Source organism: Gadus morhua, chromosome 20 (genome assembly GCF_902167405.1).
Source record: "Gadus morhua chromosome 20, gadMor3.0, whole genome shotgun sequence".
Classification (NCBI taxonomy): Eukaryota; Metazoa; Chordata; class Actinopteri; order Gadiformes; family Gadidae; genus Gadus; species Gadus morhua.
Genome location: NC_044067.1, coordinates 20,947,147 through 21,091,325, shown reverse-complemented (window position 1 = coordinate 21,091,325; position 144,179 = coordinate 20,947,147). Strand labels below are relative to the sequence as shown.

Here is a 144,179-nt window from a genome sequence, read left to right as displayed (position 1 = left end):
AATTCAAATGGGAAATCTTTGTTTTCGTAATAAGGTGGACTATGAGAAGACTACTATTAAGACCCAAAAATAAAAATGCACTTATCAATAACAAGTAGCTCAAGTATTATCATGGCCACTAAATTAGTACAACTATTCAATAAGAAGCTGGCGTCCAGCGTGTTGTCCTCGGTCAGAACAGAGCAAACACCAAACACCAGGTGCAGCAGCCCCAGCCTGAACGAAGCTTGATGAATAACAAATGTTTACCTGCGGGGTGTGCGGGGGCATACAGCTTGGTTCTTAGTGCACACTTAGCATTCTGCACGTCGACTAACCTTGACTGGTTGACTTTAGACAACGCATCATTTCTGTATTCAAAGAGAGGAATTAGGGATTTGATTTCTGACAAAGCAGTAGTCACAAGAAGATAACACACGCACAAACAGACAAACACACACACACACACACACATACACACACACACACACACACACATCTACACACACTCAGGACCACTCAGTCACTATCTCCCTCACACACCAAAAAAATACATGCACATACACACGATGCAAATGGATCCACATTTTACAGAGACGCACAGTGCGAGCGCAGACACATGCATCTACAGACGTCTATATGTTGATTATGCTGAACTACTTTTACCCCTTCCCCACCGGGTGGAAATCTCGCTGCAAGTTTTTCATATTCTACACGAGTTTCTCGTACTTTCACTACCACACTTGGACAGTAGTATTTTTGGGTCTTTATGCGGTCATTTCAATCAGGAGAGAGCAATATTACAAATGTAGTACTAGATTGAATCTATCACATTGATATTCATGAGACGATGGGTCCATGAAGGCGAGTGTTCTCGCTCAATACTGGACCAATCCCAAAGATCGTTTTCCGCATTAGTCGCTTGCATCCAAAACGATTAGAAAATAGGCATGAAAAAATAAGAATGAAAAGTTTTCCTTTAAAAACAAAAAAAAGAATTGAGTAGGAACATCCGAAATGTGAGCACGTGACTAACCCTCCCACGCTGCCCGATCAGAGAAATGATCACCGAAAGTTTTGGTTTAAAAATATCTAAGAAAGGAAAATGGACAAGCCATGGATGACCAGATCTGTGAATTATCTCTCCAGTTGGTGCTAGAGGTTGAGGCCAGGGACGTCCTTAGCCCCCCTAAGGACGGTAAATTAGGATGATTCCAGGGGCGCAGCACTGACGGGGACGCCCCAGAGGACACTGGTGGTATTATTAAAAGTATATGCAAAAAAAAATAAAAGCAAGTGCAGACTGCTAGTGTCTTAAACTAGCAGTCTAAAGTCAGTTTGTGTATATCCGGTCGGTGAAATTAAGAAGTTGGGTTGTCAGGGGAGGAAATAGAGGAAAGAGAGAAAGGAAAGAGCTCAAAGCGGTCGACAGTTCGTCACCCAGTTTTTTTACCAAGAAAGGTATATTCCTTCCTCTACACTTTCCTAACAACCTGATAAAAAGCCTAGCCTAGCAGATAGCGCTACTGTAGCTAAAATAATTACAGCCTGCACTTGATGATAAAACTGAAAAGATTGTTTGCATTACCATTCACATGATATCCAATAGCCTACCTATCTACAAAAAGCCTACATTATTTTTACAAGTCGAGCGGACTATTTAATATCTCCCGTATGCAGGCGTTGCCAAGCAACGTGGCCATAGCGTCTTCATAGGGTCAACGTCTTTCCTAGGTGTAAATTAACACTTTTTAACCTACACCCTCCAGCCAATCAGAATCAAGTATTCACCCAGACCATGGTATGAATGGAGATAATGCGATGATTAACATTCCATACTGCTTGCCAGCATGATAATAACTTTTGTGTAAACAGATTTTTAATATTTTGATTGGCTGCATTACAATATTAGCAGACATTAAACTAAGGATACTTACATTTTAGCTGACTTTTAGGTTTTAAGTCAGCTAAAATTACAAGTAGTCTACCCTTAGATTAATAGCTGCTATTTATTGTAGGCTAATGCAGCAAATGCAAACATACAAATACATATTTATTCATGCCCAGCTCAATCCAATGAAATAGACTGTTGACAACATTGTTTAATATGTTCAGATAATTATGAGACATATTCTGAATTATATGATGTATGATGTATATGATGTATCAAGCCATGATGATCTCACAGAAGAAACCAGTGAGGTTGAAATAGAAGAAGGGTAGAAGGAGGACAGTCTAAGTAGAAGCAGCACTGTCACAGTCTATTAGCTTATACTACAACCCAGGTAAATGTGTAACTAAATACTAACTAACTAACTATCTAGTGTACAAAGTAGCCTAGATAAGTAGGTAGGTTTATTATGTTGTTATACAGTTGTTATTCATTTTCTTCTGATGCTAATGACTACCCAATTTTGACCCAGTCCAACCCAATATTTAATGATTATAAAATGTGAATAAATATATAAAAATGTAGGCTATATATAATTGTATTTTTTCTCCATAACTGAATTTTGTCAGGGGGTCCAGAATTCCTACGTCCCTGCGTCTGACACAGGGGTAGGTGCATCGCTGTTCCAACGCTCTCCCTCCACCACAAATTGCACCCTTGCGCCGAGTTGGGCCTTATTCTTTTGGTCGCTTTAACTTTACCTTCAGACCAGGCTCCCGGGACATCGAGCCGGAATCCTTGTCCCTGATGTCGCAACACTCATATGGGTAAATTGAGTCAGCAGTCCTCCAGGTGCAGGGACTACAGCCTGACCCAGGTACCGGCCCTCCCAACCGACTATTTGTCCCTGACTCGATGAGGTCAAGAGTCCTTATGTGGGCTCACTCCACCAGGCTCACCTGTCACCCAGGCATAACCATGGTGGCCCTCCATGGATGCGGACACAGGTTCGTTCATCACGGCATGTTCCACCTGTGCTCAAAACAAGTCGTGAACCACACCCCGCTCCGGCTCTCCCTGCCCCCTGCCTATTCCCAGTCGTCCCCGGTCGCATATCTCCTTAGACTCCACCATCCTCTCGGTCATAGACCAGTTCTCAAAGAACGCTCACTTCCTTGCCCTAGCCATACTTCCCTCAGCTAGGGGGATGGCTGACCTTCTGGTGCCCCATGTTTTCCGCCTACATGGCATCCCTACAGACATCCCTCTCAGACCGGGGTCCTCAATTCATATCTCAGGTCTGGCAAGAATTCTGTGCGGCACTGGGAGCCACTGTTAGCCTCTCTTCTGGTTACCACCCGCAAACCAACGAACATCGGAGGTGGCTAACCAGGAGATGGAGGCTGCACTCTGTTGTGTCACCAACGCCAACTCGTTCTCATAGAGTTCCCAACTCCCCTGGGTTGAATATGGCCATTACTCCCTCACCAACGCATCCTCTAGGTTGTCCCCCTTCATGTGCTCCCTCACCAACGCTGTGTTTCCTCCCATGGAGGCGGAGATCTGAAGCTCAATCTGGACAAGACAGGGGCTCTTCCTTCGAGGGAAGGCGTCTCATTACAAGATCACAAGACCTCCAAATCAAAATCAACACCTCTGCGGTGCCTGCGATTTGGAGGGCGTGAACCTGGTTGTGTCACTGGATGACCCACTGTCCTTGACAGTCAACATTGCTGCAACCACCCAATCCTTCCGTTTTTTGCTGTACAACATCAGGAGGATGCATCCGTTCCTCACCCAGAAAGCCCCCTAGGTTTTGGTCCAGGCTCTTGTCATCTCACGGCTTTGGCTTCAATCAGATGGCGCAACAGGCGGTCTGCAATTTATATATGCGTTTGTTCACTTTGTATATCAAGTCATAATAAATATGAACTTTGCAAAAACTAGCACACCATGAACAGAGTACAGGTGTCCATCTTCCATTATAATCCTATTTGAATCATAGATCTATAATTATCACCATTTGTTGTATGTATTGATCGTCCATATTGGTAAACAACCATCATAGACCTATAATTATCACTATCTGTTATATGTATTGCTCATCCATAGTGATAAACTACCATCATAGATCTATAATTATCGCTATCTGTTATATGAATTGATCATTCATCTCGATAGTCAGCGCTACAAGCCAATGTTTACTTGCACTGCGGTACATGAAGATGAGAGTGTTTTTGATAACAGTGTTTTTTCTATGAAAAGGGTAATAGCCTATTCTTGGTTATTGACCAGGGAACTAATGTATCCAAAATACTCCCACTTATCATAATCCCCCTCATTCGCGAACAGCCATTCGCTACTCTATTTAACACTTACATTAAAAAGTAAAACTCCAATTTAATTGAATCCTCTAAATACATAGGATGGAGCATAAGCTCGTCTGCTCTGGGATATATAGGTTGTGGATGAGTAAAGTATGAATATAATGCACATTCACATCGTGGCTGATTTAAATAGTTTTTAACATGCGTGTAGATTTTCAACAGGCATGACATGAGAAAATGATTTCACATGCGATAAGCTGAGGCGATTCTGTAATATGAAGCGAACACAATGCATGGTTGGGGCTGTACTGCGGAGGATGTGGTCAAAATAAATTGTAACCACTCATTCTTCACTTCTTTTTCTTTGGGAACTTAATTTTGAACAGGGAACAGAATCTTCCCAACATGGCAGCTAACCGAACTCCACCAGCCATCGTTTTAAACAGATTTGTTTGAGGGCGTGGCAAACAACCGGGAGGCGGGACTTGTGCACTTTAGCACCGGCCACTGCAGAGTCATTATCACGGCAGTTAATGCTGAGCGCAAACGAATTGTTTCATGCACTTAGTGAGGGGTGTTCGAATTGGCCCCCTGCTCAGATTCAAATTGTAGCTTAGACAGCCTTAAACATGTACAAAAATGCCAGATAACACTCGAAAGAAAAGCTGAAAAGGCATGTATAAAATCACCACTTTAATGTCTGCGGCCATCACGTTTACAGCAAACCAGTGCAGATAGCTTGTTTATCTGTTCTCCCCAAACTTGCAATAAGGCGACCAATCAGCATTTGTCATTAGCATAACTCCACACCCTTCGAAAACTGTTTTTGAGAATTCTGAAAATGAGCAACGGGAAGCACACTACAGAAGCTGTGGTTGTTTTATAGACCTCACAATTGTCTTGTCAAAACTCCAGGGAACAACTCATATTTTATGATACGGGACCTTTAATAATGGTATTATTTGAGCAATGGTGAGTTTTTTTTGTCTATTACTATGTTGCCTAGGTGGCTGCAACACGCCACCTAGATGACTTCTCTTAGGCTCTTCCAGACAAAGGACGCAGCGGGGTGATGTTGAGGCTGGTTTATTGTCAATTTAGAATAGGATAATAGCTGGCATGGTGCTCCATGTTGTACTGCAGGATATCTGTCCCAGAGTGTATGTGGCAACGTTGGTTTAACCTGTGTAGACTGATCACTCGATGTGCAGGTAAAGGTGAAGGCTGCTTAAAAAGGCCATCATTTACACTCACTCCGACCATTTTTGGTTCACAGCCCCTTACGTAATTTAATTTGTGCACTCACAAGGCTATATAGGGGAAATGGAGAAAGGTAAGGGTAGGTGAGGCATAGGTGAATTAAGGAAGAGCGGGGTAGAGAGGGAGAGAGAGTTGAAGATGGTTCATATCTCAATTGTTTAGGCTATCCTTAGGTCTTTGGTTTGATTAGCCTACCTGCTCTACTTCGTAAAAATAAAATAATAATATAAAAAAAAAATCTAATTGAGTAGGTTTCTCGAAAGGAACGTTAAATCTTACTTGAGTATTTTTTATAGTAGTAATTGTACTTTTACTTGAGTATAGAATTTCAGTACTGAAACATTGTCCAACGTTAAAGGTCCCATGACATGCTATTTTATGTATTCTTTAATATAGGTATTAGTGGGCAACTAACACAGTATTCAAAGACGTTCCCGAAATTCAGCCGTGGTGCAGAGTTACAGCCACTCCGAGCCAGTCGCACATTGAGCTTCCCCCAAATGCGCTGTTTCGGTGTCTGTAGCTATAATGCAAATGAGGAGGAGCGAGGTGGGTCAAGGAGGAGGGTGGGGGTGTGGCCCTGAGCAGCTTGCAGCCACGGTACCATGCGCTCTGTTTACAGTGGATGTATCGCAATGTCGAGGCGCACACAGCCTTTAGCCGTGTTCTGTAAATATTCTAGAACACACGGGAGTCCTGGAGCTCTATATCTAAATATTATCATATAGCCTACATAGATATCTATATCATATAATAAATATTATCACGGCCAAAAGCTGTGTGAGCCGATATTATGAATCTCAAACGACCGCCTTGGGTTCTCCGACGTTCCTGGTTCTTCCACGTCTATGGAGGTAGATTTGTGTCTTTATTATGCAATCAAAAATAATAGGTTTGAGAGCAAAACTTTCCACACTGCAATCAAAAAATAGGTTTGAGAGCAAAACTTTCCACACTGCAATCAAAAAATTGATTTGAGAGCAAAACTATCGACACTGCAATCAAAAAATGTTTTATTGCAAGATAAATTAATGTGATAAAAAAAATATTAATGGGAATCCAAAAGTTTTGTTTGCAAACCCAAAAGTTTTGTTTGCAAATCCAAAAGTTTTGTTTGCGAATCAAAAAGCTTTGCTTGCGAATCCTAAAGTTTTGCTTGCGAATCCAAAAGCTTTGCTTGCTGTTGAGCTGAATCTCGTGGGCGGGACCTACGCCGAAAGATGTAAGACACGTCTCTATTGGCCAGTCTCGATCGGAGTGACAGCTTGGCAACATCCACAGTTAGTAACGAGAGAGGGAGTTCTATTTCATGCAGGCTACGCCGTCTAGGCTTTGCCTTATGAGCTTGTCCCGTGCGCGCGCTTGCGCGCCCTGAATATCCCGTAGGCCTCCCTGTCAGCCGACAAGGAGACCATGGCAGAGGATTGCAGGTAGATGTTGTTGACCGCCGCCGCGGATTGAGAGGCACAAACGAACACCCTGTCCCTGTCCGTCAGGCCGACAATCTGCTTCTGGAGGCGGTCGGGGGGTAGCGGCTTTTCGGATGTTGCCAAGCTGTCACTCCGATCGAGACTGGCCAATGGAGACGTGTCTTACATCTTTCGGTGTAGGTCCCGCCCACGAGATTCAGCTCAACAGCAAGCAAAGCTTTTGGATTCGCAAGCTAAACTTTAGGATTCGCAAACAAAGCTTTTTGATTCGCAAACAAAACTTTTGGATTCGCAAACAAAACTTTTGGATTTGCAAACAAAACTTTTGGGTTTGCAAACAAAACTTTTGGATTCCCATTAATATTTTTTTTATCACATTAATTTATCTTGCAATAAAACATTTTTTGATTGCAGTGTCGATAGTTTTGCTCTCAAATCTATTTTTTGATTGCAGTGTGGAAAGTTTTGCTCTCAAACCTATTATTTTTGATTGCATAATAAAGACACAAATCTACCTCCATACACGTCCACATCAATGTGAAGTAGACTGAACCGCGACAAGGAGGAGAAAGGGATTGTTGCCGGGCAGCGCTTAGGCACCTCCGCCTCCGGCGGTGGTCCCTCGGCAGCGGGAAGCGGGGCTCAAGCAGGAGACATTTGAGCCCCGCTTCCCACCATGTCGTGGTTAATGTTCTTGAGGCAGTCAAAGCCAAAGTTCCTTCCCCCCCCAACCTTGGCTGAGATAACCCCCACTACGAGTCTCGTTGTAGAAATAACAGAGACGAGAGTCCGACGTGTTATGCGCCATAACACCAAAAGCAGAACGGTTATCCAAATAACAAGGAAGTGTACAACACTTGCGTTACAGTCCTGGAGCTCTATATCTAAAAAATATCATATAATGCATGAATCTATATCATATAATACATATTATCACGGCCAAAAGCTGTGTGCGCCTCCAGACGATATTATGAATCACAAACGACTTTGTCGGGTTCTGCGACGTCTCTGGTTCTTCCACTTCCACATCAACCTGAAGTCGACTGAACCGCGCGCTGCCTGCTGCCGGCTGCCTGCTGCCGGCTGCCCGCTGCCGGGTGGTGGTGCTTCGCGGCGATGGTGCCTCGCGGCAACCGGCGGCATGTCGCAGTTCATTTACTTCAGCGAGTCAAAGCCTAAGTTCCTTTCCCCCAATTCCTTCTCAACCATGGCTCAGATAACCCCCACTACAAACTCGTTGTGGAAATACAAGAGATATCAAAGAACCGACAAGAAACACTTGCGTTACAGTGTGTGTATTCACACACACATGTGGCGCTCGCACAGTCGTGTCTCATTGGCGGGCCAGGAAGATTAAGGGGAGGAGCTTAGATGCTTTGTGACGACATACCTAAAGACATTCCAAATCAGCGCGCTTGAGCCTCCGTTTTTTCAAAGGCGAGCAGAACAGCTAGTGCTCGTTTTACACCAAACGCAAGTTTTAGCCACTGGGGGACCATAGGCAGGCTAGGGGAACTCATAATTACGTTAGAAAACCTCCTAAAGTGAGATTTTCATGTCATGGGACCTTTAACCTTTTGTCAACTAAAATTTCACTTCAGTTTTCCCTTATCCCTTCTGACCTCAGTAAGTAACCATCAGTAAGTGCACACTAACTGCCCTGGTAGTTCTCTCCAAAAGTGCCCACAAAGTAGCAGGTCCACCAGCTTCGATTCTGTGTTTGTTTCTGTGTGTTAACAGGCCATTGTGCATGCTCATGGACCGGGAGCGACACTGAGCATGAATGCATTGCATTAGGTCGTGTCACGTTGCGTTGTGTTTCCTTACATAATGCTGTACTCAAATGTTGCCTCCTTAAACCATGTCTGGGGTCATACAGCTTCCTGCATTTCTCTACCTTGACTATCAACCCATTTTGCTGGGCGCCATATGGTTCATGGGTCAGCGTCCATATTGGTTGCGTAGTGCAGCGCTCATTCTGCGATGTGATTGGATAATCAACATTCAGTGAGTATTATATATATACCCAAACAGCCACTAGAGTGGGTGCAGGGCGATGCCATGCACGCACGGTCAATGATGAGGACACGGCGTGGTGGGGCCCAACCGTCAGTTTAGCTCTCATCAATTATAGACTGCATGGGTTTCCTTAACGTAGGTTTACACCAAAATATTCTATTCAACTTTTCTCGTTCACTGATTGAGCGTCAAGGGAAATTTGCCCCGAAGAACACGCAAAAGAGGCTTTTTTGCGTTGTCCGTGCAAGGTTCACATTTGATTGCAAAACTTTTTCATCAATTTGCGTCTTTGCCATGACTTTTTATGTATTTGTGCAGCGCCTGTATTTGGCCTAACACACACATTCTCATGATATTGTTCTTAAACATTTTGATTAAAACGATATATATACAGGTTCCTTAGCTGGCCTTCAAAAAGGTACCCACAGTTAGCTTGAGGTCCAATAATGAGCCCTAAGGACCATTAATGTAGTCTCATGGGGGACAGAAATGGACTCCTGCATGGATCCATATTTCTGACAGTTAGAAATGTCCATCTGCCCACTATACCGTGGTAGAGTAGATATTTGTCGTTAGATCTCTTTCAACATTCAAAATGCTTTTTTAATTAAAAATTAATTATATTCTACATTCACATTGCCAATAAGATAAAGCATGATATACAACACTATAACAGTAAAAATAATGTCTAAAAATACAATATTTAATACAAATTGAAATGTCTATATTCAGGAGAAAACAAGACTATAATATTACATAATGATAATGGTCATTGAGGGGTTGAGTTAAATAAACCATTTCCTGGGAATAGGGCTATGCAATAGAATGACTTTAGAGGTATAATATGAACATTTCTGCCGCGAGGGGCTTCATAACAATACAAAAGACGTAGTTTTATGACATGGGGAGGTAGCGTTGGAATATGGGAGTGGTTGTTCCCACCCCCGACCCTGGCAGAAAGCATTGTTGGAAAGATATTGGAAAGATATTGGAAGTTCAATAGATATATATACAGTCCGAGTTACAGCGATCTGACGTGGCAAACTAAAGAGGTTATCAACTGTATGAGTCCTGCTTCTACCCACCGAGGAGAGAGCTACAAGCCTCCTCTCTATAGAGCCATGGTTTGGTCAATAGTTCTACACGATAGGCAGATCACTAAGTTCCCTGCCCTCATTGATAGCCAAACTTTTTTTTTATATTTGTGGGAAACACTGAATTAGACTGATGGCTGGCATGAGCCTCTTGTTTAATAGCACATGGTAGTAAGCTAACTCGTGTTTGACAATTAGGTCTCTGCTGTTTTTAAATGTTTCTCTGGAAGGAAGGGGGAAAGAAGATATCACGCAATTGAGCGATCTCAAGAAATGTACCGGACCTTTACATTGAATAAAACCATGGGTTTCTCTCGTTTTGATCATTGTTGGACACAGTTGGGATAATGTGAGTTTAACCTTTAACCATCTCCGCAAATAATACTGACAGGAAAAGAAACTATGCACATCTCCCTTCATCTAGTTTAGTCCTCTGCTTTCTTTAATAAAACTGAATTGTACAAGTTTATTGGCCTATAAAGCATGTATCTGTTATACTGCGTGGTCATTATGATAGTTGAATGTATTTTTCCATCATCAATAGGCAAGAAAAGTTATATTCAGCATGCAAAAAACTGTCAACCAGCAACATATACTTTATCCTAGACCATCATTATCCCAGTCCAACCCTGGTCACACAATGATCAGAACAGGCTTCCTAATAACATGTTAATCATCAAAATTTTAAAAAGAAATTTTTTGAACTTAAAGAATTTTAACCCAGGTCTATAACAAAATATGAACACAGAACATTTTTATTACACTTTTGGTTGATCATTTGAGGAAGTTCGCTATGAATTCAGTACATTTGCCATCTATTTCTCGGCATACGTATAGTATATATAATTAGGCCTGCATATATTTTTTATATTTGATATATTTGATGAGACAGACACACAGATAATCAGATAATAGCGTCACATCACACCGCCATCTTTTAAATCATTGAGTGTGTGGGTCAGCCCTCCATTCCACAAACACAGATTGAAAACACAACGACACTTGGTAACATCTCACCAATACTCTAAAGCAACGCGTTGGGCCCACTGGGTTTGACCCAGTACGCGATGGTTCTAGACCAGCTCCCCCTGATTAGTCCGGGTACAAAAGGAAGCCGGAGAAAGTGCTGTACTTGTTGTTGTTCCCGCCGTGTGCCTTGCCCCCGTCCAGCTTCACGTAGATCTCGTCCCCGGAGTCTAGATTGAGGACCACGCTGTTGCTGGCGTAGTCGTAGTTCTGGTCTGCGTCCTGAGCAATGGCACTGGCGCGGACCTGCGGCAGAACACGAACAAACACACACACACACACACACACGCACGCACGCACGCACGCACGCACGCACGCACACACACACACACACACACACACACACACACACACACACACACACACACACACACACACACACACACACACACAGACACAGACACACACACAGACATACAGTCACAAACACACACACTCACAAACGTAGTCACACACACAGTCACACACGTATAACGCACACAGTCACACACATTATAACACACACACACACACACACACACACACACACACACACACACACACACACACACACACACACACACACACACACACACACACACACACACGTGCATCCACACATACAGACACACAGACATACAGTCACAAACACAAACACACACACTCACAAACGTAGTCACACACACATTCACACACGTATAACGCACACAGTCACACATTATAACACACACACACACACACACACACACACACACACACACACACACACACACACACACACACACACACACACACACACACACACACACACACACACACACACACACTGTTTTCTCAACATTAAAAAAAATAACGTTCTTGTTTTAAACGTGTGCGTAGCGACAATAAGCCACAATTAAACACGAGCCACACGCAACTAAATTAATTATGCACATTTTGCTTCATGTATTTGGGTTTTAACTGTATATTCAGAGTTTAACTGTATATTCAGAGTTTTGTTCTGGATTCAGTGAATTTAAAGGTTTAATAGAGAGAAAGCACTTCAGTAGAAGACGGCTGTGGAAAGTGGTTTTCTGCGTGCGTAATTGGAGACCAAAATGCACCCTGGATATACGCACGCGTTAAAACGGTATTTCAGTAATTTCCAGTGGTTCTACTTGCAGTAAAATCGTTCCACTATTCCCACAGTGTAAGTATTCCAATCTAGTTAACCATACCTGTCCGTTCTTGCATAGGTCTGCCCACATGCTCGTGCCGTCGCCACCGCGCATCAGAACGTGATAAGTGAAGTAATAGATCCCGGAAACTTGGCACGTGAACTTCCCGGTAGTCGGGTCGTAGTGGTTCCCCAGGTTCGTAACCACGTCGTCGAACCTCAGCACCTCGTAACCCTCGTGAGGATTTTTCAGACCCACGTAAAATGCGATCTTGGCGTTATCTCCAATAACCGAGCCTATATCTGCTCCGGTCTCTGTCCGAGCCGTGCCCGATATTACCCGAGGGTAACCCGGTCTCCCGGAGTCCCCCCGGTCACCAGGTGGCCCTCGAGGACCGGGTGGACCCGGCTCACCAGGCGGACCCCTCGGTCCAGGTCTACCCGGCCGACCCACCACGCCTTTAGTTCCTTGCACCAGTGCGGGCGAGGGGACGGCGCTGAGCTCCTGCATGACCTCCACGGCGCTCGCGCTCGGTTTGGGGCTGTACGGGTCACAGATCATCCGACAGGTGCCCATCATCTCGTAGTGCGCGTCGGTCTTGGTACTTTGCACTAGCAAGGGGATGGCGATGATGAGCGCCAGCACCATGACGATGCCCACCACGGCGGCGACGACCCTCTTCCTCTGGAGGGTCCGAGAGGCACGCGCTATAAAGTCCGTTTTGCTTTGGGGAGTGATGGTGGAAGGTGCGGAGTGCGTCAGACCCAGGGTGGCACGGCGAGTGGACCGCTCAGTCCCAGGGTTGAGAAGGAGAGAGAGGGTGTGCTGTAACGTCAAGTCTAGTGCTGACCCTGCGGCAGAGAGCGGTGTCAGTATCACTATCCTTCACACAGTTGACAAGGGAGATATTGGTTGTGGCATGGCGGGACACCCGCTGGATCTCCGAGCTTTGCAGAAAGACGCTTCCAGCGTTCTCTGGACTCCCCTTGTCTGTGACAAACGAGGGGTAAAAAACCGCTGACGTAACATTGAGGAGGGGGCGACGCCTGTTGCAATTTGGATTAAGACCGGTACAATAATCATTCCATCTTTATGTATGAATGATAAGTCCCCCGCACGGCTTAATGCCAGTCTGATCAGGAAGCCTTGCTAACAGTTAAACCCCCTTGTGCTGGGATATATTTCCTCTGACTTCCCATCCCCTTGAAAATGACAAAATCCTCATAATTGGTTAAGACTGGATGGTAGAATTCTGGCTCAGCTGTGTTTAAAACCTTAAAAACATCTGAAAAAAACCGTATTGTATTTTGTAAGAATAACATCACATCAATTATTTATGGTTAGAATAATGGTAAGATCCCTATCATCAAATGTATATCGTTGTTATTTGTGTATAGGTGTGCTTCTATAAAAAGAATGCGGTCAATTCAGTAATATTGCAAAAGGAATCATAGTGGAATCATTATGGAGAGGAACTGCATGTCAAGTTAGGGTTCTCCACAGTGGGAATCCCCCTATGAACGATAAGAACAGACCCTAACCAAGACCCCTGGCTCATGCTGTTGAGGAACAAACAGGACTGAACAACCATACTCACAATTCTAATTAACTGGATGGATCAGGGAAACACATGTTAAATCACACACACACACCAATGCACACGCACATGCACGCACACGTGCACACACAGCCACAAACACACACAAACACACACACACACACGCACACACACACACACACACACACACACACACACACACACACACACACACACACACACACACACACACACACACACACACACCCAAACACACACACACACACACACACACACACACAGCATGTGATCCCACTTCTCACAGAGAGATGCTCTAAAGCAGGAGTGTGAATGTGATCTCAAATTAACGCGCTCCATGGGATCTGTCAAAGAGGAACAACCTGCAGACCACATAATCCTCCTCTTACATCCTCTTCACTTCCTGTCGTCTCAGCAGGCTAAGCATAGCGGGTAACAGAGTTAGCTCCCCCCCCCCCATCAACGGCCCCAAGAGGGACCCACAACCACACACTCACCCATATTTATACTAGCACATGCAGACAAAACACGCATACACAGACACAAACATCTTGTTGTTGGCAGGGCCCAGTTTTGTGTGATATGTGAGGTCTCTGTGGGCCCTGGAGGGGGAGTGGCCAGGGTGTCAAACACCCTGGCCACTGGTCCAAAGACATTTAGATGACCAGAGAGAGCCAAGACAGCCTTGTGGAGCTGTCTTGGTACTGACACTATGTACCTAGCAGGCCATTATTAACAATGTGATTGTGTGTGCGCGTGTGTGTGTTTGTGTCTGCGCTCATAAAGGTTACGTATAATTGTGTATATATAATTGGATGTGTGTGTGTGGGCATGTGCATGTGATGTTCCAAGTGTGTGTGGATGTGTCATAGGAGTAATCCAGACAGTTATTAGCATGGACTCTAGGGATATAGGCCCAGCGGCCAACGTCAAGAAACCAGGGAATTGTCCCTATCAAATTTTCTAAAAAAGCTGAAAATATATTTACAGAGAAATAACTTCAAAGTGCACAAAGTCATCTCTGTCCTACTAAGAAGTGATAGGACAGGTCTGCCAGATGGTCAATCCATCTGATCTGCAAAACCACAAGAAAAACTTCCGCTGCTCGCCCCTTCTCATTCACTTTCAACTGTCTGTCGTATGGATGTGTTATAACTACTGTATCGTCTGTTGTATGGATGCGTTAACTCCTGTATCATCTGTTTTATGGATGCATTATAACTACTATATTCTCTGTTTTATTGTAACGGATCATCTGTTGTATGGATGTTATAACTACTGTATCTGTCGTATGGTTGTGTTACAACTACTGGATCATCTGTCGTATGGATGTGTTATAACTACTGGATCGCAGTCAGAGTTGAGCACAGTCCAGATTTTGCAAAAAGCCCACAAAGCCTGACTCAGGGATTTAGCTGGCCACTTTCCTATGTTCTAATTACGGTATATGGTTTAGAATTGTTGTATATAATGTAAATTAAAAGGTCCAGATTGTGTATCTTGTTCGCCACAGGGTTCTCTGTGGAGGAAAAGATCTTAACCCCCGTTAGAGCCACTCTTTAGGTGCGACTAGTTGCTGTCCTGACTGCCCTGACTCTGGGTGGGCGGTCCGATTGAACTCCCCACATCTCAGCATCAAGGGTGGATGACCGCACGGGCATAGCGGGCATATGCCCAGGGGGCCTTAGCCAGAGCTTCTGTGTGAAGTCGCTGTTAGTAACTTTTAATGTTGCATTGTCCAAGCAATCAGTAGGGTTAGGGTTAGGGTTAGGGTTAGGGTTCTACACACACAAAAATTCAAGCGAAAACAGCAATAGTAGGCCTATTACTACTGAGTAAAAAAAAAAAATCAATAGGGGGCACTATTTAAGTTTGTGAATTTGAGACCGGCCACGAACAAGGCACTGTGATTTAAACATGGAGCAACGGCGAACGGTTGTAACAGTGAATTCTAAGTGGACCAGCTAAGCGAAAAAAAGCCGTCGTGCCTGCACAATTAACTTTACTTAGCTGATCCGTCACTTTCATATTGAACAGCCTCAAGGAAATAATATTTTACTATTCTTAATATTATAAATTTACGAAATTTGTTTGTCGCCAAAAATGGCAACCCTTGCAAATCCTGTTTTGTTTAAATAAATATGCATTTATTTTTTAATGATTATTGTGATGTTGCCTTATGTGCTAAAAATCCTGCTGTGTTGCAGGTGAATGTATAGGCCAATGACTTAGTTAGGCTATTATTATCGCCAGTAAGTGTGTGTATCTGGGTGTCAGTCTTTGTGTTGGAAGGGGATATTAGCATATCAGCATATTGGCGTTTGGTGGTGGAGCAGTCAGACTGTCACAGGAGGTGTTGTGGCTATATCAAGTTTGTGGACAGTCTGTCTTTTAGTTAGCATTGTTTCAAGAGTCAAGATGTTTATTTTCATAATTTTTTTGTCAAAGCTTGGTCTACTATCTACTACCTATCTCTTCAGGACCACCTACAACATTTGACAAATCATTCTCTGCCATCTTCCACCCACACTCGCTCTCTTAATGTGTTGCCTATTGTTGTGGTGTTGTTTATTTTTTCCCTTTTATTTGAGTTTCTGTACTGTACGCATTCCTTTCTTATTTGTAAAGCGTCTTTGAGTATTTAGAAAAGCGCTATAAAAAAACGGATCAATTATTATTATTACTATTGGTCGGCTTTTGGTTTGCAGTGCTGTCCCCTTTCCTTCTCTTCCTCTCTTCCCTTCAGTGTGCTGGACGTGAGATGTGTGGGGTCCTCACCCTGGCACCCAGTGGGTTTGAGTCTAGCCCAACCGGAAATATTGGAATTGGTGTGTGATCAAGGGGTCTAGTATAATTAGCTAAAGACATGGTATTTTTTATATGAAAGAGGACGTACATAAAGGACATACAAGATTATTTGTATGAACCGGAAGTGGTCGTACGAAGATGTTAAAAACACACCATTAATTGGAGCCTAGAGTGAATAAGAGACGTCTATGAATCAGGGCATTAATAAATTCGGGGGCTCTAGCCCTACAGGAAAGGCTCACACATTATCATCAAATGTTCTGTTGAAACTCATTGGAAACACAAGCCGTTGCAAGAAATTAATCATGAGATAGAAACTTCTCCTTGAGACCTTCAACGAGGGGGCATCTTGGGATAGCTCTGTGAAAATTGTGGGTCTCTTAACAAAAATGGTGGACCCTAACCCTAGACCAAGGAGCCCCCCCACCCCCTCCCTCCCAGAGTGAATAAGACGTCTCTTATTCACTCTGGGAGCCTAGAGTGAATAAGAGACGTCTAGTGTCTTTTATATAAATCAGGCAACCTCGTCTCACAGGGATCCGTGAAATGACTACGGTCGGACGCTTAACTCGAAATCCGTGGCCACATCACGAAAAACACGCCGATTTCCGTGATGTGGCCACGGAATTCGCTCCAATGCAAGTTAATGACGCTGATGTTCCGTGGCTCACACACGGATCCCCGTTTCAACAAGCAAGTCGACCACGGGGGCATAACTCAAAACCCGGGGTGGTCTCACTGAAACACTTAAATTGTCCTTGTTGTGTCCACGGAAGTTGCTCCAATGCAAGTAAATGACAATGATATTCCGTGGCACACACACAAATTCCCGTTTCAATCTGTGTGTGTGCTCCCGTTTCAATCTGTGTGTGTGCCACATTTGACCACAGCGGGGGCTTAACTCAAAATCCGTGGTGGTCTGACGGAATCACTTCAATTGTCCGTGATGTGAACACGGAATTTGCTCAAATGCAAGTAAATGACACTGTTATTCCCTGGCTCACACACGGATATCGGCGTGTTTCCGTGATGTGGCCACGGATTTCGAGTTAAGCGTCCGACCGTAGTCATTTCACGGATTCCTGTGAGACCATGTTGAAATCAGGGCATTGATAAATTGGGGGGCTCTAGCCCTACAGGAAAGGCTCACACAGCATCATCAAATGTTCTGTTGAAACTCATTGGAAACACAAGCCGTTGCTAGAAATGAATCAAGAGATAAAACTTAGCCTTGAGACCTTCAACGAGGGGGCATCTTGGGATCGTTCTGTGAAAATTGTGGGTCTCTTAACAAAAATGGTGGACCCTAACCCTAGACCAAGGAGCCTTCCCCCCCCCCCCCCCTCCTCGCCAAGAGGGTGGGGTCCCAGTCTGGCCCTAGAATAAGGTTGTCAAATGTCAGGGTGGTTGGACCTTCCTATCTCCAAAACTGCCTTATACACCCCATTCTGTTGAACTAGGACTTGCAGGCAACACTGAGAGGATTTGTCTAAAAACAGTCCATTTGGGGAAAAAAAAAAAAAATCTTTAAGCAATAGAACTCTCTGCCCCATGACATCCGACACTCCAGTTCCATTATCACCTTCAAATCTCACCTGAAAACGTATCTATTCACCCAAGCCTACTCCCTTTGAGTCAGTTGCATTCTTGGAACTAGAATGAACGCACTGTTTTTTCTCTTGTACACTGTTTTATTATGTTGTTGTTTTTGTTTCTTTGTTACCTTTTGCTACTATGGATGTTTTATTTCGTAAGATGACCTTGAGTGTCAAGAAAGGCGCCCATAAATAAAATGCATTATTATTATTATTAGAAGTCTCAGATATATCCTTGACAGGACCAATGGGAACATGTTTAAGAATTCTGCATTCTCTAGCCATCTCTTAAATGTGGGAAAAGTAAATGGGCACAAAAACAGCGGGCAATTTGTAGGTTTTAGTTGGATGGAGATTTAAGTAATACATTTATCGCTAGAAAGTGATCAAAACCCATTTAAATGTAGAATTTAAATCCAAATATTGCATTTTCCACTAAGAATATGTCAGCCATGTTGTTTGTTTTTTCAGACCAAAACTTGACACATGACGTGGACGCAGGCCTATATAAAAGAATAGGCCACCAATAAAAGGCACATGTTGCATATGGGCAGTGCTGCATGCGGCGGGGCCGTCCGCCCATTCTCTGACACTTCAGACATCGTAACCTGGTCAATATTTTATCGTTAACCTTCGTTCAAAGGTTTAAAGGTTGGGTATGGAATTCTCTTTTTTTTAGCATTTTTGCAAAATTACTTGAAATCCTTATAATACCCACTTACAGCCACTGAGTTAGAAGTATTGACATGAAAATTAAACAAGTCAATCATCTGTGGAACGGGCAGGGCTCGAAAAACTCCAGCCAATGATTTCCAGACCCACCGAGTGGCATTGGACAGTAAGTACGTCAATCAAACGGTCGTACTGTGTACTACTACTACTACTACTACTACAGCTAGTACCACTACTACTACTATCTTCCTGCTTTGACATAAGGTTTAGCTTCCAGCTTTTGTAACAATTAGGGGTGTAACGGTACATGTATTTGATGTACATGTACCGAACGAGTTTCCATCCGTTAAATATCCTATGTTAAATCCCAAATAAATTGTTGACATTTCTAAACGAAAGCCGTAAACTCTTCTTCTCCTCCGGAAAAACAAGACCGCATTGCATTGTGGTATACGGGAGTAACATGTAGGGTACATCGTATGTACACTAAAATTTTGGGTATTTTAAGTGCACTATATAGTGCATGAGTAAAATTTAATCTGAGCAACAACTTGAAACAGTTTAGTGTTGCAATTGTTCAATTTTGCCCATGGAGAAAATATATTTTTTAAAGATACAGTCTGAGCCAATGTCTTTTATATTCTACATTTCAGAATCTTGTATTTATATTTTTTCAAGCAGAATTCTAGCTTTGTATTGTCTAATGTTCCTATTGTTAAAAGCACAAAAGTGTGTCATGAACAACTAGCACATTTATATCTTGCATTTTGTTTTCTTACTGTACCGAAAATGAACCGAACCAAAACCGAAGTACGTACCGAACCGAGAGTTTTGTGTACCGTTACACCCCTAGTAACAATGGATTTCAGCACTTTGCTTCTTCAGATAATGCAATTCAGCGTCAGTTTTCGATTTCAGCTTCCAGGTTTTTTAGCAGTGCACTGCAATACATTTGACCTTTCAGATTCTTCAGTTCAATTTTTTTTTTACATTTCTGCATATTTAGAAATGCTTTGCGCTTTTCATTCAGCTCTCACTTTATTTGTTTCAAACCATTTACATTTTTTTAAATGATGTGCATGTTAACATTGTTTACTCAATTTAGACTTTTGAACTCTGTTCAAATCCCATCACTAGATTTAAGCCATTTAATGTTCCTTTATGTCTTAATCTATGTGGCTTTTTCTAGGTATAAATGTTTTCAAACGCATTACAATGCTGAAACAAGCGTAACATTGCATGTTGCCAATGTGTTCCGGTTATACACACCTTGGGGCTGAGCAGGTGAAGATTTAAGCCACAAAGGTCAAGAATAAATACAACCGCAAGCGGTGATAAACGGGGTCCGAGCAAATTAAAAGTCATGAACACACTAATGTAAGATATATAAATATGACAAATAATTATGAAGTTAAGATGTTGATGAAGATGTTCCACTTAATGCAATACTGTGCCTCGGCTTTCAGGTGAGCTGCAAAGCAATGGCCGAATGTCATCAGCATGCTATATTCGGGATTCGAACTCTCAACCTAAGGATCACCTGTACAAGGCATTATCAATGAGCCACTGAAAGCCTGAACTGCAGCCTCACACATGGAGAAAATGTCTATTGATAAGCATACAACATCCAGAAACCTCCGAGCACACATTTCACAAGAGAATTAAGGGCTTTCTTAAAAGAGCACAGATCTGAAAATATGCACTGTTAATGGTATCCACCTAATAATAGCTGTATGGTAGTTATACAATAAGAAAATGGTCGTATAGGCAAAATTGGTTGAGACTGTGGACGTTTGGCTTTTCGATGAAATTGTGGGAAAAGTGAACATTTTTAGAGCACAAGACCAGGGTGAAAAAGATGCATCTGATTTTAGAGATTAATATGATGAAATAATTTTTTAGTCCAGGTCAATCTGGTAAGGAGAAATAAGGCTAGTTCATATTTTTTTTAAATAGCGCCACATTTGGGTTCAGTAGCACAATTTTGGTTTATGGGTAGTCGGGGGGATTGGTATCCACCTACAGTCGTATGTTTATTTGTACAATAACAAAATGGTCCAAGACACCCGCATGCAAGAATAATATTGGCCAATATTTCTCAAATGGAACTGAATAAAACCAATTCTGTTCAACGATTGTTGTGAGGCTTGGTATAAAGATTTCATGTGGCGATTTTTGTGAATTTTTGATTATTTTTTGTAGCCTGTGAATCTTTCTAAGATGTTTAGCTTTAATAGGAAATTGTGGGAAAAGTAAACATTTTGAGGGCATAAGACCAGGGTTTTATAAATGCATCTGATTCTAGAGATTCATATTCTGAAAGAATTTTGAGTCCAGGTCAATCTGGTGAGGAGAAATAAGCCTAATCATCATTTTTTACAATAGTGCCAGCCTTTGGGTGCAGTAACACAAATTTGGGTGCATGGGTAGTGGGGGTTATTGGTAACCATACCTGAAAATTTCGACTTACGGTATAGGCTGCAGTATGACTTTTACAGAATTTGAGGAAAAAAAACAAACGTTACAGAAACAGTAGGGGACCAAGCGCTCGGAGCCCTAACTAGAGTAACTGAAATCCAACAATTGAGCAAACTCCTTGAAGGGCTTCAATATGTAAACAAGAAATAAAGTATCTTTTTTATTAATTTATATATTTTATTAAAATTGTTCTAAAATTCGGAGAGTACAGGATAGGACCCAGGAAAGAAATGTGAGGGACCCCAGTAGGGAGACTACAGCCGGGATCAGACAGATTACCCTATAAGTGCGATCCGTGAGGTATGGTGTGAACAGGGGGAGTGCAGGGCCTGAGATTCCCAGTTCTCGGAGAGTGATCATGAAGCTATTTATCCGACATTTTGTTGTGCTGCTCAGCTTGAAAAAATGTTTTTATTTTTTTATGAATGTAATCACCCGCATGCAAGAATAAGTTCACGTCAGAGTGTAGGCTACAAACGTGATTAACTATTTACAAGGGCAAAAATGCCAACATATTCTTTATTTTGCTGACCACTTGTTTTTTATCCCGACAAATGCCTCGTAAGGACAGTTCCTCTGCGTCTCTCTGTAGGTCGCACCTTATTTCAACGTCTTTGTTTAATACGACTGCATCACCTTCTCTCACATGCTCAGCAGCCTGCCGATTTCACTTTCTCTCCAGTTAGAACTGCTCATGAGAATATCGCTGCGTTGTCTCTGTGTGTCGTGTTTACTGGATAATAACACACGCGAGTTCTCTACCACTTTATTGAATGAGCGGCAGCTGTCACGTTAAAATTGTACCGGGGGCGAAAATTGTACCGGCCTACGTCATCAGTTGTTGACAAATTCCAAACCTGCCTGGCAACAGACGACGCGATCGTCTGTTACCTGGCAACGGGCAATCGCGTCGAATGACGTCGGAAGGTTCTTGAACATTCGCAAACTTTTATGCTCGTTCATTGCACTCCATCATTGAGCGCGACAAGACAGGTTTTTGAAACCTGCTTTAAACACTCAGTTTACTAGCTAAATTCGATTAAACAATTCAATACAATACAAATATAAAGTATAAACAAGTGTTATCTAGCGATCCGTTATCTGTATTATGTAATTTGGTGTTCGGCAACATGAGCGCGAATGGTTTTTGAAACCTGCTTAAAACACTCAGTTTACTAGCTAAATTCGATTAAACAATTAAATACAATACAAATATAAAGTAAAAACAAGTGTTATGTAGCAATCCGTTATCTGTATTATGTTATTTCGTCTTTGGAAACATGAGCCGAATGTTTTTTGAAACCTGCCCGGCAACGGACAACCCTTACGTAATTGGTTGTTGTTACGCCCCCCTGGTGGCTCGGAGTAGGACGCAACATAAGGGCAACAGGTTTGGGCAAGTGAGGGTGCAGTCACACAAAATCCAAGACAAAAGGTGTATTCAATCTAAAGTGTTTATGTACAAAAAAAGGCAACACAGGGATCAACAAGGACTGTCAGTGGCACCAAAGTAAAGAACATAACAAAACCCAACCCCCCATTGACAGGTGCTTTGCACCGAAAAAGTACAGTGGGTGGTGCTCACTCTAACCTAGGGTATTAACAACGGGTAAACCTACGTGTATGAAATATGTAAACCCCAGGGTATCTTACCTGTCCTTATTGACCCTGTGAGCACAACAAAAGAATTAACAAAGACAAAGACAAAACTAAAGTAGGCTGCTAACAACTAAAGTAGTAAGGTTTAAACAAACATGTAACAACTAAAGACAATACAATAAACCAACAAAGAAACCAAGCACTAGCAAACACTAGCAAACACTAGCAAACACTAGCAAACAGAGCTCAGCCACAGCTCTGCCACAGCTCAAACCAAAGCACTCCCCCCTGACAAACAAACACAGGACTATTTAAAGGGGAATGGTTGATGGGAGATCTGGAACAGGTGTGGTGATTTGGTGATCGGGACCAGGTGCGCACATCTGAGACCTTGGAGAATGAAAACAGGAGGAGGAGACAGAACAACAACACAAACATACTACACAAAACAGAACACAATACATGTAGGCCTATACCATGTATACCATGTATAACATATAAGACATACAGAACACTGTACGTAACAGTTGTCAAGTTGTCAACAACTGATGACGTAGGCCGGTACAATTTTCGCCCCCCGGTACAATTTTAACGTGACACAGCCTCTAAACAGCACGTGACCAACACTTCCCGTGCACCTGACTAAAACCTCCCCCCAACACATAGGTTCCTGTCACGTTATATTATTATTATGAACTAAAGTGCGATAATACCATATCTCCCCTTTCTAGAGAACAAAGGGTAAACTGCCTTTGTCTCGTCAGACTTTAGAGGATTATTCTGCCTCTTGCTGAACGGTCTGTCCCTATCTGAATCCTGCAAGGAAGAACAAATTAAATAAAGGCAGATTATTTAACAACAAAACAATACTGTTAAATTCGAATTAATCCCAAGTGCACAAAACCACAACACAAACAATACATAGTAACACAGTACTTCCTCTTTTTTTTTTTTTTTTGTTTACAGGTTAAGTCTACCAGGTGCAACCAGTGTTGGGAAAGTTCACTTTCTACGTGAACTAGTTAAAAGTGAAATAATTAAAATTTTTGAACAAATTTCACAGTTCCAAAAATGAACTAGTTCATAGTTATTTTTTTCAATATGTTTTCTGTGAGCTATTCTTTTTTTCCGGTATTTTGAACATTGAGCCCCCTTTCTGGTTTGTCTAGGATGAAATAGAGTGGTTGAATCAAGTATCGTTGTTAAGGTTGTGGGTGCAGGCAGGCAGGTAGGACCCAGATGCAGACGGTTTGGGGAGAACAGCACTTTATTTCTGCCAAAGGCTAAGGCAAGGAGCAAGGGAACACAGGTGACAACAGAGAACATGCAGGACGAACTAACCACAATGACAGCACGAGGAACAAAGGAAAGACAAGGGCTTAAGTAACAAACGCAATGAGGAACAGCTGAGACACATTAGGGGAGGGAGCAGTAATCAACACAGGAGGGAAACACACCAAAACACGACAGACCATGACAATCGTAACGAAATACAGTTTCTATCGTCTTTTATTGCACATTTAGCGCATTTTATAAACCCCATTGATTTATGTTAGAAGACTAATTTCTCGTTGGACGGAAACGGAGAGGGGGGATGTTCTCGTTTGGTTGTTGTCTTTTTGCTCGGTTCTAGCCCTCCTTTTGAGACGAGAACCGAGTGAAAAGACTACAACCAAACGTAAACAGCCCCCCTTTCCGTTTCCGGCCAACAAGCAATGATTCCAGGAGGTATTCTAGTCCACTGATCGAGCCAGAGAGCTAACGTTATGGATTGTACATATTTATAATTCGAAATTCGTCCCAGCCTTTATACCACAGATACTCTAGGGTCTATAGCATATACCCACTTTGTCAGATTACAGTTTAATTCATTTTTCATAATTTACCAGCTCTCGTTTTGAAGAATAATCACTGCGCCATTCGTTTAAATTGGAATCGCGGCGGTCTATACTTTCAACATAAAGTGTACATATTTATAATTTGAAATTCGTCCCAGCCTTTATACCACAGATATTATAGGGTCTATAGCATATAACCGCATTTTCTGATTACAGTTTAGTGTAACAGTAAGCTGACAACACCGCAAATTCAAATTAACCACACAGAGATAACCATGGCAACCGTTGAAACAATTTTCTTTTTGCGATCATTCTGCGTGCGCATCCGCCGTGTTGTTGAACAAATAATCCCCCTATTGAACAAAGTTAAACTGAGTGAGCGTGCCTTTCACAGACACCAGAATGAACAAGTTCACAGTAACGTTCATCAGGCAGATATACAGTACGTTCAGTTCACGTCGCCCAAAATATGAACGAGTTCGTGAACTATCATTTAATGAACACGTTCAGGCACAACACTGGGTGCAACTATATGTGACCATGGCAAGAATTTGTTCGATAGTTGACAACGCCGCCTAGGGGAGGAGATACCCTAGGACAAGAATTGTGCTAGCTAACATGTGCTACAGCAACCCCCGAGGCACTTGTGGTAACCCACTTCTCAATGTCTCGCGGTTCAAGGTACGTCTCACACTTTCAGGGTTAAGCCAAACTCGGCATTTATTACAATGATCTCTCAAACAGGGAACCCATGTACTCTACATAGGGACTCCGTGAGCCTCTAATAGGATGTGGTCTCGAGTGCTTCCCTCGTGCCACTCGCTCCTGTTCTCCCCTGTCGTCAGCTCTCGTGCTCCTTTTAAGATGGCCTCCTGGCCTTCTCCTCCCTCTGGCCAGGTGTCCCCTATCTCGCTGATTTGGGGGAGAGAAGTGATGCTCTCTGTCACCGGTTAGTGGGTGGCGGCGGTATACGCCGTCCATGACTATACCTCGGACCCACCCGGGCCGAGGTTTGAGGAGCGGGATGCCACACTCCTTCACCGCTTGCTTAGGCCTCTGGTAGATGGGGAACCCACCCAGGCAGGTATCCCGTCGTGATAGGGCGTCGGCGTTGGCATGCTCCCTGCCCAGTCGGTGGTCCACCTTAAACTGGAAGTCCTGGAGGGCCAGGAACCATCGCGTTACTCTGGCTTTGGTGTCTTGGGCGCTGGCCATCCACTTCCGGGGGGCGCGGTCGGTGACCAGGGTAAACTCCCTCCCTAGGAGATAATACCTTAGTTTGTCAAGGGTCCACTTGATGGCCAGGGCCTCTTTCTTTACTGTCGAGTAATTCCGCTCGTTCAGTAGTAGCTTTCGGCTGATCGGATGTTCCTCTCTGGCCCGGACCTGGGAGAGGACTCCCCCCAGCCCCACCTCCAATGCGTCAGTGTGCACTAGAAGGGGGGAAGCAAAGTCGGGGGTTATGATCGGATCCGGCAGGGCCTTCCGGGTCAGGTCGTTTAGTGGGCTGGCCAGCGTGGCAAACCCGGGTATAAATCGCTGATAATACCCGACTAGTCCTAAAAGCGACTTCACCTGTTTCTTGGTGCGGGGTTGGGGCCAGTCCCGGATGGCGGCCACTAGGGATGGGCATGATTAATCGACGATCGACTAATTGATCGTTAAGAATTTCGTTGATTACGTACATTTTTCATTGATTTAAACTAATGCAGTGTGCAATTAAACATTTTACCACACGGGGGCAATATTTACATTTGCGGCTCCTCCCCCGCAATAAACATCCCGCTTTGAACGGTGAACTCTTTACGCCTAGCAGCTATAAAAAGCTATAAAAACTACAAAATTACTATTAATGCAGGCTATGTGGAAAATGAGCCAACTTTGGCTCAGCCTGGCTCCGCCCTCTTCCGCTACGTAACTAAGATGGTTACCGAGTACGAAAAGTGTACATCAACACACACTTCGCGATTTGACCGTTTTCAGTACACTTATTTTCGGCCGATCTGAATCGGAAAGCTCTACGTACTCAAACTTAGACTAGTAAGTACGGATAGTATGGATATTGGAACACACCGATGTAATCATGAAGCGGACGAGGCCACGGCGAAATCTGGTGTGGTGGGACCATTATGATTTAAAAAATGACTTCTTGGGGAGCACTATGGGCCTACCACTCAAGGCGAGGTTAGCATCGAAGCAGAAATAAAGAACTTTCTGAGCCCCTGGATTGTGGAAAGTTGTTCCCCCGCCTTGCCAAGTTAGCACAGAGGTATTTGTGCATCACGGCAACGTCGGTCCCCTCAGAGCGGGTGTTTTCGGCGGCTGGACTGACGGTCACCTGGCTGCGGTCGCGTCTGACCCCGGAGCATGTCAACATGCTCATCTTTCTGAACAAAAATCCGTAGACTGGTTGGTTGAGTTATAACATGATTTTTTTTTTGATATTCTTATTGTTATTATTTTGGGAAGAAACCTGGTTGTGTTTATTTTTAGTTATGTTTATCTGCACCGGCTTCGAGCTGCATGCTCCGTTGCTTAGAGCAGAGTAGCGCATAACTATTGAACGGATCTGGTTTAACTGAGTTGTTCATCTAATAATAAAGACCCCAATGAGGAAAACACACTGCATTTGTATTTTCATTTCATTTTGAATATATATATTTTTTTAAATTTTAATGTAAAATATTAACGATTAATCGACTAATTGATCGTTAATTCTCCCGACGATCGACTAAGACAACTTAATCGAATACCCATCCCTAGCGGCCACCTTGCTCTCCTGTGGCCGGACTGTTCCCCGTCCTACCTGGTACCCCAGGTACGCCGTCTCTTCCAACCCAAGACGACATTTGGCTGGGTTGGCAGTGAGGCCCGCCTTCCGCAGCTCCCCCAGCACCGGCCTCAGCTGGCGGATGTCGACATCCCAGCTGTGACTATAGATGATGATGTCATCTATGTGGGCCGCTAATTTGGCCTGCTGGGGCCTCAGGAGCTGGTCCATCATGCGTTGGAACGTCGCTGGGGCTCCATGGACACCAAAGGGGAGGACGGTGTACTGGTACAGCCCCCCTGGAGTTGAGAACGCCCTCTTCTCCCGGGCAGCCCGGGTCAACGGTACCTGCCAATACCCCTTAGTTATGCCGCGGGGCCTTCGTCCGTACAACAGCTCGAACAGTGAGAACCCTGTGGAAGCCTGGGGCACCTCCCGTACGGCAAACAGGACATGAGGCAATAGCTGGTCCCAATTTTTACCGTCAGTGTCCATGGCCTTTTTAAGCATTTGCTTAAGGGTTTTATTGAATCGTTCCACCAGGCCATCCGTCTGTGGGTGGTATACTGAGGTCCCGAGCTGCTTCACCTGCAGGAGTCTACGTAGTTCCTTCATTACTCTAGACATAAAGCATGAGCCCTGATCCGTCAACACCTCTTTAGCTATCCCCACCCGGCTAAAAAGTAACATTAGCTCCCGGGCGACCGCCTTAACGGTGGCTGCACGAAGGGGTAGAGCCTCGGGGTACCAGGTGGCGTAGTCCACCAGTACTAGGATATATCGGTGTATCGGTGTATATCGGTGTATCGGGATATATCGGTGACCACGCTCCTAACGAGTCCCGGGTCTGTCCGTCGTGGGCCCTAAAACCAGGCATGTTTTAGGGCCTCGTCTTGGAGCTGGGCGCAGGCGAACTGGCCTGGTCGGGCCGAGCCTTCCCCCCCCCCCCGGTAAGAAGTCCGAGAACTCGGTGAGGGGGGAACTCTCCGGCTCCTCCGTCGTGTTGCTCGGACGCCGTGAGGGTGTCCAGGGTGTCGGGTTGGGGTCCCGGCGAACCGGACCGGGCAGACCCTCCTCACCCCATGTGGATCGGGGAACCCGGAGGAGAGGGTTCGGACCCCTGGTCCTCTGCCGTCGACTCCCCGGGGGACGTCGGGATTAGTGTGGCCCCATAGGCCTGCCGAGCTCCCCTCCCCCCCCGGCGGGGAGGCTTTCTCCTGCCCCGGGATTCTCGTGCCGGGTCCCATAGTCTAGGAAATATCAGACAATCCCTCCAAATCAGGAGCGGCACCGGGAGGTGTGGTACAATCCCCGCCCAAGCCGTGAACACCCCGTGTGGTGTCCGGACGACCACGTGGCAGGTCTCGTAGGTCCGGGTGTCCCCGTGCACGCAGGCCACCTCCATGGGTCCCCCCTCCCTTCCTCCCGCCAAGTCGGGCGGAGGAGGGTGACCACGCTGCCGGTTTCCAGTAGGGCCTGCGTGTCCCGGTTCATGACCCGCGCTGGTATGGTAGGGCTCCCATCCCCTGCGCCCAACAGGTCGCCAGCATGCAGGGCGGCCCGTTCCCTCGTCCGCGTAGGCCGACGGCATCGACACGTCCCGGTCTCTAGGGCAGTTGCGAGCTATGTGGCCGGGCTGGCCGCACGCATAGCACCGCCTCCCCTCGCGACTCTCCTGGGTCACGATCGGTGAGTCGGGTGAGGGTGCCGGAGCCATGGTCGTGGGTCCCCGTCGGTCTGGGCCGGTCTCGTTGGGTCGTGGGGTGGTCCCGGTACTGGCGCTCAGTTGCTGGGCCACCTGCCAGTTCTCCAACTGCCTTAACAGGTCATCCACCGTGTCGGGATGGTGGTGGGCCAGTACCCTCCGGGAGTCCGGCGGAAGCTGTCGGATGGTATTGTCTATGAGGAAACTGTCTATAGGGCTGGGTCCCTCTCCGGTCGCTAGCCACCTCTTCACCAAACGACCATCTTGTGCGATCTGCGTCCGTACCGCACCCTGGATGTCGAATCGCCAGTCGTGGAAGCGTTGAGCGCGGGCCGCGAGGTTGTGTAGTAGGCCATAGTAGGCCAGGATCGCCTGCTTGAGGGCAGGATACTGTCGGGCGGTCTCCGCTGGCAGGTCTTGGCTCGCCTGCTGGGCCAGTTCTCCCTCTGGGCGGTCCGCTCGTATACCTCCAGGTACGCCTCCACGTTGTCATCAGGCCCCGGTGGCGGTCCCGTCCGGGTTCTGCATGCCAGATTGGTGGGTAGTGTATCTTGGGGTTGTAGTGGGTTCTTGCCCGCATCCTCCACCATATGTGGTAACCCGCTTCTCAATGTCTCGGGGTTCAAGGTGTATCACACTTTAAAGTCAGGGTTAAGCCGAACTCGGCATTTATTACAATGATCTCTCAAACAGGGAACCCATGCACTATACATAGGGTCTCCGTGAGCCTCTAAGGGGCCACTCACACTAGGGCCGTTTGCCTGTTCCGTGCAGCGGGAAGATTCAGTACGATTCCCCCCCTCCCAACTCCCCCCGCTGGCCCGTGGTCACACTTCTCCCAAAGGCCGTGGCCTGGGCACGATTGCTCCTTCATATATACGTCATCACGTCGTAATAAGATAAATACGTCATCACCAAGCGTCCTCGCCGCCATAACAACAATGGAGAACAACAACGTGAATGCTGTCGTCGGCCCAAATTTCAAGTAATCACTCGACTTCACCATCGCACCAACGTAAACCCACTCGTGAACTGCTTGCCGCCATTGTTTAAAATGATTGTTGTGGGGATGAAGGGCATGATGGACCTATAAAGAAAGAAGGGAGGACTACGTCATCCAGCTCACGTTGCGTATCGACGCGTGTCATCTCATTAGCATCTGTACTTTGGCCACGGCACACCCCTCCCAAGTGTGCCGTGGCCAAGGGGCTGTTCCGTGCTGGAATACGGATGGCGTGGTCACACTAGCCAAACATTCTAGACTTTAGTATGCAAATGAGCTCGGGCACGGGGCCGTGGCCCTAGTGTGAGTGGTCCATAATAGGATGTGGTCTCGAGCGCTTCCCTCGTGCAACTCGCTCCTGTTCTCCCCTGTCGTCAGCTCCCGTGCTCCTTTTAAGATGGCCTCCTGGCCTTCTCCTCCCTCTGGCCAGGTGTCCCCTATCCCGCTGATTGGGGGGAGAGAAGTGATGCTCTCTGTCGCCGGTTGGTGGGTGGCGGCGGTATACGCCGTCCATGACTATACCTCGGACCCACCCGGGCCGAGGTTTGAGGAGCGGGATGCCACACACTACAAAGCTTAGGCAATACAGGTTTGTACAATCTGAGACTTGGGTACAATTAAATATAATTTATTACAAAATACCGGATACTAAATACATGTGTGGTAACCACATGGGACACTCAAGACAGTACACAATAAATCAGCAGACTGGACGGATAAACCCCCACAGTTAAATGAAAGGAACCGACTAACAAAAAGCATAAAGCAGTATGCGGCGCAAGCAGGGAAAATGAGTAGCACACCACTGCGTAGCCTTAGCATATAAAGCAAAAAAATAAATAAACCGTGCATGCAGGTCAAGCAGAGCCAGGGGAAGCACAACACTACATAACCACATCAACACAAACAATAAGTATAAAGTAACATGCAGGGCAAGCAGGGAAGATGAGTAGCACACCACTGCGTACCCGAATACACACAAACCCAAGAAAACAATAAATTGCGCATGCAGGTCGTCATGCTTTGAGACTGAATCTTGTGGTACAACAGAACAGCAGCCCTTCGGTGACTTTGGGGTGATTGGCTATGATCCACTTCAGAACATGGTACCGATGAATGCCTCAGCTCGGGACAGCCGGTCATGGAGAGCGAAGTCGTAGCTCATCTATGGCTAACAGCACAACCGGAGGAGAGATAGCTTTTTAGTTTACAAGCGAGCACACGTTAACTGACGAGAATAGTAAATGAATAGCAGCCTACCTCCAGGTGATGCCAAACCAGCACCTAACTTGCACCAAGTTTCGGATGAACGCGATGCAAAGCAGCCAACTTCCAGCATATGCCACAGAGTAATGGACGCCCCCGAAGAAAAACAACGAGCAGGACATATCCCTTCTGATGACGTCCACCGACCTTATATTAAAATAAAGTCCACCCCCCTAATCAAGATGGCTATGGCTCGGCCAATCATACCCCAAGAATGGCCAGAGGTATAGCTCAACCTGCAACATTCAGCTCTTCCAGACCGGGTTCTGAGAGTAGGCAACACCTGCAGTTGTCACAGCAGATCTAACAGGAGCCTGCTCAGGAGTTGTCTCTGTTATTTGCTGGGCTGGAGAACCTCTGTCTTTTGTAGGTGTATGTAGAGGTATCAGATGACTGCGGTTGCTTCTCACCGCCCCGGGGGTAGATCCACCAAGTGGGACCTTGGAGTGGAATGGTTCTGAAGCACAGTTTCTGATGTATTTGTGTCAGTTACCCATACCCGTTCTTCCGCCGTCAGGGCACTGAGAGCTTTGACACGGTGACGCCTGTTGTAGATTTCAGCATCTGACCTCTTCTCTCTTTCCTTTTTCAGCATCTGACCTCCTCTTCTCTCTTTCCTTTACACCATCAGGCAGTGCAGGGTCCAGCTGAGTGGGAAGGATTGGCACTGTGGTGCGAAGATGCCGACCCATAAGGAGTTGAGCTGGGCTGTATCCACTCTGAAGGGCTGTGGCTCTATAGGCGAGTAGAGCCAGGTAGGGGTCTGCTGCCTTCTTCAGCAGGTTTTTGACAGTCTGCACTGCTCGTTCCACTTCACCATTACTCTGCAGTAACCTTTGGGCTGCTGGTGACGTGTCTGAATCCATACAAGGCTGCAAAGCAAGCAAAAACAATTGCAGCCCGTTGTCAGACATCAGGACCTCAGGAATACCATGCCTGGCAAAGATTTACTTGAGATGGACGATGACATCGGTGGACCTGGTGTGTGTTACGACCCAGGGTCGTATGTGTATTTTGCAGTGTTGTATGGATTTTGTCTGTGCTGTGGTTCCTCCCAGCCTGAGGGTGGTGCTACCACCATTGGTGTCTCTCCAGGTGCTGGCTGTCGATTGGTGCAGGGGCTGGAGGAGCTACTATAAATGGCCGCCGCTGGAGACAATCACTCTCTTTCTCTTGACGCTGCTCCCAACTGCACCAGGTTTTATTATGTGGCATTGTATCGTATTATGTTAAAACTCTAGCCAGGGCCAGCAGCATGGTTCCCATTCACCAGTCTGTTTAACCTTTAGTAACGATAAACCCGGTTTTCTTACATTTAATCCTTGTTTGTCGACTTCATGTTACTTCCCTCGAGCCGGGTCGTAACATGTGCGATGACTATGCAATCTCAACATACCTGGAAAAGTAATCAACCACGAGCAGGTACGTTTTGCTCCCCAGGAGGAACAGGTCGGCCCCAAACATTTGCCATGGTCTTTCTGGGCATTCTGATGGCATGAGTGTCTCCTTGCGATTCTGTCGCTCTTGTATGTATGCTCTGTAGTTGAGCACCATTTTGTTTATTTGCTGATTGAGACCAGGCCACCACACAGACTGACGAGCACAACTTTTGCACTTCTCCACACCCTGATGTCCTTCATGCAGTTGCGCTAACACGTCTTTCCTCATTGCAATAGGTATAACAAGCCTTGTGTCTTTCAGCAATAAGCCGTCTTTCACTGTGAGCGTAGCTTGCTCTGGCCAGTAGTTTTTCAGTACAGGTTCCTGTTTCGCATGTGCTGGCCATCCTTCTGTTCACAGGGTCATGACACGTGAGCAGACACTGTCAACTTTAAGCTTCTCTTTCAGACTTTCCACATATATGGGTAACAGGTAGTCCTTCTATGACAGTGTCTACATAAATGTTGGTGCTCTCTATCAGCCCCTGTTCCTCTGTAGACATGCGTGATATCACAGGTGAGCATGACAGAGTGTCTGCTGTCCAAAGTGATTTTCCTGGTGCACAATGGAGTATTAATACTGCATCAGTCTCATCCTGAAGCGCTGGATTCTTGGCGGCACCAGATCCATTGCTTGTGCTCCAAGTAGGCTGAGAAGGGGATTATGGTCAGTCTCCATTTAGAACTGTTTCCCTATGAGGAAATCCCTGAACCGTTCACAGGCCCATGTGAGGCCAAGAGACTCCTTTTCCACTTGTGCATACTGTTGCTCAGTTGGAGTTAGCGACCGCGATGCATAAGCCACAGGCCTCCATTCCTCCTCCCACTTTTGAAGCAGAACGCCAGTTCTCCAACTGCCTTACCAGGTCATCCACCGTGTCGGGATGGTGGTGGGCCAGTACCCTCAATGCATCGCGGTAGCTAACTCCAACTGAGCAACGGTATGCACAAGTGGAAAAGGAGTCTCTTGGCCTCACATGGGCCTGTGAACGGTGTCTCTGTTCGGGTCATGCATAGCAAGGACCGGAGGAGAGGACAGTGCTCTCTCCAGCGATGTGAACGCCGTTACCTGGTCCACGTCCCAGACCCAACAATCTTTCTTAGAGAGGTGGTCAGGGAGTGTTTTGTCTGTTTCTGCTAGTTGTGGAAGGAACTTTCCCAGCTGATTGACCATGCCGAGAAAACTCCTCAAGTCGCCGAAATTTGTGGGCTCTTTCATCTCCATAATGGCCTCTGTCTTTCTTGGGTCAGGGTGGATGCCCGCGGATGTGATGATGTGGCCCAAGAAGTCTACCTCACTTGTAAAGTGTTCGCATTTGTCCACATTAAGGGTGATGCCTGCTTTCTCCAGTCTCTGTAGCACGCCATGGAGTCGATCATCATGCTCTTCCTGGTCGCGTCCCCACACCAGTATGTCATCAAAGTGGCAGACCACCCCTTCTAGCCCCTCAATTACCTCAGCCATCATGTGCTGGAAGTGTTCGGCTGCTGAGGCGATACCAAAGGGGAGGTGGTTAAATTGGAACTGCCCAAAGGGTGTAATGAATGTGGTGTACATGGATGAATCCTTTGTCAGCAGAATCTGCCAGAACCCCAGTTTGCTGAAAAACTTTGCACCAGCAAGCATTCCAAGGCTCTGGTCTACTGACGGTAGAATGTACTTTTCGCGGCCCACATACACGTTCAAGCCGGTCAGATCCACACACAAACGCACAGACTCCTTATCTTTCTTGGGCACCGGTTTTCACAGAAAATGGCACAGCACCGGGTTTATGCTTGATGGCATATGTTTGTTGCTGGAAGTGTTCGGCTGCTGAGGCGATACCAAAGGGGAGGTGGTTAAATTGGAACCGCCCAAAGGGTGTAATGAATGTGTTGTACATGGATGAATCCTTTGTCAGCGGAATCTGCCAGAACCCCAGTTTGCTGAAAAACTTTGCACCAGCAAGCATTCCAAGGCTCTGGTCTACTGACGGTAGAATGTACTTTTCGCGGCCCACATACACGTTCAAGCCGGTCAGATCCACACACAAACGCACAGACTCCTTATCTTTCTTGGGCACCGGTTTTCACAGAAAATGGCACAGCACCGGGTTTATGCTTGATGGCATATGTTGGTTGTATTTCACCTAAGCCACTGCAGAGTTTGGGATAGCATGCCTTGATGTGCTCCATCTCTATACTGTCCACACGGATGAGAAAACCACAATGGCTGGCCTCCCGAGCAAGGGCATTCTCAGGTTTTTGACCACATACACCTTCTCTGCTGCCTGTTTAGGTTTTCTCCTTAGCTGCAGTCTGACGAATCCCGACACATCCAGAGGATTTTGTCCCGGACCATACAGGAGTTTCTCTGCTTTCTGGAGGACAGGCTGCTGTTTCAGGAAAGATGTTGTTTAAAACAGTCTGTGAAACGACAGTGACATCTGCTCCGGAGTCAAGTTTGAAAGTGACATTTTTGTCCATTCTGCCAATATCAACAGTCCATTAATTAGTATCGGATGAGACAGAACCGAGAAAGAAGCTCTCACTCTCCTCTTGCTCGATACCATGCACAGCTTTCCCTGCAAGGCACAAATGCTGGTAGTGACCCATTTTTCCACAGGAATGGCACTTGGCAATATTGGCAGGACCCTCATGCATGGGTGTGAAATGCCTCCGCATTTATAGCATTGAAAACGTTTTGTGGTCTTGCCCTGGCTGTTGAATGGCATTGCACCGTTGTTTTTGGGTTTTTTGAATTTAGGATTTTCTTTTTCTTCGTGCCGTCTGCTTTGAAAAACTCTGTCCACAGAGAAGGCATCCATCTGCTTTACACCACTGGTATCACTCCGCAATGTGTTTTGCTGCTTTTTGACCGCCTCTGACTGTCTCGCCATATCAATGGCTTTTTCCAGGTCTAGATCTTTTTCCATCTGCATACGTTCTGAGAGCTGTTTATCTGCCAGCCATACCACAATCCTATACCCTGAGTAACTCGTCATGCAACGTTCCATAATTGCAGTGCTCGGCTAGGCATACAGGGCAGTGACGAATGCATCTACAGTCTCGTTCTCTTCTTGCTTGCGCACGTTGAATCGTGCACGCTCGTAAATACAATGGTTTTCTTCACCACGAAGAACGACTGAAAGCCTTTCTGCACTTTAGAGTAGTTGCGCAAGTCTGCGCACTTAGCTTCAAGCCCCTTAACACATCATTGGCTTCATCTCCCATACAATAAATCAAAGTATTCACCCGTTTGTGGTCAGAGTTTGATGTTAAGTTGCATGCTTGGCGGAACCTTCCAAATCTACGTATCCACTTTGGCTACTTGTGTGGTTTGGAAAAATCAAAGGGCGGTGGCTTGATGTTAAACGTAGCGCTGTGCGTGTTAGCGCCATCGTGCTAGTACTTTCACTCATCTGCGACGCTCACCAGTCTCCTTTTTGTATTTCCTTCCAGGTGGATCGTCTTTTACTTTTTCTTTGTTCAGTATAACAGCACTTCTGACTCCATGTAGTGTTTACTGGATGATAACACTCACGAGTTCACTGTTAACTGACTACCACTTTATTGAATGAGCAGCAGCCTCCAAACAGCACGTGACCAACACTTCCCGTGCACCTGAATAAAATCTCCCCCCAACACACAGGTTCCTATCACGTTATATTCTTATTATGATCGAAAGTGCAATAATACCACACTGTGGAGACAGCGCAGCAACATCTCTACCACTGCCCCCCCCCCCCCCCCCCCTGAATGAAACACAATAAACCGCCAATGTGTGCAGGGTCCGGGAGGGTAAATTGGGGTGCTAGCTCAAGCAGGCAATTTACCTCGGGCAGTGTAAACGCACGGACCATGCCGCGAAAAAGGCGTGCATAAAATGGCATATTTAGCAGTGTAAAAATGCTCAGTGAGAGAGGGCTGTATCTGAGTAGAACGGCTCCATATAAGCAACAAAGTCAGTAAAGTGTACTTGAGAACAGTACAGGGCAACTTTGCCTATTGTGATTGCGGCCTTATGGACATTTTAGGATGTAATCCCACGTTTCCTGCAAGAACCTATGACCCAACACTCTTCTGGGGCACAGAAACAGCGAGTAATCCAGATTTCATCTATACTTCCTTCCGTTGCAATGGGGTTTTATAAGATGGTGATGATATGCATGTATGTCCGGATATTGGGAGGCAGGCTAGTTTGTATCCAAGGTGAAATGCACTTTTGAATCCAGAAAATATCTATGGTTGCTAATCATTTGCTGAAGGCTCAATTTCACTGCAATCACAGCCACCACAGGATTGGATCTTGAACATTGACACTGTTGAATTATGTAATACAATTGTATTTATGTATCTTTTTAATACATGCCTCATTTAGTGATTTGAACTCTAGTGGACCCTAGTGAAACATAATCATTCATGAGTCCCTATAGTGGAGCAGATTAGTAAAAAAATCGTTCACTTTGGTATACAAGCATGAAATTTAGCACAGGTACTCTCTAGGGGCCACTATTTTGGAAAAAGCCATTGGCCACTCAAAAATTCAATATGGCGGCCAATTTTCAAGATGGCCTCCATTGCTATTCAATGCTTATTATATCAATTATTCAAACAGTGATCAAAGCACAATATTTGATACAAATACTATCTAAAGGACATGTTAATGGAAAAAGATGCTTGTCCCAGTCAAATTCAAGATGGCCGCCATTTTTTAAATTGTTCAAATGATGATTCAAGCATACAATTAGGCAGAAATACTCTTCAAGGAACACTCTTTTGGAAAAAGGTATGTGCCACTCAAAATGTCAGGATGGCAACCATTTTCAAGATGGCCACCATTTCTGTCAAATAGTCATGTCTGCTTTGTCTGCCTCCTCTCCTTTGACCTGTCCTGCCTAGTTAAACTTGCCAGGGATATAAAACCCCAATCTAAAACATTTGCATCTTCCACGGCACTCTGATTTGCAGGCACACTTGGCTAATTGTTCACAACTTTGTGCAACTGGTGCATTTGCTGTCCAAAATAACCCCCATTGTTCACCAATGTGTGTTGAAGCAGACCTGCTCTTGTTGGAGGAATGGCCTCATATGGCCTCTGCTTTCGGGCAAACATGCCAAGTCTAGCCTCATCTACACTAACAGCTGTGCTTGATTGATCACACAGCAGTTCCACAAATTGCTCAAGGATCTTCAGGTCACTATCAGTCAGAACAGGAGGGTATTGACTTAGTTTGCTGAAGATGAGAGAGGCCTCAGGGAAAATGTCCCAGGTTTGCCAGGCAGTCTTTTTGCCTATGTTGCGAAAGGCTGATACAGTATCACAACCTGTAAAGGCGTGAAAGAATCAAATGCCTTTGGTCTTAACTGGCCCAATAACATGGTATAGGTCATGAACACCAATCCACCGTAGGCTCACACCATGACCAAATGCAACCCACAGCTGCTGGAGACCAAGATCCTGGTGGGATGGGAAGATGCTCAATGCTATAACAAGAATGGGAGGTCTATTTTGGTATACTTTTAGTATGTTATTCAGCACACCAAATACTACTAGAATCCATTGAAAAACCTTTTGTATTTGGGGGTTAAGCCCTTTTTTTTCATAGATTGACTCACCTATTCCTTAACACATAACATTGACCTCTGACAGAAATGGTGGCCATCTTGAAAATGATCGCCATATTTAATTTTTGAGTGGCACACACCTTTTTCCATGAGAATTTTCCTTGAAGAATATTTGTACCAAATGTGATGATAGCATCACCATTTGAAGAATTGATTTAAGGATTCAAGAGAAATGGAAGCCATCTTGAAAAATGGTTGCCATCTTGAAAAATGGTTGCCATCTAGAATTTTTGAGGGACAAGCACCGTTTAAAAAATAAAAAAAATCAATAAATGTTATGCCTACATCACTTTTTGAACGATTGACATAACGAGCATTTGACAGAAATAGCAGCCGTATCTGTGCCAGATTTCATGCTTGTATACCAATTTGAACGATTCTCTTGAAATATGCCATTAATCTGCTCCACTACTACTCATTAAACAGATAGTAGTATAATCTGGTCCACGCATATACTAAGCAATAAATAAATAATGTAATGAAGAAACATCTGTAATTTGCGGTGGTGTTTAGGATCATTTGATTCAGGAGTAGCCTACCCCAAAAATGATTTGCAATAAAAAACCTGCGAAAATACTCAAACTTAAACTACACTGTGTGTGTGTGTGTGTGTGTGTGTGTGTGTGTGTGTGTGTGTGTGTGTGTGTGTGTGTGTGTGTTTGTACGTGCATCCATGCATGTGACATTAAATGTTTATATGTGTGTAGGATATTCCACTAGGTGAAGTTCTTTGACATTAATAGCCATGAAAACGACAGCCTTTGGTTTCACACACAGGTTTCACACGCATGTTGTGAAGAATGGCTCATGAGGGGCTTTCTGATGAGTCAGGGACTGACGCATCACCCCTCCTCAGATGATCAGAGTTCATGCTAATACAAACCCTATGCTAATTTATAATGCTAACCATATGCAAATTCTAAAAAGCTGAACAGGGGACAGATGCACCAACCACTGTTGCTTGCTGGTCCATAATCAATCACAAAAAATAAATACCATACCACACAACGTACATCATATCTAAAGAAAGAACAATGCATTGCATTATTGCATTAAATAATAAAACATGTAAACAATAAACATATCCGCTTCTGTATAAACAGGTTCTATCAGACAGCCTGACACGTTACAACTACGCTGGCATGTGTGTGTGTGTGAGTATTTGTATTCATAAATTTCTGCATTTGTATGACATAATTAAACAGACAGACAGAGAGAGTGGAGGGGAGAGAGAGGATGGGAGAGAGAGATAGAGAGACTCAGACTACTTGGAGCTATTTGCTCCTCTCTCTGTTTGCCCCATCGCCCTTCAGCTGGCTCTGTGAATTGTGAGTGTGTTGGAATGTGACGTGATGGCTGCTGAACCAAAGAGCCATCGTCATACGTTCATGCACGTGATACTTAGAGAGAGGAAAGCATGTGGAAGTCCTCCATCTGTCTCTCCTGTCAAGCAACATCCAGTCATCTCTATGGTGATCCTGAAAGGCTTCATGAAAATTAACCCGCATGTAAAGAAGGAAAAGCATTCTTGGTTACATAATTAATTCTCAAGTGTGTTTTCTTTGGAAATCAAGAATGATCAAATACAATTAAAAAGGTATTTAAAGTACAGCCAACAGATCCAACAAATCCTGTTCAAATGATAACATTCCTGCAAAATAAAATGTCATTTTAAAAGTATTAAGGCATACACATTGAATGCAGGATAAGCACATCATTTTTATTATTTCATTGGGGATGTTTCAAATTCTGTTCAAATCCTTAAATTATTGGCGGTTTATTACCATTACCATGGATACATTTTGTAAATGTAAGGACACACCAGGGACCTGTCTGTACATGGAAAGTGTTCTAATGGAAACCCAACAAGTTATGATATCTATCGAATGAGGAAATATTGAATGAGACAATGGGTTCAGTACCAGAGAGGCAGATGTGGACATGCTTGCCTGGCTTAACAATGACATCAAGTGCACCAACCATCGCTTGGCACCGCTGGTTATCAAGGCATGATGGGTAATAGGTTAGGACAGTGTCTTGTGTGTGAATTGTGTGTAATGTTTGTGTGTGTGTGTGCGTGTGTGAGTGTGTAGGACATTGATGATCACAAACCAGTGGAAGGGATACACACACACAGTCCAGAGGCTATGGACTATAAATATATAGAGGAGGGCCGTTGAAACAACAAGGGCTAACACATTTCCATACATGCGGATCCCAACACTCACACACGGCAAATGCAAATGAAATACATTTCTTAATAGGTGCTCGCCCCTGACATAACCCAAAACCCTATCCAAAATACACAGGGAATACAACAACCACCACAAAACGATATAAACTGTGTACAATAGTCACAATATGTACAATGATCAATTGGATGCTGATAGTTTGCTTTCTCTTGCTCTGCATAATTGTCCCGCTGTCTCCTTCGCTCACAAAAAACTGAAGGGATCTAAGCTCTTATAAACCCAATCACAACACAACCAATTAGCGATTTTAGTTATTACATGATAAGTGCATATTTATAATTGATATCAACATCCAATATACTTTTAAACAACATATATTCACTTATCCACACACAATGTAAACCAACATAATCCACATATCCAAACTTATAAGAAGCATTAAACACTTAATGGCTTTGCCTGGGTAGGCTCTGTGCATGCACGTATCAATGTGCACAGGCAATGAAAACGGAATCAGTGCTGCAAAGTCCACTTAAAAGATTTAAGGTACCTTTCTGGGCGATGTTTGAAAGGGAGGTCTCAAGAGTAGCAAACTGTGGTCTGAATATACTGTAAAACGTGGCATGGCGGATGGTCGACCAGGGGGTTATTCTTTCTCTTCCCAAGCTGGAAGCTCCAGTATTGTGTAACTTTAGTGTGTGTTGAGGGTCAGTCGAGCCTGTGGGATGAGCTCAGGGCCTTCTGGAGGTCATGGAAGTGACAAGGGGCTGTAGATGATCACATTGGCCACATGTTTGTGGCATTGGGTAAACATCAGTGGAGGCTGGTGACTTTAAATATTAGGGAAGACATTTTTTGTTTTATAAGGAGCGTTTATTGATCAAATAAATCATGTTTTGAACAATGTGACCATGTGTAGCCTTGGTGAACTTCCGTTTTTAGTGGGACTAGTCACAAATGCAGACTTCTTTGCATTATTTCATACATCATATCATCTAGTAGCCTAATGATGCCATCTAGAATTAGAAGATTTGTATTTGAGATTAGAAATGTCAAAGTTCTCTACTTTCTACTTGTTTGGTGTGGCAGATTGAGATGGAGAGTAGAGGAATGATATTGAACATAAATAATTACACACACAAACACAAGCACACACGTGAACACGCACACGTGGTCACACACACACACACACACACACACACACACACACACACACACACACACACACACACACACACACACACACTTTACTGACTGAGGGATTTGAATGAGGTGTGTGCGTTTATGAAGGGGGATCTGCCGAACACACACACACTAGAAAGCATTTCCCCTCTGAGAGACTGGAGTGTGGTTGACGTTGTTTTAAGTAGCTGAACAACAAATCATCAACACAATGACTTCATTAGTGCCCATGAGGGGTGCTCCCTGCAGGATTTGATGTCACGACGGGTCCCTCCCCACGTGTGTGTGCACGCCCGAGCGTCAGTGAGCAGGGGTGTATATGTATTATGTATATTTTATATATGTATTTGAGAGGGCGAGTGAGGGAGAGGCAGATATGAAACCGCTGATACTGCAGCACAACAGCGTCAGGACCTCCTGATGCTGAGAGTGGGAGGGGCTAACAGCATAAAATGGGCGGGGCATGTTCCTTAGGAAGCCAGGCTGATGATGGCCTATAGCAGGGGTTCCCCAAATGTTTCAGCTCGAGACAGTCCCTGGGACCCAAACCCAGAAAGATAGATTGTGACTTGCAGTAACATCTACAATTATGAGCTTCTGATAAAGAACAAAGAACCATGAATTTAAAATGTATAGGACAATTCTTAATTTAATTTAAAAAGAACATTGCAGCAATAATCAAATTGAACGTGTGTGTAATGCTAGATTTCTCACAACCTCATAACGAAGTTGCACTGAAAAATAAGGACAAAGAGGGAGTCAGCCAGTAACACACCAGTCACCAATTATGACACACATTAGACACACAAAACAAACAATTTAAATGCTTCTCAAAGACACACATTAGTGACTTTTTTTAAACAATACTGATAATGCAATTTCTTCATTGTGAAGCTCTCTTGCAGAGCACCTTTGCATTTTGAATGGCTTTGGTGATGCCAACGTTAGTTTATTATTCCTTGTATTTCCGTTTTGACCTGATGCACGTGGCCGAGGGTGAGGGCATCCAGGTAGGTTTGAAGAAAGGGGGTAAACAGCCCTGCCCACAGCATCTGAGCAAGTTAGACCCACGGAGCAAAAAATAACTCTTATATATTCTAATCGGAATATGAATTCACATATACTAGCACTAAAATGTATTTTACTCTGCCAAGTGGCATCCCAATTAAAATGGGTGAGACACTAATCGTGGCAAACGCTGGCCTTCAGGTGAATATGTGGGGAATGAATAAGTGCCAAATACTAGTGCTGACTCACTCTGACAAATTTCCTGTGAAGGACTTATGAAGCGTCATACATTGGAATAATTACAATACATAGATTGTCTACACTGATACAACACAAACTTTTGCAATTTAACTGTACCAGGCAGTCTTGACGTTGTTAGTTTATACCGTCATTTAGACATTTTAACTTTCCAGGGAGGATTGTGTTTCCTGTTCTTCTCACAGGCACCAACCCACACAATCCCTCTCTGTCTGCTCCCGCTGCACACTATCATGTTTCGTCTGTCACCATTTTCTTTAATTTGTCTCTCCCTCCACCGCCTCACTCCCTCCTTCTCAATCACCTCACTCCCTTCCTCTCCTACCGCTCTTTTTTTCTCTCTCTCTCTCTCTCTCTCTCTCTCTCTCTCTCTCTCTCTCTCTCTCTCTCTCTCTCTCTCTCTCTCTCTCTCTCTCTCTCTCTCTCTCTCTCTCTCTCTCTCTCTCTCTGTCTCTCTGTCTCTCTGTCTCTAACTCTCTCTGGCTATGAGGGCCTTGAGGTGACACCTGCCTTTCGGTCCCATTCTCTGATTGGCTGGATGGGGCTTGGAGGAAGGTCACTCCACACCAGAGTAGTGCCGGAGGTTCAACTCCTCAGCGGTTAGCGGGAACGCACGCTTTAGAAGAGGGAAGGAAAAGATAGAACTGGAAAAAGGTACAAAATCAGATTATATGCCGGAAAAAACATTATTTAAAAAATATTGTTAATAATCCAATATAAAGTCGCAAATTTGATTTCAACACACATTATAGAACATTCACAGATAAAAAAATAAAAACACATACCAATTGGTCCAGTTTACATTCGTTCGCCCTGTATATCAGATGTTGTTGAATCAAGAGGATACATGGACAAACTAACTCTGAAACCCCTCATCAGACACTTCATCTAGACATCAACACAGCATTCAGTCGCAAAGGTGTGCATTATTTGAACACCCATGGAATCCCAAGGATTAGTATTTTAAAATTTCCCTCGAGGATCAATAAAGGAAGATATCTTCCTTGATTATATTTTCTGGTGTGTTTGCGTCAGACGTCATCTGGGCTTTGTGTAACCCTATATCTGGGAATCTAAATTGTTAGCTGAAGTTTGAGAGCGTCTACATGGAGGTCCTTGGACTGTTTCCAACCCTTACCACACAGGTAGGCCTTGGCTCAGCCTAACCATATTGTGAACATAATTATTGTGTATTTTAGACTAGGATGCAGTTAAGTAAATCTCCAGTTTGCAGACACACTTCTTCAGGTCATCCCAGTGCATCTATGGGCTCGAAAAACACACAATTTATGAATCAAAGGCGACAGAGTATGTAGAAAATGTGTTTGAATTTTAATAAATAGATGGGACGTAAGAGAATGATGACTTGCAATGTAAACATAAATATAACACATCAATTTGAGGTTATGAATGGGAAAATAGCATTGTTGTACACGATTGTGCATGAAACCATACATCTCCGCCTTTTCAGAAAAGGCCTCGATGTAGTGGTAGGTGACACGCCATTCCAGCCGTTGATTGGCATGCAGATCAAGTCGGAGGGGACACTGCCCTGCACGACAACGCGACTACGGGCTACGAAGGGGACACTGCCCCCTATGGACTGCGGAGTGGACACTGCACCCTACGGGCGGTGGAAGGGAAACTGCCCCCTACGGACTGTGGAGCAACCTACTACTTCAATAATATCGGGCTGTCTGCTTAAAAAACCCTGGTCAAGATGTTCCACATTTTGATATCATACTGCGAAGCGCACTATTTATAATGGATCAGGATGCAATATTTTCTAGTAGATCTACTTTTCAATTGGAGCTCACTATCCAATTAATATCCAACACAGGGCTTGTCCATCCCTCGTCGAGAGGTACGAGAAGATGCTTGTAGTGCTCTCTGATCCTACTATTGAGATGTGGATCTTCTTCTTAATCTCCTGACCTACAAGTGGTTCTAGACCAGGGTTTCCCAAACTTCTTGTTCCAAGGAGCATTGTATGGTTGTAACACATTTTTCTTCAGCACCTAAAACTACAATTCTTTTTAAAGCTACAGTTCTGGACCTTTGAAGCAAAGTACCAACATTTGTCTCCAACAAGTGGCAACCATTTGAATCTCCTCAACAAAATCACAGAATTTGTGAGATTATGACAAATATACAATGTATACCTTTGGTACAACCCACTACCGGGGTAGATTTTAACACCTACTGGGGTAGGTTGGACAAAATGCAAAAAAACAATGGGACTCTATTTGATATGCCGATTTAATGATAAGCATAAACAACAGGGGGGGGGGGGGGGGGAGGGGGGGGGCGCAACGGCCCTGCAAACATCTATATGCCAATACATAAAAAATGGTAGGCTACATTCAGTTACTGTAGGTATACAGAAAAAATAGAGTCGTATAACATACAATCCATTCTTTACATAGAGAATAAAGATCATATCAATGTTATGAACAAAATATAAAAAGCATAACGTTTATACTTTGCTTGTGTGTGTATTTGTGAGAGAGAGAGAGACAGCTGAACAGTTGTTGTTTTTTGAGAACAGGGCAACATCTTCAACATCTTCTCTGGTAACAACTTTGTATGTAAGTGGATGGTAGTAACACTTTCAAAACATGAGTTACAACCTACCCCGCCCTGTCACCCATTGCTAAACTAACTGTATTGGCATGGTGCTTTGACATTAGCAAGGGAGAGATACACCATTCTTTACTAGAGAAACTATAGTTTGACCTGATATAAATCATACAACTTTATCTCCAACGGTAAAAGTACTAGAAAACAAACATTAAAATAAAAAAAAGTTACTTTCTTACCTTAAAATTTGGATTTGAACTCCTTGAAAAATGGCGCCAACTAGTGGAACATTTCACCCCATGTTACAACTAGCCTATCCCCGGTATACCCTATTCATAAAAAGATTTGGCGGACCGGTAGTCAAATTTAAGATGCAACATTTTAAACAAAGGATGTGGCTGTTTTTCAAGATGTTTTTTTGTCATATTCACAAGAATAAAAGCAATGCGATGCTTGAGTCTCAGGCTCCCTTCAACCATGCAATAATACAAAACAATGCAATTTATAAGAGAAAAATAAGAAAAGTAACCTGGGACCTAAATAAACACACAAAGAGTGCATTTACAGTGCTTCATTGTATATTATGAAGGTTGCAACAAAGGCTAATTGTATGAATTGAATAGGTTTCCACTTTCAGAACAATTCACAAATGTTTCCCTTTTCTCTACTAAAAATGAGTATACGGAGTCTATGTGTTAGAGGAAGTAACATGACTCGTATAGCCTACGATATCAAATAGGCCTATTACATCATTTTTATATAGGCTATATATTTTTTATTTATTTCTGGAAACTTTTCAAGCCCCTGTTCCCCGGTGCGTGGAGTCGGACCCTCTCCGGTCCGGCTACGGTCCAGTCCAAGGACTGTTCTAGACAGTTTGAAGGCCTATCTGGGTTTTATTTATCTCATGGCCACAGCTGGTGGGCGTGGCTTCAGGATACATAACAACTTTCAAACCCTTGTCTAGTCAGCATCATGGTCCGGACGCATGACATGTGAAACACCACCACTTCAAAGACATCTGAACGCAATTTTAACATCGCATAAGGTAGGCCTACGGTTTCTTCTTGTTCTATGCAATATGGATTTCTAACGATAGGCCTATGTTATGGAAGAGGGTGTTTTGTTGTGTCGGCTTGGACCTTCCCCCGAGCAGAGGACAAGCAGGCTTTAGGTTCCGATTTATGGGGAAACCTTTTGGTTCCTGTTCTGATCCAAGCCTACTCCTCGTTTTTGGAGTGTGCTGATATAGCGATTTGGAGATTTTAGGTTTTTATTATATTTGTGCAATAAATGTAATGGTTTTGTTTACCGATCTAATAGGTGCAATTGTGGTGGGCTTGTCAATGTGAACGTCTCTGTTCGTTTAGATGTCTATAAATGTTGTAAAATAATGCTTTTAACTACAGTTAATGTGGAATTATTTGAATTGCTATTATTTCATAGAAACAGTACAATTAATTTTATGCCTACTGTCTCACATTTTATTTAATTTTTTACTTCACCTAGAACAGTTGTTCCCAATGACCCCTTTGGTAAAAATGCTGTGTTTGTATACAGTCTGCGGTTTTGCTTTACCATTCACTACAATACACACGATTCTCTCTTCCAACCCATCTCCTTACCCTGCAGTACCCTGCACTGACCTCGACCGTGACGCGTGTCTTCCTGGAGACGCTCTGTCCATCATGTCTGTGGGGGGGATGAGAGCCAGGCTTGTGGAGTCCGGACCCGAGGAGGAGGAGGAGGAGGAGGAGGTGGAGGTGGAGGTCCTCCACAGCGAGGAGGAGCTCAGGCTCAGTGTCCACCCTGCGGTGGGCGTCCTGGGCTCCGGAGATTTCTCCCGCTCTCTCTGCACCAGGCTGCTGGCCTCCGGTCACCGTGCACTGGTGGGCAGCCGGGACCCCTCCCGTCTCCCCAGGGGCCTCTTCCCCGAGGGGACGGAGCTGGGGTCGCAGATGGAGGCGGCGCTGGGTGCGGAGAGGGTGGTCTTCGTGGCTCTGTTTCCTGAGCACTACCCGAGCCTGGTGGGCCTGAGGGAGGCTCTGGCCGGGAAGGTGCTGGTGGACGTCAGCAACGCGGACAGGCTGGGCCGCGGTGCGGGGGGGTCCAACGCCCACAGGCTGGCCCGGCTGTTCCCCCAGAGCCACGTGGTGAAGGGCTTCAACGGGGTCTCCGCCTGGAGTCTCCAGACCGGGGCCCATGATGGCAGCAGGCAGGTAGGGGCCACACAATACTTAATACTATTCAATGTTTGGATATCATTGGGATTTTATAATTTTTTTATTAATCAATTGGAAATACCTTTTATAATTTCTTGAATATTGTTTTATAATAACTTGTCTCAATACTAATGGATGATCTACAAAAATTGCAATGGTTTTAGTTCAAATCAGTCAGCAGCACACAAGGGAATAATTAGTGTGGATATTAATTATTTTGATGCTATTGAATCATGTCTGCAAAAAGGAATCATTTGAGGGTGTTATAATGATAGGATATGGTATAAGTTGTTGGTACAATGTAAGTGTAAAATGAGCATGCTCAGGTATGTAGGGAATATGTGATTGTTTAATGATTTGGATAATTATACCATGCATCAATATTTGCTTAGTTTCTACTTTCATTGGTAATTAGTATTTATTGAAATACTTTGAACCGTTCATAGACATCATAAAGTACGTGTCAGGAGGACGTCAGCTGATTTCAGGTGATCTTTGACCAGAAGAGCATAGTAGTACTGCTCAACTGGTGAGAAGGAAATACTAAGGTAAAAGCTGTTGGGTACGATTCTAGAGATGGAAAGACAGAAGGCACAAAAGAGAAGTTCAAACGTGATTTTGAAGCTAAACCAAACCTCTCTCTCTGCAATTGGGAAATGCTTCATTTCAAGCCCCTGTGATAGGCAGGCAAGATGGATTGACCCAAACAGGGAAGAGATGCCCTGATGGGTCGGAAATTAGCCAAGAGCGGTCCTAAATGTAAATTGGCTCATTAAGGGCAGGCACCTCCAGACATCACAGCCCATTTAAGCTTACTGATGGTTGTGCCATATCTAACCAATTTCGCTCAGAAATGGCTGCTTCTTATTTTTTTCACGTGAAATGTGTACAATTATTTGTTTAGAAACTTTAAAATTGGACTACAAGTTCATTGCGAGGAATGTTTCAGATATAGCCTAGGTAGCACCTGCAACTAGCGTTTCGTAATACCACTTTGTACCTCAAGAGGTCAGGGTCAATGCAGTGTCTGGCCTGCCATCAAGGGGGTTGAAGTAGCACTGCCCAGGGAACATATTCTAACCTCAGAGAAAATATATTATAGAAATAGAAGCAAAATAAACTTGACAATGGCTTTGTTTTCCACTGCTGGAGAATGCTCTTGGCCAGTGAAGGGACCCTCAATAACCCTAACACACATTGCTTCCTTTAGACTGGTAATTAAACAGCTTTTAATGCTAACATTGTATACGTTGTGATGGCTAATACAGGTAGTTACTTATATTACGGTGGTCATATTTTTTGCTTAGCGTTTGTTGGTTCAGACAACTTAGAATGCAATAGGGATGGACACCAAAACCTTCTGGTTATATGCTGCCCCCTATTTGTTTGTCTCACGTTGACCCTTTTTAACATTTAAAAATAAATAAACTACACCCACTTTATACTTCATTCATTTTAGTATAAGATAATATAAACAGATGGGTTGACAATAATGTGTTGCACCTTGATTAAGGTTACTAGGATTTATTTCTACTTATTTAGGTTAGGGGTTGGCTGCGTTCCAAAGTCTGATGGACTCGAGCCGCTTATAAAACACGCCTAGTCCTGACTGCTCTCAAACCCTGACCCTCTCTCCCCCCTCCTCACCGCACTGCTCTGAGACCCAGACCCTCTCTCTCCCCTCCTCACCGCACTGCTCTGAGACCCAGACCCTCTCTCTCCCCTCCTCACCGCACTGCTATGAGACCCTGACCCTCCCCCCCTCCTTATGCCCCGCCCCCTGCCAGGTGCTGATCTGCGGTGACGGCCCTGACTCCAAGGCGGGGGTGGTGCAGCTGGCCCACCGCATGGGCTTCAGCCCCCTGGACATGGGCTGCCTGGGGGCCGCGGGGGCGCTCGAGGAGGCCCCGCTGCGCGCCTTCCCCTCGTGGCGGGGGCCGGTCCTCACCACCCTCCTCCTCTTCCTCTTCCTGTACGGCTACGGCTCTATGAAGAACGTGCTCTTCCCGTACCTGGCGTTAGGCCAGAACCACTTCTATCAGCTGCCCCTGGAGACCGTCAACCAGACGCTGCCGGCCGTCGCCATGGTGACCCTGGCGCTGGTCTACCTGCCAGGTAGATCCCCCACTGCTGTCCCCTGCTGTGTTATTCCCTCGGGGAGGGAGGACCTGTCAGGTGTTAATTCCCATGATGCATTGTTGTCCGATCCTGCCTCAGATTTTATCCACATCAAAACCCTTACATTAACTTAGGTTATAGGTGGGGGTAAGTCACTCATGTGCAAGTCACAAGCAAGTCTCAAGTCATAACCTTCAAGTCTCAAGCAAGTGCCAAGTCACTGTGGTGAGAATCAAGCAAGTCACAAGTCAAGTCATTGCTCAGGTCAAGCAAGTCACAAGTCAAGTCATACAAAAATCTGATGATCTAACCCAGTTTCCACTTTTAAAAATCTGTAAAGAGTGGTTCATAAATTTAGTTTTATTTCAACATTAACAATGTCTTAACATTAACAATAACTCAAACTATTCAAAACATTCCAAAAACATTATGTGAATAGGCCCAAAACCGAAGGCAGCTCTGTCCATCACAAATGTCCAGGTAGTGGTTCAACTGAATTTGGGGACTGGAACTTGAACCCTCTTAATTTTCTTGCGGTATGCTGAGAACAGACCAGTCTGACGCTCTGGCTCTGACGGTGTAATTTTACTTGAAAATTACTTGAAATCCTTATCATAACCCAATTGCAGCCACGGAGTTAGAAGTAGCCTACTGACATGAAAATTAAACAAGTCAATCATCTGTGTAACGGGCAGGGCTCGAAAAACTCCAGCCAATGATTTTCAGAATCACCGAGTGGCATTGGACAGTACGTCAATCAAACGGTCGTACTGCACTCCCCCTCCCCCGCTCCCCGCGAGTGACCCCTTCGTCCACGTGCACGTACTCAAAGCTCGTGACCCAGAGCAAGCTTCTGTTTGTTGTTATCCTGCGGTAGCTACTGGAGCTAGCTAACTAGCTAATCCACATTTGGACCTAGCAGCACTAGAAGACAACCCTAAACTCCAACCTAGCTAGCCTGGCTCACTCTCGCGCATCTGTGTTCGCGCTCTTGCGTGATTGCGCGTCCATGTACTTGGAATGGGTGGAGTCAGAGTCAGCGTTGAAGGAGAGGGGTAGGACCATTTGAGTTGTGTACTTTTAAAATCTGCTGGCGTATCGCATATCCAACCTTTAATCTAACTTTAAAAAAGTAATTTCGAGTCATCTGTCTCAAGTCTAAGTCAAGTCTCAATTCATGAAGACCAAGTCAAAGTCAAGTCGAGTCTTTTATCAGTGTTAGTCAAGCAAGTCTCAAGTCCTCAAATTTGCGACTCGAGTCTGACTCGAGTCAAGTCATGTGACTCGAGTCCGCCATGTCTAGACATTCACATGAAAGTGTGACAACCTCACGGTCTCGTTTAACATACATCAACACAACATGGAAGGGACTTAAATTAGCCGTGAAGTGGAGACCAATCGATACGTACATTGTGAACATGCAGGTTTCCGGGAGGGGGGGGTGTATCTGAAAGCCAGGTTGTCTCAGTTTCTCAACCCACTGCACTAATGATGTGGGCTCCTAAAAAGACCTCCGACCTCAGAACCTTGGAAGACACTTGGACGACTTGAGTTCAGGGCTCCCTTCTGTAACATCATTCAATGAAGTGAAATTACCTTCTCAAAGATCTGACGCTCTTGTCCCCAGGTTTGCTGGCTGCAGGCCTTCAGCTGAGCAGGGGAACCAAGTATAGGAGGTTTCCCAGCTGGCTGGACTGCTGGCTGGGCAGCCGCAAGCAGCTGGGCCTGCTAAGCTTTCTGTGTGCGGGGCTGCATGGTATCTACAGTATGTGTCTCTCCATACGCCGGGCTGCCCAGTACAGCCTCCTCAACGCAGCATACAGACAGGTGTGTGTTGGTGTGTGTGTGCGCACATGTCCTCCATAGGGCTGTTGTATATCTTCAGTGTGACACCTATCTCTGACGTCCTCTCTGGACAGCGCTGCATTATTCACAAGTAACACTAGAGATCCTCACATTATGTAATACTCAGATTATCAGGAGAGGACTGCTTGTTCATGTTGTAAATGCTCAATGAATAAATAAAGAAACTAATAATGTCCTTACAGGTATCAGTATTAGCTGCAATCCACTATGCATCTTACAATACTTTTTGTATTTACCTTAACTCTTGTACTTCCCTTGTTGGTTGGTTTGTTAACTGGTGGGTGTGTGGTTCTGCTTCTCTAGGTGAGGGCAGAGATTCCTAACTCCTGGGTGGAGGAGAAAGTGTGGCGGTCAGACCTTTACTTGTCAAGTGGAATTCTGGGATTTGGAGTTCTCTGTGTGTTGGCCCTTACCTCTCTTCCCTCAGTGGGAAACACCTTAAACTGGAGGGAGTTCACGTTTGTCCAGGTCAGAACAAAGCCTTATTATATAAACCATCTATATACTAATACATTATGTGTAACGTAAGAAAAGGATTTTGACGAGGCCAGCTAAACAATATAATGTGATTTGGGAACATATGTAATTTCAATAAATGTTCACAGTGGCGGGCATGTATGCAGCTTAGACCATTCATTTTAAAGATTCCCTCATAGGTAGATTTTTTTTATGAGGGAATTTGACTTCTCTACTTAATTCAGTGTGTGTGTGTGTGTGTGTGTGTGTGTGTGTGTGCAGTCGGGCCTGGGCTACGCAGCGCTGACGCTGACCGTGATGCACACGCTCTTCTTCGGCTGGGACATGGCCTTCTCCCCGGGCTCGTACTCCTTCTACCTCCCCCCCATGTTCGTCCTGGCCCTGGTGCTGCCCTGCGTGGTGCTAGTTGGCAGGCTGCTGCTCGCCCTGCCCTGCCTCGCCTGCAGGCTGACAAAGATCCGCCGCGGCTGGGAGACCAAGAGGCCCCGGAAGACAGACCAGGAAGTAGGGATAACCAATGGGGTTGTGGCAGACGGCTGAGGAACCAGGATGTGAGAAAATGTGTGATGCCACAGGACTGTGGATGGATTCAGCTGATGATGAACATGGATGTCTCTTTTTAGTTGTCTTTCTGACGGTACGACTGCTGACTGAAATATGCATTTTAGACCACATTTTGTTTCATTCTGTGAAAAACTTTTTAGATATTCAACTTTGAGTTGGAAAGACTTGTAATATGAATGACAATATTAACAGCCTTCGTCGGTCAAAGAGACCATTCAATGGTGTACAGTCCAGAGGTGTGGACTTTTTTATATTTGGATATGTTTAAATACTTTAGAATCATTAAAGAAGATGGTTCATTGGTGGTGCCTTCGATCTATCTAAATAATTGTGGGTCGTCAGTCACTCACAATACATGCAATAGGTACATTATATTTTATTTGGAGTTGATTACAGAAGACTACAGGGATAACTTGTGACATAAAACTAGAAACATGGCCAAGTTATTGTATGCTGGATTGAAGATATGTCAAATGGCCTTCAGATTCAATTACATCTGTGAATAAAAAATATAAATATGTCATAAATATATGGCCTGTTAATCTTTGAGTCTGTACAGGGGATTAAGGGCTATATAAATCAAATGTAATTGAACTCATTGGCACTGGATGAATCCTTAGGATGGCATTTGGTCCTTCAGGTTTGATGAAATAGTGCAATACTAATAAAGCCACATGCTTTATAGGACAGGGATAGTTTAAAATGTTAAGGTCCCAATGTGTGGGATGAAAGTCTTTTAGTATTCAAATAAGTATCGGTGTTCTGTGCACTCCTAACTGGCTGTGTTTGTGTCTCACACACAAGGGGCTGTGTGTGTAGCGTGAGTGGGAGGGGATTTGGAGGGTCGTTAGTAAGATTCTCGTCAACAAAGGGCTAGCCAGCCTTTTTTGTTGTAGGATAAGTTATAGGTGATTTCCATCATAACATTTTTGAAATCACTATCGATCAGCATTGACTACAAATATGAACAGGTCATTTTAAGCTCCATGCCTTGATGAACAGGTGATTTCCATTTCCGCTGCCAGGTCTGAAATGTGTATTTTAAATATATAATCTCAGGACCAAACAATCTCTTAAAGAACCCTAATAATGTTGGTTGCAAAAATGTACTTGTGTACTTAAAAGTCCTCAAGAGTGTTGTTCTTGATTCAGATGTGGCTGTTAGAAGTTACTGTCACAACGGGAGAGTACAAAAAATGAGATGTCTTCTCCATTTTTCAAGGAAGTGGTTTATCACCACTGTCACATGCCAGCCTCCTGCTATGGTGAGTGATGAGGGGGACTAATGGAACCACCAGTGGTGAGGCATATTTTACTGCATGGTCTAAGAGGTCTCCTTGATGAGATGCTACACCACCATCAGGACCACGCTGGGTTCACCCCGTTCTCTATCAGGTCCTCATGGACTAGACCTGATGGATACACAGGCGAATGTTTAACACTACACCACACACTTGCTGCCTTTACCTGTATAATACTTACATGATGCTATTTTTCAACAATATATGCCAAAATAATGGCATAGACAGCCATCCCTGCCCTGTTGGGGTCTCATCCACTGCTCCCCGCTGTCAATCATTTCATGAACTATCGCATTTTATCCTGATTCGTCACAATATCTTTTGTTTACACATGCAAAAGGCTTTACAATTAGTTTCAGGTTGCCTTCAGCGCCATTGGACAAGCAACAGGAATGTTTGAGACATACAATTACAATTGTCTATTTACCATTCATACTGTAATGTTTATCCTTATACACATGTTTATACTAATGGAGTGACTGCACTGTTTATCCTGTGAAATAGCAAATATATATCACTGAAGCAACACATTTGTACCCTGACTACTTATTTCAGGATTGCTATAATCATCCCAATTTTGGTTGGGGCAGAAACCTACTCACTCACTGAAATAAGACTCCAATCTGGCCCATCAGCTTTATTCATCTTTAGATAATGTCAACGCATAACAGAAGAATATGAAATTGTAATCAAAAAAGTAATGCAGCAATCATAGTATACTACTTATTGAAAAGCTGTGATATTTAGGAGCCTTCTGCTGCATTTCCTGACTACGAAAGCATCGATCAAACTTAATATTCAACACAGGTGAACCTTTATTTTAAACAAATAAACCGTCCACACATCTTCAAAACACTAAATGGTGCCCAAAATGAAACCTTTCTGGTCTCTATTTGAAGGTTTATCTCGAAAGCTGCAGCATCAGTCCGTGTAGCGTGTTCCATTGAGCTCGTTGGTACGTTTCACACATTTTTCAGTGCAGCACGCTGTGCGTTTCCCTGTTTGGCATGTGCTGTCGTCACCACACAGTCTCAGGATTGGCCTTAAAAAGGCCATAGTCTTTTCCACTGAAGAAAGCCATCTCCGTTTCATTAGCTGTAACAACACAACGGTATAAACTTACAACTGAAATCAACTCCATAGGTACAACGGAAAAATATCGTATGGTATGATATCTATATATGAATGAAAATAATGTGACATGAAACATTTACTATCAATGGATGCTGGCTGCACTACCGTTATATCACTGACTATAATAACAGGTGTCTACACATCCTGATGTTATCTCGCTTCGACCGACTTCACACTCGGCGGGTGATTGAAGTGCAGCGGGAACTTGTTTGGATGAGTGGTTCTCGAGGAAACGGCAACAACTGGCCCATACCGAAGAGGTATTGCACCCAGGAAAGTGCTGTATCGTTGAATGCTGCGAGCAGCAGTGAAAGGCTAAGCCGTCGGCTGGTTCCCAAAAGGAGGGTTTTGAACGGGCTGCACTATTAGTAATAAATTAGTGAATTGTTATACATGAGGTGGTGATAAATAAAGATAAGGTTGAGGTATTGGCCAGTATGTCCTCACCTACTCCAGCAGCTGCCAGAGTCAGTCCTGGACGAAGGATGAGTGTATCGTCGTCCTCCAAGCTCATCACCAACTCGTTGGTCTGGAAGTACAATATTCCTTTATTCCTTTTGCATTGGTTTGTTTCTTTCAAATTGTGGAGTCTCATTTTTCACGTAGGAATTATTCTATTCTTGTATAGCAGATTTATTTTGCTTAAAAATGAGATAATTTTGCTACAAAAAAAAAGTGCTGACTAATTATAAATTATTTAATTTGTTCTTTCACTGGCATTTGGTTGGTATTTACCCCACAGTATGGGTCTCTGTTCCCGAATCCCTCCAGGGCAACACCCCCTTTAGCCCCTCTACTATGGCCCCTGGTACACCCTCTCCCTGGCCCCTCTACCGTGGCCCCTGGTACACCCTCGCCCTGGCCCCTGGTACACCCTCTCCCTGGCCCCTCTACCGTGGCCCCTGGTACACCCTCTCCCTGGCCCCTCTACCGTGGCCCCTGGTACACCCTCTCCCTGGCCCCTCTACCGTGGCCCCTGGTACACCCTCTCCCTGGCCCCTCTACAATGGCCCCTGGTACACCCTCTACCTGGCCCCTCTACAATGGCCCCTGGTACACCCTCTCCCTGGCCCCTCTACTGTGGCCTAGGGGTGGAGAAAATAATCGATTCTTCGATGCATCGCGATTCTCTCTAGAACGATTCCGTCTCGAAGCAGATAAATTAATAATCTGATAAAAAAAATAAAAAAAATTAATTTGTTCGCCCAGAGAGGGATAATTTTAGTAATTTTAAAATTATTTAATTAATCTTCAGTGTGTATTGGCCAATCTGATTTGTCTTGACACGATTGCGATTCAGCCTACGCATAGCATGCGTGCAAACTCACAGCCAGACACAAGAACTCCTGCTAATTCAAGAGCAGCTTTTTCTTTAATGACATAGAAAATAAAGATTAAAAAGAAAAGAAAACTGAAACCTATTTTTTTCATGCATCCATATTGTGTTGTAATTAGGGCCCGACCGATTTATCGGCCTGCCGATTTAATCGGCCGATTATAGCCTTTTTGAAAATAATCGGCATCGGCCAAAAAGACGTCGATTACAACCGATTTTTTTTATTTTTTATAAATGTTATTGCGGTTAGTATCCTGCAGATTGCGCTCCTACTCGCCTTGCTAACTAACAACTTTAGCTGGAGTAAAGAAGAGGAGATTGAATTTTACCGTACAACATGAAAGCACCCTCGCTCAGGCAGCTGCGCTCACCTCACCAATGTACACAAGACGCGTTGTTTGAGCATGTTGGGCCTGTTTTTCTTTAGGTCCCAGGCCATGTTAATTTGTTATACTGTATACTCTAACGGTGAGACCATACTGCTCAGCACGCACGTGTTAGTCACTGCTCACGAGCGCAGCACATTGGGAGTTAGTTATTTATTTTACATTTTACATTTCACTCATTTTTGACTGTAAATGTATTCTAAAACACTCAAAGGTTCTGCATTCAATTCACATATTCGTCAAAAGTGTTTAAAGTATATTTAAGGTATCAAAAACTATGTTTTTTTTTTTTTGTTTTTTTTTAATCGGCTGATTAAATCGTAATCATAATTTTTCTCTGCAAATAATCGGCATCGGCACTCAAAAATCAATATCGGTCGGGCCCTAGTTGTAATGCAACCTGCATTGATTATGGCATTGTTCATAGATAGTCATATTTGTGACAAAAGCTTTTTCTCTAATAAAATATTAGATAAGTTAATACATCTGTTGATGTCTTTAATGATCATCAGAAAAGTAGGAAGTGATTAGCAAACTCAGATGTATATATATATTTTTGAAAATCACGCATGGAAATGTAGTACATTTCCATGCGTGATTTAAAAAAATTAAATAAAATAAATATATATACATGCAACCATTTTTTATGTACATTGTACATAAAATCTTTTTAGAATCGAATCGTTGACCTCATAATCGGAATCGAATCATTAGGTGCCAAGCGATTCCCACCCCTACTGTGGCCCCTGGTACACCCTCTACCTAGCCCCTCTACTGTGGCACCTGGTACACCCTCTCCCTGGTCCCTGGTTTACCCTCTCCCTGGTCCCTGGTACACCCTCTCCCTGGTCCCTGGTACACCCTATCCCTGGTCCCTGGTACACCCTATCCCTGGTCCCTGGTACACCCTCTCCCTTGCCCCTAGAACACCCTCTCCTGCAGAGTCCTATACCTTGGCTCCATGCGCTTGGTGAATGATCTTCAGTGTGTCTAGAAATGCAGCAAGAAAGGAACAAAGGTGTGTTAGGTCCAAAACATAAGATACAAGAAATGTTTCCACATTCATTATATTTATTTATGATGTTTTTGATATAGCATTTTCAAAAACATTTATTTTTGAAGTAGCTTTTGTGCAGCTGAAATTGAATGGCCAATAATTGAACATGATACTTAATAGACCAATTTCACAGAGGTGTCATCATAGGACAAACACAGGTGTCACTCATAACACTAATTATGGTTCCCTGCATAAAGTAGCAGGATTTGGAATACGTTGTCCCATCTGCTATGACTTGTAGAACGCCCTCACCAAGCCGGCAAACTTTGACAGAATCAAACATGCATTCATTCATATTCCAAGTGCAATGTTAACTCTAGAGACTGACCTCAGGCTCACTCAGTTATTTCACTCTGTTACAGTATTGTTTTACCAGAATAATCTCAGTTATATAGACGGTTAGATGTCTCTAACTATTCAACCGTGAAGAACGACTTTTCCAAGACCAACACAAAGTGTCCTGTCCACCAGAAGAACCAACACTCAATAATAATGAACTGTCCACGAGAAGGACCAACACTCAATAATAACGGTGTCCTGTCCACTGGCTGTGGAACTGTGACAGTACAGAGTCCCCTAGCTCAGTTGGCTTGGGAATTGGTGAAGGTACGGGCTGGTTGGTGTTTTGCTAAACTATGCTCCCTAGTCCCCATCAAATCGTGGCGGTGCTACCTAGTGTTCAGCGCATGCCGACAATATTGATCTGTGGTGTAATATTGGTGTAAATTACACATAGTGTACCCCTGAAATCGCCAATAAAAACGTTATAATACAATATCAAAATTTGCTCCCCATATTCTTACAGTGTACATGAAGTGAGTAGTGGTGTAAAATAATGTGAAAGATTCTGTAGTGGCAGGTAGGTATTAGGGCTGGGCGATATGGACCAAAAGTCATATCTCGATATCTTCAAGTAGAATATTGATATAAGATAAATATCGATATTTGTCGAGGGGAGATTTGATATTACTATTTCTACCGTTCGAAATTGAATACAGTTTGATGGTTGAATAAACCGTGGACTAGACACTGCCTCCGCCTCGTATTTGAGAACATTATAATATATAACATCACGGCCAAAAGCTTTGTGCGCCTCCGAAATATTACGAACCGTAACGACTGCGTGGGGGGGCGTTGCATGTCATGTCCCATGAAATGCTATTTTATGTATTCTTTAATATAGGTATTAGTGGGCAACTAACACAGTATTCAAAGACGTTCCCGAAATTCTGCTGTGGTGCAGTTACAGCCACTCCGAGCCAGTCGCACATTGAGTTTCCCCCAAATGCACTGTTTTGCTGTCTGTAGCTATGATGTAAATGAGGAGGAGCGAGTCGGGTCAAGGAGGAGGGTGGGGGTGTGGCCCTGAGCAGCTTGCAGCCACGGTACCATGCGCTCTGTTTACAGTGGATGTATCGCAATGGCGAGGCGCACATAGCCTTTAGCCGTGTTCTGTAAATATTCTAGAACACACGGGAGGCATGTCGCAGTTCATGTACTTCAGCGAGTCAAAGCCAAAGTTCCTTTCCCCCCAATTCCTTCTCAACTATGGCTCAGATAACCCTCGCTACAGTCTCGTGGAAATACAAGAGACGTCAAAGAACCGACAAGAAACACTTGCGTTACAGTGTGTGTATTCACACACACATATGGCGCTCGCACGGTCGTGTCTCATTGGCGGGCCAACGTCTCTGGGTGGGCCAGGCAGAGTAAGGGGAGGAGCTTAGATTTTCTGTGACAGACCTAAAGACATTCCAAATCAGCGCGCTTGAGCCTCCGTTTTTTCAAAGGCGAGCAGAGCAGCTAGTGCTCGTTTTACACCAAACGCAAGTTTTAGCCACTGGGGGACCATAGGCAGGCTAGGGGAACTCATATTTATGTTAGAAAACCTCATAAAGTGAGATTTTCATGTCATGGGACCTTTAATGTTTTATGTTTGGGTCTCTCGGAGTGAGAAACCTTGAAGTTACCGTTATTACTATACCTACCTACCGTTTCGATTTACAATTACTATTCCTACCGTTCAGAATTGAATACAGTTTGATGGTTGAATAAATCGTGGACTAGACACTGCCTCCGCCTCGTATTTGAGAACATTATAATATATAATATCACGGCCAAAAGCTGTGTGCACCTCCGGAATATTATGCACAGAATTGCAACCCGTTGGTTGCGACAGTTTTTAAGCACTCTCTACAAATTACGTGATTTTGTAATTCGTCAGACACCTTATATCCAAACCATTTCCATACTATGGAGTAGAGCCCGACCGATATAGAATTGTTAAGGCCGATACCGATACGAGTATTTTGTGATTTAAAAATCCGATATGCCAATATATCGGCCGATATATATATATATATATATATATATATAAAAAAAAAAATCCAGAAACGCGCAACAAAACAAACACATTTCCCTAACATTGGTTATTTGTAGTTATCCTTTAAATCCTTTTCACTCTCAGCTAACACGTAACAACAGCAAAAATGGACATGGTAGTCATGAATTAAGTCATGCTTATCGACTTTAGAGAATTGATGGGGATGTTCTTTTAATTGTTATTCAAGCAATGTATGTCTCGTGACAGTTGCCAACTTACCATGAACACACTTGCACACATGAACAACACAGATGATCTCCGTCATTCACTCTGCCTAACTCTGGCTGAATCAGCGGGTTTGGGCGTTAGAGCGCCCTCTGGTGGACCAATTATTATTATTATTATTATTTTTTTAATATTCATTTATCGGCCATTATAAATGCTGATACCGAATAGTTTGAAAAATGCCTAATATCGGCCGATAATATCGGCCTGCCGATATATCGGTCGGGCTCTACTATGGAGCCATTGGTCTTTCGCTTGCAAACAAGCTCCTCGGAGCTGCTTGTGCAGGCGGACTCCATAGCTGTGTTCAAAATCGTTCCCTATCACGGATATAGTGCACTATATAGGGTGCTCCTCATTTTGTAGTGGTGTTCGAATTCTCAGAGGTTAATTTCATGCACAATATAGTGCACTTAAAATACCCAATGAATAGTGAACACGGCTCATGTTTCGCGATTTCATAAAGTGACATGAGTCAATGGAGAGGGGGGGGGGGGGGGGGGGGGCAGGCAGAGACTGTGTGTGTGAGCCGGAGGCAGAGCAAGAGAGACATAAGCAGAGTTACGAAATAGCAGGCGGCAGGCGCGGTTCGAAACTGGTGTTATTTGGAACAAATGTACTGTAATTTCAACGCAAATTAAATTATATCGATATTGACGATATGGTCTCGTTTCATATCGCGTTTGGAAAAATATCGATATATTGTAAATATCGATATATAATAATAATAATAATAATTAATTTTATTTGTTGAGCACTCTTCATTCTAGCAGAATCTCAGAGTGCTATCGCCCAGCCCTAGTAGGTATGATTCCATAGACTGTTCTGCCAATGAATGCTCCCTTGTCTATTGAATCAAGCTACCCTATCAAGAAATGCTACCTTATGTGTTTGGTAGCGTTTTTGATCTGTAGACCAATTGCCTCTATCAAATAATGCTCCCACTACAGAATCACATTATTTTATACAACTACCCACCCAATGTACACTGCAAGAATATGGGGAGTATATTTTGATGTTGTATTATAATGTCTTCATTGAAGATTTCAGGGGTACAGTGTGTGTATTTTACACCACGGATTAATAGATGGCAGAACACGGGTGATAGATGGCAGAACACAGATGTTCTCCATTTGTAGAATATATCAGTTATAAGATGTGATTTATTGATATCACCATTGATCAGCATTGACTACAGATATATCGCAGAGTTACGTATGTAACTCCGGTTCTATGAATCCTGGATGACTGCCAGAGGCGGTGCATTAAGCACTGGATTTATCCGTCTTGCGCATGCGCAGTTCGAGTACCTATACCAACAAGGTCACATGTGACCCTCGTGACACCGGATGGGCTATGTAGCCCGGTGTCGACAGAGGATCTGTTCCCAGAATCTTCTCACGAACCACGAGACCTCTGAGTGACCTGTAACTCTGGCGGTCATCCAGGATTCATAGAACCGGAGTAACATACGTAACTCTACGTTCTATTTCGTCCTTACTGACCGCCAGAGGCGGTGCATTAAGCACTGGATGGCCAATACCAACAACGTCACGAAGAATCAAAGCGCTCACCCTACTGACCAGAGACAGCAGAGCTTGGCCTCAGAACCACGCCCATTGGATGGGGAGTGGCAACGTTGACCCGGTAGAACCTGTAGAATGTGCTAGGCAACGCCCATGACGCCGCGGCACAGATGGTCCCCAGGGGCACCTCTCTCAGGGCAGCCCATGATGTTGAGACGCTCCTGGTTGAGTGAAACCTCACCCTGGATGGTGGGGGGCGGCCACTGGCCCCGTAGGCGTGCGGTATGGTCTCCACAATCCAGTGGGACAGCCTCTGCTTAGTTAAAGCACGACCCCTGTTAGGGCCACCATGGCAAACAAAAAGCTGCTCCGACTGGCGAATACCGGCGGTAGCAGAAATATAAGCCCTAAGGGCCCACACCGGGCACAGCAGCTCAGACCCACCCACCCTAGATGGGGGGTTGAGGTGTGCTAACTGGATGGGCTGGTTAAGGTGATTGCGAGGAAGCACCTTTGGCAGGAACGCAACATTCGGTCATAGAGTGACACCCGAGCCATCAGAGTTCCACCTCAGGCATGTATCACTCACTGATAGGGCATGCAACTCCCCTACCCGCTTGGCAGAGGTTATGGCGAGTAAAAAGGCAGCCTTCATGGACAGCCACTTCAACCCCCCTTGACCCAAAGCCTCGAAGGGAGGCGATGACAAGGCTTCCAGCACCAGCGGCAGGTCCCATGCTGGAGACCTCATGGCTGTAGGGGGACGCAGCCTGAAAGGCTCTCTAAGAAAGAGGGACACTAACCTGTGGCATCCTACCGTGGCGCTGTCAACCCTATCGTGCAAGGAGGAGATAGCAGCGACATAGACCCTCAAGGTAGAGTGCGACCGGCCGATTCTGGGCCCGCGGCAAATAGACTGCCCGCAGGCTGGCCAGACGGGGAGAAGCCCAAGTCAACAGGCTCTGGGATACCCGGAGAAGCCGTGCCGACCTGGTCCCCCCCTGGTGGTTCACCTGGGAAACCGTGGCCATGTTGTCCGACCGGACCAGGACATGCCGGCCTGTCAAATGGGGCAGAAAGCTGGCCAGTGCCAGCTGCACAGCCCGGAGTTCCAGCACATTGATGTGTTGTGCAACATCCCGGCCAGACCACCGTCCCTGCGCAGTCCTGCCCTGCCACACTGCGCCCCATCCCGAGAGGCGTCGGTTGTCACCAACTCCCGGCGTCCCGGAATTGCGCCCATGGGCACGCCTGCCTCCAGATACGCTCTCTCTCTCTCGATGGAGCCAGAGAGACGAAACACTGCAGGGTGACCTTGACCCTCCTCTACCTGTGCCACTTGGCTGCAGGCAGAGGAGGCTGTGCAGGCTGTTCAGCCACATTTGGAGTGGACGCAGGGCCAGCTTGCCCAAAAGCTGAAGAAACAGAATAAAAAGCAGCCTCCTGCCGGCTCTGAAGAGGGGAAGGAGGCGGAGGATGTCGTTCACTTGTCGAAGTAAAAGGTAGGCCTTCATGGCGACCGAGTCCAGGAACAACCCCAGATAGGTAACCCGTTGGGAAGGGTCCAGGCAACTCTTCGATCGGTTCACCGTCAAGCCCAGCGACGTGCGACAGCAGGCGGGCCGTGTCCTGGGCCACCTGGGACCTGGAGGGCGCACAGACCAGCCAGTCGTCCAGATACGGCAAGACCTTCATGCCCTGCGTCTGCAGGGGTGTGAGGGCCGCCGCCACAACCCTGGTGAAAACCCTCGGGGAGAGGGAAAGCCCGAAGGGAAGTACCCTGAAATGGAAATGCCGGCCCCGATAGGCAAACCTCAGGAACCGCCTATGGTGTGGCGCAACCGGCACATGAAAATAGGCGTCCATCAGGTCTATGATCGTAAACCACTCCACCCTGACAACAACCCTCAGGGTGTCCGCCGAGGTGAGCATGTAGAATGGTAAAACTTTTAAAAACGTGTTCAGGCCCCTTAGGTCTAGAATGGGCCGGAATCCACCGTCTGTCTTAGGTACCAGAAAGTACGCCGAGTAGAACCCCCCAGGTTGAAACTGAGGGTCCACTGGCACGATCGCACCCTTGGCCAGGAGGGCGGATAGCTCCTGGGCCAGAGCTGCGGCCTTCGTCGGGTCGCGGACGACTGTCATCTTGACCTGGCCGAAGGCCTGGGGCCGGCGTTGGAACTGTAATTCTTACCCCCGGGTTAAGGTGGAAACCACCCAGGGGCCTATAGTACAGGCAGCCCAGTAACTGAGCTGCTGCTGGGAAAAACGACGACCGGCCCTCGACGACCGGCCCCGTGGTCCTAGCGCCTGGCCCCCCGGCCTCTGTCGGCTCTGGAGGGGTACTGGTGAGGCTCCGCGGCCCGAGGCTGCCCGGGCGATGGGAGTGCGGGGGCGCGAAAGTTATCAGCGGGCCGCCGAGAGCTACGGAGGCCCTCATCTCGCGCTGGGTAAGAGCGTGGCTGGGAGCGGCCCCGGAGGGCAGCCGGGGGGGCTCTAGGCCTGCCAGGAGCGGACACACTCCTGTGAAGTCCCGACAGCTGCAGGTTGGTTTGCCTAGCTTGGGCAGCTCGCTCCAGTGTCTCCAGGGCAGCTGACCCAAACAGCTCCCCCGGTACCACCTTGGATGCTAGCTCGTCCCTAGCGCTTTTCCTGGGGGGGGGCACTGCTCTACCCCGACGCCAAGAACGGCCGGGCTGAGCCGAAGGAAGTGGCGCCATTGATGGAAGGTCGACGGCTGTCGGATGTTCCACCACTGCGAGCCTAGCCAGCCTGAGTGCCAAGGGCATGCAGCCGCAGTTCATACAGGCCCTCTCGGTAAGGCCCTCCCTCAAATGCTCGAAGCCGAGGCAAGAGGGGCAGCGATCATGGCCATCGTCAGGCTCAAGGAGGGCCACACAGGCACCACACACCTGAGCCATCAGCAGAACACTGGGAGAGGGAGCACTGCTTTCACCAGTAAGCTACTAACTCGAAAAAAAACACAGTGTTACTGGGAGAGGACGCGAGAGCGCAGTCTTCGCCAGCAAGTGACTTAAAATAATTACACACTCAAATATACAGCAGTGTTACCGGGAGAGGACGCTAGAGTGCTCTTCACCGGTAAGTGACTGAAAAGAAATACACAAATGTTACAGGGAGAGGGCGCGAGGGCGCTTCCTTCGCCGGTAAGTGACTGAAAAGAAATCCCCAACAGTGTTCGAGGGAGAGGGCGCGAGAGCGCTGCCTTCACCGGTAAGTGACCGAAATAAATCCCCAACAGTGTTACAGGGAGAGGACGCGAGAACGCTGCCTTCACCGGTAAGTGACCGAAAGAAATACGCAACAGTGTTACAGGCAGAGGACTCGAGAACGCTGCCTTCACCGGTAAGTGACTGACCGAAAAAACTTTTTTTTCACAAAAGTGTTACCAAACAAATGTGGCGCTGGTAACCCAGAACACAGCCAAGCTGTTTCTATCAGGGAAGCTATCAAGTAGCAGCTACAAACGCTGGAAGGGAGCGGACACGCTGCCTCACCCACAAGGTAGGTTAGCGCTGTACAGTGTAGCCAGTAGTGAAAATAATCACAGCAGTGTTGCCGGGAGAGGACGCGAGAGCGCTGCCTTCACCGGTGAGTGACTGAACGAAATATATATATTTTTTTAACAAAAGTGTTACTAAACAAAACTTGGAAGCTCCTACTCAAAGGAAGCCCTTTCCGCGCTGGACAGACAAACAGCTCCTGGAGGTAGAGTTCACCCGTTGCTCCGACCCTTGGTCGCGAGGCTGCACACAGTCTGGAGCGCGACCCTTACAAAAAAGCGAAATACGCTATCCGCAACTGGTACTACTACATGCGTCTTTGCGAGAAGATGAAAGGAACAGATCCTCTGTCGACACCGGGCTATATAGCCCATCCGGTGTAACGAGAGTCACATGTGACCTTGTTGGTATAGGTACTCGAACTGCGCATGTGCGAGAAGGATAAATCCAGTGCTCAATGCACCGCCTCCTGTCAGTAAGGATGAAATAGAACCAGATAGTTACATGACACATTGCACATATTACTATTCATTCTAATATTGAATTTGCTTGCAGTAACATGAGTGACTGCATGTGATTCAAGATAAACTCACCATACCCAAACTTCTTAAAGGGAGGTGGGAGACCTGCTCTGGTGGCCACATCTGGGGGAAGACACAGTTAGTGACATTTATGGATTTGATATTCTATACTTCAGACTTATATTTGAGCGTATATTCACTCTGTGCAGGAGCCAATTCCATTGTTTTCATTCTTGCCACTTAAGGGTAAGTTGTCCTTAAAAGTAAAGGATTTGAGGCCTTAGGGGTGGTTTGGGCTGGAAAAGCAGTCTTTAGACCTTGCTTGTCTTGCATATCTTGACCCGTCTTATGTTTTCATTTAACAATAATCTTTACTTTGAATACGTGTTTGAATGAGGATTGAATCGGACTCATAAATAAATTAAGACACATTCTCTTGAATCTCATCTGGACATTGTTTTTTTGCAAGACATCAAGCGTCTACTAAAGTATAAACCCGGCCAAGATGGATCTACACAAGAAGAACAATGGACATCGTAGTCACGTATATACAATGGACCACACACTCACCTGTTCGGACATAGTTGATGAAGTCCTCTACGTTCTGCTCTAGATCGACTCCACGGAACACCACAGGTTTGAAGTTCCTGTGCTCAAAGGACCTCACCAACCGCACGGTCACCACCGCTTCACCGGCCATAATGTTTGAACTCAAATGTAGACTTTTTCCTTATGATAAATTGCCTGCCTAACTGTATAATGTTCAGACCAGGCTTTTTCATATCACATTCGCTAAATGTTTGACGGTGTCGGTGTGACGTCCCTGCATGTTTTCGTTCAGCTTCCGGTGTTTTAACAGACCAGAGCAGTCGCCCACAGTGTTGCCAGATTGGGCTAGATTTCCCTCCACATCTGGCAACCTGGCAACACGGGTCGCCCTCCGAGTCAGACCTGACGTGTAGAGCACCGAGCACCGAGACACACGTCTCTGTAGTGTAGACATGCCTTAAACTAAATATAAACTAGGCTACTCGTTGGATATTTTAGCCAAATGTATTTCAAAAAATCTATTCTTATCAAACATAAAATGATCTAAATTCCATTATTATGATTAATTGTATTTATTTGAGTTTAGTTTAGATATTTATTTCATATTGGGCCTTGCAAAAAAAACAATGGAAATTAGCCATGGGATGTAACAAGCTCTCTGATCCGCTGCGTGGACCATAATAAAGTCTGCCGCCGGTCAGAGTTTTAACAACAATGGACAACAACACAGAGAACACAGTTTGCACTTTGCTGAGTCTGTTGCTTATTTGGATACATGTTTACCGTTGAATGGGAAAGAAGGATCGTCGCCTTTATTATGTCCATGGTCGTCGCATGGACAAACGTCATCCAGCTCAGGTTGCGTAGCCGTGCGTGTGCGCGTGTCGGCTCATTAGCATCTTTACCGTAGCGGCCCGTACCGTAGCAGCACACCTCTCCCAAGTGGCCAAATTGGCCTGGCCTGGCCAGACTTGCCACACTCACACTGGCAGATTTGAGCACGGTTAGGTGTGAAAACAGCCACGGCAATAGCCAGATGGCCTAGTATGAGTGCACCACCAAGAAGATAAGTTATGCCAGCCGCATTTAAACAGTGTTTAGGCAGGTGCGGCTCTCTAGCCAATCAGAGAGCTTGTTACATCCCATGGCTAATTTGGGGTCCAAGCCAACAGGTTGATCCCTATTGTTTTTGTAAGGATTATTAGGGGTCCAAGCCAACAAGTTGGATCCCTATTGTTTTTGTAGTGTTTTTTTTTATACTTCCCGCCTTGAAAGTGGGACCACAGCCCAAACCGTAAATGGTGCACCCACGCCAATTGCATGACTAGATCCAGGTCCGACACCGCTACTCAGATAACAAAATCCAGACACGCCGGTCCCTAGGTGGCGCTATACCAAGGAATACGCGTTTGGGGCTATAACTCCCACACCGAACCTCCCACAGTCCAAAACGTTATACACACACAGATTCACTGGAGTCTGCTGCATCTTTTGGCATAGGCCACGCCCATTCGCGTCTATAATTATTATTTTTTTTATACTTCCTTCCCCACAGCCCAAACCGTAAATGGTGCGGACACGGCAATTGCATGACTAGATTCAGCTCCGTGAGGTCTACGCAGACGACAAAATCCAGACACGCCGGTCACTAGGTGGCGCTATACCAAGGAACATTTTCGTCAGAAGGGGGCGCCATAAACGAGGAAATATGTTCTGAAACGCGTTTGGGGCATGAGGTTTGGGGCCGAAACTCCCTCACCGAACCTCTCACAGTCAAAACCTTTATATCCACAGGTTCACGGTAGCGTTTTGAATACATGCTTCGCGTTGTGCCGGCGAAATGCACATCGCTTGGACGCCTGGATAACTGCTTGCAGTTCTAGTTTGCATTGTTTTACCAGTGCAAGGCCCAAAGTGTCACGGAAAGGCTAAATGGAGAGGCTAAAAGGAGAAGCTAAATGACTAAGCAAATCGAATAGCTAAAAGGAAAAGGAAAAGCAGCGGGGAAATGGAAATGCAAATGTCAAGGAAATCGCCCTTTTAAATGTCTGATTAAAATCTGTATTCTTAATCCCATTTGTGAATCAAGTTATTTATTTATCTTTTTAAACTGCATTTTCAAATATATTTTTAAATTGCATCATTTATTTATGAATTCATTAATGAATTTTTAAATATTGTACTTATTGACTGTTTTAAGTTGTTTTTGTAAATCCCATTTTAATTTGAGCTACTTATTGATGGATTCATATTTCATTTGTAAATCATTTTTATTATTCCTCTTTTTATTGCCCATTAAAATATCAAATAATGATTTTTTTATTTCTTTATAACTATTTCCGTGACACTTGTGGTCCTCCATAGGTATGGACTTATATGTCTGAATAAAGATAGATGGATAAAAACGTTATTCATTTTTTTAATAATATAACATACAAAGAATATATAAGAGATATTCCCATGGCGGTTGGCCCAGTACCCCTTGCCCCAGTACCCCTTGCCCCATCCCAGTTTCCAAACCAAGGGATTTGATTGGTTTCTGCTCTCACTTATCCGCCAATGGGCCGCGTGAGCCTTCAAGGAAACATCCTTGTCAGCCAATTCCCGGGTTCCCATTCCCAGGTTCTTCAAACCGAGCTCATAAAGGTTGCAGAAAGTAGTGCGTTATTTCACAACAGTGGTCTGCCTTTGTAGTAGAAAGTGATCTTCCTCATTCCAAACGGTTCCGCAATGGCTGATCTCAAGGTGTGTATCATTTTAATATTACGAATATTAATAGAAACTGTTAGTATTTATTTCCAGCACACTGCTAACATTATGTAGTCCGGCGTTGATCACGGGGTCGTTCCGAACCAGGCCGTGACGGCCTGTCCGCCGCGTCCTCTCCGCCACCTCAGGCAGTCACGGTCCGGAGCGATCAGGTTTTCCTGGTGTCCCTGTCTCTCCACTCGTAGGGGTTGATTAGTAACGTTAAACTTTGGATCAGCCTGGTGTCATCCCGGAATGAGTTGACTTAATAATTTCAAGAGGCTGGCACACTTCAGTGCGGGGTTTCCTTCTGACAGCAGGCATTGTTTGGTGTGGAGGACTTTGTACCCTGGTGTAAGGGTCCTCCTGTTGTATTCCTTAGTGTTATTACGGGCCAACTGCACAGTGTGCGGGCCCACTATTGTAATGTCAGTGCATTTATTATTATTCCTCCAAAAAACACATACCCAGCCAAAACCTCTCCGTCGATTTGTATGCAACGAATCCTTTAAGGGTAACTCCCGACTGCAATAGAATAGTTACACTGATCGGCCCAATGGTGACGTTATAATCGTCTGAACTGCTAACTTTGAACATGCTTATCTCCTGACCCACTAAACCTCCATTCGAGGAAACTTTGCACACACATGTATCCCCTCACGATGAACTGCGGTCAAGCCAGCCGACTCATCAAGATCGGCGGTCAAGCCAGCCGACTCAGTTTTTTGCCGTACCTGTATATACTAGCCATTACGGTAATAGCGTCTCAGAACTTGTTTCAAATAAAAGCATTCGTCGGGTACATACAAAAAGACAGGCAATGAAAGCAAATACTATCGAAGGAAGTGTACGGCCGTTGTGGTATTTACTTTCAAAATAAAAGCCCACCAAACATTCCAATATGAGAAATATTACATATGATTTTGGATACGATTTAAAAAGAAAATGCCCTGTTATTCCAGGCTCATTTCACTGCAGGGCGATAGTTCAAGACCCCACAGGGTCACCCAAGGAGTTTCAGAACATTCTGATGTGGAGTTTCAAAATAAAAGCCAACCAAAATGTCCAATATGAGACATATTACATATGATTTTGGATTCAATTTAAAAGAAAATGCCCTGTTATTTCAGGCTCATTTCACTTCATGGTTATAGTTCACGACCCCATAGGGTCACCCAAGAGGTTTCAGAACATTCTGATGTGGAGTTTCAAAATAAAAGCCAACCAAGAATTCCAATATGAGACATATTAAATATGATTTTGGATTCAATTTAAAAGAAAATGCCCTGTTATTCCAGGCTCATTTCACTTCATGGTTATAGTTCACGACCCCATGGGGTCACGCAAGAAGTTTCAGAACATTCTGATGTGGAGTTTCAAAATAAAAGCCAACCAAAATGTCCAATATGAGACATATTACATATGATTTTGGATTCAATTTAAAAGGAAATGCCCTGTTATTCCAGGCTAATTTCACTTCATGGTTATAGTTCACGACCCCATGGGGTCACGCAAGAAGTTTCAGAACATTCTGATGTGGAGTTTCAAAATAAAAGCCAACCAAAATGTCCAATATGAGATATATTACATATGATTTTGGATTCAATTTAAAAGATAATGCCCTGTTATTTCAGGCTCATTTTACTTCATGGTTATAGTTCACGACCCCATAGGGTCACCCAAGAAGTTTCAGAAAATTCTGATGTGGAGTTTCAAAATAAAAGCCAACCAATAATTCGAATATGAGACATATTAAATATGAATTTGGATTCAAACTTCTTGCGTGACCCCCTATACGTCACCACCACTCACGTCACCACCACTCTAATACAGACATAGTGACCTCTCTGCTCCACTTCACCGCTTTTTTCCAAGGGGAGGATAACAGCATCGAAAGAGGTGAAAACCATTATAAGTCGGGGCATGTCTAGATTTTCAGTTAAATGCCGATGCGGAGATTGTCGGTCGCTTGTCCACGCCAGTCACAGGGAGCGTGACGTCACATACGAGACGTGTTGTCTTTATCATTGTGTTTTCTCTACAGCCTTTAACTGAACAATTGCACAATAAATTATCAAACTCTACGTGAAAAATTATTATTTGGACCCACACAAAACGTATGTGTATTCCGAGGCATTTAATGACTGGTATCAGAAAATAATACATTTCTTTCCCATTCTAATTTTCCTCGACCAGAGGTCCCATGAGGGGTCTACCAGAAGGGGCATATTTACGAGCTCTATAGTACCTAGAAAGTGTTAAATTTGGAGCGGGACTAATTAGGGACTGTTGGGATGAAACTTTGTAGACAATTTTTCTTTTCCTCACGATGAACAGATGTTCCTAAGGAGTCAATAACTTGTAACCACATGGCCCAGGATGGCCAACTGTACCCACCTTTAGGTGGCTGTTCTTTAGGCGGGGCAATCATCACCAAACCTGATGTACTTAAAGAAATATAGGGCAAGATAACCTAAAGGTACCTAAAGCCACACAGTTAATAGGTAGGCCCATAGGGAAGAAGCATTGCTCATGCATGTCGTTGTGGTGCGGTGGTAGAGGGGGGATGCATGACCCTAGGGTTGGGACATTTCAGACATCTGAAATACATGTTTCCACTGTTTGTCTTTAGACAAGTTTGATGATGATTTTGAGATGTTTACGTCCAGTAAACCTGCCTAAATGGCATACCTATAAAATGTTACTATATTTACCAAGCTTCTTCTTATTGCCTACAAGTATGGAAGACTCCTCCTTCAAATATAGCCTGATCTTCGAGGGGGTTTAGTGAAGGCTGGTTTAACCTGTGTGCATGGATGGTTCACTGCACAACATGTGTGCTGCAACTATATCTATGTTTGATGTTTGAGATTTGCAACGTCCTTTAGCTCAGTTAAGTGTAAAAATGAAAACAAATGTTTATCAAAGACATCTTACGTATTATTCAGTCATGGTACAGTCGATGGAGAAACATAAGTATGTTTGACACTTTGACACAAAGCAGATCCATATTGATGTAGTCTTGTGGCAGTTGGCAGCAGACTTGGGGCGGATCCCCCGATAACTAATATTGCCAGGTAAGCACTTCTCTGCAATCTGATCTGGTCTTCTGTTATCAGCGGGCTTTGCCCAGGGCCGATCGTTTTGGAGCCTAACACTTCATGTAGATTGCCTTTCCTGTAGTGACTGGAATGCCCTACTACATTATAAGTTCATAGATCCATAGATTCATGTTTGGTGTGCTGTTATTCAGAAAGCTTCCCTTAGTTTGCCTTCTGAGTGACCTATTAATGACGAGATTTCAATAAAGAAGGAAAGTTATACAATGTAGGCAAAGATAGTTCTTCCTCTTCTTGATTGCCACCGTTTAATTTGAATTCTGCTCCTTTGTCTTTTCACTTCCTCTCTGCCCTAGTTGGCACGTGGTGGTACCGACCAACCACAAGCTGAGGGGCTTCTGGTTTGCCAAAGACTCTGAGCTAATCACTAGCCTCTTTGTGCGGTTGTGAAATCCGTCAGAGGCTCTCTATTGCAGCTTTTCTGCACCAAGTATTAGAAACACATAGGGACATTCCGGCCACCTCAGTTGGCCTTGTCGCGATGGAATTAACTAGCTTGTAGTCCAAGACCAAATGGGTCTTACTATAACCAAATGTAACACACGCACACACACACACACACACACACACACACACACACACACACACACACACACACACACACACACACACACACACACACACACACACACACACACACACACACACACACACACACACACACCTCCTAACCCGATGTCTGCAGCCTTATCTGTAGGTTTCCCTAAGATGCTGAACCCCTACCTGCTCCATGATGACATCTGAGTTCACTGTACGCTGCTCTGGAGGATCTGTAAATATTAGTACATTAATAAAGTTGGTCTGTTTTCCTCTCTGTTGCTTCAGGCTCAGTTTGATGCCGCTGCCGCCGAGGTGAAGCAGCTGAAGAGCAAACCAGAAGATGCAGAGATGCTGAAGATCTACGCCCTCTTCAAGCAGGCCTCCATGGGGGACAACAGCACGGGTATAAACATGCACTCACGCATGCACGCACGCAAACAGTACAATGTTTGTTTGTAGTGGTCCGTAACCAACTATTTGTTTTTTTGAATATTCAAGATTCAAGATAATTTATTGTCATTTCAGCCATATACACATTAAACAGTGAAATGAAATAGCGTTTCCCAAGAACATAAGGTGCAACATAGAGCGACAATAATAACATCATCAACAACAACAACAACAACATGCTACATATAAATGCAAACCAGTAAAGTGACTGTGTGGAATTTGTAGTGCGGGAATATACATATAAATATGACTGTGTCTGAGTAGTGCGGGAATATAAATATGAATATAATAAATATGAATATAAAACAATAGTGCAATAGTGCATAAACCAAGGATATGCAGCAATAGTTTAGTCCAATGGTATTAAAAGCCTAGTATAACAGTAACATATTTTGTTCTCAAATATATTTTTTATTATTTCCATTCATGTGATTATTTAGATAGATAGATGGATAGTACAAAAACATTGTTTCATAATTCAACTTGGCATTCTTTTACATTTGGAGTGTTCAGTTGATCTCGATCTAATCTAGATTCAGATTACCATCAGCATAAGGCTTGAATGAATACAGCGGTCTTTGTGTATGCATTTCATGGTTTCCTATTGGAAATGTTTTGGTGCATCATGTCTGCTTTTGACACCTCGCTACGAAGAAAATAAATGAAGAAAAAATAAATTGCCAGGTGGTTCCCATGAAAATTTCTATATCCGGTCAATGCTGTATCTCTGGGTGCAGATTTCAGTCCAAGCAGCACAATGGAATAATCTCCAGGAACAAACCTTGTGTTGCTGGTTACCCCAAAACGGGGTTGTCTGTTCGCTGCCTGGACAGAACACAATTATTTTATCTGGTAAATGTATCCATACACATTTTGTCTCTCCAGCTTTCCCCGGCATGTTTGACTTCACTGGAAAAGCCAAGTGGAACGCGTGGGATGCAGAGAAAGGTAAACGTTTGGTCCATTTGTCAGCGTGTTTGTGTATTTGTTTGGTGTGTGAGTTTAACCTTGTTCAGATATGGTAGCTGCTTCCTTCGAATAAGTTTCTAATCAGAATATGGATTGGATAAGTCCCGCCCTCCTCATGCTCACTCCAGACCATCGAAGCGGAAACAGTTGAATGGGAGTCAACCGAACTAGATTGAAAAAGATTGGATATGATCTGATTCCCAATGAAATGGTCCTGGCAGGGTTTGTCTGATGGCATTTTAATCAATAAAAAATGTCTTGGGTCAACTTTCTACGTACAGAAAATGTAAGGACTGAAAAGACTTAGGCTAGTTATATATATTTCTACAACAAATAACACATTTCTTGTTTTTCAAAAGTATATTTTATTAAGACCAATCTTGAAACTCTGATCTGAAATCAATTTCTTTATGTATTTATTTTAAATAATATATTTACGTGTGTGTGTGTGTGTGTGTATGTATGTATGTATATATATATATATATATATATATATATATATTATTTTATTTTTTTTAAGGAATACAAATTGAAGGTAAACATTGCAACAGATTCAAAATAATAATAATAAAAAAAATCCCCCGAAAACAAATGAAAAAAGCCCAGGGCCATGACGCAACACATAAATTAAGGCAGAATAAAAATATAATTGAAATTTGTGCAACATTAACGCTCCATTTCCTGTTTCAGGAAGTATATTCAACAGAAATACGAATTTTACAGTTTTACCTTTGGACTATGTCTTGTCAAACGGCTGAGTAGTTAATTAATCCTGGTTGTTTTTAACAGGAAAGAGCCAGGATGACGCAATGACTGAATACATCGCTAAGGTGGAGGAACTGAAGACCAAGTATGGAATCAAAAGTGAAGCATGAGCACAGATCGACTGGACTAATCTAGCTAGGTGATCTACACTCCTCAAAATGCCTTAAACCCTGAAGGAGGAGGGCCCTCTGCCAGTCGACTACTGCATTGCATCTGAGTGCCAAAAGGACCAACAGAAGTCTTGTAGAGATTTTGAGGAGGTAGAGAGAATAACAGATTAGGCTACAAGACTGAATCAGTTCTGACATCAAGTAACTGCATATCGTATCGAAATGACTTTTGCTTCTTGATGAAGGACCACCTGTAATAATATAAAGGCAGACTTCTTAACAAAAGTTTCACTTGTTTTTGTGTTTGTGTACTTTTATTCTAAACGGGAACTGCAAAACATACCAGGACTGTGTTTGTGTAGGGAATTGACAAATGTTTGTGTTTCTTTCTGCTCTGGGGATTTGCATATAGTCTACACGATTTCAGTTTCTTCAACGGTTTGGAGGTGGCCACAGCCGTCACATAACACTCGGTAAAGGTTAAGCATCCACCTGGTTAAAAAAAAAGTTGTGTTATAAAAGTAAAGTGGTTTCAATCTAGTTTAAAATTTCTTTAGTTGATATAAAGAACATTGTAGGCCTCTTATTTATTCCAAACTGTTCCATTTCTTCAGGTTGTTAGTAGGAAACACTTTCTCATCAAGTGAATTATCATCAAAACATTAATACAATTTATTAGACAATCAAAAAGAAGGAAGTGACAAAACACATTTGTTGAGCAACATGGTTGAGGTGATTAAATTCACTGAGGTGGCCAAGTGAAGCAGTGATTTTAAGTGAAGGCGAAGAATGCTCACCAAGCTGAGATATACAATTCTACTCAAACAACATTATTTAATGAGTACCAATGTACAGGCCTATCTAAAATATATGGCACAATATAAATTTGTCTAATACAATAAATAAGGCAAAACTTTAACATCTGATTTAAAAAACAATTGACAGTGGAACTCTGAAGATGTAGTTATAAATATTTGACTTGATGACTTGATAAGTCTATTAGACACCCAAGGGTGTTTATGTACACCAGTTTCAATGCTTGTATGTTTTACACTTCTGTTAATGCATATATACACTTGGTATGGTGTATTATATCAGCGAATACAAACATCACCATCCTTTTATTTGTTCCTGAACTGGGAGTAGCCACACATTGATCATGTGTGAAATATGTTCCCCTTTTATATCATGTGTATTCCCTCCCTCAGTTTGTGTATTTGTCAACAATTCTTAAACCACCTTAAAATGTTCTAGTTCACCTGGATTTATGGATGAATTCTCCATAGAGCACATTTGCGAAGATCCACATCAAGACTGAGACACAACACAGATCTCCACAGAGCTGCCTGCATTTATACTGTCCCCCGAGTTAACATGTGGGCTCCACAAGGGGGCAGTAGAGCGTTTACAACTGAAACTAGGTTGATAAGGCAATACAGCATGTGAAAAACATTGAAACAAGGAAAAGAAAATCATAACCAACTGAGATACTAAAGGTCAGCAAGCATCAGAAGGTGTGTGCCCAGGTCTCCTTTCTCCCACCTGTCTACCCGGCACTTCTAAGCTCACCCCACGTGTCACTTTCCCCACCCTTGTTAAAGATCATATCGTTGACCTATTTTTCTCTGTCAATCTACCGGTACTCAAATTCCCCTCCAGTTCCATCCCCAACTTCTCGTCCACAACTCCTCAGAGAAATAACCTACTGATCACCAAGCGGAACGACTCAACAAGTAGCCATCCTTCACTGCCACCATGAAGCCTGTGAACTCCACCTCTCCACTTCCAAAGATGCCCCTGGAAAAAAAGGCAGACTTGGTGGTGGTTACACCACCAAGTCTGCCTTTCTTTCCACCATCATCAATGATATCAAGCCTAACACCAGAGCCTCTTTGTGAACAACCTCCTAAAGCCAGTGCCCACGCCCTCTCCAACCTCAACCTTGCAACAGCTTCCTTCAATACTTTGGTGATCACCACTATTAACAAATCACTGTCGTCTGTGTTAGAGACATCAGCCCCTCCTGTCTCTGTCCTCTCAATCTGGCTTGACCTCCTACCCTTCCCCCCCATCGCCGCCTCCATCATTTATACACTCATCAGCTCTTACAAACCAGCTACATGCTCCCTTGACCAACTCCCCACCGCCCTGCTGTAGTCTTGCCTTCCTGTGCCCCTACCTCTCAAAACCTTTCAAATCCTCACTGTCCCATGGAGGTTGTAGCGAAAAGAGAGCTGAGCCGCAAGGCAAAGCTCTTGATCTACCGGTCGATCTTCGTTCCTATCCTCATCTATGGTCATGAGGGTTGGGTGATGACCGAAAGGACGAGATCGCGGGTACCACCGGCCGAGATGAGTTTTCTCAGAAGGGTGGCTGGCGTCTCCCTTAGGGATAGGGTGAGAAGCTCAGCCATCCGTGAGGAACTCGGATTAGAGCCGCTGCTCCTTTACTTAGAAAGGAGTCAGCTGAGGTGGTTTGGGCATCTGGTAAGGATGCCCACTGGGCGCCTCCCTTGGGAGGTGTTTCAGGCACGTCCAGTGGGGAGGAGACCTCGGGGAAGACCCAGGACTAGGTGGAGAGATTACATCTCAACTGGCCTGGGAACGCCTCGGGATCCCCCCGTCAGAGCTGGTCAATGTGGCCCGGGAAAGGGATGTCTGGGGCCCCCTGCTTGAGCTGCTCCCCCCGCGACCCGACCCCGGATAAGCGGACGAAGATGAGATGATGAGAGATGAGACTGTCCCATGGAATTGTTCCCTCCGCCTTTTGACCTCTAGGATAGATTCTCCCGCCCCCCCAACCCCCTGTGTGTTTGTGCTTTCTGCCTGTTTTCTGCTTCAAAACCACCGCCACTCAGGGTAAAGCATCTTTGTTTTTAATAAAAGCATTATATAGATCTAATTTATTATTATTAATTTAATTAAACAGGCGGCTGGACTGTTGTTACATGTAGAACGCGTGTGTGTGTGTGTGTGTGTGTGTGTGTGTGTGTGTGTGTGTGTGTGTGTGTGTGTGTGTGTGTGTGTGTGTGTGTGTGTTGGTCCATCACTTCTCCAGGCTTGGCGGGGGCGTGGTGGGTCCCCGTTGCAGCAGGGAGACGTTGGTGGTGGCCCCCCCACTCTGACTCATGGACCCCCGCTGCCTCTGCCCCTGGAGGCCCTGCATCAGCCTCCACCTTCCCCACCTCCGCCTCATCTCACTCTTCACCTGGGGGGGAATGGGGGGGGGGGGGGGCAATGGAAGAGGAGAAAAGGGGGAGGGAGAGGAAAGGATGGCAAAGGGGAGAGGAGAGAGGAGACAGGACAAGGGAGGATTAATGCGGTGGGGGGGAAAAGGGGGGAGGGTATGGGGGCAAAGAGGTTAGAGGGGGGGGGCGATGGAGGATGGAATAGGAGAGAGATGGGGGGGGTGGAAGAGGAGAGGGGGGTGAGAAGAAGAAGGGGGAGGACAGAAGTAAGGAACGAGAGAAGTGACAGGAGGAAAGTGTTGAAGTTTAGTGTGTACAATATACAGTGTGTATATAAATAATATATATATGTTTATTTGTTATAGATATGTTTTTTTATGTACCGTTTTTTGTATCTGGTACAACTGGAAACCATTTTTTGTGAAAATAAATATCTTACCTCCCCATTTAGGAAACAGTACAAAATGGCAACCACGAACCCCTGCAACATCAAACACAGAATCATGACGCACACTCATCGCTGGAACACATATTTCCAGGGAAACAATTTACTGTTTGGTATCTATTTGTGATGGTTGTGGAAAAATAATGTGAAGCCCTGCACTCGGAGGGCGGGGGGGGGGGGGGCTGTACCTGAGTTGAAGCGAAGGCTAACTCAATAAAGTTCCATATTTCCACCGACGTGTTGTTGACTTTATCCGGCACAAAGGCGAAGAGTATGTAGTGAAGACCAAACAGGGACACCAGCAGGAATGAGGACTTGGCAAGCTTCCTGTGGCCATAAAGAAAAGACAAGAGAACATGAGTTGCTAAGAATAGAATTTAATATACGGTAAAATTATGATGCCACTTCAAGCCACTTAAGTTACTCATTAAGCTACATGCCATATTATCTCTTGTACAGTGTAGTGGTTAAGGTGTTTCACTCCCCGCCCAAAGGCTCTGGGTTCGATGCCCAATATCCGCAAGCAACCTGTCTCGACTCCCTGAATATGAATATTATTTGAATAACCAGGCATGGTTAATCTTGCCCGATGAACTCACCTGTAATGGTTGAACTCATTGCCGGGCATGTCTTGTGTTCTCAGCTTGGCCACCAGTATTCTCATGATGCAGAGGAAGAACGACAAGTTCACCTGCAGAACACACAGAGTTGTTTTGGTTGACTGCATGGTTCCCAGGGTCTTAAACACGTCGCCGACCAGGCCATGAGGTCAATGGTTTTACGTCAGTGGGGTCAAAGGTCAAAGAGGTACTGACGATGATGAACAGCAGAACGGGAGCTCTGAGGATCCACCAGATCCACTCCACCCGCCGCGTCTCCCAGCACCTGCAGGGTCATCACACACACACACACACGCACACACACACACACACAAACACAACGGATGCACGCACACACACCCAGGTACACACACACATGGGGTGCTGTTAGACCATAAACTGCGGCAGACACAAGTCACAGGTACTTGATGGGGGGGGTGATGTGGGTTTGATTTGCTGAACACTGGGCACACGGCACAATGCAGCATGCGTCTGGACTTTCTTTTAGGAGATTGTTTTGAATATTTGTTGTTTCAAACCGGTTAACATCATAGCCCTTACTCTAAGAAAATAAGCAAACACATTTAGAGCTCAATCCCAACAGAGCATTTTCGCTTGCATTTTATAGCGACCACACTGTTTTCCTTGTTCAAGAGATTGATCCAAGAAATCAGTGATTTCCAGACAGGAAACGACTCTGTGATCCCCAAAACGACCAAGGATTTATAAAAAAAGATATTGATGAAGTTCTATTGAAAGAAGAAGGTCTGTGTATTTCATGTCCTTTAACATCACTTGCTAGCAGACACACACATAGACCCTCATATGGACCCTCATATCCCTCTGACCGTGCAGATGCGTTTCTGTTAACACTGACATTACATTGCTTCACCTTTAATCAGGGTGAAATGAAATGACCAAAAACACTAAGGCAGAGCAGAACTTCTTATTACTATTTTAATATAATCCGTACCCTTCATCCTCAAAGTAACACCGGGAGCCACACCAGGCCACCAGCACCACCGCCGGAGCGCCTGCACAAACAAAATAACTTAGCACCGAAGCAGTAGAGTATCACTACAGCATAGTATAGTTAATGCAAACAGCACAACACAAGCAGTAATCAGTGAAGCAATAGAGTATCACTACAGTATAGTGTGGTTAATACAAACAGCACAACACAAGCACTTATCACTGAAGCACTAGAATATCACTAAAGTATAGTTAGTATACAGACAGTACACAGTTTAGTATACAGAAGTATAATATCATATCTCAATAGTATAGTATATATTAGTGTCAAAATATAGCATAGCACAGTGTTGTGATGGTAAGAATAACATGTATTGATGATTGCACAATAACATATGTTGACTATTGGCTCGGACTGTGTTTTCCCTGGGAGATGATAGCTGTAAATTCAGTTATAAAGCCCACGGATGCACTTGATTAAGTTTTATGATTAAACAATGGAATTAAGATACCTCAGTTCCGTAGAGATAGTGATGCATGGACGTATGATCACTTCCCTAAAATATGCTGTAAATAAATAAACAGTAAAGCCTTCCGAGATAACATTGGTGGCTGTTAGTGTTTTTAACTGAAAGTTAAAATAATTTAGAAGTGACATGAATCAAATGCTACATCTATAGCTTTGCTTTACTGTTACAACATGAAGATATTAGGAAGAGATGAAGGGATTTACAAATGAAGGATATCAGGACGATCAAAAGCAAAAATTGCAGGGAGAAGCAACTCTTTTGGCCCTCACTTCCCTTGAAGTGTTCCCCTCATTCCCAGGCGTTCTCATCTCATGAAGTAACAACTCGGATGGGCTGATTCAAAGAGAGAGAGACCGGGACTTTCGAGCATGGTTCGCAGGTAGCCATATTAATTTCAGATACATGGGTTTAGCGGGATTAAGAGGTCCGAGAGATGTAAGGACTTCTGATAGACTGAGATCCATTTCCATTTCATGATTTGGATATTGCTTTGTCGTATTCTTCATCAGAAAACGTCATATTTAATCTCTTCTTTGTTGTTCTTGTCATTTTCTTATTCCTCTCTGAACGGGTCGCTGTAGCCCAGCATAACGGTACAGTACATTAACCTCTCTCAGCCTAATAAAATGTAACATTTAGCTCTTGAAGTTCAAAGCTTTTGGTTTAGGTTTGATTATATCATAGATGAATGAGTTCTGATCAGGTTGACCCTTTGTTGGAAATGGAAATTCTACATTTAGGTCTGGGGTGCTTTCTGTCAAAGTAAGGATCTGGGGGAAAAGCAATGCATCATGGGAACACACACCGGTACCGCCCATCTAGTTGTCAAACTACAGGGGAAAACTAGCTGGTGTTAGTGAGGGATCCTACCCCAGCCGAGGGCGATGTACCAGCCCAGGTGTCTGCGGCGGGAGAAGAGCGAGACGCTGACCAGGCTGTACAGGTAGTGTCCCTCGGCCAGCAGCCAGCTGTAGTTGGCCATGATGCTGTAGTTGGAGAGGGCTGTGGCAATCTTACAGCTCATCTGAGGGGGGCAACAGAGGAAACTAGAACCAGAGTAACACTAGGAACAGAATTGCTGTGCAATGAAATATACAAATAACTTGAATATAGGCACTGTTTTGCTACAAATATTCAGGAGGCAGGTAGAGTTGTCCAAAACTGTACATAAGCAAAAGTGTTGTTACTTTAATAAGTCAAGAAGATATTAAAGTAATCTTCCAAATAATGATTTGAGTAAGAGTACGAATATATCTAGTATCTTTAGTACTCAGTTTCTTCATACAATCTGATTTAGTGTTGAAATAAGAAGAGCAAGATGATTATAAAAATCGGAATGAATTAATAGTAATTTATATATTGTTCATCTTACTCAAGCAGTAAAAGGGGTTATATCATGCTTTTTTGACTTCCTCTTTGCTTTAGACTGTTATAGAACACATGTATAGAAGTCCCAGCGAGGAGGAGTATTCGTGCCCATGAGTACGCCCCTCAATAAGTGCCTGAAACAGCTCTTTTGCACTCAAACTTTAGTTCCCTATCAGTGTGACGTCAGACTGCAGTGCAGTGGGCGCTGCTGAAGTGCAGAAGTCGCGTCTGTGAATTTGCAGACATGCGTGCTAGCGTTCGACCATCGCAACAGAGTGGGCGTGCTGACCAATCACAGCAGACTGGGCTACTCGGTAGGAGGCCTTAAAGCAACATGATACATATCCAAATTTTGCAGATATCAACGGTGTGTCAATAATAAGGGGCATTTTTCACATACAGGCATGTAACCCTTTTTCTGGTAGTACTAATGTAATTAAGCTTGATATGGGATCTTTTAGGGATATGAGATTGTTGGTGTTACCGGGTAAACGCCGCAGTGGAAGTGGTCCTGGGAGGTAAAGAGCAGCAGGTCTCTGACGAAGATGAGGGTGGAACGCAGGATGAAGGAGAGGAAGAGCTGGATGTGGACCAGGTTTCGAGTGCAGTGAAGTCTCCTTTAGGGGAAAGGGGACATATCACCACACATGACAATACTGGATACACTGATATCCTTACAAACAAGCACAATATACAAACATACATATGTTACGTTTAGGTAAGAGATAAGGAATGCTTGAGTTGAGTATAATGTTTGAAATTTTCAAGTTTAGGTACGGATTAGTTTTGCAGCAGAACTCTGCAGAGAATTTCTACATATTTATAATTAAATAGTTCATTTTTATTTATTTGAATTGTTTTTTTAAAATGACTCCTTACATATTGTTTAGGCTTCATTCTTAAATATCCCAAATGTTGTTCAAACTGACCTGAAGAGACAGAGAATTGTCACGGCAACGACCAGGGAGACGAGGGAAGCGGCATAGCCCACGGAGTACATGATCCTGACATACAGGAAGTACCGCGGCGACACCGCCGTCTGAGAGGACGACAGGAGAGCCAATCACAGCCTTAAGAACCTCTCATTTAGAGCAGGGACACACACAGCATCGGTTAACACACAACTGCATCGTCAGCCCAGTGCCTCTACAGTACACATGTCTGTACAATGTCTGTTTCCCTTGGGTCCTAATGCCTTCAGATGGATGGACATGAATCCACAAGCTTCTGGTCAAACACCCCCCACTGTCAGCCGACCCTGTCTCAAGTGTGTGTCTGTGTGTGTGTGTGTGTGTGTGTGTGTGTGTGTGCGTGTGTGTGTGTGTGTGTGTGTGTGTGTGTGTGTGTGTGTGTGTGTGTGTGTGTGTGTGTGTGTCTTGGACGCCACAAGGGTGAATGCCGAGAGGGGAGAGACTAGCAGCAGTGCTTGTTTTTACGTTTGCACTTGATAAAAAATATTGTGCTTGGTGTGGGAAGGACACAGTATTGGTCTGTGTTTATCTGTAGCATCAGGGCCTGCCAGGAAGACTGAGTGTTTTAATTGTGTTAGTGTGACTATGACCCCGAGGGATAACAATATAAGAAGTAGCGCAAGAGAGACGAATGGACCCAGCGATGCATTCAGAGAGGGAGAGGAAGGTTTCCTCATTGGAGAGAGAACAAGAGAGAGCCCAAGATGGAGAGTGGTATCGAGACAAACAGAGAATGAAAGGAGGACGAAAGCACAACCCTGTTTAGGCATCCTCTAAATCTAGCGTACACTCCTCAGAGCAGGAAGCCACTCAACAGGGGCCTCTGTTGAAAAACAGACTGAGAATAACCAGAGGTCCTCCATCTCAAGATGTACACTTCTCCCCCTACCCCCCCCCCCCTTCTCCTCCCATACTCCTAACCCAACGCCTCTCCTCCTCATTCCTAAGCCGACCCCTTTTCTCCTTACTCCTAACCCATACCCATCTCACCCTAACACCTAGTGTCACAAATCAGACAACGGATGAATTGACTGTAAAGTCTGATAGAAGACACAAATCTGGGTGAACGAGGTGTTTCACTCGCAATCACTTCAACAACCAATCATTTTGCTGGAGGTCTCGATCTTTAAGCTTGTGATTGGCTGAGCCTGACAGCGGACACAAACTCTGCTAGTCAGCTTTTCCCGGTGGGTAGACAAGTTGAAACATCCTCTAGAGGATGCAGATGCTCTTCAAAACAGTGTCTGTAAAGTTTCAAATCAACAATGTGTGGACAACCACTTTATAAATACACCTATAAAGTCCTCAACTGAACGTCTCATCCGCTTGGCAAATTACTTTCAGTGCAATAGAAAACCTTTGTAACAAAACCAGAAACTAGTCCAGGCTCTCGACAGTCCCTCCAAATAAGTCAGGATGGCATAATGAGAGAGCCGGGCATAAATACTGACGGTATGTTGTGCTCTCTCTCACACAGTTCGGGTCCTGACCTGTACGATGTCTTGTGATCGGTGATTTTGAGAAGGGCTGCTCGATTATGGAGAAAACCATAATCACGATTATTTTGGTCAATATTGAAATCACAATTATTCAAACAATTATTTTTCAGTTTGAAAACATGATGTTCTTATTCAGCATGTCTCTCCCAAAAAACACTTTGTAACGGAGAACAAAAAATACAGAAAATGGTCAAAAAGAAAAAATTCAAATCTGAAATAATGCACAGATACGTATCCAGCTGTTCTGCTGCACTTTCTATGAAACATTTAATGAAAAAAAAAAAAGAAAATTAGATTATATTAGTTTTGTGATCATTTGACGCTAAAATCGAAATCGCAATCAAAATTTGATTAATCGCTCAGCCCTAACACAACCTCAAACCGTCCTCCATCCAACTGTTCCTAACTGTACCCTCCTTGTCAACTTCAACATGGACCCGACACAGCCCCATGGGACAGGTGAAGGCCCCAGGTGGTGCTTAACATGGTAAGCTCGATTGTTCTCCCCGCTTACATCAATCTAATGCTGCGCGCAGCTGCTGTAAGCGACGTCACAGCCAGTGGGCTAGGCTGGGCAGTGTAGAGCACTCAGAGCTGAACTGAAATGAAGTGATGAAGTCTCTTGTCTGGTCGCCACATGTGACGCCACGTCACACAGCCGTGAAGCAGCCACTGATTTGCTGCTTCAGTTTCAGAATGATGAGAAACATAAAGATGTTGAAATGACCCGTTTCAAGGTTCATCGGGATATGAAGGGAGGATTAAAGGTAGGAGGGATCAGGCACACAGGAGCAATCATCCTTAAAGGTCCCATGACATGCTATTTTATGTATTCTTTAATATAGGTATTAGTGGGCAACTAACACAGTATTCAAAGACGTTCCCGAAATTCAGCCGTGGTGCAGAGTTACAGCCACTCCAAGCCATTCGCACATTGAGCTTCCCCCAAATGCGCTGTTTTGGTGTCTGTAGCTATAATGCAAATAAGGAGGAGCGAGGCGGGCCAAGGAGTAGGGTGGAGGTGTGGCCCTGAGCAGCTTGTGGCCACGGTACCATGCGCTCTGTTTACAGTGGATGTATCGCAATGGCGAGGCGCAAACAGCCTTTAGCCGTGTTCTGTAAATATCCTAGAACACACGGGAGTCCTGGAGCTCTATATCTAAATATTATCATATGGCCTACATAGATATCTATATCTTATAATATATATTATCACGGCCAAAAGCTGTGTGAGACGATATTATGAATCTCAAACGACCGCGTTGGGTTCTCCGACGTTCCTGGTTCTTCCACGTCCACATCAATGTGAAGTAGACTGAACTGTGACAAGGAGGAGAAATGGATTGTTGCCGGGCAGCGCTTAGGGACCTTGGCAGTGGGAAGCGGGGCTCAAGCGGGAGACATTCGCCGCCAACAATCTCTTTCTCCTCCATGTCGTGGTTCATGTTCTTGAGGGAGTCAAAGCCAAAGTTCCTTCCCCCCAATTCATTCTCAACCTTGGCTGAGATAACCCCCATTAGTCTCGTTGTAGAAATACCAGAGACGAGAGTCCGACGTGTTATGCGCCATAACACCAAAAGCAGAACGGCTATCCAAATAACAAGGAGGTGTACAACACTTGCGTTACAGTCCTGGAGCTCTATGTCTAAATAATATCATATAATACATAGATATCTATATCATATAATACATATTATCACGGCCAAAAGCAGTGTGCGCCTCCAGACGATATTATGAATCACAAACGACTTTGTCGGGTTCTGCAACGTCTCTGGTTCTTCCACTTTCCCATCAATCTGAAGTAGACTGAAGCGCGCGCTGCCTGCTGCCGGCTGCCCGCTGCCGGCTGCCCGCTGCCGGCTGCCCGCTGCCGGCTGCCCGCTGCCGGCTGCCCGCTGCCGGCTGCCCGCTGCCGGCTGCCCGCTGCCGGCTGCCCGCTGCCGGCTGCCCGCTGCCGGCTGCCCGCTGCCGGCTGCCCGCTGCCGGCTGCCCGCTGCCGGCTGCCCGCTGCCGGCTGCCCGCTGCCGGCTGCCCGCTGCCGGGCGGTGGTGCTTCGCGGCGATGGTGCCTCGCGGCAACCGGCGGATTGTCGCAGTTCATGTACTTCAGCGAGTCAAAGCCAAAGTTCCTTTCCCCCAATTCCTTCTCAACCATGGCTGAGATAACCCCCACTACAATCTCGTTGTGGAAATACAAGAGACGACAAAGAACCGACAAGAAACACTTGCGTTACAGTGTGTGTATTCACACACACACATGTGGCGCTCGCACGATCGTGTCTCATTGGCGGGCCAACGTCTCTGGGCGGGCCAGGCAGAGTAAGGGGAGGAGCTTAGATGCTTTGTGACGACATACCTAAAGACATTCCAAATCAGCGCGCTTGAGCCTCAGTTTTTTCAAAGGCGAGCAGAACAGCTAGTGCTCGTTCCACACCAAACGCAAGTTTTAGCCACTGGGGGACCATAGGCAGGCTAGGGGATCTCATATTTATGTTAGAAAACCTTATAAAGTGCGATTTTCATGTCATGGGACCTTTAAGGAATTGATTTGTCACTTGAGCTAGTTGTAAGATACCTAAACTTCTACCTTTAAAACTGTTTCCATGTCATCTCTGTAAAGGTTTGAGCACTAGTAGTACTATGTTTAGTAGTTGTGCTGTTCTGATGTTTATTTGGTGAAAGGGAGACCCCTAGTGGTCAACTTTTAACAGTCACGTATTTTTCTCTTTTGTATTGGTTGGCCAGAAAACACGTTTGCCTTTAAGTACATGTCATACAGTTATCTTGACATGGAATTAAGTTCGTTCAGAATGTATATTTTGATCCTTTATGCGAATCTTGAGCATCTTAATGTAATTTCCAATAGACGTTAGCCCTAAGCTAACGCATGTGTTAATGTTTGTTATGAAACATTTTAAACAGACAATATATGAATATTGTTCTTGAACAACGTCTGTATGAGATACTGAAAGATGTATTTTTTATCTGTCCAGTTTTACAGTGCTTCCTAAGTAAAGTTTGGAAAGGAAACAAGCTGCTTCATTCTTTATGAGGGAAAACTGTTAGCTATCTGCCGAGCTGATGTACCAGGCTAGTGTCACACAAACAAAGAAGCGGGGGCAGAATAGTAAAAAGGCAGCTCTTCCAACGGCCAGCATTCGTCCGATCTGCAGGTAAAATACCATCTAACACAATCACCATGTCACTAAGAAGAAAAGAAGAGGATTGTGATGAACTAGAAACAAGACCACTCGTATCCAACTGCTCCAGAACCAGCAGACAATCTGTAGCTAATTCTATGGCAGTGCAAGCACGGGCTAAAGCGTGCTGAGTTCGCATATGCTCGACAAGAGGCAGAGCTACTAAAACAGCTAGCCATTCTAAACGCCAGTCTGCATGAACTGAAATTAGAAAAGGCAGCGGCGGCTGCAAACGCTGAAGCTTTAATCTTAGAAGCAGCCGCGGAAGAATATGATTATGAACTGTCAAGCCCAATTAAAATGAGAGCAAATGAAAACACAGAACCTCTAACCCAAGTCGAAATGCACAATACAAATGCTGAAATGCAGACTCCTGTTACAAATCCAGGTCACCAGTCCTATCAGGGTGAAAAAGCAGCCTGCATGGTAAATACAGTCACAGTCTCACCATCGGATGCAAAGCCAGAGAAAACTTCACATTCACCAGAGCGCCAGCCTACCATGGACAGCGGTGAAGCAAACAAATGTGAAAACCAGGGCCATGCACATCTGAGTGAAAGCAGTGACCATGAATTTATTGAGCTGCCTCAACCCCACACACTCACAGGAGAAGACACCTGGATCCCAAATCAGGCAACCAGCACTGCACAGAAAAAATCATACAGCTACAGAGGGCTCTCCTACAACCTGAAACCAACCAGTGATGATTTCCAACCTTCCCAGCCTTACCACACAAAGTCATTCCCTATGTCCAACAGAAGCTCATCCAGCGCTGTGGCTGCAACAGACCTAGGGAGGTACCTGATGCGACGTGAGCTGGTGAGTTCGGGCCTGCTGAAGTTTGAGGACAAGCCAGAGAACTACTGGGCCTGGAAGGCGTCTTTCAACAGCTCTACCGACGCCCTTAAACTCTCTCCCAGAAAGGAGCTTGATCTGCTGTGCAAATGGCTGGGGCCTTCGTCGTCTGAGCAAGCTAAAAGAATCAGAGCGGTGCACATTCACAATCCACCTTCAGGCCTCAGGATGTTATGGCAAAGACTGGAAGATGTTTATGGCTCACCAGAGGTGATTGAAAACGCTCTTCTAGGAAAAGTTGAAGACTTTCCTAAAATCTCAGTCAAAGAAAACCACAAGCTAAGAGAACTGGGAGATATTCTCATGGAACTTGAAGCAGCCAGGGCAGATGGATACCTACCTGGTCTCGCATACCTCAACACCTCCCGTGGAGTAAACCCAATAGTCCAGAAACTCCCGTCCAACCTGCAAGAGAGGTGGATTACTGTAGGATCACGTTACAAGGATCAGCACAGAGTACCATATCCTCCTTTTTCAGTCTTTGTCAACTTTGTCTGTGAACAAGCAAAAACACGCAACGATCCTAGCTTTGCTAGCATAACAGAAGCATGGCGTGCAACAAAGTCAGAAAAGACTTTGATAACAACACAGCAGTCAGGAAACATGATGACCCAGACAAACAGTGTCCACTACATAACAAGCCTCATCCATTGAGAAAATGTCGTAGCTTCAGAAACAAAACTGTGGAAGAAAGAAAAGCGTATCTGAAGGAGAAACACATCTGTTTCAAATGTTGTGCATCGTCCACTCATGTTGCTAAGGACTGTGGGAAGCCTGTGCTGTGCCAGGAGTGCAACAGCGACAGACACCCAGCAGCGCTACATCCAGGTCCCGCTCCATGGAAAACCGAGGCCCATCTGAGTACCGTGGATCACAGCGGGGAGCGGCAGACGCTGGAAGCCATTCCGTCTGCTACGTCGAAATGCACGGAAATCTGTGGAAGTGTGAACATTTCAAAATCATGCTCCAAAACCTGTCTTGCATTAGTGTATCCTGCAGGTCAAAGACACCTAGCCATGAAGACCTACATTGTTCTTGATGAGCAGAGCAACAAGTCGCTAGGCAGAACAGAATTCACTTTGGAATACAAGGCCCAGGAAAACAATACACTTTGAAGACGTGCTCAGGAGTGGTGGATACGGCCGGACGGCGAGCAAGCAACTTCATGGTGGAGTCATTAGACGGCAACATCCACATTCCCTTGCCTACGCTGATTGAGTGTGACATGCTGCCAGACGACAGGTCTGAAATACAGTCACCAGACGCAGCCAGACATTATCCTCACCTCAAACACTTGGCAGACAAAGGCCCAGTCCTGGACCCAGAAGCGTCCATCCTCCTTCTCCTCGGAAGAGACCTAATTCAGGTGCACAGAACAATGTAACGGGCCACACAAAGCACCGTTTGCCCAACGACTCGACCTGGGATGGGTGATAATCGGAGATGTGTGTCTGGGAAGAGCACACAAACCCACCACTGTCAGCATCTTCAGAACCAGTGTGCTGATAAGCGGGCGCCACTCCCTCCTCAGCCCATGCAACAGCAACTTAACAGTCAGAGAAAAGATTGACAGTGCTGTGCCACCTCAGACCTCTCCATGCGTGTCTCCTGCAACCAAAGAAATAGACAGCCTGGGCAGAAACGTGTTTCAAAGAACACAGCGTGACGACCAAGTTGGCCTGTCCATCGAAGATGAGTTGTTTCTTGACCTCATGGATAAGGAAGTCTACCTGAACAACGCAAACTGCTGGGTAGCACCGCTGCCATTCAGGCCAAATAGGCTGCGTCTGCCCAACAACAGAAAGCATGCTGTCAACCGTCTCGCCTCCCTCCGTTGCATGCTGGAGAAGAAAAGTGCCATGAAAGAACACTTCTTCAACTTCATACAAGCCATGTTTGACGCAGACCAAGCAGAGCCTGCTCCAGAGCTGAGGCCTCAACAAGAGTGTTGGTACCTACCAATATTCGGTGTTTATCACCCACAGAAAAAGGACCAGATACGGGTAGTGTTTGATTCCAGTGCGAAGGACGAAGGTACCTCCCTCAATGACGTCCTTCTCAGTGGGCCTGACATGAACAACAACTTACTGGGGGTCCTGATGCGCTTCCGCAGAGAGCCTGTAGCAGTAACAGCCGATGTGCAACAGATGTTCTACTGCTTCATTGTCCAGAAAGAGCATCGAGATTTTCTGAGATTTTTGTGGTTTGAAGATAACAACCCAACCACACACATCACTGAGTACCAGATGAAGGTACATGTTTTCGGCAACTCTCCTTCCCCTGCGGTAGCCATCTACAGCCTGAGAAAAGCATACCTGTATGGAGAAAAGGAACCCGGCAGCGAAGCCAGACAGTTTGTCATGAGAAACTTCTATGTTGATGATGGGCTATCCTCATTCCCCACTGACGAAAAGGCCATTGCCGTCCTGCAAAGTACAAAAGAAATGTTAGCAGAGTCAAGCATTAAGCTACACAAAATAGCCTCAAACAGCCGCCCTGTGATGGATGCCTTTCCGCCTGAGGAGCGGGCCAAAAACTTAGTGGATCTGGAGCTAACTGCTGACCCCTTGCCACTGCAGCGCAGCTTGGGACTCACCTGGAGTCCAGTTTTACAGTGCTTCCTAAGTAAAGTTTGGAAAGGAAACAAGCGGCTTCATTCTTTATGAGGGAAAACTTTTAGCTATCTGCCGAGCTGATGCACCAGGCTAGTTCGCGCCACACACACAACGAAGCGGGGGCAGAATAGTAGTATTAGTAGAAACAGTAGTAGTTAAAGCGGTTGTAGGAGTAGAATGCGGCTCACCTCGATAGAGAAGCTTCCATTGAAGCCGTAGTCACACGCTATCTCGTGGGGGGGGTAGGATTCACTCCAGCCGGACTCCGTACAGTTCTTATAAACTCTCCCTGAGAGAGAGACACGGAGAGAGAGCAAAAGAGAGACAGCAAGACACAAACATACACACTCATACACACACACACACACACACACACACACACACACACACACACACACACACACACACACACACACACACACACACACACACGCACACACAGACATGCTTTCAGTAAACAAACCACCAACATGCCGTGTATCTCGGATAAAGATACTACTAATGGAGCATGAATCTACAGCTACACCAATGGCAGAGATTAGATTGACTTTAACTAAAGCCAGGCATTACTAGTTGAGCATAGGAATAACAGTTGGTCTGTAACACTAGAGTAGGCATTGCTCATCAATCACAGTATTCAAGTGGTACTGAGCCATAGGCATCGACTGTCAAACAGAGAAATACCGATATTACAGTGGGACTGAGCCGTAAACTAAAAAGCCAGTATAAACAAAGTATTACAGTGAGATTGATACGCTAGAGCTAGACAATACTAAGTGATCAGAGTAATAGTGATATACAGCGGGACTGAGTCAGGCATTAGGAATCAAACACAGTTAAAGGGGTAGTTCAGAATTTTGGACATATAGGGCCTGATTCCCAAGTTAGCAATGGTGTTCTTTATCATTGGAGACCGTTTTCAACATATTTCATTCAGTCCTTCTAGTTGCAGAGTTCGCTCATGCTAGGCTAGCGCACAGCAACGGGAAATACTAGCCTGCTAATAAAACAGTCTTACCCACTACCCACTCCACAGAACACCCGAGGTAAATCAATTATAACGCCAGACCATAGATGTAAATGTCTGTGTTGACAGAATAATGTTAGAAATAAAACTAACCTCGCATCGCATGAATCATCGCATTTTGAGGGACTACTTTCTCAGCAGCAGCGGAATTTGATTTAAGTAGCAGTAGTAGTAGTAGTATCAGTCAGCCGCTGCGGTAGCCTACTCCTAGGCTATTTTTTTCACAAAAATCTGATTTCCGATTTAAATTTAAATTTCCTTTTATTATTTTGATTCCCCCCCTTGGGGTTTAAGAGCAATCAAGAACAACTAGCCAAAAAGGCGTCAGGCAGGCCCTGCCGTTGTAAACAGTGTAACATGTAACATAACATAAAATGTAAAAAATATAAAATATAAAATAAAATATTTCTGTAAACATAAAATATTAATAATGATCAGAGGTAGTTCTGATAAAGTACCAACATAACATTCAAATTACATCAGTGCATGAGAGCATAACTTGATTTTTTAAGTTTGAACATGCGCTTCTTTAAACATTTTTAGCCAGGAGGACAAGCCTGTCTACGACCTCTGGCTTTAGAAAATGCCCGGTGGCATGTAACAATGCACCCCCTACACTGAAAACCCTCTTTGAGGGTGCACTTGTTGCTGGGATTGAGAGGTATTCTTTTGCCAGGCCACTTAGTCTAGGAAAATTTGGTTGGTGGCGCTTCCACCCCTCAAGAGGATTGGTGTCTGGGTCAACGTCAGGGGTCAATAAGTAGGATTTCATCTCAGTCTCTATCTTTTCTTCCTCTGACTGGTTGGGAGATGACACTGCATTCTTTTTGAAGAAGGCTGCTAAAGTCATCTTCTTCCTGGGTGGAGGCTGTGCATCTTCTTGGCGTACCTGTACAGCCGTGCAAGGCTGCTGTGGTGTACAGTTGTTGGCAGGAGACATCAGCTCAGCAACAGCTCTTTTTTTGACCTGTTCCACATTGTCTGGGTCAATGTAGGTTGTGCGGAACCTTGGGTCAACCGGTGAGCACAGTGTCCAAGATTTAATCTTTTGCAGGGTCGCTGTATTTGTTGTCACGGTTATGCATGATATTTCCTTTTATTGTTTTCGTGAGCTCTGTGTCTTCCTCTGGCTGTAGGAGACTGGTTTGGAACAGATGGACCACTGGTTTAATGTAGGAAACACTGGCATAAGACTCCCCGGAGAGTGCATCAGTGAATTCTTGGAGGGATTTAACTGTTTTATTTATCGACTCCAACACATCCAGATCTTGCCAGGTGGGCACAAGATGGCGACTTTTCTTGTCCGAACCCAGGACACGGACTAGAGCCTTCTCTTGTTTTAGAAATCTCTCTATCATTCTTTGGCGTGAACCCCATCTGGTCGGGGACTCTTATCAGCTGATGAGTGGGTAGACCAAGCTCTGCCTGTACTTCAGTCGTGTCTCTTCTTTTTTTCCAGCTGTAAGAAAAGGCAGAGACAGCCTTTTTGCATACCACGATAGCACAAACTAACCACTACATTCACAAACTTGTTGTCTTGCCATAATTTCTGAAAAGTATGAATGTACTTGCACAAAGGGCGCACACAGACACGCACACACACACACACACACACACACACACACACACACACACACACACACACACACACACACACACACACACACACACACACACACACACACACACATTAATTGTCTTGAGAATGGAAAAAAAATCACTGGATTCGTAGTCATTATTTAAACTTACCAATAGCATTGTGCAATCTGTGTCCAAAGCACTGGAGGTTGGGCCATGCATTGTCCTTCAGAGCTTTGATCATGTTGCTGCCGCTATCAGTAGTCATGCAAATGAGTCGGTCTTCGGCAAGGTACCATGAGTTTAGGGCATCTCTATTATCTCACCTGTGTGGTCCTCCGGAAAGTATGCCGTTTGAAGGCAGACGCTTCGCAGAGTCCAATTGTTATTGATATAGTGCACAGTAGCATCATCCGACTTCACCATAAATCTGGGGTGGCAGAATAAAAGGACACCTCTTCCAACTCCTTTGCGATCCGTTGCCTCATGGTATTACGTATGTATATAGTTGGGGCAAGGCAAAAATTTGGCTTGGTAGCACATACTTTGGGTCCAAAACTTTTAGCATATTGATGAAGCCTGGCTTTTCCACTGCATAAATTGGGACCATATCCTTTGCTATATACGCAGCGATCGCATCAGTTATGGCTTTTCAGCGGGGAAAATTAAATTCCTATGGGATGCAGTTGGCAAAGGTTTGTGTGACGGTGGTCTGTATTTTAGTGGCTGTGCGTGTGGTGCTTGTGGTGCCGCGGTCTCTCTCATTCAGCTGGGTGCAACATTTCTCACCTACGGCGGGATGTTTTTGCCTGAGGTGCTGCAGTAAATTTGTCATACTGCTGCCTTTGCTAGCAATAGACTTCGAACAGACTTTGCAGCAGGGTGCTGGCTGGTCTAAATCTGACCTCGCGAACGCAAACCAATTTCAAATAACGGATGACACCGTGCCTTTCTTAGGAACATATTCTTCCCGGCTCGCTGCCATGTTTGTGTATCACTTTGGTAAATGCGCACTCTGTGCGGGGGGAGGGCTGAGCCCATTCCGAACTACGGGAGAGGGAAGGGCTGGCGGATGTTGAAGAGAAAAACAATTTTCATTTAAACAAGTCGAGGCTACAAGTTAATCGATAAAATCTGTTTATCGCCCAGCCCTACCAACTACCAGGAATATATAACACTGCTGCTGAGACACAGCAAGTCCCTCAAAATGTAATGCAATGCAAGGTTGGATTTATTTCTAACATTATTCTATCAACACAGACATTTACATCTATAGTCTGCCGTTATATTTGATTTGCCTTGGGTGTACTGTGGAGTGGGTAAGACAGTTTTATTATCAGGCTAGTATTGCCCGTTGCCGTGCGTTAGCCTAGCACGAGCGAACTCTGCAACTAGAATGACTGAATGAAATGTGTTAAACTGTCTCCAATGATAAAGAACACCAAGGCTAACTTGGGAATCAGGACCTATGTCCAAAATTCCAAATTTTGCCCTACCGCTCAGCTTTCCCCGTGTTGAAACTCTCGGCGGTAGCCGCCGCTTTGAAAACGCCTGGCCCTTCACACTAGTGAAGGGCCAGGCGCAGAACCCTCCGGCAGCGAGGCAGTTATAAGGGCTGTTGCCGCTTGGCGATGTGCAAGCACCTTTACAGTGGGACAGAAACACTAGCCACCAGACCTTATTTAGAGCTTGTATAAAGGTGTGACAGCTCCTTGACTGACCTGTGGTTTGCAGGAAGGTTGGGCAGGGGACAGACACCACCTCCCCCTCCACCGCATGGGGCCAGCAGCTCACATCGTCCCAGAGGCCCCTGCACTCTGGGGAGACAAACAACTCCATCAGAACAGCAACACACACACCCTCACTTAGACTTCAGTTACACTCATAGACAATTTATTGTATTTTGTAACCGCTACGCCCATTAAAAACCGCTGATACTTTAAATGGTTAGTTCAGGATTTGGGATTTTCTGCCTTTTGTGATGTCCCCGGAGTTAGACAAGAGCAGTAAGACCGCCCGTCTGTTGATTGGTTTGAGGGATCCCCCTGGACGTATCCACTACCAGTTAGCATTAGCACTGTCAGGGCATTAACTCCAAAAATCAATAAAGCCTCACGATTATTCAAACAATAATCTATTAATGTGTGCCAATCTAGAACAAAAAACATTAAAAAGGCAATTTCGAAAACTGAATACAGTTATTTAAAAAAATGACTACAGCATCACCTGGTCCCTGAGTGCTTGAGTTGTGTTGTTTCGTGGTGCCGGTTTCTCTATGCACAGCCAAGCAGAAGACCAAAGGGTGACTCGGAATGTAATACTGCTGCATTAGTTGCTTAACTGCTTCAGCTAGATCCTTGTTTTTGGAATTTGCCTTTTAACGTAGTTGAATACAGATATACAGACAGTACATAGGTTTATTAAGGTTACAATTATCTGGGAGCTGTATTAAGTTGAGTTGTGGAGCTAATGCTCTTGCCCCAGGGACCTCACATCAGCGCACCAATGCTACAGCGGGAGTCATAGTCGCCGTGGTGCAGTGAAGTCTGCACACAGCCATGTCATGTTCATATATCTGCCACATTGACTGGCCTCCTAACAAAGTTATACAACTAAACAGGGGAGCTGTGGTTAATTTAAGTTCTAAACAGCTTTCAAGGGGTTTTTGTTACTCAACGTAGATCCAAAGCCCTGTATGTAGTGCTTTTTATGCAGAAAACTGCAGCCCCTCTTTTATTCTCCTTTGTTTACAGGCCAGTCTTGGCCTGTAAACAAAGGAGAATAAAATATATAGTGGTGAAGTTTACGCCGCACAGCTATAAGCCTTAAACATGATGCTGTGATGTGTCCATTTATGGCTGGAAATCCTCTCATTATTAATCCTCCACTCCTCTGTCTCCTCCACGTTTTAGACGGACATCTCCCTTTGGCCTCAGAACGGGCCTAGGGCTTGGTGGCCAAACTAGAAACCCAAGATTACTGGGGCCAGGTCGAAGTCGCCCTCCTGATGGTAGGATCACAGATAGGCCCAAAGTATAAACAGACCATCCATTGCCTGAACTGCAGCGCTGACAGGAGCACAGCTAGCCACTTTGCTCATGCTTACTCATACTCAACATCCACCAAGTCACCTTGTGGGAAAGACTCTGATCCCACTCTGGCCAGTTCAAGGTGTTTTTGGGCACAAGGTTGGTGGAGATCCAGGAACTGATAGACACATTGAAAAACTAAAAACTGGCATTATGTGGATTTGCTAGAAACCCAGTTGAAGACATCGCACCGGGTAAGAAGTTGTCTGACCTTTGTCTGCAGAGCCGCTGGTACCAAGACACCGACTCCTCAACGGCAGAGGAGCCTAGTGCCCAGATACTCCATCAGCCTTTCACCTTAACAGTGAAGAGTTGATAAAAGCAACACCCTTACTGCTTACTCATGACTACAGACGCCAAACCAACAGCCATCAATTCTAGATCCCACACATCACAGGTACGTTGTACAAAAAGCAGGCTGCACGCCAGTAGGCCACCACCAACGGCTGACTATCAGGAAGCCGAGACGAGCACCTACAGCAGGTATGGAGGACTGATTTGTCCCGAAGATCACCTGAATGACTTCAAGCAATTTTAGTTTAGCAGTCTCCTACTGACTGTGGCATACGAGTTTGACAGAGCCACACGGCTTATCCGCATAGAAGGACGGCAACGTCGCAGTTACTAGCTAGAGCTTGAGTAAATACATCCTGTGCTGTTGGATCTACAGCACCCTATCACTCAGCGGATAAGTTGAGTGATGACCAATTCTAGCAACAAATCAAGTCCTGAAGGATATTTGCTCCTCCCCCCTTGATCCATCCTACGTTTAATCCTCCCATCATATGTTCAATTCAACATCTTTAAATTTCCGGTTATCCTGAAACTGAAGCAGTAAATCAGTGGCTGCTTTACAACCGTGTGACCTTTGCTGCGACCAGACAAGAGACTTTATCACTTCAGTTCAGTTCAGCTCTTTTAGGTAGCGCCTGTGCTGTGCCGTCACTTACAGAAGCTGCGCGCAAACATTAGATTGATGTGAGCGGTGAGGAAAAGGAAGCTAGCTATGCTTTCCACCACTTGGGGCCTTCACTGTTCCAAACTGCAGGAAGTAGTTACAGAACCCAGGACCCCAGCGGGTAGTCGCAGAAGCCCGCAGGAAATACTGGATCCTGCATGGTAGGGAAGCAGTTTGCTGGGCCAAAGGGAGTGCATAAACTGCTGTAAATGGTTCCAAAAATGGCAGTCCTGGCCAAGCCAGAGTCTGCCTCCACAAAGAAAACCTTATACTCCTCAGGTAGACTGCTTCAGCCCAGGTGACAATGGGTCATCGTAGACAGCCAAGGTGGGGCATAATATTCAAATGCATGATCCGGCAGGTGCATATCGACCTCCTGCCTTTGACAGACATGGACTCCTTCCTAATAGCGCTGCACAGATTTGTTGCATGGAGGAAGAAACTCTTGGAACAGCTGTCAGATCAGTGCACTCATTTCCGCGGCAGGGAACTCAAGTTGAGAGAAGCAGTCCCTGCCCTACAGCCCGAGCTCATTGATCAACTTGATCAACATTGGTCACGCAAACCTCGACAACAACCACCAAAACTGCGTGCAAACATATGAAACCCCAAAACACGCATTAAAATGAACACATTCAGAGGCCTTTGCTGCAGCCCTTAAGGCAAAAACACACTAACTCAGGCATAGGGGATGAGTAGGGCTGGGCAATAATTCGATTACGATTATTAATCGCGATAAAACTCACGTCGATTACGACGATAAGCATTAGACATAAATGCTCGATATTAAAAATAAATAAAAATAAAGTAAAAAAAATTATATATATTGACATTATTTTCAATAGGTTACAAGGCAAGCTAACTTATATTGTTCTGTTGGAAGCAGATAAAACACGTTTTTGAAGTTAAATGTTTATATTTAAATGTGATTAAATGTTCCCTTATAACAAATATGGTTATAAACAAAAAAGTATGGTTTAACTAATGAACACTCTAGTTTCTTCAGGCTGCAGCAGTATCAAATCATATATCGTGATTAATATCGATATCGATCAATATCAAAATAATAATCGTGATAATATTTTTTGCAATATCGCCCAGCCCTAGGGATGAGCGATATGACTTTTATCTATTACATCAGTCGGAAACCTCTTGTCCTGGAGCAAGTGTCTTTAGATTATGGTACGCATCAATCAGGCAGAGAGAGGAACCAAAGCTCACTGCTGATCTCCAATCTGTAGCGGGATCGGGAAGAGGAAGCGAGCGGCAACGTGTTGTGTGCTGCTGATGGGATTACACCGCAGCTCACACAATTACCGTCTTGGTAACAAGGAAAACAAGGTACTTCAGTTTCTCTTATAGGATATTATCAGGGTTTTCTTTCTCCCTCACACTCACAAACAGACACACACATAATCACACACACACACACACACACACACACACACACACACACACACACACACACACACACACACACACACAAACAATCTCACACACGCACGCACACACGCACAAACACCAACACATACACACACACACAAACACACACACACACACACACACACACACACACACACACACACACACACACACACACACACACACACACACACACACACACACACACACACATGCAGGCCAACATGCACAGACAGGTCACCGCCACAGGTGAATCATTAGCTACCTGGGATAGACATCACATGGAGGATAGAAACAATGTTATGACCACCAGCAGCTCTTTGTTTTGTGTGAAGGTTCTCCTAAAATGTAACCTCAGTGTAGAACACAGGTACAATATTGTACTGCCACTAAATATCAGGTCGATTATTTGGAATTCTGTCTATTTAATTTAAATATTTTACCCTAATAAATTGTAGGCTATAGTTCGAAATATATCCAAAGAGTCTATCCATAAACATGTGCTCGAGCAGTGGCTCTTGGATTTACCTTCCTGCCCAACATTATGTGAACTCCTGTTGATCTTCAGCAGTTCCATACATTTGATTTCATCTTCAATAAGGACGTAGTTAGGGTCGCACTCAGCAGGGATGGCGTTCGCCTGCTGGGTCAAGAGAAAAGAAAGAGAGGGACAGAGCTTTGTAACGTAGAAGTAACACTGGCTTACATTGGAAGTAAATCAGCGAGTTTATTCTGCTCTAATTCAATCGGTGACCTCTAACCCAAAGACATTGGTTAAAAAATATATGGTTAAGAAAATGTAAAAATAGTAGGCTAATTCTGCAGAAACGATCCACATAACAGGCCAAAAATTGCGCATAATGATAACTCACGTGCAGATGGAGATCCAGAAGAACCGCAAAAAGCGCCAAACCGCGAGGAGTCCGCATCGAGTAATGACATGGACCACTCCCCAAAATGTACATTAGTTCTTCATCAATTTGAAATATCTTCTCAAGATTTAAACGCGCTTTCCCTACACGAGTTGACCTCTGCAGGCTTAAAGACACTTTTGATGACACGAACCTGGGCTGCAGTAAAGTTTAAAGCTGTTTTCAACAAACGTTCAAAGTGCAAGATGCACTTCATTAAATCATTGCTGAATTTGGTCTTATAACAGATACTTTTCAAAAACCCAAAAAGTATTTTGCTGTTGAATCCATCGACGGGCTGCTCGCTGTTCGGACACACATGTGCCTCCTCCGTTCATCCGATAGGCTATAGCTGCTCTAGGGGTCAGCTGCTCTGCTCTGAACAACGACGCATTTTAACTCAACATTTACAAGCAGTTCCTTCTTGTTTGTTTGCCGTATTTGGGACATGTTAATTGCCCTTTCTGATATACAGACGTTTTTTAATTTGCACTTTTATACTGGACTTTGCTTTGCTGCCATTTTCGTATCACTCGTGTAGTCACTGTGTGTGTGTGTGTGTGTGTGTGTGTGTGTGTGTGTGTGTGTGTGTGTGTGTGTGTGTGTGTGTGTGTGTGTGTGTGTGTGTGTGTGTGTGTGTGTGCGCAAGGGTACCTTCAGATTGGTGGCTTCCTCTCTCTCTCTGTATCGTTTGAATTGTTATGTTTTATTGTTTGTACACTTTATTTGGCATTGGCTGAAAGGTAAATCATTGCTGGTTGTTTGGGATAGTCGGTGGGATCTGAAAATAGAACGTAAACAGACGTGTCTGGAGAATGAGGAAGTAGGCTGTCAGCATGAAGAGTCTTCTATCCCTCTTGATTAATGGATGTGTGTGTGTGTGTGTGTGTGTGTGTGTGTGTGTGTGTGTGTGTGTGTGTGTGTGTGTGTGTGTGTGTGTGTGTGTGTGTGTGTGTGCTTGTGTGTGTGTGTGGGGGGGGGGACAGAGAGAGAAATACATACAAACAGAGATAAACAAAGAGCGAGCTAGAGAGAAAACGTTATCATAGCTACCTTTTACAGAGAAACAATATGGCCACATGGAAGCGGATATCTTTTCTGCCTGACAACTTTCGTTGTCGAGGTGAAAGAAGTCTCCTCTGCTAGATCCAAACCCACTTCCTTCAGATGTGTGTGTGGGGGCCAGCATCAGGGTGTTTAGTGTGTCAACACAAGCTGGCTAACTACCATCTGGGCACATCTCATGCTATAAGGTTAGAATGAATGAATAAAACAAGGTATTCATTCATTAGGCTTAAGCTTCTGTTTAAACATATTCTATACTCTAGATCTTGAAGATCAATGGAACTAAGGGTAGGCCTAATTTGCTTAAACAGAAGCTGTTACCCTGGCATTAAAGTTGTTACTTGGTACTCCACTGGGTAGGCTGGTAGACTGATATATCCAGCATACATCATTTTCTAGGGTTGGACACTCCCACTTATGATGTCAATAAAACCAACACAGTCTCACTCTGAGAACATAAAATACCAACTGTTGGCAAGGGCACTATAGTGTCGGCCGTTCGCGGGAAAGGTACCTTTTGGCGTTGTCTGCAGACAAGGAGGGGGTTAAATTCCATAAAATGTAATGCCATCCCCGTCGATGTTTGACGTTCAGAGCCGGTGCTCCAGCAGTCCATTCACTCCTGTATTAACCCGACTACGGCTCTAATAGACGCTGTGAGCATCTTTCTTATTGTATAGATTTTAGATTTCAGATATTTTTCTGTGAAAATGACGGACAAATGGTGTATAGTTTTAATGGCGTATAGTTTTAGTGGCGTATAGTTACGTCATTAAAAGTGTTTATGTTAACATTTTTAGCAAATATGTGCATTTAACTTTCATAATCTTGGCTCGGTGAATGTGAAGGATGTTTGGTTCGATAGTTATGGCGAAGAATATTTCAGGTCTCGAGAGAAATATAATAACATGGTTGCTATGATGGTTGCTATGGACGCTGAAACCAGCAGCTTGCATGCCGTTTAAATCAATCCCTCCAGAAAAATTAGGCGTCTATTTGTGATTGTTGCGGCCAAAAATCCTTGATTATGCGGCACGTTTTCTTAAAAAATTCAATGAAATATGCGGCATATTTATGCAATTTTATGCAATGAAATTGTGGGAACTTGCAAACAATTTCGGGAACGTGCGAAAAATACAGCTTCTCGTTGACGTTCACGTCGCGTAATTATGTCACTTCATAACATTCCCATGGCACCAGGGACCAATGGCTGCCCTTGTGTGAAGTAAACGCAACATTTTTTAACTTTCTGCTAAGATATTGTCCATCGTATATGTGACTTTTTTGCAATGAAAATGCAGGGATTATGAAATCATGCAAGTCCCGCATATTTTGCGTGAAAATCATAAATTAATGCGGTGAAAGTGCGGCATATTTTAAAAAATGCATGAAAAATTAATTAATATGTAGACTTTGGCTGATTATGCGTTGAATTATGCGATCGCATAATCAAGTTTTTCTGGAGGGACTGTTAAATCATGGCTATAAAACCATTGTCTTTGCTGATTATGTTATTTTATGTAGCCGTGAAATGATGTTATTTTATTTAGCAACTTTAAAGAAAACGTATAGCACTGAAGGAACAATAATAATTCACCGCCGGAAGTCGGGAAGGCCCATGCATAGGCCATAAGGTGAACTAGGAAAAAGTGGCTAGAAGGTGATTTTCGTTCCCACGTCTTGGCACTACTTTTTTTTATACCGTTGTGGACATCCTCAAAATATCCTGCAGTTTTTCTTAAGAGCCATAAATGTATTCAAATAAGAATTACAAAAAAACGAAAATCTTATGCAGCAGGTTTGGCTTGTACATTTATTTGCATTCATTTTTTAAAGAAAATCTCTCTCACTAATTGACATTAAATACCTAACATCTGAGACAAGTATTTTTGCATTACTGTCCTTAAATTTCAATTTAGACCATGAAATAGACAAAAAAAATGGAGATAATGCTTCAACTTAAGTGAATAGCAACCTGTACAATTACATATACATGTTACATTTTGCTAAACAATGATGTTTTATGCATTGAAAAGTCAAGTAGTTTCTGTGTTATAAGAGGAAATAAAAAATAAAATAAAATAAAGAACATTGGCCCAAAATGGCTGACATCAATCAAAATATGGAATAATGCCAAAAAATTAACAATACAACAAAAGATGCATTACAGTTCAGAATCTGTACACAAAATGGTATAAATCAATATTTACCTGAACAAAACAAATGTTGATGTCACAGCAGGTCATTCTATTTTTTTTTCTTAACATTGTTAAAGCCATATCTCAAGAATGCTTTGATAAATTCTCCTCAAATAGGCACAACCTCACACTTTATTAGTAGATGAACTGATTCTATGTTGAAGGTCAAGGGCACTGTAGCCTCCCGTTTTGTTTTTATTTTTAGTATTTAACTTAAAAAAAGAATGCTCATTACAAATTTTTCTCAAATTTGGCAAAAACTCACATTTTGATTAGAGAATTAACCGTTTAAGTATTGAAGAAGAAGGTCGCTGTGACTTTGCGTATTCTGCACAAGGGAGATATTGTCCATCTCTTAGTTTTCCCTATCACTATCATCAGAGCCATCTCCCATGTGGTTATATCCTCTGTTTCCATGGAAATATTGGCACAATTTTGGCACGGACACAAATCCATACAGGACAGTCTTGCAGACATACAGGAACATCTTCCCATCTCACATTTGCTCTGCTTGCAGCTGCAGTGGACTACCTTTAACACGCTCTCAGGGGCAGGATTTTTAGTCATCCATGTAACTTTTAACTCCCGATCCTCAACGTGCCATCCATTGCCAATTGGTGAATGGGCAGACATTATACCTTTGAGAAAATGCCTAATTATTGCAGGTAGTTTGCCCTTTGCCGTGTTGGTGCAGGGCGTCACTTGTAGGGGGCATTGAGAGTTCCGGCAAAGCTGATAATGCCATGCAGAATGCTTTATACCTTGCATCGTTACATTTTCTGCAGATGACTGGCCATACAAGTGGCACACATATTTGCACAGCACATCAAATGTAGACTGGTCCCATTCAAAACTGCTTACCAGATGTGTAAATGCAGACAGCTATTCTTCCTTTTTCGCAAACAACAGAAAACTTCTTTCTTTTCCCCTTGCCATGAAAGGCGCTTGTGGAGTCGCAACCTGAGAAGGTATGAATACCAATAAGTGCCAAACACACACTGTTTCCAAGGGCTGTTGACACCTTAGCAAGGTCAATGATTCTTGTCCTGTTGCCAACTCCCGTGAAGAAATACAAGCTACATGGAATATCTCTCTGCAGACTTAAAGCAATTACTGCCACATCAGTATCAGGGCTCTTAATGATGATACAGCAGCTCCCGACCCCCTTTTTCTATTTCCTTTTTTTTTTTTAACTTTTTATCTAGATATTACTTTTTAGAACTTCAACTCTAGGCTTTGTTAATACGTAGGCATAAATCTTGAGTTCAATTATAAATCAATAGGGCTCTTAAACGGTTGTGCAACAACAACAATGTGCCGGACGATCACTGCGACCACCAAACAACAGCAACAAGGGGCCAACGTCTATTCACGAGACGAGCTCCTCCAGCACCAGGATCGACCAGTGGTGTGCCCGAAGGGGATCCCGAGGGAGTTGAGGTTAAGGCGGCGTGGGACCAGAGCAGGAGCCATGGTGAGGAACAAGAAGATGGAGAGGAGGTGGAGATACAAGCCCTGTCTTCCCTCAGTCATCAGGGGGAATGTACGCTCACAGCCCAACAAGACGGACAAACTATCAGCCCTTATTACTATTATTACTATCAGCCCTTATTAGCCCTTGTTAAAAGTAATACATTTATGCATTATGTTATTTACTCATATTAATTTTGACAACCTCTTGGTAGCCTACCCTAGAAAGAACATTTAACTGTGACTGATCCAAAACTAAGGAAATCCTTTACTATGTACAGACTCAGTGAGCACAGCCTCGCCATCGAGAGAGGCCACCACAGAACTGTGGTGGCCTGTGAAGGATATTGGATACATTCAATACATATTGAATATATATATATATACTGGATATATTCAATATCCAGCCAATTTAGCATGCCATATTCATCACCCCTCTCCTATTTCTTGTTTGCAAAGTCTGAGACACTTCAAATTTATTGGGGTTACATCGTTAGGTCACTGGATGTGACTGTATACATTTCAGACGTGTAGTCACACCAGGGGACATTTAGCGGGGGGGGTTGTATTCTGCCAGGCAATTTAGCCTGCCAAAATACACCCCCCCCCCCTCCTATTTCTTGTTTGCAAAGTCTGAGACACTTCAAATTTATTGGGGTTACATTTTCAGGTCAATGGATATGACTCCAGCAATTTCAGACTTAACAGGGGACATTTGGCGGGGGGGGGGGGGGGGGGGTTGTATTCTGGTAGGCAATTTAGCCTGCCTAGTTCGGGCGGACAGAGACAAACAGAGCGGTAAGATGTCGGGTGGTGGACTTGCTGTCTTTGTTAACTCCAAATGGTTCAACCCTGGACATGTTACCACAAAGGAAATCCCGTGCACGCCTGATGTCGAGCTGTTAGCTGTTGGACTGAGCACTTACTATCTGCCCCGTGAGTTCTCGGCAGACATTATTGTTGTTGTTTACACTCCACCATCGGCTGTGGCGGCGCGGGCTTGTGACGTCATTCACTCCACCGTTGCAGACCTGCAAACTCGGCATCCCAACGCTCTCATTATAGTGAATGGGGACTTCAACCCCTCAAAGACACTGACTGACTTCATCCAGTATGTGACATGCAGCACCAGAGGGAATAAGACATTGGACTTACTGTACGCCAATGTTAAGGAGGCATACAGTGTGTTACGACCCCTACTGTGGTGTCCAGGGGGAAGAGGGGAGCAACAATTAATAATAAACCGGGTGTTTAAAGAACGAAAGAGAACAGAAAGATTTATACCAATATACTATTTATTTACCATAAATGAGTCCTATGTTAAGACAGAAACAACCAATAACACTATCCCTCCACTGAGGGAGCAATGCCACGACGAAGAGCACCACGTAGCTCTGACTCGCGACCGTTAGCGACCCCAACTCGGTTCGCCTATCTGGCCCACTGGCCTCGTATGCTTTCATCCCTGCAGCTTTATAGCAATCCACCTGATGCTGAGGGGCTGCAGGTGTGTCTGACCAGTCCGATGGGGAGGCTGGTACCTGGAGCAGTACACAAGACAGCAGAGGAAAAACACACGTAACACAGTGCAACAGCCCTTCCCCCCCTGGGCAAATCAGACCACTGCTTGATACAACTGTCTCCTATAAGCCGCTTGTGAGGAGACAGCCAATCACCACCAGGACTGTGCAGCAGTGGTCTGTGGAGGCTGAGGAGGCCCTGATGGAGTGCTACAGGACAACAGACTGGGAGATGTTTCAGGAAGACTACGGCGACGATATTGAGGGTCTCACTCAATGCGTCACGGATTATATTAAGTTCTGTGAGGAGAGTGTTGTCCCTACCAAGAAGGTTCGCTGCTTCCCCAACAGCAAACCCTGGATCAACAGGGACATCAAAGTCCTGTTGAACCGGAAGAGGAGAGCCTTCATGGCAGGAGACAATAAGGACACACAGAGGGACATACAGAGAGAGCTGAGGAGGGAACTGAGGAGGGCTAAAGACTGCTTCAAGAACAGAATAGAGGGGAAGCTGCAGCAGAACAACCCCCAAGAGGTGTGGGCGGGGGTGAGAACCATCACTGGCATGAAAAATGCTGGAGGATCACAGGAGGGGACAAAAAATACGGGCCGACGAGCTAAACCTGTTTTTTTAACAGATTTGACTCACCAACTGGACTACATCCCCCTCTTGCACTACTCATCTCTCTGCTGCACCACAAGACCCGGGGATGGCAGCTTTTGCACCTCCCCTCCCAGCACCACCCTCTCTCTCTCTCCCTTTCCACACTTACAGGGAGGCTGGACCAATGTCCAGCCCAGAGGGCAGTCATCTCCTCACCACACCCCAAACTATTCCAGTGACCCCAGAAACAACAACCCCAATCATCAACATCAGCTACGTGAGACGGATCAGGACATACAAGGCCAGAAGACCGGACGACATCAGCCCGAGGGTGCTCAAGATCTGTGCGGAGCAGCTGGCAGGAGTGTTCAAGCATCTTTTCGGCCTCAACCTGAGGCTGAAAAAGGCGCCAACACTCTGGAATACATCCTGTGTAGTCCCTGTGCCGAAGAAGGGACGACCCAGTGCTCCAAAAGACCTTTGGCTCTAACGTCACACGTCATGAAAACCTTCGAGAGGATGGTCCTGGAGCACCTCAGGCCCTTGGTGCGTGACTGTTTGGACCCACTGCAGTTTGCGTAACAGACTGACATCGGCGTGGAGGATGCCATCATCTGCCTGCTTCACAGAGCTTACACACACTTGGAGAGGCCGCAGAGTATGGTGAGGATCATGTTCTTCGACTTCTCCAGTGCTTTCGACATCGTCCAGCCGGACCGGCTGGCGGAGAAGCTCCAAGTGATGCAGGTGACATGGTGGCATGGATTACAAACTACCTCACGGACAGGCCTCAGTATGTCAGGCTGCGACACTGCATGTCAGACGTGGTGACAAGCAACACCGGCACAAGTTTTCTGACGATTCCTCCATTGTCGGATGCATCACAGACAATAGGGAGGAGGAGTACAGGGAACTAGTTGAGAACTTTATGGGATGGTGTGACGGGAACCACCTTCAGATCAAAACCGGGAAAACCATGGAGCTGGTGGTGGACTTCCGGCGCAGAAAGAGCACCCTGTTGCAGCATTTTTCGAAGAAAATAGTCCAATCCCGGGTTGCTTTTAACTCACTTTATTTGTTATAAAGTAGGCATGTTTCGGTATGGTAAATTATGAAGCTTAAGGGAGGGAATTGTATCTAACGCGTGGAGAGGAAAATACCGTGATCTACTTCAAGCCCCCGGGCTTAGGCCCGGTGGCTCTCTGCCGTCTACCTATTGATCTCTGGCCTCTTCACTTGACGTCCTCCGATAGAGGACGTCAAGTGGGCATGGCCTATGCAGTGGGCGTGGCCGGGGTGACGTAATGGCCTCGGCTTCTTCACCTATCTAAAGGTGCTGCCTTCTGTGGAGGGAGCAGCCTTCAATAAGGTCTTGCTCCCCTTGTGGCTATGTGAGGGTAATGCAGTTTCTTAAAATACTTAACAACCCCAATACCTGTTTCCATAAACGGGGAGGAGGTGGAGATGGTGGACACCTAAAAGTTCCTTAGGGTGCATCTGAACAATAAACTGGACTGGTCAGACAACACTGAGGCCCTCTACAGGAAGGGACAGAGTAGGCTGTTCTTCCTGAGGAGGCTCACTGTTTTCGCACTTCTCTTTTCCCACTGTACTGCTGGTCACCTGTGCATTTCTCCCAAGGGGGATTAATAAATGACTATCTTATCTTATCTGATCTTATCAGGGCTCTTAATGATGACTGTTTCATGTTCCTATGCAGCATAATGTGCATGTAGGAACACCCTTGTGTCGCATAATTCCTCATGTTCATATTGAATATCCTTAACAGCACTTACAGTTTGTGAACTATCTGTTACCTTCAAGCAGTGACACAGTTCTCCATGTGCTATGTACACAGTCAAGTCCTTTCCCACAACAGTTAGATCAGCATCTTTCCACACATCGAAGAGGAATTCAGCCAGTACTGCTTTGTTTGTTCCATCTGATAGAAACTTTTTCCATTGGGTTGGTGTCTTCTGGTCCCTTCCATAAATGTGCACCCGTTGTGTGCCACCAACAGCTCTACGTGACCGTTCTACATTTTTAAAGCTCATTTCAGGATACCGGTCTATCACAAAGTCTACCCTTTCACACTTGTACTGCAGAGCAAGATTGACTAAGTACTGTAGTATGGTCTCAGCAAGCTCTCCAAAGATGGATGGTCTGGACTGAAGGGCTTGTATGGCCGCGCTGCCATCAAACTTTTTATCGATTTAATCAACTAGGCAGTCCCCACATTTAGCCTCTAATAAATCCATGAGAGCTGATTTGTTTGTTTTGGCAATTGAACCATCCGTACTGGCAAGAGGATAGGAAACCGTTCCAAGGGAGTAGGATACAATTTCCCTAAGGTCAATTTTTCTACTCTGACCTATTATGAGCAGTCTGGGGAACAGCTTCTTGTCAGTCCGTAAAATCACATCCTTGCCCGCTGCAGATTTCTTCTTCTTCTTTGCCTGGTCACTAAAGGTTTTCAGTTTTAGTGCCTTGATGGGAGCGAATACTGTACGTCGACAGATCTTGACAAAAGTCGCTGGTCCATAAACTCTTTGACAGCTTTTTCCCCCTTGTCTGGAGCTGCCAGCAAATCCTTCTTGATTTCTTCAACTGCTACTGCCCCAGAGCTAAGACACACAATACCATCGTGGTGTGTGTCAAAAGGGTTCAGCATGGAATCTAGGGTGGAACTTATTCTAGTCACAGCCTTTTCATCAGCATGAATCCGTGTGCTGTCAAGGTCTTTTCGTTTCTGTTTTTCAGGAGATTTTTCTGCCGTTGACTCACATTGTCTTGTTATAGCAGCCTTTTCATGTTGGGATAATATCCAGCGATAAACTGCAGCTCGATTCTGAGTTATCCCAGTCCAACCATCTTTTGTCTTGGAATCTCGGTTGCATGTTTGCTCAATAGCCTGGTCACAGGCAATCGAAGCAAATCCATGTTAGTTTGTGGTTATTTTATTTAACAACTTTAAAAACACGTTGAGCCCTGAAGTTAAAAATAATTAGACCACCATGGGAGCTATGAGATCGTAAAAATTGAATCGGTTTCAATGGAGAGAAAGTAATTATTTTCTGGTCCCTGTCTATATATGCCCTCGATTACACATATGTTGATTATGGATTTATGATAATCTTTCATGCCAAGCGTTTGACCACACTCCCTCGACTGGCGTGGACAAGACCGACAGTCTCCCCATCGGCATAACTGCAAATCTACACATGCCCCGACTTATAATGGTTTTCACCTCTTTCGATGCTGTTATCCTCCCCTTGGAAGAAAGTGGAGCAGAGAGATTGCCATGTCTGTACCAGAGTGGTGGTGACGTACATCATTCGCGTCGAGAGCAGGGAAGAGCTGGGAAATAAGAAACATATTCTCATTTGCCTCGTTTGTTCTCAGACTCGACTCCTCCCAGACCAGTCGCTGAATCGCAGTTCGCTCACTGACTGTGAGTGGTGAAGAGGGAAGAGGCTTAGTGTCCGAGCGTACGATAATACGATTCGATATCAGTGAAATGTAAATGCATGCTGTCTTTGTACTTTCTGTGTCATGCCAGATTAATCAAATATTTGAATGTCTCGTCAATCTGTCTTGTTCTTTCATGGTTCGTTCTCCATTGCTAAATCAAGTCTATTATCTTGCTGATATGTTAAACATCCAATAATCAACCACACCCCCCCCCCATCCCGCTGCGTTCGGTTAAAGTTGTAATGTTGATTGATGACCGACTTCCACGATCGTTTGAGAATGAAAACGAGGGAGGAGCTGAGTCTGACTGACTCAGCTGAGAACCGTGCATTCAATGATTCGATTCACCGCTACCGAAAACTCGACTGAACAAACAAACAAACAAACGATTCTGAACGATTCTTCTTGGCGAACTGACAGAAGCGAACTGAGTCAAGGAAAATAATCATTGAATCCATCCCTAGCAAGGAGCAGAGGGGGCTGCAACCACTTTAGCAACCATGAGAGTAGGCCCATTGAAAAGAAAAGGCAAAAGAAAAGGAAGGCATGTCACAGGTTTAAAGCCGTTATTGTATTTAATTATTTAAATATTAAAATGTATATAATAGGCTATATCTATAAATATACACTTATTTAGTTATAATATTAGAAGTAGACCAGAGCTTTCATTCAATTATCGTTATAACAGGATCTGTATCTGACCATTGACCATCCATTCGGAAATGCTATGAATGAAATTCATATTGACGTATGGCACTATATTTCTATTCTCGCACACCCATCATCATTGGTGGTGGTTAGTGAGGTCCCCCCTTCACTTTGGGCGTCTTTGAGTGTTATTAATTATTATTATTCTTCATGTTTAACCTCTGTTTTCCTTTTATTCCTAGTCTGTTTTACATAGTTTTGAATGATGACTATATGCTCTGTAAGGTGACCTTGGGTGTCTTGAAAGGCGCCTCTAAATTAAATGTATTATTATTATTATTATTATCTTGAGGGGACGCAAAATATTTAGTTTAGTACTGAGTAACGGCATTCAAAAACCCAATATACATTAATTGGCTTTTTCCCGTTACAGCATTTATTTCACTAGCATTAAGTGTTTCCTTCAGTTATAGCAATTGTCAATATTATACTGTAGCAGGTTAAGGAGCTCGGGGAGACCAGTTTCCTTCGTCTCTTTGTTGGGAACTCGTTTATTTCGTAAAGCAAACAAAAGACATGGGGACCTCGGGTTGGGGATCCCCCGCCTCCCCTGAACCCTGAGCAGCGTTGGCCGCCCCCGCCTCGGCGCAGAACACAGCACACGACTTATATGTCCCTACCGGTCGTGCCCGCACCCCCATAGTCCCCCTAACAGCCTGTGGAAACCCAGCCCAATCCAACCCAAGAATCAGGGGATGCGTGAGGCTCGAACTAACCGCCGCCTTAACACTATGCTTTTCCCCCCCACAACGAATTTTCGATAGGGACCAAAGGATACTCGTGCACATCCCCGTGTATACACCTCACCACAACGCTCGACGCCTCCACCATGCCTCGGACTGCACCAGACGCTGGTGGATCATGGTCTGCATGCAGCCTGAGTCCAACAGCGCCTGGTGCGAACCCCGCTGTATCCTCACTGGGATACGGTACGCCTCACCGGGACCGTGGTGAGGAGACGGGGCACCGATGGCGCGGACGACCTGACCCACCTCCATCATAGGGCATTCCCGCCGGAATGGCCAGGCCGCCTGCACCGCCAGCACCCCTCCCCTGCCGTCTGAGCGCCCGTCTGTGGAGTGGGGGGGGAAGCAACTCATGTGCCCGCTCTGGACCGGGCCCCCCCCCTCTCGCCCTTGGTGCCGGTGTTGGTCTGTCCCGCCGCGGGGCCGCCGCACCGGCCCGTGGGCCTGCTACCGGCGGTCGCTGGCTCGGCGATGGTGGAGGCTCTCTCATGTGGCTCTCTGCTAGGACGACTGCAGCGGAGAGACTCTCGGGCCGGTGATATCGGACCCAGGCGGATGTCCTCACCGGCAGCCTCTCCAGAAATCTCTCCATGGCGACCTGCTCCACCACCTCCTCCGCTGTATTCCGGTCTGGAACCAGCCATCTCCTGGCCTGGTCCCTTAGCTGTTGGGCGAAGGCGAAGGGCCGGTCCCCCTCGCCGAAGGCCAGCGCCCGGAACCGCCGCCGATGTTCCTCCGGGTACAGGCCCAGCCGATCCTGGATGGCTCGGGTGATGGCGTCATAGTCCCGCTGAGCCCCGACCGGCAGACTGTGGGCGGCTAGCTGCGCCTCGCCCGTCAGGAGCGGTAGGAGACGGTGCGCCCACTCCTGGCGAGACCACCCCGAGACCTCGGCCACCCCCTCGGACACCGTGGCCAAGGTGTGTGTGCCAACGCATCTACCCCGAACGGGGGGAGATCCCGAGGGCTGAGGGAGAACCACCACCAGCAGTGCGTGTTCTCCCTGGACGCGAAGAGGTCCACCATGAGCCCAAAGCCAGAGCTCGACCGCCTTTCGTTGGAGAGCAGGGGAGCGGACTCCCCCCTGTCTGTTGATGTACGCTGCCGCGACACGCTGTCTGTCCTGATCCGAACATGGCGGCCGCGCACCAGGTGAAAGAAATGCAACAGCACTTTTCTCACAGCGTCGAGCTCCAACACATTTATGTGTGCTGCAGGTGGCGGGCGCCACTCGTCTCCGACCGAGTGAGAGAGGCACGTTCCTCCCCAACCCGTCAACGAGGCGTCCGTGAAGACCACTACGTAGGACGCCACCCTGCCCAAGGGAACACCCCTGAGAAGGGCGGAGGGTCTTTTCCAATATTCCAGGTCTGGCGACACCGAACGGGAAACGAGGAGCACCCTGAGCTTGTGTCGCCTGGGGTCCAACCGTTGGCGAGCAAACCACCGCTGGAGTCTGCACATAAAAAGCAGACCCAGGGGGACCACGGGGTGGGCAGCTGCCATCAGCCCTAACAGGCGCATGGTGGACAGTGCGGTCACGTTTCTGCGAACGCGAAAACGGGAGAGCGCCGACACGATGGCGTCTCGCCGAGGAGGCGAAAGCATCGCAGTCATGACGGCGGAGTCTAGGCAAAGCCCCAAGTAGACTGTCTGCCGGCTGGGGAGCGGGGAGCTCTTCTCCCAGTTGATGGCAAAACCCAGGAAGGAGAGATGGTTTATCACCAACATGGTGTCCCTTCTCGCGGTCTCTTCTGAGTTGCGCAGAATAAGCAGGTCGTCTAGGTAGAAGAGAATCCTCTTTCCCTGACGCCTGAGCGGTTCCAACGCCGTCTCCACACACTTTGAGAAGGTGCGCGGAGCCAGGGAGTAGCCGAATGGCAGACACTGGTACTCGTACGCCATCCCCATAAAGGCAAAGTGGAGAAACTTCCTGTGTGCTTGCCGAACAGGGACGTGGAAGTAACCATCCTTGAGATCCAGGGATGTGAACCAATCGCCCTCTCTCACACACCGGAACAACGCTCCGACAGTGAGCATTCTGAACTTCCTCGTGGCAACGAATTTGTTGAACACGCGAAGATCCAGAATAGGTCTCTTTTCCCCTGACTTCTTGGAAACAAGGAAGTAGCGGGAATAAAACCCTAGGTGAGACTCGTGGGGGGGAACGACAGTGATCGCCCCCTTCACCAAGAGACGTGGCACCTCTGCTGCCAGAGCCGTTTTCGCAGCCGGGTCCCGTAGCGTAGTCTCCACCAACCCCATAAAAGGTGGGGGACGACGCTTGAACTGTATGGGATGGCCCCATCTCAACGTGGTGTCCAACCACGATGGCAGAACGCACCGCTCTTGCCAACGAGCATAGCGGTCGGAGAGAGGGCGAGCCGACAGCCGAGGAAAACCGTCCAGGAATAACCTGTATTCCTCGGCCCCTACCGCCTCCACACTGCGTGTGAGGCAAGGGGGGCTTCCCATGAAAGGGCGAGCGTAGGAGACGGGGGGGGCTTCGCATGAAAGGGCTCAGCGAGCGTAGGAGACTAACCAGAACCAGCCGCTGTAAAAACAACGAGCTGTCTAGACGACGCGCTCATGCCCGCTGAACAGGGAGCGAGCCGTCCGGCCGCCGCACCTGTGCGCATGCCCTGTCCGCAGGCTGTAGCCACAGCACGCGGACCCGTCTCCTCACCTCCCACAAACTGTTGAAGGGAGGTAGAGGGGATAATGTGGGGAACCAGGAGACCGGTACAAGCGGCCGTAACCACGGGCTAGTGCAACGAGTCTCTGATCCGTCCACGAGGCTCCAAGGGACGCCGCTTCTTAGAAGCAGGTGAACCAGAGGCCATGTGAACACGCCGTCCGACCGCCACCGGGCTGAGGGGGGGAAAGAGGCAACATGGAGGAACGCACCACAAGCGTAGGACGCAGGTGGCCTAAGGAATATCGCTCTTTAGGTACCATGCACTGCCGTTCGGCCTTTACTTTTTTCTTTAATAGGGAAAGAAAAAGTAGGAGCAAGCTTCCGGAACTTCCCGGTCCTTGGCGCTGCTTTCCCCGTCTGCGGCGGCGGCTGCTGCTGCTGCTGCTGCGGCACCAGGGCTGGAGTCGGAGGCGGCCCCCTGGAACGCTCGGACCGGCCTGGACCCCGCTTCCTCCTGGCCCGCTGGTGGGAGGAGCCCGTGAGAATCGCCCCGAACCGGGAACGATTCTCACGGACGGACTGCTGGTGCGTGAGCACCTCGGAGAACCGGGGACCAAATAGGCCATCCGGGGCTAGTGGACCCTGGACAAGGCTGGCCCGCTCTTGTTCCGGCACCGCAGTGTGGGAGAGCCATATGACCCTTTGAATCATGGTAGCCCACGCCATATGCCGGCCGAAACGGCTATCGGCTGGCATAGCTGGAGGATGGCGCTGGAAAAGCGGGAAACCGCCTGCCATCTCGCGTCTTCCTCCGGGCCGTAGGCCTCCCTGTCAGCCGACAAGGAGACCATGGCAGAGGAGAGCAGGGCGATGTTGTTGACCGCCGCCGCGGATTGAGAGGCACAAACGAACACGCTGTCCGTTAGGCCGACAATCTGCTTCTGGAGGCAGTCGGGGGGCAGCGGCTTTTCGTCAGGGCGCCATCCGGCGCCCGGACAGAGAAGCGCTGCCAGGGGAGGCCCACCCCTCCAAGTTGGTGAAATCCGTGTAGGATTTCACCGTAGCCTTCAGGGTCGAAGGGTCCCCACCTGCAGCAGTAAACAAGTGCTGCACAGGCGGGAACAAGGGGCACTGGGTAACCCGCCGGGAAGAAGATGGGGTGCGAAAGCACTCGCCCTGCATATCGTCAGATACGGGGGCGAGAGGCAGGGCCGGCATGGGAATCCCCTTGATGGCCGCGGCCTCACCCATGATCTCCCCGAAGAGATCAGCCATCCGGCCCAGTCTCTCGTGTTGTACGACGGTGGCGGTTGTAACCCGGGAGCGGGAAAAACCGGACGCCGAGTCGCCAAAGACGTCGTCCATGGAGGCGTCGGCGTCGATGATGCCATCGTCGTCGTCAGGGCCGGCCCTGAACAGGTTGATGGCGTCAGCCAGGTCCACCGCAGGGGAAAAGAAGAGATGCCTGGAGAGGAACCCCTCTTCAGGCAGCTCCCGGCAGGCGACACAGGAGACGGGGGCCGTCATAGCATCCGCGGCGTGGTCGGCGCCGAGGCACCGAAAGCACGCCAAGTGCCCGTCAGCCTGTGCCCGTCAGCCTAGTTCTCAATTCTCGCTGATAAGCACAAGTGCTGAAAGAAAAGGGAGGATGAGCGACGGTATACACCGCGTTACATAGACACGATACCGTGGGAAATGTGGGCGGTGCCCACGCTGATTGGTGCATAGTTTGAATTTTCAGCACGCGGGAGCGCGCGCACGGGACAAGCCCATAAGGCGAAGCCTAGACGGCGTAGCCTACATGAAATAGAACAATTATGATTTTACTGATTTGACGGAACTAATGCAACGCAACATTCTACACGGGTAAATTAGAGGGGCACACCCAGTGTTCGAATTACGGGGGGTACCGGGGGGGTCTGACGGTCCCGATTGTGACTTGATACCCCCCAAATGGCATTAAAATGAAACTTTGGGGGGTACCGAGAATAATATATTTATTCTTCAAATTGCGTGTTTAAAAGTGTCTTCTTATTTCTTAAATGTGTTCGATGTTTACTATGAGTAATATACTGACATTAAAATTCAAACACCCCTTGAATGGACTGTACCATTAACACGTCTTCAGCGGTCTTTCAACGTCTTCTCTATGGCTTGACCTCAACTTGAACTCGTCGTCTGACTTTAACTTAAACTTGACGCGCTCACTACTTCAAGAACACCGCCGAACAGGACACTGATGGACCGAAATGTCTAAGCTGTGAGGGGATCCACATATCTATTCATTGTTTGTCGGGGCTGTGTAATGATTCATACGTCCGGTCCATCCCAACAAAAAAGTTTTTCCGCGAGCCAGAAGTCGCATTCGTACGGAAGCGTATTAGGGCCAGGTATAAGGGGGAAAAATATTAATTGGCAATTCGAGAATAAAGTCGACATGTCTAGAATAAAGTCAACATGTCGAGAATAAAGTCAACATGTCGAGAATAAAGTCGAAATGTCGAGAATAAACTCAACTCCTCTGGTCCATCATCACGTTAGCAACTGACCGCCCTACCAATGTGTCTTTGGCGTACAGTTTCTGAAGTGGTGCAACCTGTATGTCTATGGGTGCAACTACCTGATAGCTATATCATATCTATAACGTAAAGCCTAATCTTTCATGCTTAACGTTACCAACCTAGTGGAATTCAACTCATAAACCTAGTCAGAAACTATTTTTGGATAGCTAGCTAACTACACTTGTCTTAGATGCTATTAAAGACAGTGCTCTGTTTCTACCTTGATTGTCATAACGTTATTCAGCTATTAGGCTACTTAACTTGCGCTTACAGTTCTGCATGTTGATTCTTGTGTGAAATAGTATTTATTGTTACACTAGGCTCTATTGCTTGTAGCATCTCCTTTGTACGTCGCTTTGGACAAAAGCGTCTGCTAAATGACTTAATGTAAAAAACACCACAATAGGGATAGCACTACCGTATATTTATAACCTAGTTTCCTATGTACGGAGCCGCTTAAAAAAATGTGACGTCAACACCATCCGTTTCAAAATGCTGACCCCCCCGAAGCTGGAGTGATAATTCGAACACTGGGCACACCCAAACATTGTGGCGCTGCTGCTCAGTGAATGAGAGCTCAGCAACTACTCTTGGAGAAAGGAGCCACGATTTCTCGAAGGTAAGAGTCGAAGGTAAGCAAAACGATTTTAATTCTGCCACTGACTTATTGTTCTTGCACATAATGCCCTGTTTACACCTACCCGATAGTGGGCCCCGATGGTGCCCGATGGCTAAATCAGCAGCTATCGTTATAACATCGGCAAATAGCGTGGTTGCATCGGGAAACACCGTTACTCTTCCCGGGAACATCGTTAGACAACGGGAAGAAACGGGAAGAAATGCTCAATGATCGGGCAACAACGGGCAACATCGGCAAAGAACGAACATGTTTGTTAATTTTGGGTCTATCGGGGTAGAATCGGTTACCAGGTGTTGCTATGGGCTAATCGGCTATAATCGGGAATAGAACGGGAGTATAACGTAAGACATCGCAAATCGTTCGGGAATTTTCCTGGGCACATCGGCTATATTCGTTAATCTTCCGCGCTTTATCGTGTTTTATCGTCTTTATATCGGCAACCTCAACACACGAAAGACCCTCGAGAACCCTAGACAAATAACGATTGTGAGTGACCAGATTGTGTTAAGGAAGACCCTCAATCTGCCACTTGTGTATAAATAGGGGGTGATGGATGGATGTCCTACTTTTATAATTACAGGGTACTTCGCCCATTTAGAACCGGCGTTCTATTATTATAAAATCGCTATTGTAATATAAATAAATATATAAATAAATATCAGTCTAAACCAGTCTCCCCTTTGCCTTCTCCCGAAATGACGCCAAACGCACTTCGGGTGTCTTCCCTGGCATACATCGTTATGTTATCGTTATAACCAGTAGTCGAGTTGAGGGGGGATGGGGGGGGATGGCATCCCCCTTAGGTATTAAAATGGTCAAAACCATCCCCCTTATGAAATGGCCAACCCCCCCTTCCCATCCCATGTTATTTGATCAATTAATGTTGAAATATTGCCACTATTTAATTTTCAACATTCTACATTTTATATGTGCACGTCACGTGCCCCTCATCCACAGTATTTTAGCCGCTAAAATACTGTGGACGAGGGGCTCGTGCACATATGTCACGTCAGTCATGGTCAGTGATAGCAGTGCAGCATGTGATTTCAGCAACATGGCCAACAATAAGCGACAAGGACAGCTTGATCTGAGATCTGAGCTTGATCTTGATCTGAGCTTGAAACTTTGAGGCTATCTGATTACAGCCTATAAGCCTAATTTACAATACAACCAAACAAACAATTCTGAGGTATAAAACAATTGTGGGGATGTCAATGGTTTTATATAGGACTAGCCTAGTCATGTCTAAACTTAAATCACCGCCTGAATTTTATTACATTATTCTATAAAACAGTTCAAACAGATATAGTTTGGAGCTTACGGTTTTTTTCTTGTTTACTAGCCTTACGCCAGGCAGCTAGCTGCTAGTAGCCAACGTCACGTTAGACTTTTCATACATTCATAAAGTTAATGTCAGATTTGATTTCTTCAAACTGCGTTCGCATCCGTGTAGCACGCGCGACAGAGAGGGAGAGGGACCTAGAGACTGTGCGTGTGAGGCAGTGTGCGTGTGTGCTTCAGGAGCATCCTGATTGGCCGGTTTCGGTAAATCAACCAATCAATTTTCAGTGTGGGTGGGCTTTTATAATAATAATAATTATCTTTGTGCTTAAACAATATCAAAATATAAGTCACCATTTTAGGATTTTTGTTTTTAATCTTCGGGGGGGGGGGGGGGGCATGCCCCCGGACCCCCCTAGCAGGATCCACCATCCCCCCTGGCTTTTTTTTTACAACTTGACCACTGGTTATAACATCGGGTATGTGTAAATGCTACCCCGATAAATTGACCCGATCATACATTTTTAGCCTGATGTCACCCGAATCACCCCGACTTCCACATCGGTGGTCCATCGGCCATTAGCGGCCATTAGCGGGATGGTGTAAACGGGGCATAACCGTGTTACTGTAGTTCCTCACACTGATGATGAAATTAGGTTGGTAAATGTCTAGTCTCGATATATTTAGAAACTTAATCATATCTAAGCAAACTCACTGAAGCAGAAGTGAGTATCCAATCGTCAGTATCCTTGATAGGTCTATTTTTTTGGGGGGTAAGCCACTATCATGAAATGAGGAAAGAACAGTAGAACAGTGAAGTTTTCTAAAAGGGAAGAACACAGTTTCTCCACACTGAAACTGATAAATATAGAAATACTTTGTTGTAATCTGGAGTTTTTGTTCCCCATTGACACACTGTATTTGTACCCTGTACTGTATTTTTTATTTTTCATTTTTAAGATAGATTCACAGAAAAATACAGACTGATGAAGTTATAAACTCATGTACAAATTAAATGTTTGATGATTTTAAAGTAAAATGAAGTTTATAATTATAATCTTTAAATATCATTTTTTGCCTTTTTTTTGTGCCCCTCTGGTAAAACACTGGCCCCTCCTTGGCCCCCCTAGAATTTTTTTTCAAGAACCGGCACTGCCAACAGCAATACGGAGGGGGTAAAAAAAAGAAAGGAGGTAAAAAAAAGAAAGAAAAAAAGAAACGTTTGGAGGGGGGGCCGCTGGGGGGTTCAAGCTCAGTTTTACAGGGGCACTGGCCCCTGCTGCCCCCACCTAGAACCGCGCCTGCACTCAAACCTGGTGGCATAATATCACCCCTGTAAAAACATGTCTCCAAATTGTTATCTTAATACAGCTATTTGAGCTATTGGATTTTTGGAGTTGGGCAGCAAAAAAAAAAATGCCAACATATTTCTTCAAAGTCTCCAGTTCTGATCAGCTGACAATGGTCATCCGTTATAGTGTCTCATCTATCCTGTCTCTTACACTATGTAACATAGTGTTTATTAAATTGTAATTATGTTCTCAATATAATAATGCAGTATCCAATAGCTCCGATATGCTTCTTTATTACTTTGAAGTACTAAACCAGGAATGGCAACCTGTGAATTAAGTATACATAGTATCTACACATTATACCGCTTATTACATTTTATTTGTTACCATTACCACCATCTGTTACCAAACTCAGCCTTTAACCCATCTTAAAAATCGCTGTATTCCCAAAAATATAAAATGTATTCTGAAATGTATCCATAGTGGCCTGGTAGTAGGCAAGTAAGTTTTTTTCGGGTAGGCTTCAGATTAGCTGACGTCGCTTAGCAACCGAATACGCTGGGGTTGATAAAATTACCGGACTACTACTACGAAAGAAATCAGTCAATTATGCTTAGCAACGATCAATTATGCAAAAACATTTGAACGCCGAACGTTGGGAAGGCCCATCCAAGTGAAGGGAGCATTCTACAGCATTAAGAAGAGCTGTGTTATAATGTAATTAAGACAGATTTGGCAATAATGCTCAAGCCTATAGAAAAAAATATATTTAATTGCATTCCAATACTACCATGACAAAACATCTCATTAGATAAGCTTCACATTTGCTCAGGGGTTGGGTCACTGATTTGGTCCAGATTCGATGGAATTTCTGATTCGATTCGCTTCAATATGGATTCAGATAGGGATATTTCAGTTGTAATACCAATATGCCTTGATATGCAATAGATTATCATATAACTAATGCTGTTAATTGTACAAGGAACCCTCTAACCCGCATTATTGAAGAAATTAATGGTTACATAAAAAATCAGGCTATCATTACATCGTAGGCTATTTGTATCTGTACAGAAGTCAATATTGTAACGAGGACATGACATAATCCGAACCCTGGGATAGAGAGAGAATCCCATATATGAATAAGTACTTATTTATACACTAATTAAAATATACTTTTGAAATCATATTCAATTTCTGCCACTCAGTTCCGTTAGATATCACTCAATTCTAAACACTACACCTTGAATGTTGAGTGTTTCATTTGTCCAGTAGTGTCTTTAATTTATCTTAAATCGTATTTTCAAGATGATACCCTCAAGCTGTTCTTGATTGGATTTAAATTATTGGTTTTTATATTCATATGGTATCCCAATAGCTACATTTGATCTACTATATATATATATTGTAGCGGGCCAGTGGGTGTGGGGTTTCCACGCTACCAAGTTGAGTAGATAAATGACAACACACAGCAGTTCCAGTGCAGAATGGTTTATTTACCGAGTAAATGAAAACCAGGGTGGGAAAGGGACATCCACCTCCTTTATGCTATCGTCCGTCAAACACCTTCCACCTGTCTCTCTCTCTCTGGGCATTCCGTGCTTCCAGGCGATCACACAGATCCTGCCTGTCCTTACCTAGCCCTAGCTCCTCTTCCAACTCCAACCTCCCCACATGTCTGTTGGCTAGCCCTCTTAAGCTAGAGCACCCCTGCCTAACGATCCCCAGGCTTGCCTCGTTAGAGGGAGGAAGACCATATATGGCTTGGGGGTGGAGCCAGCAGGTTGCCAGACCTACCACTCCCCTTCCTCCCTGGCGTCTGCCACAATATATATATATATATATATATATATATATATATATATATATATATATATACTTTTTTTTTACTCAAAATAGTTTACCCTTGAATAAAAATGGAAATCTCATTCTTAATCCTCTTACCTAAAAATTAGAAGTCAGTATCCTGTTGAAACTGGTGAAAGGCACATCTCAGAAGCTGTTCTAATAGAGGGCCATATTATGCTACAGACCATCCATCCACCAGAGGGCGGCTCCTGCTTTGTAAACTAATGTCACCCGAACGTCCATCAAGTTTTGTGCAACTTTCTGTGGCATTGTTATGCCATTAAGCCCCATATGATGTGGGACATTGGTTATTACATTACTGCAATCCAACCCAATTATTTAACAAACTCACTGACCATAGTAGATGAACAAAGAGTCATGCCATCAGGTAAAGCCATAATGTATGTATATATATTAATCATGGACGGCTTAAATGCATAGCCCTTTCCAACTTAGCATTGCAGTTTGCATTGTACAGCTGCATTGTAACTTTAATTTCCAAAGGTGGACTGGGAGGCTGCGCTGGTGCTTTGTGTTCTTCCTGCACACTGACACAGGTACTTTAGTGGTCCAAAGACAGCTTGGTGGTGCCTCTTTCCGCCTGGTCTATTCTGAGCAGCTGCCCCTCCTGAGGCCAGTTATTCCTGCTGACTAACTGCTCCGAGCTCTACTCAAGGAGCCACCATAGTTACCATATAGTTTGCTGTAGTCCTTGTAGCTTGTCACAAAGAAGTATCCAACGCGTTCATTATGTATGTACAGGTACCTGTGTGTATATTTGCCTGTGTACTTGTATACTTGTATGTGTGTGTGTATGTGTGTGTGTCTCTGTTGCTGTGTATGTGTGGAAGTTGGACAGAGACAGTGGTCTTCAGTAGTGTGTGTGCGTGCGTGCGTGCGTGCGTGCGTGCGTGTGTGTTCCAGCGGTGGGGCGTTTGACATACTTTATTAGCCCTTAAAGTAGTAAAAAGGAGTATTTCCAGAGGGGATTTTGTGGGATGGTCCTTTAAATCGCAAATCTGATGCGAGCCATCCTCTTTCTCTGATTGATCGGTTTTCAGGTGCAGATCGAGTTGAGGGCGCAGCTCCAAGAGGCACCAACGACAGTCTTCTGTTGTCATAACAAAATAAAAGCCCCTTTCCAAACAAAGATGTATTTATTGCGCATGTTATTCACCGCTTGAAACTTAAAACTGTTCAACATCATCATAAAATCACCACACATTATGGCAATGAGCCAGGAGTCAAAGCTGTATACTGTAGACGGAAAGTTACTGTTGCGAAAAAGACATTCTTATAATCCAAGCAGAAGACCTGCATTCCACTCTCCGACGCGTGGATATGTTTGCAAAATAATATCAATATATGGCTCTTATAAAAATAATTTCAACAATACATTCACATAGTTAGGATACTAGTACCAGTAATCCCTGGTTTACACTGATTACAATTGTATACTTGTACAATATATTTCATGTCCTTCAACTCTGAGTATAAAACCATTTAAAATATACTTTATACTTGAGCTCTTGTATAAAACCAAGTGTTCCTATACTTGAAAAAAAGAGTCCATCCACCAGCAGCTGTCTTTGTACCCGAGTTGATTCAGTAGAGCTCTGTTCCTCTGTGTTCCCGGGCTCCTACACCCCGTTGGAGCACTGGTCGGCCTGTAGCTGGACCAGCTTCTCCAGGTCTTTGCGGACGTCGGGGAAGCCGACCAGGGCCTGCTGGAAGCCCTGCCAGGACAGAGAGAAGCACTGGCAGTCGGTCAACGCCCGCGCTGTGGCCAGATGCTTTCCCTTGGTCAGCACACAGATCTCTGCTGGGAACCAATCAAAACACGGACACATCAACTGGGAATGCTTAATCTTAAATCACCACGCCGACCACGGCCCAGTTCATTTGGGACCTTGCTGCTGTACAAGGTTGTGTAGCCTGATGAAGAGCAATTTGCTTCTAATCCGTCCAATCCTTAATCTTTACATTTTCAAAAGCCCCTTAAATTGGGAAAGCGTGTTGTAATCAATTAAAACATTAGCTTTTGAGTCGTTTGGGTTTGGGTTACTTTTGGGTGACAGACCTCTTATTTTCTAGGGGGACTGCATACTTCTTGCTTAAGAGTTGAGGTGTCCATCAGCACACATAATTCCTCAGACTGAGCTGATTGTTGCCATGAATGACTGTGAAGATATGAATGTGTGTGAGGTATAACATAAAAATGTTCTCCTCGTAACCATAGTGACCAATAAACAAACCTAGACACAGAGGTGCACTGTTGTAGTGAATACCACCATTCTGTTGTAGTGAATACAACTATTGCGTTGTACTATGGTGACCATATTTCAGAAATGAAAGAAGAAGATATTTGTAGGTTGGCGGTCCGTAGCTGATGTTATTATATTTGATGGGACAGTTTTACATTAAACCTATTCTTGTCATTGTCAATGATGTAGTAAAACATTGGGTAGTAGGCCTACATGCCCAAAATTTTACTATGATGTTTCTATAGCTATGGTAAACCAGCCAAACACAATCCAAATCGGGCAACTTGTATAAGGAATTATTCTATATTGTATTGATAGGCCATTGTTTATGATTGTTCATGTCTGCTTATGGTTTAGAGTCAATAGATAGACCCCAGTGCATAAAAATTGCATTCACAGCCAATCAGATTCACAGCCATGAAATTAATGACCAACTGCCTATAAAATGTATTTGCATGAGCTTACTTGAACCCTTGCTATTTAAAGATCCATTCATATTATTTTAGAATCCTATTTTTTTAAACATTGACGTTTTAGGGGACAGCTCCCTCTGGGGACACGCCACCAGAATCTGTGACTTCCCCGGATTAACAGATGTCTGGTTTCCCTACGTTGAACCCACCTCCAAAGTAGTCCCCATCGCAGAGGTCCTTCTGGAAGGAACCGGCCTCCAGGCCCACCTCCCCGTGGTCGATGAAAAACATGCGGTCTCCGGGCGCGTTCTCCCGGGCGATCACGTCCCCCTCAAGAAACACCTCGTAGCTGAGCTTGAGCAGCACAGCGTTGATGAAGTGGGCGTCCTGGTCCTGGAACATGGGCACCTTCTTCAGCAGCCGGCTGCACATGGCCAGCAGCATCTCCTGTGAAGAAAGTACGACCAGTTTGCTAAGTCTAAGCTATTGTGTCTTACCTCATCTGAGTAAGGCTCGTTTGAGCAGGTTTTTTGTAGCTTATTTTAGCTTAGTTTATCCAAACTTGTTGTTAACTAAATTAATGTTAGATCATTCACTTAGTTTGGTTTATAGAATTCCTAGTTTATCTTATTTTATTTTAGATGATCTTCCGATATGAAATGATCAGCATATGCTATTGCCATCTCGTAAACATTTTCTTATCTTAGATTAATTTAGAAGTTTGGTTTTGTTTATCTTATCTAAGTTGAAATAAGTTAAGCTCCAGAATAAGCCTACAGCATTTACCTCCTTCAGCGCAGAGGAGACCGTGTCGATGACGTCGTTCTCATCAAACCACTTCCCCCCGTAGCGCGCCTGGTAGTACTTGCTGATCCGCAGCTGCAGCTCAGGGGGTAGCTTCATGAAGGTCATGTAGTGTTCTAAACGGCACATCTACAGGGGAACCACAACCACAACAACAACAACAACAACAACAGCGTCTTCAGTATTTCTAATAACTACCTGCAGTACTATGCACTAATACTAAGTATCTGAGCATGGCACCAGAAGCCCTAATGTCACACTCCACTGGTCAGGACGCCGATATCAGCAATAAGGCCGGCCATTCTAGGCTTTATTGTCAATTACTGTATTACAAAAATAGATTCTAAGCAAGTAATAAGTGAATGTGTTTTGGTGCCATTGTACTTTGAAGGGCCATGAGGACCTTGCTCTTGTACTCCTTGGCGGTGGGGTCTGTGTTGGCTATCATGGTCGTAGCGTTGGCCACCAGCACCGTGTACATCATGCAGCCGGAGATCATACTGACCATCACAATCCACAACTCCACATAGTCTGGAGATAAGAAGATCACAGCGTTTGGGATGCATTTTAAATGACCATTGATCAAGAAACAATGAGGTAAACCGTAGTCTTAGGTTCTTCCCGGTTTAAAGAAAACATACAGTGTGTCATTTAATAATATGAAGCCTACTTGTAGGGGCATCCATAGAGCCATAGGAGAGGGCGATCATCTGGGACAGAGCACGGAACACCCCCCAAGAGTATTTCACGCTCACCGTGGCATTCTGCAAACACAGGATTGACCGCAGAGATCACTCTATAATGAGGCCATCTCGGATTACGATTTATGTTATTGTTTACACCTGGGATAGTTCAAGAATGAATGCTGGAATTAAAATTCTTATTATATTAATATTTCATCATATGCTTCCATCACATTATTATATTACATAGGCCTAGTCCGTCACATGCATGGTTGCTTGGTTCAATCCTATGATTCCATAATTCTTTGATTCCATGACGTGATTGGATGGTTCAATGTTATGATTGCATGGTCCCATGGTTCCATAAAAGAGGGGTTCCATGGCTCACCATGAGGTTCTCCTTGCGGACCCAGCAGTCAGCGGGGAACTCTTCCAGCATTGGGACAAAGTACTGGATGCAGCCGTTCCAGTGGCAGAGTAGGAAGATCATCATGAACAGGGACAGGATACGGAAGAAGAGCCGCACCACCTCAAGGTTAGCGTTGGACACCTGAGAGAGCAAGGGGGGGGGGGGGGGGAATTACTGCTATGGCAGTACTTCCTGATGTGACACTCTAATTCCCCTTCTGGGATAATCAAGTACATCTAATTCCAATCTTACCGTCCAGCTATTAGATATGTCTAACTATTTGTTAGATCTAGGTTTCTTTGACTGCTAATACCATCAGAGGAAATAGATTAAAGTTGAAACTCGTAATTCAATAAGTCATTCAGACGACCAAGGAACTAACAATCCAGAACTCGACGTCCTATAATAGGGTAACAAAGCTGTAACTAAAAAACAAATCGTGTTTTTACTTTAAACAAGAGAAAGCCCTGTTAAACAGTGTATTTTTGTTGCTTCATAACGTATTTGTGCATGGTCTAAGCTTTTATTACTTCCTGTTTTATTAGCACAAGGCTTTTATTTTGAAGCGTGCGTTTTTGTATTTCCTGTTATCCTGCGGGGTTTTGACTGCAATAATAAGTTGAACGGAGATTCTGTGACCCTCTGTGGCCCTGCTCTCCAATGCCTTGAAGGCACCTTTTATCGGAGCGACGAAGAGGCGTACAAAGATGCATGGAATAGGCTCAACCATCGCTATGGACAGACATTTGTCGTCCAAAGAGCCTTCAGGGAGAAATTGTCAAAATGGCCGAAAATACAGCCCAGAGATGCAGAAGGGTTAAGAACATTTTCAGACTTCCTGAATGCCTGCCTGCAAGCCATGCCACATGTTAAAGGCTTAGAAATATCAAGTGACTGCAAAGGAAACCAAAAGCTAATTCGGAAAACTCCTGATTGGTAAGCAGCCCGTTGGAATCGCTATGTTACAGTGGCTCTAATGCAAAATAAGGACTTTCCAACCTTCGAGGCTTTCGCTTACTTTGTGTCAGTAGAAGCAGAGATAGCATGTAACCCAGTCACGTTTTTACATGCTCTTCATTCTTCTAATTCATCCCTGGACAAAAGAAGCTCAAGAGAGACAAAAAGCCAATGTTTTCAGCACCCAAACCGCCTTTAACAGTGATGAATCAAAATCAAACTATGTAAAACCAAAGCTCACTTGCATGTGGTGCAAAGATGATAAACATCCACTCTCCAAGTGCCCAGACTTCATGAGAAAGTCCCTTGAGGATCGACGAACATACATAAAGGATAACAAGCTGTGTTACGGATGCACCAAGGCAAATCACAGCGCCAAGGAATGTCGTCACCGCCACACATTTGACTCATGCAAGGGAAGGCACCCTACCTGTCTTCATGACGACAACTTCAGAAGACGTGAAGAAAAGAAAAGGACTGAGTCACTTGGGAACACAGGACCAACCACTGTGTATGAAACCACGACAGCCACAGCACTCACAGTCACTGAAGGAGGTCAGTCATGCATCACTTCCATGATCATACCTGTGTGGGTGTCTTCTGTTAAAAATCCATCTGACGAACAGCTTGTCTGTGCATCTTTAGACACTCAAAGCAACAGCTGCTTCATCAACAGAGATTTGAGCAATAAATTACAGGCAGACTCCTACGCTGTAAAGCTTAAAGGGGGCATATCATACCACCAGGTGTGAGTGTGATTAGCCATTACAAGCAGGTTTGAAAATGTGCAGCATTGTGACATCACAGGTGGACGTGTCCACCTAGATGTGTGCTGGATAGATCAGTCTACCAGCCTACCTAGTGGACTGAAGTAAACGTTGCTCATCTATCCGTCACACATCTAGGTGGACACGCCCACCTGTGCTGTCACAATGCTGTACATTTTGAAAACAGCTTGTAATGGCTAATCACACTCACACCTGGTGGTATGATAGGTCCCCTTAAAACGTACCACTTTGTTAGGAGAGAACACAATCACTGACAGTGACAGGGTGTCTGGGCTCTGTGTGAGAGGCTACAATTCATGCCTCCACATCAACCTTCCTCTGTCGTACACTAAAGATTGCTTTCCTGTGAATCGGGATCACATACCCTCATGTGAAACTGCAAAAAATGGCCTCACTTAACAGCACTCACCGAAAAGATGCCACCTCTCCTTTTCTGTGATGTTGGACTCCTGATTGGGTATAATGGTCCCAGAACACTAACACCCAGACAAGTAATTACTGGTAAAGACTACGAGCCCTACGCCATCCTCACAGATTTGGGTTGGAGCATTGTTGGATACTCAACACCAAGCCTTGATGAAACAGAAACCAGCCTGTGTCATAGAGTCACTTTAAAGGAACTCCCTCCAGTAACACCTATATATGTTTTGAGTGTACTGGAGTCAGACTTCAAGGACACCAAAGGAGACAACAAGACCTCTCAAGATCTCATATTCCTGAGCAAACTGAAAGAAGGCATTAAGAAAAACGAACAGGGACATCTGGAGATGCCACTGCCCTTTAAGCAATGGCCACACTTACCAGATAATAAGAAACTTGCGGAAATCAGGCTCAGTCATCTTCAATGGAAGTTCAGCAGGGATGAGAAATACAAGAAGGACTACACAACATATATGAAAGAAATCATTGAGAGAGGTGATGTGGAAGAAGTACATGATGATGGTACCCTAAAGGTGGGAGGAAGGCTTCGACACTCATCCCTCGCTGACTCTTTTAAGCACCAAATTGTCATTCCTAAGGATCATCATGTGACAAAGTTAATAATAGCTCATAACCATGAAAATACAAAGCATCAGGGCAAAGGTGTCACCACGAATGAGATCAGATCCAGTGGCTACTGGTTTCCTGGAATGAGCAGAGCTGTATCATCTTACATCCGCCAGTGTGTGACTTGTCGCAGGCTGAGGAGACCCCAAGAAGGCCAAAGAATGAGTGACTTACCTGTAGAGCGCTTAGGGTTCACTCACACTAGGCCATTTTGCCGTTGGCCGTTTTCACACCTAACCGTGATGAACTGGCCCCATTGTTCTCTGGCCTGCACTCACACTAGGCAATCTGGCTGTGGCCGTTGGCCGTCACAACTGTGGCTTGGCCACGGTAGGCTCTTGTACATACGTCATCACGTCGTAACACGTCATCACCAAGCGTCCGCTGCATGGACCATAATAAAGTCTGCCACCAGTCAGTTTTAACAACAATGGACAAGAACACAGAGAACACAGTTCGCACTTTGCTGAATCGGTTGCTTATTTGGAGGCGTTCTCAGATAGAGCCCACTCTAGTTTACACTCACTAGTTGAACCGCTTGACGCCATGTTTACCGTTTAATGGGTAAGAAGGCTCGTCGCCTTTATTATGTCCATGGTCGTCGCATGGACTATACGTCATCCAGCTCAGGTTGCGTAGCCGTGCATGTGCGCGTGTTGGCTCATTAGCATCTGTACCGTGGCGGCCCGTACCGTAGCAGCACACCTCTCCCAAGTGGCCAAGTTGGCCTGGCCTGGCCAGACTGGCCACACTCACACTGGCAGATTTGAGCACAGTTAGGCGTGAAAACGGCCACGGCCACGGCCAGATGGCCTAGTGTTAGTGCACCCTTAGAGCCGTCCCCACCCTTCACGTATTGCGCTATGGACTGCTTCGGCCCCTTCGTCACTACGGAAGGCAGGAAACCGCATAAACGATATGGGCTACTCTTCACCTGTTTCTGCTCAGGGGCCATCCACATTGAGATGTTAGAGGATATGTCCACCGATGCTTTCATAAATGGTCTGAGATGCTTTATTGCTATTCGAGGTGCAGTCCGTCAAATCCAGTGCGACCAAGGCACCAACATTGTTTGTGCGAAGAATGAATTCAAGGCAGCTTTAATGAATGAAATCCAGCACAGCACTGCCTCCACCCAGCACCTTCCCCAAAGAAGACTTGTATGGAGTAAAAAGATGGCGCCATGTACAGCATCTGGCTGAGCAGTTCTGGAGTCGCTGGAAACAGGAATATCTTCATGACATTACTGCAAGGCAGCGTTGGCATGCGCCATAGAGAAATCTTCAAGTGGGTGATGTTGTTATGGACATTGATGAGCTATCGCCTAGAGGTGAATGGAGACTTGCAAGGGTCTTGGAGACTGTCAGTGGTAAGGATGGACTCGTAAGGACAGGGAAGATCTCAGTTTGAGATAAGAGACTGAATAACAAAGGAGAGCTCTTTGGGAAATTGTCCTTGTTTGAACGGCCTGTGCAGAAGAAAGTTCTGTTGTCAGATGCTTCTTAAGCTAATTACTGTGAAAGGACAGTTTCATTCCTTGTGTGAAAATTATTAATGCTGTACATTATTTAATGAGACATTCATAGTTTTGGTGGGAGTGTTACTAACCCAAATCGTGTTTTTGCTTTAAACAAGGGAAAGCCATGTTAAACAGTGTATTTGTGTTGCTTCGTAACGTATTTGTGCATGGTCTAAGCTTTTATTGTCTTACTTCCTGTTTTATTAGCACAAGGCTTTTATTTTGAAGCGTGCGTTTTTGTATTTCCTGTTATCCTTTAGGGTTTTGACTGCAATAATAAGTTGAATGGAGATTCTGTGAAAGCGGCAATATAACTGCAGATATGCCGACGGTTAAAGATATTTAGCACCCTCCGAAGAGGCACAAGGTTAGTAATGCTGTAATATTGTGATATAAAAATGTGGCTTATGTTTAATTTCGTTTGTGATAACTTTATTGGCATCTGTTTAGTTGAATCGATGCTATCTTTATGTGATGAAAAGACTGTGAAAATCGAATGTAAAGTAAGCTAACGATTTATTGTTTATGTGTTTTGTGCTCAGCTCTTACGTTGGATTTGGGGATTTTTCAATAAATCTTAAACCATCAGTCAAGTGTGAAACCATCTTTCGGGGGAATGCTACAACAGCGATTCTTCCAACTCTTTCTTCAAGACTCAACTTGTAGTAATCTTTTTTGCGTCATGAGTCTCAAAAGCATGCAGTCACCCGAGCTGGAGGCCCAATGAAGGTGTGTGCAACTTGAAACGGCTGAGAAGAATAGGAGCGTGATTGGGTTTCTAATATGACGGCCGCACTTCCAAACTCACTTTCTCCACTTCGTTGAAGAAGCGCACAAGTCGAGACACCCGCACCAGACGTATGAGGCTGAGGATCCGAACAAACATGAGGATTCTCATCATTCTGTTTGCCTTGGAGGGGTTGTCCTCATTATTGTACTGTAAGTCCTGTGGCAAGAAAACACAGAAAACTAACATTATGGGTGAATAAGATTCACAATGTTTTTCATTCATTATAATTCACTCCAGACCAGATACGGTCAGTTTGTTCAAATTGTACCGCAAAGAAGAGGATGTATCCGATGGGGAATGCTGCGATCACATCTGGTATGAACCAACTCCTCAAATAGCTTATCCGGATCTGCTTGAGGTCCAAAATGGCGACCTGTCACACAGGACCAGGCAACATATGACAAAAAAGAAAAAATTAAATGACACGGTTAAAACAATCTACGGTCTGTAGATTTGTATTTTAGAATGTCTTGCTGAACTGCAAATGATCATATACTGATCACACACACAAACACACACACACACACACACACACACACACACACACACACACACACACACACACACACACACACACACACACACACACACACACACACACACACACACACACACACGCTGACACAAACACACAGAACACTGCAGCTCCAAACATCATGGCACATGAGGACATGCAATTAGTACATACACACACACATGCACACACACACACACACACACACACATACACATACACATACACATACACACACACATCAACAGCTACGGTCCTGAGGAAAGGTAGAGCCAAACAATTCAGATGGTTTTCTAAGCTGGCGAGAGTCCATCCCACCAGAGCAGAGGACAACCACATATGATCTATCACAGCCTAATTGGACAACGTCACGCCTCTAGGTATTTGTAATCTGACCCAAGGCCTTTGTTGTGCTACGACAACATAACTCCAGAGGGGCTCCCCATGGACTTTGGGATGGGGCTGCTGGATCTTAATCCTGTTTGTGTGTGCATTGAGGTGGATTACAGATGGGGACGGTGTTTGTCTATGATGGGATTATTGTTCTTGGTGTGTTTGTGTGGAGAGTGTGTGGGGACCTCGCTGTCCTCTGGGATGATGCCCATGCGAAAGTTGAGCGCCACGTCGATGAGGAAGAGCGTGTCAGAGAAGACGTTGAAGCGTTCCCAGCCCAGGCCATTCGCCCCGTCCAGGAAGGCGATCTCCATGGGGATGCCGATCAGGTTGAGGAACGTGATGGCCATCATGCACATAATGTAGTAGCTCCTGGACATGTGGCAACACGTACATGCCTGTTCATTTACATTTGTAGTTATCTGACGCTTTTATTCAAAGCGACTTACAATCATTCATTCACACATCCACCCACCGACGGTGGAGATAAACCACCCAGGGCCAGTTAGGGCCAGCTTGTTGGGTGCAGTTAGACGCCTTGTTCACACTACATGCGTTCGTCGACGGATGACCGAGGGTGTGTCTCACATATAGGGGACTAGTCTCTGTAGACGCATGCTGCAGCCAATGAAATCGCTTCGCGGTACAAAGCCGATGTGTGGAAATAAATACAAAAGATGACACAAACAACAGGTGACTGAAAACAATGCTTCTTCCTGCTTGTTATTGCAAAATAGATCCAGGAAACGCGTGGGGTGTATGTGCATAACCGAGATCTGATTGGCCGACGGATCCGCCGCTACCTGAAAAGTTGAACATTCCTCAACTTTTTGACGCAGGCCACGGAGCTGAATGGACGGACCCACAATAAATTTCGCGAGCGCCCCATGCAAAGTCAATGAGATCCATCGACTGACGGAGGTAGTGTGAACAAGGCGTAGGGCCAGCTCGTCGGGTGCGTCGGATGCACTTCTGGTTACCAGTCAACCCGCTCTACCTCCTGGCTTGTTCACACTACCTTCGTCCGTCAACGGACGACGGATGGGGGAGTGTTATTTTCCGACGGAGACACGATCTGATCCGTTGCAGCCTGAAACGTTAACATTTTCTCAACTTCTGAACGCAAGAGACGGAGCGCAACGGAACGGACGGACCCACAATGCATTTCGGGATCGCCCCATGTGAAGTGAATGAGATCCGTCAACGGACGGATGCAGTGGGCAAGGGGTGTACGCGTTTAAAAGAAATATGGAATGATAGGATTGTTTTTAGTCACCTGTTTGTGTCATCTTTTGTATTTATATCCACACTTCGGCTTTGTAGCGGGAAGTGATTTGATTGGCTCCAGTATGCAGAGACTATACAGAGACTAGTCCCCTATACGTCAGACATGCCCTCGGTCATCCGTTGACGGACGCGTGTAGTGTGAACAAGGCGTCACTGCCGCCCCAGCTCCATGTTTGAAGTTGTGCGTACACATTAAAACCTGTATATCTCTTTTTGTTGCATATATTTTAGTTAAAATTGGAACTAGAACATTTCTCAGAAATAGAACGTGCCCATGAGTCAATCCATCCAGGTTTTTTTAGTTAGTCAGTGTCACTGTGAAACGTGCTATGTGGTCAGGGGGGCAGTCTGCTGATAATGTTTAATGTTTTTGGTGCAGACGACTCAGATGTCAGGGGGGGTGAGGGAGTGATGTTACATCACACTGAATAAAGTCAGGGATTACACAGGTTTTAAGATATTGGATTAGAGATGAAGGCCGCCCAGACTTCTTGAACTGTCTGTGGATATTTATAAATGACATCTATCCAGTGCTCATAAAATATGCATACATTCTTCCAATTGTATTGGCCGCAATTCCTTATTATTTGAAGACCCAACTGTTATTTAGTGTACTGCTAATCAAAGATTTTATGACTTTATTGTGATAACTTAAATTACAAAATAATAGCCTCTATTATCAGAGTATAGACACTTTGTGCTATGTGTTCAGGGTAATACCTTTGGCAATGGGTAATCAAAATATACTGCCCTATAGTAGACTTCGGAACTCCAGTCTGTAGTTGTTGTTCAAGATAAAGTACAAGATAGTAGTTGTAGAAATATTATTATTATTAGTAGTAGTAGCAGTAGTACATATACTGTATTATGGGGCTGAAGGGAAGGATGATCACTCCTCAACTATGTAGTTATTGTAAAGTACCACATAGTAGAGCTATTAAACTTGGATCCAGTTTTGCTATCTGGGTTGAGATGACACAGAGCCAGGGCGGGGGGCGGAGCTACACCGAATTTCCTGTTTCCTTACTTGGATATTCTACCAGTAACTAAGGTAGACTAATGGTTCAGAAGGGGACTTTAAGAAGGGTATTTCCACAGTGGCCATTGTGTTGATTTGAGACCTATGCAGACACTCTTTCACAGTCTACTCCTGCTGGCCCAGTTTGTGGTTGATAGTTGAACGTTTATAGATCCTCGCCTTGAGCTACATGATTGGTTGTAACAAAGTGAAATTATTCAAACGATGAATTGCCCAGATTTGATCTTGATCTTGTCTTGCCATTAGACTATAGATATTAGTCTCACGTTTGATGAATGAGACTACTGAACTAGCATTAGCTAGTCAATCTACTAGATAAAGCACTCAGTAGCAGCATTAGTAGTATTAGTAGATGATGCCTTATCAGGCTGAAGGGTTGGATGAGTTATTGTAGTTGTAGCTAGTTATTCTACTAGATAAAGTACTCGGTAGCAGTAGTAGTAGTAGTAGATAGTACCTGATGAGGCTGAAAGGGTGATGAGTTATTGTACTACCTAAATTACTCGGTAGCAGTAATAGTAGTAGATAGTACCTGATGAGATTGAAGAGGTGATGAGTTACTGTGCTACCTAAAGTACTCGGTAGCAGTAGTAGTAGTACCTTATGAGGCTGAAGGGGTGATGAGTTATTGTATTACCTGAAGTACTCGGTAGCAGTAGTAGTAGTAGATAGTACCTGATATGGCTGAAGGGGTGATGAGTTATTATACTACCTAAAGTAATCGGCAGCAGTAGTAGTAGTAGTACCTGATGAGGCTGAAGGGGTGATGAGTTATCGATTACCTAAAGTACTTGGTAGCAGTAGTAGTAGTAGTACCTTATGAGGCTGAAGGGGTGATGAGTTATCGATTACCTAAAGTACTCGGTAGCAGTAGTAGTAGTAGTACCTTATGAGGCTGAAGGGGTGATGAGTTATCGATTACCTAAAGTACTCGGTAGCAGTAGTAGTAGTAGTAGTACCTTATGAGGCTGAAGGGGTGGATGACCAGGACTCCGCTCTGAAGCTGCCGAGTGCACTCCTCCTCCACGGCGATCTCACTGCCGTACACGTACAGCGACTGGCGGTTGAGCTGGGGCAGCAGCAGGGCCCTCCAGCCGCTGGTCCCCAGGCCCCCCACGCCCCCCGACCCCCCCGTGGCCCTCGGCTTCTCCATCCCACACACACACACACACACACTACTGCACAGCCACACGCACCATTTCCTCCCAGCTGGTCCTCAGCTGCTGCTACTGCTCCTGATTCTACTCGCTCTCTGGGAGAGCAAGGTTGGACTTGACTGACAGCTAGAGGTCCAGCTTCCTCACTTTCTCTGGGCGAGCGATGTTCAACTTCTCTGTGAGCCGCTGTAGACCTGCTCTCCTTCTCCTCCTGAGGTGATGTCCCGTCCCGGCTCCCAGTCCGTGATCTTATAGGACGGCTGAGTCACACTGATCCCCCCCCTCCCTCCCTCACCCATCCCACCCTCTCCATCTCCCACCCTGTCCCCTTTTTCTCTCCCTCCCACCCTCAACAATTCCTCCCTCCCTCCCTTCCTCCCTCCCTCCCTCCCTCCCTCCTTCACCAATCCCTCCCTTTCACAATCTCCTTCCCTCCCTTCCTCATCCATCCCTCCCTCTCTCTGGTCCTGCTGGTTATCTCTCTATCTCTATCCCACTCGCTCCCTCTCTTTTCCATCTCTTTTTTTTTTTTTACCTCTGGCTCTTTGTCTCTCTCTCTCTCTCTCTCTCTCTCTCTCTCTCTCTCTCTCTCTCTCTCTCTCTCTCTCTCTCTCTCTCTCTCTCTCTCTCTCTCTCTCTCTCTCTCTCTCTCTCTCTCTCTCTCTCTCTCTCTCTCTCTCTCTCTCTCTCTCTCTCTCTCTCTCTCTCTCTCTCTCTCTCTCTCTCTCTCTCTCTCTCTCTCTCTCTCTCTCTCATCAAGTATTCAGTATGTCTGTCTCTTTCCCACATGAATAAGCCACGTCAAGGACACAGAAGCACAATGGAGTTGCATGTGTGTGGGCGTGTGTGTGTGTGTGTGTGTGTGTGTGTGTGTGTGTGTGTGTGTGTGTGTGTGTGTGTGTGTGTGTGTGTGTGTGTGTGTGTGTGTGTGCGTGGTGAGTGGGGTTAAATATCACAATTATCCTTTTACGAACAAGACATCTGGCCAGGGAGGTGAGGACAAGTTCAGAGCAGGCCAGTCTATAACAAGCTCCTAATTAAATCCCTCACACTCTCAGCCATCCATCGTTACTCATACCGGATCATTGTCATATACTATATAATATAATAATACATTTGCATTATAATTTATGTTATTTACATTAAGATTATTAATGTTAGTATTATAATTACATTAACAATAGTAACATAATAATTATAATAATCATCAAATTGTAAATAAAATGTATAATGAATGATACTGATATTGCTGATCATAATATGTTGTTTGTGTTTTATGTATATCCCTCAACCAAGATAATTTGAATGGTAACAAAGCAAGCCACACTATTGTAAACTTGTGTCTTATTATTATTTTCTCTCCTATTTGGTATAGACCTACGGAGCCCTTCTGGGGTCACATAGTAGAAATAAATCCCTTGATGTGTAAATCTGTGCGGACGTTTTGTAAACCTTTCCCTCGGAGCAGGCATTCCCCAGCAGGCATTGTGACGGCGAACGCACATCTGATTCAGACCGGCATCTATACAGTATCAATGACTAAATGTAACGTTAATCTTTTTACATTTTACTGTACTGTTACCTTGGCTTTACCATTATGTAAGAGCCTGACTGAAACACCATGTTTGCCACATCTTGAATACATCTTATACTCATGCATGAGGCTTTTGTAGGACCAGTAAGCCATAAAAACGCTCATGGGGAATCTCTGCTGTGTAGTTGTAAACCATGCACACAGATTCTGAACCCGAGAGCACGGTTTACAAATCCGTTCGCACGGATTTCGCTTTTTTTTCAATAAAGTTTTTTCAAAATAATATTGCCCCCTTCATATTTACCTGGGAGTCAAATTAAATCAGCATACGTAGACCGGAAGTATGTCTCCAAAAAGTTTAGTACCACTGGGCGCTATAACTTGTGGTCAAGCCTATGTGACCTTGAGCCGATGCCGCATCCCTGTTTTGGACAACATTCTTCTTAATACTGCTCGACATAACCGTATTGTTTTTGGTTTTGATTCGATTACTTTTTTGATTATGCAAATGAGCACCCATTGTTCAGCAAATCAAAAGTCAGCTTCAGTGAACCCCGGAGGTAAACATTTGGTGTGCCATCAAGGAAAACCCCCTTAGGTAATTCGGAAAGTATGTTTTGATAGTGTCACAGGATCAATCGTGTCACAGGATCAATTTCTAATTACCAATGTTGCAGGTGCTCACTGAGCAATTTTGTTTAATGGAAGTCGAAAAAAAACACTGACATTCTGAAGCCGGAAAACTTAGGGTTGTCCAAGTTGGTACATGTATTGAAACAGCACGTAAGCAAGCCTCCAAAAGGTAAAGTACCGCATTGGCAAAAGGGGGCGCCATGTTACGCAATTAAACAAGAACGATCAGCCCCATTGTTCGATCAATCGGAAGTCCGCTTCAGTTCAGAGCGGCCCAGGGACTTTAAACTTGGCGTTATCACTCATTAGCCTCGTGGCAAAAGCCTCTCAGCATTTTCACGGAACAATGCGGACACGACGAGTTGGCAAAACACATTTTCTTCAGAAAATGCACATGCGTCATCGTGTCTAGTTGACTGTATTTCTCGTAGAATATCGGTTAATAAGTACCCCATCAAGTTAAAAATAAAATACTAGACGGATTTAGGAGAAGCTAGAGGAATTAAGATTCGACATTGTGATCCTCCTGATCTTTCTAGATCAACCAGATAAATCGTATTAATGTGATTTGTTTTGTTATCCATTTTCCTGGAAGCTGGTGGGATAAAGGTTGAGTTTGTCAAATTAAGCGAAATGATTAGATTTATTATTTGTTGTACTTGAATATGGGGGTCAAACAAAGTCACAATGACAATTGTTTACACTTTGCGTGTGTGTGTATTAGGGGCACGGGGGTGTTTGTGTGAGAGAAACTGTAGACTGTTTTGTTGGTTGATGAACTGGAGTGTTTTATAATGTTCACCATGCTAATTCCTATGTGTCTGATTGGCTTGCGACCATATATTCTATATGGCTAGTATTGTTTCGTCTGGTGACTCTTGGGTGAAAATAGTAAATATGGTAATTCTTTTTTTTAAGTTCAAGCTATAAATTTCACATAGCCATCCCTTTTATGGATAAGGTTTTCGGACAAGCTTGACTGGAAATACTACAGCAGCGAAGTGACTGTTGACAAAGACATTATAAAGCTTTGAGGCACGAGAATTGTCCATTGTCTCTCGAACCAATTTGTTACGTATTTTAAGAACCTGACCAACCCACACATAGACCCTAGGAAGCAGGACCAAACATATAAGCTGTAAATACTATACATAGCCACAAGGGGAGCAGGACCTTACTGAAGGCTGCAATAACTGCTCCATCCACAGAAGGCAGCACCACAGACAAGGGAGGAAGCCGAGGGTAATACGTCACGACGGCTCCTCCCACTCCTTCCGGGCCATGCGGATCAGACCATAACAACAATCTCCAGGAGCAAGCTCCTCAGAATCTTCCAGCAGCGATTAGATAATGGTTAATGTTTATGATCAGCTAGGAGACGCTCAGCACGTGCAAAGATACGCTTCCACCTCCTTTTGCTCCATAGTATTAGTTTACCATACCGAAATACTTTATAACAAATAAAGTCTCTTAAAAGCTATCCCGGATTTGATCACTTTCCTTGAAGAACTTCTGCAACAACTTCATGAATTCTAGTCTAGCTGTCAGAAACCCAAGAGTCTCTGGAGCCATTGGTCAGGATATTTGTAACCAGTGGCTATCCCGGGGGGGCGGGGGCACAAAAAAAATATTTTTTTAAATATTTCTATCACCATGATGATACGCTGCTGCTTGTAACCACAGAGGCAGAGATCAAATTGTGCGTGTTTGCAGTTCCTTCTCACATCATATGTTCCTTCTCATATGTAATACTGTTGCTTACTCCAGTAAACATATGGCAAATACGGTCTCTCTCTATGATAATCTAGGCATCATGCAAAATTAGCAACACAGGTGTGCAACAACAAACCCTACGATATTCAGAGCAACATAATGCCTCATTGCGTTCCCTGTTGGAATTCCACAGTGAAATGGTGTTTGCTTCTTGTTTTGCTGATGTGGTTGGATCTGGATGATGTGATATGGACCGAACCAGTTGAAGGTGGTCAGCGGGGTACTGTCCCGAAGGACCGACCCCCTGACAGCCACTCGTCTTTGGATCTTGGCAAGGCGCTACTGATTTCCCCCACTCAGCTCTTTGTGATGATGTTTCCACGACGGCCTACTCCCTCAGATATGGGGTCAAAAGTGAGATCACAGGTGTGGGTCAGTTTCAGAAGACGCTATCTGGAGACGGCAGCAGGCAAGAGACAGCTGGCATTCCCAGTTCAAATGTTGTCTTTGCCTTTATTGGGGCAGTAGGGTCTACTCAGTGGTCCACTCCAAGCCAAACGGTTGTGAGTTTGATGTCTATTGTCTGCAGTCTACCTGCAAGCCTTCTTGAGCAGACTGCTTATCCTCCACCACTCCTTAATGACATGTGTCTGAATTCATTGCAAGTCAACCCGAATCAAAGCGTCTGCTAAATGTGAATCATGAATGTGCATTGAGTTGGTTGGATATTGAAAGGAGAAACGTACTCGTCATATGTTTCTCCTTTAACGGCCGGTGCAACAGAACATTCATGATGGTTAGGAAAAAACAGAGAGGCTGTGGGGTGTGTGAATCTCTTAAACATCTGTTGTTATTGCTTTCACTTGAATCAGTTTGCATAGTTTGTCCTATATCAGTGTTTTTAGTAGCATGTAGCAACAGATCTGTTAGTGTATAATTATTATTATTTCTTTAAAGCCATTACGTATTTTCTGTTGTTCATAGTATAATTTTCAGTTTTAATCCATTGCAGATAATCACATAGACACTGAGTGGCTTTCAACCAACTGGTGAATATTGTGTTGATAAGCCTCAGGAAGTGAATTGTACACAGACATAGTAATAGTTAGCATGACCTGTGCATTGTGTCTGTTATTGTGTTCATGTTTTCCTATGCCACTCTTTTAATCATGAATATTGAGCATTTGATTTTCAAACAACTTCATTAACTTGACTTTGATGTGGGTTCACCAATAAACTGGTTCTAGACATAGTTACTGGACTAAACTCTATCCATAGGGGGCTTGCTGAAGGACCACCATGTACAAGGCTGATGCTCTTAGGTGTTGTGTCCTTTACTGCTCCTTTTCCTTGGTACTCTTACAAGTTTGCGTCTTCTTGTGCAGCCCACCTTTCCCTTTAAACCCTTAGAGAGACGAAGAACCATACAGAAAAGAACCAGAACCACTGGGGACAGGAATAGCACGACCAGACGGCCTTCTGTCAGTGCCGAGCCCGAACACGACCATTGTGTGAAGGCACCGACAGACCTCTTTGTGTTCAGGGTCCGGCTGAATGAGAGACAAGAACATATCGAACCACCCAGAGTGGAGGGACGTGGGGGCCGCAGCTGGACCCCAGGCTGCAGGTTGTTGTTTCCAACGCTCAGCGATTAATCAACAAGGACAGCGCGGGTCCAGAAGAACATGCGTCCCAGGATCATTAATCCACCACGCAGCTGGCCCCCCGCACACCAAAAGAAGGAGCTCAGCGATTCCCGACGCACACGCAGTGCGTCAATGTGCTGCCCAAATACACACACACCGGGCAGAAAATAAAGCCGGTGTTCAACAGAACGATGGAGCGGTTTTAAAGGAGCTGGATTTGGGTCGCACACCGGTAGCAAAGCGCTGAGGAGACATGGCCTTATAATGACGCTCCACTATTTTGAGCAGGTTAAAGCTGATTCCTAGTTCACAAGGACACAGAAGCTACATAGCGCGACTGGACAGACTGGGCAGTGTCATATCCTCCTCCCCAATCAGCCGGGGCCTCAACTGCAGGCGGCTGCATGGAGACACACACACACACACGCACACGCACACAAACACACAGTTTGTCCTTTAGGTCCTTTCTGCACTTGTCCAGCAGATTTTCTCAGACTCTTCCCTGTGTTATTCAGACCCTGCCACGCCCATCAGCCATCTGCAATCACTTTATTCCCCTCCTCTGAGCTTCCATGTCAATCTTCACACCTGCACCTCAGTCCCTGATCAGGCTCTCCCGTTATATACCTATTCACTTCCTTTGTTCTCCTACTGGTTTGTTATATTGTCATGTACCTTTGTCACCTTTTGTCTCAATCTGACGTTGTTGGTCTTTTCTGTGCCAGTTTGTGGAACTGTGACTTGAGTTTTCTTTATCAAATCATTTTTGTGTGTTCTTCTGAGTTTGTGTGTGCCTTTGGGTCCTATCCCTTGTGTTCTTGCTTACCTGCTGGCACCAGTCAGGCCACCCACACATATGGTCATACCCATCACCTTTAGAAGTGGCTCTTAATATGGTTTGTTAAGGCAAGTCTCTTTTAAAAAACAGTAAGAAAGGTGGAGATATGAAATAAGAAATGTCTATCACTCAAGTGAGGACCAACCAGCACAGATACATGACAGCACATGATGGCCCAACCCATTCTAATACGCAGAGGGGCTGAGGAGATGTGGGAGAGAAAGAACCTGGTGCTAGATCTGTGGGATTTCCTGGCTAGCTAACGGCTGTCTACCGTTACCTGGACTTAATTGGAGTTGTCCCAGAACCGATACTAGTATCAGAAATGCCTCTGAACCTGAAATCCAGTATCGGGTATCGGCAAGTCTATGGCCGATCCGATAGGATCATGTGACTAGCTCACTTACTACACGGGCAAAGAACATCTCTAACTCATGTTATGCTGCTTTCGTTAACGGTCAGAGGTGGGAAGTCGGATCATCTCTGACCCATGTGCCTTCAAGCTACCAAGTCAGGAAACAAGAGTGAATGTATTATACAATTATAAATATAAATGATATAGTTAGACTGAAAAAAAACATATTTTTTCAGTCAAACTTACAATGACACTATTAAGTGAACTAAGTATAGATTCCTGTCATCGTAAGAGAACCTTTCAATAGGAACAAGTGCTATTAGTACTAATAGCAGATTCAGATCTGCTATATTAGTAATCGAGATTAATTGAGATTCAGCCTTACACAATGCTAGATGCTGCTGTATGTAATTGTTTGTGTTTTACAAAGGGTTAACCTGAGCCAGGCTATATACAACAATCATATCAGTTATATCACATCCATACAGGTTGGTATTATACAGC

General features: G+C 45.0%; 6 protein-coding genes and 1 long non-coding RNA gene across 8 annotated transcripts; 3 read left to right on the top strand and 4 right to left on the bottom strand.

Moving 5' to 3' along the window:
* Positions 1 to 9,496: 9,496 nt before the first annotated feature.
* On the bottom strand, positions 9,497 to 12,950 carry c1ql2 (complement component 1, q subcomponent-like 2). The gene is made up of 2 exons (XM_030342612.1): positions 12,223 to 12,950; positions 9,497 to 11,272 (listed from the first exon to the last, which is right to left on the bottom strand). Exons 1-2 carry the CDS (start codon positions 12,808 to 12,810, stop codon positions 11,093 to 11,095), a joined length of 768 nt encoding a protein of 255 aa, XP_030198472.1. The 5' UTR covers positions 12,811 to 12,950; the 3' UTR covers positions 9,497 to 11,092.
* A 33,594-nt stretch (positions 12,951 to 46,544) lies between these two features.
* On the top strand, positions 46,545 to 53,514 carry steap3 (STEAP family member 3, metalloreductase). The gene is made up of 6 exons (XM_030343361.1): positions 46,545 to 46,786; positions 47,371 to 47,957; positions 49,748 to 50,075; positions 51,706 to 51,905; positions 52,248 to 52,412; positions 52,683 to 53,514. Exons 2-6 carry the CDS (start codon positions 47,427 to 47,429, stop codon positions 52,959 to 52,961), a joined length of 1,503 nt encoding a protein of 500 aa, XP_030199221.1. The 5' UTR covers positions 46,545 to 46,786; positions 47,371 to 47,426; the 3' UTR covers positions 52,962 to 53,514.
* Positions 53,515 to 54,907: 1,393 nt separating this feature from the next.
* c20h2orf76 (chromosome 20 C2orf76 homolog) lies at positions 54,908 to 67,245 on the bottom strand. Its single transcript, XM_030343362.1, has 5 exons — positions 66,949 to 67,245; positions 66,451 to 66,501; positions 58,095 to 58,132; positions 55,868 to 55,949; positions 54,908 to 55,381 (listed from the first exon to the last, which is right to left on the bottom strand). The coding sequence occupies exons 1-5, from the start codon at positions 67,076 to 67,078 to the stop codon at positions 55,305 to 55,307; spliced, it is 378 nt and encodes a 125-aa protein (XP_030199222.1). The 5' UTR covers positions 67,079 to 67,245; the 3' UTR covers positions 54,908 to 55,304.
* A 2,179-nt stretch (positions 67,246 to 69,424) lies between these two features.
* dbi (diazepam binding inhibitor (GABA receptor modulator, acyl-CoA binding protein)) lies at positions 69,425 to 75,919 on the top strand. Its single transcript, XM_030343848.1, has 4 exons — positions 69,425 to 69,672; positions 73,620 to 73,737; positions 74,670 to 74,732; positions 75,543 to 75,919. The coding sequence occupies exons 1-4, from the start codon at positions 69,658 to 69,660 to the stop codon at positions 75,626 to 75,628; spliced, it is 282 nt and encodes a 93-aa protein (XP_030199708.1). The 5' UTR covers positions 69,425 to 69,657; the 3' UTR covers positions 75,629 to 75,919.
* Positions 75,920 to 76,285: 366 nt separating this feature from the next.
* sctr (secretin receptor) lies at positions 76,286 to 101,410 on the bottom strand. 2 transcript variants are annotated; one of them, XM_030343846.1, is made up of 13 exons: positions 100,815 to 101,410; positions 100,471 to 100,585; positions 96,195 to 96,290; positions 92,057 to 92,157; positions 83,659 to 83,768; positions 83,214 to 83,346; positions 82,232 to 82,385; positions 80,833 to 80,893; positions 80,076 to 80,145; positions 79,860 to 79,951; positions 79,449 to 79,587; positions 79,255 to 79,296; positions 76,286 to 78,835 (listed from the first exon to the last, which is right to left on the bottom strand). In XM_030343846.1, exons 1-13 carry the CDS (start codon positions 100,905 to 100,907, stop codon positions 78,674 to 78,676), a joined length of 1,368 nt encoding a protein of 455 aa, XP_030199706.1. In that variant the 5' UTR covers positions 100,908 to 101,410; the 3' UTR covers positions 76,286 to 78,673. The 2 variants fall into 2 exon arrangements, with proteins under 2 accessions (XP_030199706.1, XP_030199707.1); XM_030343847.1 differs by having other exon boundaries at positions 100,471 to 100,582.
* Positions 101,411 to 124,058: 22,648 nt separating this feature from the next.
* On the bottom strand, positions 124,059 to 133,987 carry LOC115532746 (potassium/sodium hyperpolarization-activated cyclic nucleotide-gated channel 1). The gene is made up of 9 exons (XM_030342616.1): positions 133,659 to 133,987; positions 132,835 to 132,939; positions 132,585 to 132,722; positions 127,445 to 127,606; positions 127,044 to 127,137; positions 126,777 to 126,904; positions 126,356 to 126,502; positions 125,779 to 126,016; positions 124,059 to 124,711 (listed from the first exon to the last, which is right to left on the bottom strand). Exons 1-9 carry the CDS (start codon positions 133,851 to 133,853, stop codon positions 124,533 to 124,535), a joined length of 1,386 nt encoding a protein of 461 aa, XP_030198476.1. The 5' UTR covers positions 133,854 to 133,987; the 3' UTR covers positions 124,059 to 124,532.
* LOC115532747 (uncharacterized) lies at positions 132,037 to 133,003 on the top strand. The gene is made up of 2 exons (XR_003974112.1): positions 132,037 to 132,143; positions 132,319 to 133,003. It is a non-coding gene; the product is annotated as an uncharacterized LOC115532747 (long non-coding RNA).
* Positions 133,988 to 144,179: the final 10,192 nt, after the last annotated feature.

Excerpts from the sequence above, each read along its gene's own strand:
- c1ql2 (XM_030342612.1), bottom strand. The coding sequence starts at position 12,810 with ATGGTGCTGGCGCTCATCATCGCCATCCCCTTGCTAGTGCAAAGTACC. Across the intron at positions 11,273-12,222 it reads ACCTATGCAAGAACGGACAG|GTCCGCGCCAGTGCCATTGC; the intron begins GTATGGTTAACT and ends GTTCTGCCGCAG.
- steap3 (XM_030343361.1), top strand. The coding sequence starts at position 47,427 with ATGTCTGTGGGGGGGATGAGAGCCAGGCTTGTGGAGTCCGGACCCGAG. Across the intron at positions 50,076-51,705 it reads GGCGCTGGTCTACCTGCCAG|GTTTGCTGGCTGCAGGCCTT; the intron begins GTAGATCCCCCA and ends TCTTGTCCCCAG. Across the intron at positions 51,906-52,247 it reads TCAACGCAGCATACAGACAG|GTGAGGGCAGAGATTCCTAA; the intron begins GTGTGTGTTGGT and ends CTGCTTCTCTAG.
- c20h2orf76 (XM_030343362.1), bottom strand. The coding sequence starts at position 67,078 with ATGGCCGGTGAAGCGGTGGTGACCGTGCGGTTGGTGAGGTCCTTTGAG. Across the intron at positions 58,133-66,450 it reads CTTTAAGAAGTTTGGGTATG|ACACACTGAAGATCATTCAC; the intron begins GTGAGTTTATCT and ends CTGCATTTCTAG. Across the intron at positions 55,382-55,867 it reads TCTGGCAGCTGCTGGAGTAG|CTAATGAAACGGAGATGGCT; the intron begins GTGAGGACATAC and ends GTGTTGTTACAG.
- dbi (XM_030343848.1), top strand. Across the intron at positions 73,738-74,669 it reads CATGGGGGACAACAGCACGG|CTTTCCCCGGCATGTTTGAC; the intron begins GTATAAACATGC and ends TTGTCTCTCCAG. Across the intron at positions 74,733-75,542 it reads CGCGTGGGATGCAGAGAAAG|GAAAGAGCCAGGATGACGCA; the intron begins GTAAACGTTTGG and ends TGTTTTTAACAG.
- sctr (XM_030343846.1), bottom strand. The coding sequence starts at position 100,907 with ATGTACATTTTGGGGAGTGGTCCATGTCATTACTCGATGCGGACTCCT. Across the intron at positions 82,386-83,213 it reads TCCACTGCGGCGTTTACCCG|ATGAGCTGTAAGATTGCCAC; the intron begins GTAACACCAACA and ends TGCCCCCCTCAG. Across the intron at positions 79,952-80,075 it reads CCGTTCTGCTGTTCATCATC|GTGAACTTGTCGTTCTTCCT; the intron begins GTCAGTACCTCT and ends TGTGTTCTGCAG.
- LOC115532746 (XM_030342616.1), bottom strand. The coding sequence starts at position 133,853 with ATGTCCAGGAGCTACTACATTATGTGCATGATGGCCATCACGTTCCTC. Across the intron at positions 127,138-127,444 it reads TCCGCAAGGAGAACCTCATG|AATGCCACGGTGAGCGTGAA; the intron begins GTGAGCCATGGA and ends CTGTGTTTGCAG. Across the intron at positions 126,503-126,776 it reads CCAAGGAGTACAAGAGCAAG|ATGTGCCGTTTAGAACACTA; the intron begins GTCCTCATGGCC and ends GTTCCCCTGTAG.